The 121,896-nt window shown below is 39.0% G+C and overlaps 2 protein-coding genes across 7 annotated transcripts; one reads left to right on the forward strand and one right to left on the reverse strand.

Moving 5' to 3' along the window:
- Window positions 1–33,401: 33,401 nt before the first annotated feature.
- Window positions 33,402–99,632, reverse strand: SGCE (sarcoglycan epsilon). Of its 6 annotated transcripts, XM_060156092.1 has the most exons (13): window positions 99,419–99,628; window positions 83,225–83,332; window positions 73,777–73,899; window positions 71,775–71,932; window positions 65,763–65,835; window positions 61,214–61,412; window positions 51,241–51,403; window positions 48,638–48,849; window positions 47,669–47,695; window positions 46,753–46,941; window positions 36,483–36,526; window positions 35,571–35,605; window positions 33,404–33,672 (listed from the first exon to the last, which is right to left on the reverse strand). In XM_060156092.1, the coding sequence occupies exons 1-13, from the start codon at window positions 99,525–99,527 to the stop codon at window positions 33,622–33,624; spliced, it is 1,491 nt and encodes a 496-aa protein (XP_060012075.1). In that variant the 5' UTR covers window positions 99,528–99,628; the 3' UTR covers window positions 33,404–33,621. The 6 variants fall into 6 exon arrangements, with proteins under 6 accessions (XP_060012076.1, XP_060012079.1, XP_060012075.1 ...); XM_060156093.1 differs by lacking the exon at window positions 47,669–47,695 and having other exon boundaries at window positions 33,402–33,672; window positions 99,419–99,632; XM_060156097.1 differs by lacking the exon at window positions 83,225–83,332 and having other exon boundaries at window positions 33,405–33,672; window positions 73,777–73,845; window positions 99,419–99,626.
- Window positions 99,633–106,419: 6,787 nt separating this feature from the next.
- PEG10 (paternally expressed 10) lies at window positions 106,420–108,601 on the forward strand. The gene is given in 2 exon segments (XM_060156099.1): window positions 106,420–107,424; window positions 107,427–108,601. Coding segments are annotated over 2 exon segments (2,064 nt in total). The 5' UTR covers window positions 106,420–106,535.
- The last annotated feature ends 13,295 nt before the right edge of the window (window positions 108,602–121,896 follow it).

The raw sequence follows: 121,896 nt of genomic DNA on the forward strand, positions 1-121,896 counted from the left end.
GAGCTGCCAAAGAGGCAAGAGACTTTTTCTTCCCTCTTTGTTTAATGGTGCGTGAGGAGAGGGGATTAAGAGCGCTGCTTAAAGGAACGCCAGAGACGGGCGCGAGCCACGGCTAAAAGCGCGGACCCCAGAAACAGGCGGGAGACGCTAAGACTGCTGCTGCCACCACCAGGGAGCCTGTGTGCGAGCACAGGTCACTAACCACACCCCTCTCCCCGGGAGCCTGTGCGGCCCACCACTGCCAGGTTCCCGGGATCCAGGGACAACTTCCCTGGGAGAAAGCACGGCAGGCCTCAGGCTGGTGCAATGTCACACTGGCCTCTGCAGCCGCAGGCTCGCCCTGCACTCTGCGCCCCTCCCTCCCCCCGGCCTGAGTGAGCCAGAGCCCCCGAATCAGCGGCTCCTTTAACCCCGTCCCGTCTGAGCAAAACACAGACGCCCTCCAGGGACCTACACGCAGAGGTGAGGCCAAATCCAAAGCTGAGCCCCTGGGAGCTGTGGGAGCAAAGAAGAGAAAGGGAAATCTCTCCCAGCAGCCTCAGCGGATTAAAGCTCCACAATCAACTTGATGTACCCTGCATCTGTGGAATACCTGAATAGACAACGAATCATCCCAAATTGAGGAGGTGGACACTGAAAGCAAGATTTATGATTTTTTCCTTTTCCTCTTTTTGTGTGTATGTGTATGCTTCTCTGTGAGATTTTGTCTGTATAGCTTTGCCTCCACCATTTGTCCTAAGGTTCTATCCGTCCATTTTTTTTTCTTAATAATTATTTTTAATTTAATAACTTTATTATATTTTACTTTATTTTATTTTACTTTATCTTCTTTCTTTCTTTTTTCCTTCCTTCCCTCCTTCTTCCCACCATCCCTCCCTCCCTCCCTCCTTTCTTTCCTTCCTTCCTTTCTTCCTTCCTTCCCTCCTTTCTTTCTTTCTTTCTTTCCTTCTTTCTTCCTACTTCTACTAATTCTTTCTCTCTACTTTTTCTCCCTTTTATTCTGAGCCGTGTACAGGAAAGGCTCTTGGTGCTGCAGCGAGGAGTTGGTCCTGTGCCTCTGAGATGGGAGAGACAACTTCAGGACACTGGTCAAAAAGAGACCTCCCAGCTCCACATAATATCAAAAGGCGAAAATCTCCCAGAGATCTCCATCTCAACACCAGCACCCAGCTTCACTCAACGACCAGCAAGCTACAGTGCTGGACACCCTATGCCAAACAACTAGCAAAACAGGAACACAACCCCACCCATGAGCAGAGAGGCTGCCTAAAATCATAATAAGTCCACAGACACCCCAAAACACACCACCAGACGTGGACCTGCCCAGCAGAGAGACAAGATCCAGCCTCATCCACCAGAACACAGGCACTAGTCCCCTCCACCAGGAAGCCTACACAACACACTGAACCAACCTTAGCCACTGGGGACAGACACCAAAAACAACGGGAACTACGAACCTGCAGCCTGCAAAAAGGAGACCCCAAACACAGTAAGATAAGCAAAATGAGAAGACAGAAAAACACACAACAGATGAAAAAGCAAGATAAAAACCCACCAGATCTAACAAATGAAGAGGAAATAGGCAGTTTACCTGAAAAAGAATTCAGAATAATGATAGTAAAGATGATCCAAAACCCTGGAAATAGAATAGATAAAATGCAAGAAACATTTAACAAAGACCTAGAAGAACTAAAGATGAAACAAACAATGATGAACAACACAAAAAATGAAATGAAAAATACTCTAGATGGGATCAATAGCAGAATAACTGAGGCAGAAGAACAGATAAGTGACCTGGAAGATAAAATAGTGGAAATAACTACTGCAGAGCAGAATAAAGAAAAAAGAATGAAAAGAACTGAGGACAGTCTCAGAGAACTCTGGGACAACATTAAACGCACCAACATTCGAATTATAGGGCTTCCAGAATTAGAAGAGAAAAAGAAAGGGACTGAGAAGATATTTGAAGAGATTATAGTTGAAAACTTCCCTAATATGGGAAAGGAAATAGTTAATCAAGTCCAGGAAGCACAGTGAGTCCCATACAGGATAAATCTAAGGAGAAATATGCCAAGACACATATTAATCAAACTGTCAAAAATTAAATACAAAGAAAGCGTATTAAAAGCAGCAAGTGAAAAACAACAAATAACACACAAGGGAATCCCCATAAGGTTAACAGCTGATCTCTCAGCAGAAACTCTGTATGCCAGAAGTGAGTGGCAGGACATACTGAAAGTGATGAAGGAGAAAAACCTGCAACCAAGATTACTCTACCCAGGAAGGATCTCATTCAGATTTAATGGAGAAATTAAAACCTTTACAGACAAGCAAAAGCTGAGAGAGTTCAGCACCACCAAACCAGCTTTACAACAAATGCTAAAGGAACTTCTCTAGGCAAGAAACACAAGAGAAGGAAAAGACGTACAATAACAAACCCAAAACAATTTAGAAAATGGGAATAGGAACATACATATCGATAATTACCTTAAATGTAAATGGACTAAATGCTCCCACCAAAAGACAGAGATTGGCTGAATGGATACAAAAACAAAACCCATATATATGCTGTCTGCAAGAGACCCACTTCAGACCTAGAGACACATACAGACTGAAAGTAAGGGGATGGAAAAACATATTCCATGCAAATGGAAGCCAAAAGAAAGCTGGAGTAGCAATTATCATATCAGACAAAATAGACTTTAAAATAAAGACTATTAGAAGAGACAAAGAAGGACACTACATAACGATCAAGGGATCGATCCAAGAAGAAGATATAACAATTGTAAATATTTATGCACCCAACATAGAAGCACCTCAATACATAAGGCAAATACTAACAGCCATAAAAGGGGAAATCGACAGTAACACACTCATAGTAGGGGACTTTAACACCCCACTTTCACCAATGGACAGATCATCCAAAATGAAAATAAATAAGGAAACACAAGCTTTAAATGATACATTAAACAAGATGGACTTAATTGATATTTATAGGACACTCCATCCAAAAACAACAGAACACATTTTTCTCAAGTGCTCATGGAACATTCTCCAGGATAGATCATATCTTGCGTCACAAATCAAGCCTTGGCAAATTTAAGAAAACTGAAATTGTATCAACTATTTTTTCTGACCACAATGCCATAAGACTAGATATCAATTACAGGAAAAGATTTGTAAAAAATACAAACACATGGAGGCTAAACAACACACTACTTAATAATGAAGTGATCATTGAAGAAATCAAAGAGGAAATTAAAAAATACCTAGAAATAGATGACAATGGAGACACGATGACCCAAAACCTATGGGATGCAGCAAAAGCAGTTCTAAGAGGGAAGTTTATAGCAATACAAGCCCACCTTAAGAAACAGGTAACATCTCGAATAATCAACCTAACCTTGCACCTAAAGCAATTACAGAAAGAAGAACAAAAAAACCCCCAGTGTTAACAGAAGGAAAGAAATCATAAAAATCAGATCAAAAATAAATGGAAAAGAAATGAAGGAAACAATAGCAAAGATCAGTAAAACTAAAAGCTGGTTCTTTGAGAAGATAAACAAAATAGATAAACCATTAGCCAGACTCATCAAGAAAAAAAGGGAGAAGACTCAAATCAATAGAATTAGAAATGAAAAAGGAGAAGTAAAAACTGACACTGCAGAAATACAAAAGATCATGAGAGATTACTACAAGCAACTCTATGCCAATAAAATGGACAACCTGGAAGAAATGGACAAATTCTTAGAAATGCACTGTCTGCCAAGACTGAATCAGGAAGAAATACAAAATATGAACAGATCAATCACAAGCACTGAACTTGAAACTGTGATTAAAAATCTTCCAACAAACAAAAGCCCAGGACCAGATGGCTTCACAGGCGAATTCTATCAAACATTTAGAGAAGACCTAACATCTATCCTTCTCAAACTCTTCCAAAATATAGCAGAGGGAGGAACACTCCCAAATTCATTCTACGAGGCCACCATCACCCTGATACCAAAACCAGACAAGGATGTCACAAAGAAAGAAAACTACAGGCCAGTATCACTGATGAACATAGATGCAAAAATCCTCAACAAAATACTAGCAAACAGAATCCAACAGCACATTAACAAGATAATACACCATGATCAAGTAGGGTTTATTCCAGGAATGCAAGGATTCTTCAATATACGCAAATCTATCAACGTGATACACCATATTAACAAATTGAAAGAGAAAAACCACATGATCATCTCAATAGATGCAGAGAAAGCTTTCGAAAAATTCAACACCCATTTATGATAAAAATCCTGCAGAAAGTAGGCATAGAGGGAACTTACCTCAACATAATAAAGGCCATATATGACAAACCCACAGCCAACATCGTCCTCAATGGTGAAAAACAGAAAGCCTTTCCACTAAGATCACGAACAAGACAAGGCTGCCCACTCTCACCACTCTTATTCAACATAGTTTTGGAAGTTTTAGCCACAGCAAGCAGAGAAGAAAAGGAAATAAAAGGAATACAAATCGGAAAAGAAGAAGTAAAGCTGTCACTGTTTGCAGATTACATGATCCTATACATAGAGAACCCTAAAGATGCTACCAGAAAACTACTAGAGCTAATCAATGAATTTGGTAAAGTGGCAGGATACAAAATTAATGCACAGAAATCTCTTGCATTAATATACCCTAAGGATGAAAAATCTGAAAGTGAAATCAAGAAAACACTCCCATTTACCATTGCAACAAAAAGAATAAAATATCTAGGAATAAGCCTACCTAAGGAGACAAAAGACCTGTATGCAGAAAATTATGACACTGATGAAAAAAATAAAGATGATATAAATAGATGGGAGAGATATACCATGTTCTTGGATGGGAAGAATCAACATTGTGAAAATGACTCTACTACCCAAAGCAATCTACAGATTCAATGCAATCCCTATCAAACTACCACTAGCATTTTTCACAGAACTAGAACAAAAAAATTTCACAATTTGTATGGAAACACAAAAGACCCCGAATAGCCAAAGCAATCTTGAGAACGAAAAACAGAGCTGGAGAAATCAGGCTCCCTGACTTCAGACTATAGTACAAAGCTACAGTAATCAAGACAGTATGGTACTGGCACAAAAACAGAAAGGTAGATCAGTGGAACACAATAGAATGCCCAGAGATAAACCCAAGCACATATGGTCACATTATCTTTGATAAAGGAGGCAGGAATGTACAGTAGAGAAAGGACAGCCTCTTTAATAAGTGGTGCTAGGAAAACTGGACAGGTACATGTAAAAGTATGAGATTAGATCACTCCCTAACACCATACACAAAAATAAGCTCAAAATAGATTAAAGACCTAAATATAAGGCCAGACACTATCAAACTCTTAGAGGAAAACATAGGCAGAACACTCTATGACATAAATCACAGCAAGATCCTTTTTGACCCACCTCCTAGAGAAATGGAAATAAAAACAAAAATAAACAAATGGGACCTAATGAAACTTCAAAGCTTTTGCACAGCAAAGGAAACCATAAACAAGACCAAAAGACAACCCTCAGAATGGGAGAAAATATTTGCAAATGAAGCAACTGACAAAGGATTAATTTCCAAAATTTACAAGCAGCTCATGCAGCTCAATAACAAAAAAACAAACAACCCAATCCAGTAATGGGCAGAAGCCCTAAATAGACATTTCTCCAAAGAAGATATACAGACTGCCAACAAACACATGAAAGAATGCTCAACATCATTAATCATTACGGAAATGCAAATCAAAACTACAATGAGATATCATCTCACACCAGTCAGAATGGCCATCATCAAAAAATCTAGAAACAATAAATGCTGGAGAGGGTGTGGAGAAAAGGGAACACTCCTGCACTGCTGGTGGGAATGTGAATTAGTACAGCCACTATGGAGAACAGTGTGGAGGTTCCTTAAAATACTACAGATAGAACTACCATATGACCCAGCAATCCCACTACTGGGCATATACCCTGAGAAAACCATAATTCAAAAAAAAAAGAGTCATGTACCAAAATGTTCATTGCAGCTCTATTTACAATAGCTCAGAGATGGAAACAACCTAAGTGTCCATCATTGGATGGATGGATAAAGAAGATGTGGCACATATATACAATGGAATATTACTCAGCCATAAAAAGAAACGAAATTGAGCTCTTTGTAATGAGGTGGATAGACCTAGATAGAGTCTGTCATACAGAGTGAAGTAAGTCAGAAAGAGAACGACAAATACCATATGCTAACACGTATATATGGAATTTAAGGGAAAAAAATGTCATGAAGATCCTAGGGGTAAGACAGGAATAAAGACACAGACCTACTGGAGAACGGACTTGAGGATATGGGGAGGGGGAAGGGTGAGCTGTGACAAAGCGAGAGAGAGGCATGGACATATATACACTATCAAACGTAAGGTAGATAGCTAGTGGGAAGCAGCCGCATAGCACAGGGATATCAGCTTGGTGCTTTGTGACCGCCTGGAGGGGTGGGATAGGGAGGGTGGGAGGGAGGAAGATGCAAGAGGGAAGAGATATGGGAACATATGTATATGTATAACTGATTCACTTTGTTATAAAGCAGAAACTAACACACCATTGTAAAGCAATTATACCCCAATAAAGATGTTAAAAATATATATATATATATATATAATGAGGCATCACCTCACGCTGGTCAGAATGGGTATCACTGAAAAGTCTACAAATAATAAATGCTGGAGAGGGTGTGGAGAAAAAAGAACCCTCCTACCTCTGTTGGTGGGAATGCAAATTGGTATAGCCACTGTAGAGAACAGTATGGAGGTTCCTTAAAAAACTAAAAATAGAACTACCATATGATTCTGCAATCCCACCTCCAGGCATATATCCTGAGAAAACTATAATTCGAATAGATACATGCACCCCAGTGTTCACTGCAGCACTATTTACAATAGCCAGGACATGGAAGCAACCTAAATGTCCACTGACAGATGAATAAAGAAGTTGTGATATATATACACAATGGACTATTACTCAGCCATAAAAAACCAATGAAATAATGCCATGTGCGGCAACACGGAAGGACCTAGAGATTTTCATACTATGTGATACAAAACAGAGAAAGACAAATATCATATGATATCACTTATATGTAGAATCTGAAAAAAAAAGATGCAAATGAACTTATACACAACACAGAAATAGACCCACAGACATAGAAAACAAACTTATGGTTACCAAAGGGAAAGGGGAGGGGGAGGGATAAATTAGGAGGATGGAATTAACATATACACACTACTATATATAACAGATAACCAACAAGGACCTACTGTACAGCATAGGGAGCTATACTTAATATTTTGTAATAACCTACAAGGGAAAAGAATCTGAAAAAGAATAGATATATAGAAGTATAACTGAATCACTGCCGTACACCTGAAAACATTTACAACACTGTAAATCAACTATACTTCAATATTAAAAAGTAACAGAAAAAAATAAAAAGTGGCATTTTGCTTTGCAATTTCCTTTTTCTGTCATTGTTCCCTGTTGCTGAACACTTTAAAAGCAACATCTACCAATTGAGAACTGTTCACTCCAAATGCACCATTTAATTTTTGCAAATTTCTCCTGATACCTGAGGCACCTTGCCCCAAAAAAGATCAAATTTACCATTCTCATATTTTCAGGGGCCTTGGGATCTGCATCAGTATAACGTCCGTAGGCCTGATAAATCCTTTCCAAAAATTCAGAGAGGCAGACCAGTGGAACCGCTGCCAGCCCACTCTCGGTCCACACAGCCCGTGGCGCCAGCCACCCGCTGCCATGGGAGTGCAGGTGGAGACCATCTCCCCCAGGGTCCGGCGCACCTTCCTGAAGTGCAGGCAGACCTGCATGGTGCACGACACGGGGATGCTTGAAGATGGAAAGAAATTCGATTCCTCCCTTAAACAAGCCCTTTAAGTTTGTGCTGGGCAAGCAGGAGGTGGTCTGAGCCTGGGAAGAAGGGGTTGCCCAGTTGAGTGTGGGTCACAGAGCCAAGCTATCTCCCCAGACTATGCCTACGGTGCCAGTGGAGCTTCTAAAACTGGAATGACAGGAATGGCTCCCCATCCTTGGATGTGCCATGGAAGGATCTGGTGCCTCCAGATGCACACAGTGAGTCTGCAGGGAGCTTTCCCTGAAGTTCCACTACACTCTTTGTATAAACATCTTCCCTGACTGAATGTGTTCTGTCACCGGCTCTGCTCTTCCCCTTTCTCCTCGTATGTACGTTGACCTGAACTATACGCCATAAACCTCAAGTTACTCATTTTAGTTTGCTTTCGTTTTGGGGTGAAGATTGAGTTTCAGTCATTTGGATCTAGGTTTCCACTTAAGTATGAGTCAAGTATTAACAGCACAAGTTATAGATTAACTTTAGAATAGGAATTGGTGCATGGGGGTGGGGTGGAGTGTGTTCAAGAATCTATTTTATTTTGGGGGATGAAAGTTTTATCTATTATATATTAAACATTCTTGCTGCTGCTGCGCTGCAAAGCCATACCAGATTTGAGGCGCTTTTAAGGGCCAAATTATTCTCCAAGTTGAGAGATGTCCTTGGGTTGAATTAGAAGCCCTACCCAAAACTAAAATGGGATGCCCAGTGCCTCCACTGCCCCACCCCTGCCCTCCCCTTAAACCCTGTGCCTTTTGACAGCAGATCGTTTTCACTGAGATGGTGGACACTACAGGTATCTGTCCCCAGGCCATCAGGGACCTCTGAAACCTTCATGGCCTGGCTTTTTTTTTTTTTTTCCCCCATCCTGTGATTTTTCTAATGGATATTCAGGACTCTTGTAATCTCACAGCTATACAAGCTCCACTTCCCAAAATTTAAAAACTGCAATTGAAAGTTAAATTGAGGGTGCTGTTTGTAGACACTTACCACCCATGAAAGCCCAGCCACCATGACAAATCCCGTCGTCTTAAGAAAGTGATGTTGGCCATCACAGCTTCAGCAGCTCCTGGTTTTTAATGCTCAGCTTCCCCCCTCTCTCACCTTTGCTGTCCTGTGCGGTGATTTGGTGAGAGAAACTGATGCCTATTCCCCCACCCCTATCCCCACCCCCTGCATTACATATGTTTCAAGTTTTATTATTGCAATAAAAGTGCTTTTATGCTGGCTTTTCTCAAAAAAAAAAAAAAAAAAGAGGAGTCTTCATTTGGTTTTTGCTGAATTTCTTGAGTTTTGTTCTAACTCTTGCCTTGGTACCCCTTTTCAAAGCCCTGCCAAGATGCACTTACGGTAGAGCTCACATAAGGGCATTCCTCACTCACTGGGGTCCCAATTTGGCTCAGCTGTGGGTACTGCCAAGTGGGCTTCAGGTGTATCATTTGAGTCTCTTAGGTAGAGATGGTACTCTTCTTCCCTGGCCTTATCAATAACCATTCTTCCTTCATCTCCTGTAAGCATGTCCTCCCTCTAAGGGGGGTTGCGATCTTTCCAATTTACAAGCCTGAGGTGGAGAAAGGAATATGGATCCACGGAAACCCAGCTGGTTTCCATTTGCATTAAGGCCTCCTAGAGGATATCGGCACAAGGGAAATTGCCCTGCTCCAGAAGCGGCTCCTGGTTCAAACTGAGTGCCTTGTGGAGGTCTTAGATGGGAATACCAGACTAGGTCCCTGCGCCCAAGGAACTAACACAGGATTTTCTAGTTGCCCCTATCAGAAGGTGGGGCAGTCTGACCACTTCCTGATCCCCAGCACCGGGAATTGGGGCTGGGTCGGAACAGGAGGCAGTGGAAGGGGTGGATATATTAGTATAATGGCTGGAGCAGCGGGGACAGTCAGCTCCACCAGAGGTTGGAGCAACATATCCTCACCCTCATTCCCTTTCTTTTCGTCTTGTATGACAGATTTTCCCTTGGTTTCTTTTACCATAACGGTGACGACTGTCTGGCTTTTCCTCAGCCTGATGTAATAGCACAAGTGCTGCACACAGAGGATCATCATTTTTCCCCGCTCCTTCACAGAATAGCTACAGAGCCATTCAAAGTCCACCGTAAAACCATAAATAGCAATTGATCATCTCTAACCATTAAAAGAATGCGTTCTTCCCTTGACATTAGCCAACCAGGCTGAATTTTGGAATGGTGATTTTGGTGATTTTAGGAACCCAGTGGAAACTTTTTCTCCCTGAGAATATCCCGCTTTCAGACAAGAACAGACAGGTTTTTTGTTCTTGTTGTTCCTTTCCTCCACTGACATCAGTCTGTAAGTGGAAAAACGGTACCAAGACAAAATGAAATGAAAAACCCGAAGAACAAACAGACAACCCTCAACAAACCCTCAAGTTTGGTCTCAGGGTTTTACATATCACAAGAAACATCAACTTAACCCCAAGGCAATGTGACTCCTTGGAGAGCTGTTGGATCCAGACCAACAACACAGGAGACCACAGACGATGTACTTGACACAACAAGGGTGACAGTACATGGTGCACAGGGTCCCAGGGTAACCTATCCTAAACCCCTTGTGGAGATCCTAACAGGTACTGTGGCCACACATCGTTACAATAAAAAATCTTCCTCTCAGTCATGGGTTCATAGCTGTAATCACATCACTTAACCAAAATGTGCTTCAGAGAACTTGCTTTAGGAATAGTTGAAACATTCCCCTTTTTTTTTTTTTTTTTTTTTTTTGTGGTACGCGGGCCTCTCACTGCTGGGGCCCCTCCCATTGCGGAGCACAGGCTCCGGACGCGCAGGCCCAGTGGCCATGGCTCACAGGCCCAGCAGCTCCGCGGCATGGGGGATCCTCCCGGACCGGGGCACGAACCCGTGTCCCCTGCATCGGCAGGTGGACTCTCAACCACTGCGCCACCAGGGAAGCCCCTCCCCATTTTTTAAAGACAGAAATACAAGACAAACAAAACACAAATGGTGCACACAGATGCTAGCATTCAAAGAAACAAACAAACTTGTTCACAAATCGGGTAAAATTCCAAGAACTATTTTCTCTCTCCAACAGGGTACTTCACTCAAATACAAAACAAATTGGCTCATTCCAGAGGAAAAAGCCCCAAACAGAGGAAAAAGAGTTTCTGGATGTACAAACCAGAGTGACTTACCCTACTGCATTGAGCCCATCAGCTTCCAGATGTCGATTCCTTGCTCCAACTGCCAAGCCCTGGGTCAGCCAGTTCCGTTTCGGGGAATTTTGAAGGGAAGACCCTCAGGACAAGTGGTCCTGGCAGCTGCTAGGGCCTTACCTGAAAATTCCCCAACTGGGGATGGCTGCCCACCAGCAGCAAGGCTCCTAGCTAGCTTCGTCAAAATTTGTTCACTAAGTTCAAGCTTGTACTGCTCACTGCACGACCAGCCAATAAGTCAAGAGATGAGCTCTTGAGGCAAGGAATAGCGAATTTTTTGGAAAGCCAGCAGACAGAGAACATGGCGGCCTAGCGTCCCAAAGAACCATCTTCCCCAAGTCAGCATTCAGGCTTCTTTTATACTGAAAGGGGAGGGGTTACAGTCCTGGTTCCAGCCAGAACCCAGAGGGCGTGTTAATTTATTCCTCCTGCAGCTGTTCACAGGTGGGCCTGGTCAGGATGTTTCCTTTGAGCTAAACAAAGGTATTTTAGCTAAATGCGTATTACCTGGGAGGCAGGGTTCCCAGATATGGGCCTTTAGGTATAATTTAAGCTTATAGGCAACATCCCTTTAGTGATTCACTTGCAATAGAATACAAAGTTTCTTCCCTATTACAAGTAAATATTTCAAGATGAGAGAAGATCTACTAAGAATGAAACAAAAGATAAAACAGAATTGTTACATCCCATTACATAAAAATTTAAAACCAATATGCCAAAAGATATTAATAGAAAAAATACAAGCCAGAAAATTTTAGAACATGAGTATTTGACAAAAATTTAATGTCCTGCGTATATATAGAGCTCTTAAAGTTTTGAAAAACCAAGATATTTTCCAAATTTCAGTTGGTTCCTGATTAATTCTAGACAGAAGGTCACTTCATTCAGATACCTTGATGTACATTACGCAAATAATTTAACTTGGAAGAACATCAGGAAGTCACAGTACTCAAAGCTAGGCTTTCTATGGATGTTTTTTGGGAGTTGAGGGAGGGGAGGATTAATTTTAATGGCCACTATATTTAGTTTGCCTTTCTTACACATTTTGCAGACTAATATTAATTAAGACTAGGTTATATTGAGCAGAAATCTGGAACCTAAATGGCCCATCTGTCTGAGAGTACATATTCCATTCTTTTTTTCTAAAGAGAATCTTGGCCAAGCTTTAGAGTACTCCCTCAGAAACTCCTGATCCTTAGACTCCTAAATTATCCCAAAAGGTGTCGCTCCTACACTTACTCGATGTTCTATTGTGCTACTGCTTTTTCCCTAGACCTCTGGAATAGTAGAACTCCAGGTGTAGGATATCCAGTTTTGAACTTTCAGTTATCTAATACCTATCAGCTATGGGTTTGGCTTGGGCCAAGTGTGTAAAGGAATATTAAAGATTTGGTTTTTACCACTTCCTCAGATCCTTTAAAATGTACCTCAGAATTAAGTCAGGCAAGCACCCAGAAAAGACCACCAGGGCAGTAGCTTCCTTCTGTACCCCCAGGATTTGCCTTTGGTTTGAAGCCCTTGGTCAGCATTGCAGGACACTCTACAAAACCATTACATGAAATTTATCATCATGTCACTGTAAGAACGTTGTTGATTATGTTACACAATGGCCTCTTTCTATGGACTCTCAAGAGTTATTTCATTCTGGCCTTAGCACTGGATATTTGTGCTTCTCCTGAACAGTTAGTTCATTTGCTACTATCTTATGGACACTGTGAGTTGGCTTTTCAAATATGCTGATAAAAAACTAGAGCTAAATTTGTGCTCCATCCCAGAATACAGGGCACTTTGGTCTCTGTTATTTATATTAGCCTCCTTCTTGGCCCCTTTTCCCTCTCATCTACTTCAAATGATGTTATCTGACTATACTTTTGCCCAGCCCTGTAAGCCATCTTATGTCCTTTCTTCGAACAAGGCAGTGTGGTGGTCATAACTGTCTTCAGACCATACCACCCAGGATAGCAACAGAGGCATACCCAGTGTAGCTCATAAAATGTTCCACAAAGCGTTCACAGTTCTCCGTCTAACTCTTCATAAAAACAAGGCTGAGAGTTCTCCTCCTGTTCCCTCTACCTTATTTCTTCCTTCTCAGCCAATACTGTTTCTTTTTTTTTTTTTTTAATTACCAAAAATTCTAGTGGTATCTGTGCTGGTTCTTTTCCTAACTCCCAGCTCTGTTTCCCTTCTGGAGGTTACTGCTCTGAGGACCAGATGCCAGGCCACAGCCTCAAGATGTTGGTACACATGTGCCCTCAGGAAAGGGCAGTGACCTCTTCTGTGGAAACTTGCTTCTCACTGTAACATCGTTATGCTACTGCTCTGACAGCATCTGGCCCCGGCCAAGTGACTTCATTTTAAACCATAAATCACATGCTGTCTCCCCACTAGAATGTAGTCTCAACTGCCCCCTTTTTCCTGTATCCCAGAGGATGCTGGAGGATTCAGGAAGATTCCTCTGTTTCTTGTGGCTTTAGTTTTCCTGGCCCTTCAGAAAAATTTAAGACACCCTAACGACCTGATATGATGTTGACTGAGAGGAGAGTAAGGTCTGCCCCATGCTCAATCCCCACCCTACACACAGGGGCCTTGAGAGAAATAGCAGTATTATCTCTAGAGGGACTCTAACCCATGAATTCCCAATCTGTAGTCTGTGTCAAAGTGAGGAGTGACCCTTGGCAGAGAAGAGAGGAGGAAGAAGAACCTGGCACTTGGAGGAGGTGTTGAGTAGACCATTCAAGATAGGAGGTTACACTACTTCCCTCCTTATTACCTTTTCCATATTTTTTAAAAGGGGTCAGTGTTAAAGAGGCCTCTTCCATGCAAAGGTCAGAAAAGGCCTCTCTGAGAAGATCATATTTAAGCTCTGGTAAACTCATATATAGCTAAAGAATTCTTTGAGGGAAGGTGTTTTTGTTGGGTTTTCCTTTTTTTTTGATGGTTGGGCTGATAAGAGAATCAAGTCATAATTATTTATTTTCAGTTTTCAATTTTTTTCTTAATAAAGTGCCTATTCATTTCCTTTATCCATATAGAACTAAAAGCTTGCCTTTCGGTAATCTGTAAGCACTCATTGTATAATAGGATGACAACCCTTTGTCTAGTTTTGCAAATACTTTCCCTGGTTGCCATTCGTCTTCTATTTTGACTGATTATAATTTTTTACATAAAAATGTTCAAGCTCAAAATTTATGTCATTTTTATTCCTCTCTTTCCCTCAAACCATGATGCATTTGTGATACCTGTGAAAGGAAAGGGGAAAGGATAGAAATTTGGGTAAGGAGCTGCAGAGTGCATGAAACCCTGAGAAGTCTCAGGCAGGCTGTTGAGGAGACCTGGAGCAAGGATCACCCATTCAGAGGAGTCCTGTGTCAGAGGGGAATAGCTCGGCTAATGGACACCCACCATGCTTGCTGTTGGCTGGGGGCAGCCCAGGGAGATGGAGACCTCAGCCTGAACAATGAGGCAGCTGCAAAGGTGCTGTATCTGCAGACTGTCCACTATGGCCTTCTTCACATCGGGTTCTCTTGAAGGGCGATGTGAACAGGGCACCTCCACAGCCATCACAGTTCACCCCTGGTGTTGGACATGAATCCGTATCCACACATTTCCAGGAAATTTGTCCCACGTGATTTCCACCACTTTTTCTAAAGATAAATTTTCAAAAGAGAGGTGAGTAGGACAAAATACAGTCCTTGCATCTGCAGTTAGCCTTCGGGCCACAACTGATGCTCACACCTCCCTCCTCCGCTGCCAATTCTAAATCCCTTTTGCCCCCAGCCATGCAGCTCTCCGTGGCTTACCTGGAGTTGTGATCCAAACTCTCCTTCTGGAAGGGTCTGCGTTCTTGGTAATCATACTCTTATCAAGCTGGGTTCCGCACACATTCTTTCCATCCGCCGTTGTGTAAAAGCAGTCCCACCTCCTACTGCTGATTAGGATCCTTTGTCCCTTCCAAAATGGTGACTCCTCTTCTTACATGCTGGTTCGTGTGTTTTGAGGGGAGATCTGAGCAGCACACCTCCATGGTCACCCCAAAGAATAATGAGGGAAGTAGTTGTACTCAACAGTAATAAAGAAACCCAGAAAATTACAACTAAATTCACGTGCTACATCAAAGGAGCAGAAGAAAAAGTTGGGAATAGAGTCTTATATACAGGACAATTCATAATATAGTGAACACAGGATTTTAAATTAGCAAGGAAAGGAGAGGAAAAAAATACAACTTAATTTTAATCTAACCTCTGATACAGAAAGAATAGCTTAAACATATACCCAAAAGAAGAAAACAAAATGCACAGGATTGGGATACTCATTTATAAGAAAGAAGTATTTCTCTTGGTCAAAAGAAATGCCATAAATAAATTGAAAGGCAAATTGAAAAAAATATTTTAAAAATGAGTAGACCTGTTTTTAATATTCTTATATAAAAAACTTTTACAATTTTATTTTTTTAAAGCAAGATTTTCTCCAGCTGATGGCTGGTTTGTAGTTTATGATTTCATGTGGCATATCACTACATTCCGTTACTTTGGCTACATTACATAAATAGTTTAACTTGGAGGATACATCAGGAAGCAACAGTGCTCAAAGCAGGTCATTCTATGGGAGCTTTATTGAGTTTTTCCTTTTTTTTTTTTTTTCCCAACGTGCCACAGTGGGCTTTTGGTTACGCCTTCCTTAAACATTCTACAGAATAAAATTATTGAGTCTGTGCTATATGGAGCAGAAACTTGGGTCCTCAATGGCCCACCTGTTTGTGATTAAGAGCAAATTCCAAGTTTGTTCCTGAGGAGCATCTTGGCCGGTCTCTACCCCTCACACACCACTCATCCTGGTGCGGCACGACCATGGTTCTTCTGGTTTTCAAGATGCAGAGAGAATGTTTCCCTTAACCCACTGTCCCCTGCCAGTTACTATTTAAATTTGCACTCTGAATCAACCAGACAGAATAGCTGTACGCCAGATATTGCCAGAGGGGTTTTACACTTTCCTATTTATTCTGCTCACTGTAATTTTAGTCTTACTGCTTCTATCCTGTTTTATATTATTTTATTACTCTTTATTGTTGTGATTGATTTTTCTTTTCTAACATATTGCAGTCGTCCAATTTTTTTTCTTTTCTACAGATTTAAACCTTTGATATCCTGCTTTTACCAGACCCGTGGTTATCTTTCTTTCCTCAGAGTTCTAATTTTATCTGAGTGGGGACATGTAAAAGGAACAGGCATATTATTGGAACAAAAATTAAAATTGCCCATCACTTCCCGCATGAAGCATGTGTACACTTCATTTTTGGCAAGGTGCTAGCTTTGAAAATACCAATGGAGTTATAAGGAGAGATCAGAAAGAAGACACCAGAGGATTGGTAAGCCTCTCTCTCAGCATTCTGCTCGTCTTTAAAATACCAGGGGAGATATGTGGAGATAACAGAAATAGGAATGTATACTGGTGCCAGCCGTGTCCTCTAGCATCTTCTCTCAAGGTCAACTTCGTTCATTATTTATTTTCATGTATTTATTTTTGAATAGGGAATATATTTAGATGGTTCAAAAAATATTAAAAGAAAAGTTTTATTTTTCCTCCACAGTCCATCATCTGCCTAATTCTCATGACTGCTACTCCCCCAGGACACTTACACTAGCTTTTCATGTATTCTTACAAAGTCCCTTTATACAGCACAAAGAAATATATATTCCCATTTCTTTAACGTAAAATATACTATCCTGTCCAGGTTTCTGTACTTTTTTTTTCACTTAGCAATATTCCTTGGAGATCTTTCCCTATCAGTGTATAGTTTCCCACTGTTTATTATGCCTGCATAGGGTTATATGGCAACAGCAATCTACCATTCCTTTATTGATTCCCATATTGATCCACCATTCTCTTATTAATTTGTTCCAACCAATTGCTATTACAAATAATACTACAGTGAATAGATTTATTTATAAGGTCATTTCCACCAGTATGAATCTATATAAGTTCCCAGATGTGGGATTACTGGGTCATAGGGTATATGCATTTTTAATTTTCATATTTACAGCAAGATTGCTTTCCTTAGGGATCCTAGCAATTTATACTTCCAACCAACAATGCATCAGTGCTTGTCTCCTACAGCCCACAGCCCCGATGGAGTGTTATCAAATTGCATCCTGTCATATATTTAAAAGCAGTTACTAATTCCATTTCTGTGAATACTTTGCCTATACTGTTTGCTCATTTATCTATTGTTGGTCCTTTTCTTATCAACTTCAAGGAATTCTTTACACGTTTGGGAGAGTAGCCCTTTTCTATAAGATACAGATACTTTTTCTCAGTCTGTCTCTTGCTTTCCTTATGGTTTTTGCTTTGTAGATGTTTTATATACATATAAGATTTTGTCAGTCTTTTCCTTTATGACTTCTGGATTTTTATTTTTTTAACATTTTTATTGGAGTATAATTGCTTTATAATGTTGTATTTGTTTCTGCTGTATAACAAACTGAATCAGCTATACGTATACTGATATCCCCATATCCCCTCCCTCTTGTGTCTCCCTCCCACCCTCCCTATCCCACCCCTCTAGGTGGTCACAAAGCACCGAACTGATCTCCCTTTGCTATGCAGCTGCTTCCCACTAGCTATCTATTTTACATTTGGTAGTGTATATATGTCAATGCTACTCTCTCGCTTCGTCCCAGCTTACCCTTCCCCCTCCCCATGTCCTCAAGTCCATTCTCTACGTCTGCGTCTTTATTCCTGTCCTGCCACTAGGTTCATCAGACCCTTTTTAAAAGTATTTTTTCTTTTAAGATTCCATATATATGTGTTAGCACATGGTATTTGTCTTTCTCTTTCTGACTTACTTCACTCTGTATGACAGACTCTAGGTCCATCCACCTCACTACAAATAACTCAATTTCATTTCTTTTTATGGCTGAGTAATATTCCATTGTATATATGTGCCACACCTTCTTTATTCATTCATCTGTTGATGAACACTTAGGTTGATTCCATGTCCTGGCTATTGTAAATAGAGCTGCAATGAGCATTGTGGTACATGTATCTTTTTGAATTATGGTTTTCTCAGGGTATATGCCCAGTAATGGGATTGCTGGGTCATATGGTAGTTCTATTTTTAGTTTTTTAAGGAACCTCCATACTGTTCTCCATAGTGGCTGTATCAATTTACATTCCTGCCAACAGGGCAAGAGGGTTCCCTTTTCTCCACACCCTCTCCAGCATTTATCGTTTGCAGAGTTTTTGATGATGGCCATTCTGACCAGTGTGAGGAGATACCTCATTGTAGTTTTCATTTGCATTTCTCTAATGATTAGTGATGTTGAGCATCCTTTCATGTGTGTGTTGGCAATCTGTATATCTTCTTTGGAGAAATGTCTATTTAGATCTTCTGACTTTTTGGATTGGGTTGTTTGTGGTTTTGGTATTGAGCTGTTTGAGCTGCTTGTATATTTTGGACATTAATCCTTTGTCAGTTGCTTCATTTGCAAGTATTTTCTCCCATTCTGAGGGTTGTCTTTTCATCTTGCTTATGGTTTCCTTTGCTGTGCAAAAGCTTTTAAGTTTCATTAGGTCCCACTTGTTTATTTTTGGTTTTATTTCCAATTCTCTAGGAGGTGGGTCAAAAAGGATCTTGCTGTGATTTATGTCAGTGTTCTGCCTATGTTTTTCTCTAAGAGTTTTATAGTGTCTGCCCTTACATTTAGGTCTTTAATCCAGTTGGAGTTTATTTTTGTGTATGGTGTTAGGAAGTGTTCTAATTTCATTTTTTATATGTAGCTGTCCAGTTTTCCCAGCACCACTTACTGAAGAGGCTGTCTTTTCTCCATTGTATATTCTTGTCTCCTTTATCATAGATAAGGTGACCATATGTGCATGGGTTTATCTCTGGGCTTTCTATCCTGTCCCATTGATCTATATTTCTGTTTTTGTGCTGGTACCATACTGTCTTGATTACTGTAGTCTGTAGGATAGTCTGAAGTCAGGGAGACTGATTCCTCCAGCTCTGTTTTTCTTTCACAAGGTTGCTTTGGCTATTCGGGGTCTTTTTTGTTTCCATACAAATTGTGAAATTTTTTGTTCTAGTTCTGTGAAAAATGCCATTGGTAGTTTGATAGGGATTGCATTGAATGTGTAGATTGCTTTGGGTAGTATAGTCATTTTCACAATGTTGATTCTTCCATTCCAAGAACATGGTATATATCTCCATCTGTTTGTATCATCTTTAATTTCTTTCCTCAGTGTCTTATGGTTTTCTGCATACAGGTCTTTTGTCTCCTTAGGTAGGTTTTTTCCTAGGCATTTTATTCTTTTTGTTGCAGTGGTAAATGGGAGTGTTTCCTTGATTTCACTTTCAGATTTTTCATCATTAGTGTATAGGAATGCCAGAGATTTCTGGGCATTACTTTTGTATCCTGCTACTTTACCAAATTCATTGATTAGCTCTAGTAGTTTTCTGGTAGCATCTTTAGGATTCTCTGTGTATAGTATCATGTCATCTGCAAACAGTGACAGCTTTACTTCTTTTCCAGTTTGGATTCCTTTTATTTCTTTTTCTTCTCTGACTGCTGTGGCTAAAGCTTCCAAAACTATGTTGAATAAGAGTGGTGAGCGTGGGCAACTTTGTCTTGTTACTGATCTTAGTGAAAATGCTTTCAGTTTTTCACCATTGAGGATGATGTTGGCTGTGGGTTTGTCATATATGGCCTTTATCATGTTGAGGAAAGTTCCCTCTATGCCTACTTTCTGCAGGGTTTTTATCGTAAATGGGTGTTGAATTTTGTCAAAAGCTTTCTCTGCATCTATTGAGATGATCATATGGTTTTTCTCCTTCAGTTTGTTAATATGGTGTATCACATTGATTGATTTGCGTATATTGAAGAATCCTTGCATTCCTGGAATAAACCCCACTTGATCATGGTGTATGATCCTTTTAATGTGCTGTTGGATTCTGTTTGCTAGTATTTTCTTGAGGATTTTTGCATCTATGTTCATCAGTGATACTGGCCTGTAGTTTTCTTTCTTTGTGACACCTTTGTCTGGTTTTGGTATCAGGGTGATGGTGGCCTCATAGAATGGGTATGGGAGTGTTCCTCCCTCTGCTATATTTTGGAAGAGTTTGAGAAGGATAGGTGTTAGATCTTCTCTAAATGTTTGATAGAATTCGCCTGTGAAGCCATCTGGTCCTGGGCTTTTGTTCGTTGGAACTTGTCCCTTCAGGTAAGAAAACTGAGGTCACATGGCTAATAGGTGGCTGAGCTGGGATATGAACTCAGGGAACCAGGCTCCAGTGTCTATACTCTTAACCACTACATGAAATGATCCTCCCTCTTCACCCTAGAGGGATGCTCATCCTGCCCCTTTTACAGCTGAGGACACAGAGACCCACAGCCTATTTCATAGAAGCTCACACAGCTAGTGACGAGGCGGGCCAAAACCAAAAAGCGTTAAGCTCATGTGTCTACTTCCAAGTCTTGTGCTCTCCTACATGGTACACCGCCTCCCTTTGCTATCCTAAAATAAATAAATAATTAATTAAAATTTTTAAAATTTAATTTATTCAGTCACATAAATGACCATGGCAAGAGATTAAGGGTGTGCCTCCCAGATCTTCCCAATCAAACCACAAGGCCTCTAAGAAACATAAAGGTGCTGTCCCTCTGCCATCTCAGCAGGAGGCAGAGACAGAGAAGGAATTATCTCCAAAAAATCTAGGGATGGCTTTTGTCTACTGAAGTTGATCTCAGTGAGATCCATAGAAAGCCCGTAAAGTTCTTGAGAAAATCGTTCCAGTGGAAACTCTGCCAGCTGGGACTGAAAATGACGGCAAACGTACAAATTAAAGGACGTTGTTTAATACCTCTCACCCACCCCCAAAATCTACTGGCAGGAAGCAGGATGATACATGCTACCTTTCATGAAAAAGAGAGAGTGACTCAGAGGATGGAACCAAGAGTCACGTAAGATTATTCCCAAGCCTTGAAACCTAATCTAGGAAAAAACAGTTGCCCAACTGGATTTCAGAGCTGTTATGGATCAATGTTTCCTTTTTATCTACCATTTTCTCCCCCTTTTGAACCAGAATGTTTGTAACTATTATCCTACATTTCTCTCACCACTGTAGCCAAGGTATGTTGGGGGGAAAAACTTGTTTCTTTAGTATCACAGGTTCACAGGTTAAGAGAAATCAGACTTCAAGAACTTCACTTAACAGATGACACCCAGGAGCCTTATCTGCATCTGATTTAAATAATGTTTGACAATGAGGCTTTGGACTTTGAGCCGATAATATCATGAAATTCAAACTTAGATGATGAGATTTTTTTTACTCTGAGCAGATGCCATAATAGGATGATACTCCTGGGAACATTGCCCCTAGGAAAGGGGCAAATGTTTGGAAAGGATGTGAATCTTTGGGAATCAGAGGAAGGACTGTGATAGGCAGAATTCTAAGATAGCTTCCACGATTCAAACTTTTGGTATAATTATACCCTGTATAACCCCCTTTCATTGAGTATAGAAGGGACTAAGAAAAGGGGGTGATTAGGTTATTAATCAGTTGACTTCGAGTTCATTAAAAAGAGATTGTCCCCAAGTCTGGCCTAATTAAGTGAACCCTTAAAAGAGTGACTGAGCCATTCCTAAAGGGAGAGATTCAAAATGAGAGAGATTCTCCTGCTGACTTTGAAAAAGGAGATACCACGCTGTGAACTATGCAAGAGGCTACACGGCAAGGAACTGAGAGCAACGTCTAGGAAGTGAGAATTGTCTCCAGCCTATAGCCACCAAGAGAGCAGGGACTTCAGTACTATAACCACAAGGAACTGAATTCTTCCAACAACCAGTGAGCTTGGAATAGCACCCTGAGTCTCAAATGAGATCATAGCTCAGGCCAACACCTTGACTTCAGCCTGGTGAGACCCTGCACAGAGGACTCACCTAATGCATACCCAGCCACCTGACCCATGGAAACTGTGAGAGAACACATTTGTGTTGTTCTAAGCTGTTAAATTTGTGATAATTTCTACATAGCAATTGAAAACAAATCAATGACTGTTATACATCTCCAATGCTTCCCTCTTTTAAAAAGTATCTATTTATTTAACAAGTACCTATCTCATCATTTTATGTGGAATTGTGGGAATGACGCAAATTACTCATAGTTTAGTATATGTCTCCATATCAAGAGAGACCACACACAAATAGAAGCATCTGAACCTGAGGTAGATCATAAAATCTTGTACTTTAAGTCTGTTGCTGTGTTTGGATGAGAATGTGGAGTCTTGAAAAGGGTTTAGTGTATTTTGCATGTGGAAGGAACATAAACAATCAGGGCCAGTGTGCAGACTATGGTAGATTGATTGAATTAATGGCCCCAGTTAATAGCTGCCCCATATTTAGTATACCTGTAATCTTATATTCTTCTCCTACTCTGATTTAGGGCTCAGTCAGTTTACTTGCTTTGATCAATGACGTATTAGCAACTGTGTCACAAAGAGTGGCTTGAAAGAAGATGCACATTTTCTGATAACCCTTTTGTGTTTCTGCCATGCTACAAGAACATGCCCATGCCAGCCCAATTAAATGAAATAAACCTGGAGGAAACCACGTTTTCCCACCATACCAGTTGAGGCCACCCCAGATCAGTAGTTAGTCAACTCCACAACACATGAGGAAATTTAACTGAGACTGAAAGAAACTTCTAATAAAACCCAGCTTAAATGGTTGACCCAACGTGAGCTAAAAAATGCTTATTATTTTGGGGGTAATTTGTTACACAGCAGAACTGTAGCAGTAGATAAATGACACATCAAGACATAAGCTGCTTAGCATAATCTAGCTGAAGGATACATCTTCCATCCAATTTAAAATTTTTTAGGCACTTGGCATTTCTCACAAAATAGAATATTTCTCACCAAGTAGGCTTGTGAGTCACTCTGATGCAGAATGTGTCAACATAATAGATCCAAGCTATTTTAAGAAAGACCTCACATGTTTAATCCATGATTATCAACTATAAAGATGTAGCACCAATGACACTGTTATGTCTCACTAGAAATTCCATGTGCAGTCAATAAAGAATTCTTCTATCTCAATGACCCTGACTCATTTGGCTTGGCCTGGGAGTTCACAATCTCAACATTCAGATCCCTGAACACAGGAGGAAGCAATTTTAATTATTCATTTCAATTTTTCAATAATTTTCAGAGAGGAGGAATCACCACAGATAAGTTAGGCCATAACTCTATTTTGAAATGTGTTTGTTCTCCTTTAGGTTTGTCTAAGATAGCCCTGTGTTACACATTCACCTGAAACAAGAACCCTGGACTTCATTATCTGTATCCATGACAGAACCTTTGAACACTCTGCGCTGATATAGACATTACCACGCATTAGTATACATGTCCAGTTAATGTTTTACTAATACTGTCTGTTGGAGCCAATAAAATTTGTTTCAGAGGCTTACCACAAACTTATATACACGAAAATTTGGCAAATGGCATAGAAAATTTCTCAGATTGCACGTCTACCTTGCTCTTTGCCCTAGTAAGAGTTGGCCTCTGTAACTAGGAAAAAAAAGTTCAGAACTAAACTCTTGGTTTTATCCTTGATATATATTCTTTGCTCAGCCTTCTCAAACTCAGTAAATAGATCAAAAATATACCCAGGAACTAAGGCCATAACTCTGGAAATTATTTTCATTCCTCCTTTCCCCAAATTTCCAAGCCATCAACAAATCCTGTCAATTTTATATACAAAATATTTCTCAAAGACAAATAGTTCTATCCGTTTTTTCTTCCTCATCCTATTTCTCAAAAGTTGCTCTTCTTTCCTCTGCATTAACTCCTTGCCCTTTTATCCATTCTTAATATTTTGTTAGAGTGCTATTTTTAAGAATTTTTATTTTCACATAATTTCAGACTTGCAAAACGTTTTAAGTATACTACAACTAGTACCATATACTTAAAGTTATCAAATGTTAATATTTTATCACACTTGATTTTTTTACTTCTATCTATATATCTATCTCTCTATGTATGCAATTTATTTCTAAAAGAGCTGAGAATTCCAGCTCAAGGTTACACATTGCATTTGGTTGTAATGTCTCTAGTTTCTTTTAATCTGTAGTTCCTCAGTCTATAGATCCATGAGCTTGATGCTTTTGAAAAATAAGGCCAGTTATTTTGTAGAATGTCTCTCAGTTTGGTATTATCAAATGTTTCTTCTTGTTTGATTTAGGATATGCATTTTTGGCAGAAATATCACAGAAATGGCGGTTCTTTTGATGCATATAACAGGAGGCATGTAGCATAAACTTGTCCCATTACTGATGGTACCTTTGATTGCTTGGTTAAAGTAGTGTTTTCCAGGTTTCTTTACAGTAAAGTTACTGTTTTTCGCCAAGGTAATTGTTAAGATATGTTGATCAAAGCAGGATGTTGAAGAGAGATTTACACACCCATGTTCACTGCTTCATTATTTACAATAGCCAAGCGGTAGAAGCAAACCAAATGCCTATCAACAGATGAATGGATAAAGGAATGTGATACAGATATACAATGAAATATTACGCCACCTTAAAAAGAGAAGGAAATCCTGTCGTATACTACCACATGGATGAACTTCAAGGACATTATGCTAATTGAAATAAGCCGGTTATAAAAGGACAGATACTATATGATTCCACTCACAGTAGTGAAGTAGTCAAAAAGTAGCTGAAGTAGTCAAAAATCATAGAAACAGAAAGTAGTAAGGTAGTTGCCAAGGACTGAGACAAGGGGGAGGAGAAATCAGTGTTTAACAAGTATACAGTTTCAATTTTGCAAGATGACAAAGTTCTAGAGATCTTTTGCACAACAACGTGAATACAGTTAGCATTACTGAACTGTACACTTAAAAATGGTTAAGATGGTAAATTTGATGTTATGTGTGGTTTTTGTTACCACAGTAAGAAGAAAAAACAGGATGGCCAGAACACTATGTAAAAAATGTTCATCTTTAGCGATAAAGAAGTATTAAATAGAACCACCAGTACCAGCGATGAATATTATTACTTTTGTCATCTTTGACAACCTGTCTTTGCATAGGTTAGGATGTAAACTGAAAACACTACCTGCTTTGAAAGTATTTTGGCAATATAAATACATTAGACATGGGGAAATAAAAGGATATGTTGAAGTCCTAACTCCCAGTACCTCAGAAGTTAATTTATTTGGAAATAAGGTTGTTGTAATAGTTAAGTCACACTGAAATGGAGTCAGCTCTTAATCCAATTTGGTTGGTATCCTTATGAGAAGAAGAGAAGAGATACAGAGACACAGACACACAGGGAGAGAAGGCCATGTGATGACAGAGATAGAAGGGCTGCCACTGCAAGCGAAGGAATGCCAAGACGGCCAGCAAACCCCCAGAAACTAGGAAAAGACAAGGAAGGATTCTCCTCTAAGGTTGTAGAGAAAGCAGGGCCCTGCTGACATGCTGATTTCAGACTGCCAGCTTCCAGAACTGTGAGACAGTAAATTCTGTTGTTTTAAGCCACCCAGATTATGATATTTTATTATAGCAGCTTTAGGAAACTAAAACAGTAATTAATCATTACACTGTACAGAGATATTTTGAGTCTATGTAAATATCTTATATTACTGTAGAGATAGGAGATGTGTGTGTGTACATATATACATCTATATATCTTCTAGCTCTGTTTATTGGGAGGACTTAGAAGCAATGACACTGTAGAATATCTAGTACCCAGATCTTAGTTTCTACTTAATTATCTATTTATGATTCTTGTGTTAAACAGTTTTCTCCGTGGTGGTTGCAAAATGATGATTTGCTAATTCCATCATATCTTCTACATTAGCTGATATTCTACTGTAAGGAAGCATTTCATTCATTTATATCAGTACAGATTCAGGGACTCTTATCTACAGTTTATAATACATTACTATACTTATTTTGTTACCCAAATTGTCTTCTATTTGGCCAGTGTGAGCCCCTTCTAGCTGGCTCCTGAATTCTTTCGTAAACCTCCATTACTCTTTGGACATTTTAAATTTTTCTGGCACAAGAAGGTGTTCTGGGTCCACGCTCATGCTATTCCATCTGACAAAATTGCTAAGGGTGGCTGACAAGTGATCATCTTTCCAATTTTATCTTAAGTGTTTTCTCTTAAGATAGACCTATTCTGATCATTTAACCTAAGCAGCTCCCTTCTCCAGTCCCTATTACAACACTCCTTTAACCTTCACAGCCTTTACTTATTAACATTAGATTAATTCCTTCAACAAATATTTATTTAGCGCCAACTAGTGCCAGACATTGTACTAGACTTTGTTTATTGTCTTTCATAACACACTATGTCTGTTTTATTTACCAAACGTAATTCAATGCCTAGAACATAACAGGTTCTAAATAAATATTCACTGCATGAATGAATAAAATGACCTGATACTAAATCCAATTAGAAATTTTGAGATGGTTTGGGGAAAAAAAAGGGACAGGGATATATTATCCTGTTAGACCAATTTATCTCAATCTTACCTCATTGTTTTAGCACTTAATTTGCTTTAGGCACACACATGGACGCCCAAATTTAGGTAATAAAAAGAAGCTTGTCATATAAAAATCATTAAATATATTATTTATAAAATTACTAACATAAGTCCACAATACATTACTGAAAACTCTTGAGAACAGGTATATTTTAATATTCAATTGTTTTAAGATTCTGTAAGTGCAATTAATATAAGGTATGTTCCTTATATAACATATTCAATAAGGTAAGGGCAATATCCTGTAATAAATGTTAAACTTTCTACAGCAAAAAATCATACCAGGGCTTCCGTGGTGGCGCAGTGGTTAAGAATCTGCCTACCAATGCAGGGGACACAGGTTCGAGCCCTGGTCTGGGAAGATCCCACATGCCGCGGAGCAACTAAGCCCGTGAGCCACAACTACTGAGCCTGCACGTGTAGAGCCTGTGCTCCACAACAAGAGAAGCCACGACAATGAGAAGCACGCACACCGCGATGAAGAGTAGCCCCCGCTCGCCGCAGCTAAAGAAAGCCTGCGCACAGAAACGAAGACCCAACAGAGGCAAAAATAAATAAATAAATTAATTAATTAATTAAAAAAATCATACCAAGTAGGATTAAGAAAGATAATATAAGTATCCTCATTTTTGTTCAGGTCAAGTTCTATCATTAAATGGATTTTCTATGAAGCTGTGAAAAAAATTGAGATCTTTGGATTTGGAAATAGCAGACAAGGGACTGTAAACTTAAAATCATATATTTTTCTACAAGAATTCAATGCAGCATTTCTCCAAAATGTGTTTATTTAGCTCAATTATTATATCTAGGCATTTTCTTTTTTGTTTTTAATTCCACTGAATTAAAAATTCTATCTGATAAATTAGGTCATTGAGGATGACAGAACTACTTATCTGCATAATTATGTCCTTCATTTTCACATACAGCTATTAGTCCACAAGCACCAATCACATGTTTTGTCCAGTCCACATCTGTGGGACAATGCTTGTGTTCACCACTTTTTCTTCCTGAGTACACAGGAAGACTACATTTCCTAGCATCCATGGCAATTATGTCTGGGTGACAAGACATTACCAACCACCAGAGCGTAGATAAGAGTGAGAGATGCCATTTCGAAGCCCATCTCTTAAAAACAACCAACATGGGCTTCCCTGGTGGTGCAGTGGTTGAGAAAACGCCTGCCAATGCGGGGGACATGGGTTCGAGCCCTTGTCCGGGAAAATCTCACATGCTGCAGAGCAACTAAGCCCATGCGCCACAACTACTAAGCCTGCACTCCAGAGCCTGCAAACCACAACTACTGAAGCCCACACGCCTAGAGACCGTGCTCTGCAACAAGAGAAGCCACTGCAATGAGAAGCCCGTGCACTGCAACGAAGAGTAGCCCCTGCTCGCAGCAACTAGAGAACACAATTAGAGAAAGCCCACACGCAGCAACAAAGAGCCAACGCAGCCAAAAATAAATAATTTAAAAACAAAACAACCAACATGACCTTTCAGCTTTAATTTCCTTTTCCATAGAAATCCTGGATATCATGTGTTCCAAATCATATAGTATACAAAATGGAGGAAGGCTGACATAGTTGCACTGTAGTGTGATATTAGTGAGCAGTAAACTTTCATTGTATTAAGCCACTGTGATTTCAGGGATACATTTGTCGCATCAACACAGCTCACAACATAATTTTTCCCTAAATGAAGATCAGTCCTCTCACTGCATGAGACTCCAATGATGGAGCAAAAAAGTCATCAAGCCATTCTCCCTGATATATGAATCTCATGTATATCACAAGTCGACTTGTATGCTGTACATCAATGATTTCATCTCACTGCAGACTGAAATGTCAGCTAATAAATACAAGTGATAGTAATTGCCTTTAAACATTGTATGTCAATAATACTATGCAAAATCCAGCACTGCCCCTTGATCAAGACATTTTGCTAATAGCTTATTCAGCTTTCTTTCTTTTTCTTTCTTTCCTTCTTGTCTCAAGTGTCCATAGCATCTCTGAGCTTCTCTGCCCCAGGTTTTTCTCCAGAGCACCAAGATCTCACCCAGCCTACTCACAGCCAGAGCCCACAAGTATGTGAGTCAGTGAATGAAAGACTAAACCTTCTGTCACGTGGAGGGAAAATTCTGAGGTTTATGCTCCATAGTTCATTACAGAATCCGCAGTAGGACCAAGTTCTGCTTTCCAGAATCATAGCCAGATGCATGACATAACCTTCACTGTCTTTCCTTCAGACTGCCTCACTCTTTCTGCTTCTATACTCTGGCTTCCTGGGATTACCTCCCAAATGAACGAGCTATTCTGGGGGGACCCAAACTAATTCAATACTTCCGTGGTACTGCTACCTTTCATGAATTTATCTATAAAAGCAATCAATTTCATTCCCAATTGTTTTTATTAAAAAAGGAATTACATATTGTTTGAAAATGATGCAAAAACAGACAGCAAACTAGTTACTGAGGTACTAGGGAACAGATTTCTGATCCAATAAAATCCACTTTTTTAAGATGAGCACTTTTCTGTTTGGGCTTCTCTTATGTAAAATCCTCACCCCAAATCATGTATTCTCGTACATAGAGACATATATTCTATATTTGCAGTCAGAGCCCTAATCATTCCATATGTTCATGGCATTATTTTGAATTATAGTACATGTACATATTGGTATAGTGTGCTTATGGTTGTCAGTTTTCTTCTTCAGTGAACCATTTTTGAACCATTGATCCACATTTGTGATTGGGAATGTAGAACAATACTATAGAGATCCACTGGAGCCTCTGGAAAGTAGATGCTGAAATGGAATTGCAAGTGCAAAGGTCTATTGGGGCCAAAGCTGTGAAAGAAAAGAGGGGATGGAAGCAGAATTGAGCAAGGAAAATCTTCAACCCATGATGGCGATCTGACACCTCTGAAAAGAAAGGGGGGGGGAGGGGAAGCTGGATTGAGCAAAGAGGTCATCCGACCACAGTGCACATCTGACAAAGTCACAGCCAACCCAATAGTAAGGTCCAGAGAAAAGATTTCCCATCAGAGGAGTCCCAGACCCTAGGACTCAGACCATGCTCAGTCATGGCTGAAGGGTGCCTGCCCAGGAAGTTTCTCTGTTCAGAGGCCAAAGGCAGGTCCTGAAAGTGCTAACGACTGGAAGCTGTCAGTTAACTGCTCTCCTTGCAGCTGAATGGCAAATTCTTTCCTGAAAGAAGATCTAAGCAGCACGCTGCCATGGCTGTCACAGTTTAAAAAGATATAAGCACCAATATGAAAACTACACGATAAATTACCTAAGATGAACTGCAGCCTATGAATGGAATGCAAAGTGAGATGATCTAACCACAGAAACCCTTGCAGCCCATGTACAACCTTTTAAAACTTCAGATTTATTAATAACATAGTACGGTTTCAATAAAAACCTAAGTAATATTACATTTTAATTTTGTGAAATGTGAATAAAATACCATCCCTGCCTTTCTCTGTCCCTTAGATTCTGGCAAACACTCAACTTTACGTACCCTACTCTTCTGCTAGCCATTGGAGGAACAACTGTAACACAAAATGTAGCTGATCCACGAGTGTTCAGGGGACATACCAAGGACCAGATTTCTCATCAACTTTCACGGCGTCAATGACTATGTATACCCAGATGACTTACCAATCATATCACCAGCCCAGACCTCTACTTGGAGCTTCAAATTCATGTATCAACAGCCTACGTCTCTCGGTTTTCTCAAGGGCACTTCAAGTTCACCTTATGTACAACTGAATTCATACTGTTTTCCTCAATCCTGGTTCTTATCCAGTATCTCTTATAACAATGGACAGCACTACCATTTGACACGGCCCCATCAGAATTAGCCCCTTTCTTTTCCTTAACACCATTTCCAAAGTATCCAATGTACCAACAACTGCTGTTTTTCACCTCCTAAATAGCTCTTTTGTTTGTTTGCTTTTATTTCCATTTCTCTAGGACGTGGGTCAAAAAGGATCTTGCTGTGACTTACGTCATGGAGTGTTCTGCCTATGTTTCTAAATAGCTCTTGAATATCTCCATTTCTCTCCATCTCTTCTACCACCAAAGTTATTTCTCCAGTTATATCTACAATAGCCTCCTAGCTGGTCTATCCACTCACACTCTGCCCACCTCCTCTATCTCTTCTCTATATTACAGCTGGATTGATTGTACAAAAATGCAAAGTATGACCACATCACCATCCTTCGTTCTTAAAATGCTTTTGCCTTTCAAGTCATGCATGGTTTGGTCCTACCCGTTATCTTGGGTCTCACTTTCCCAACACCTCCTCCCTATACTCCATACTCTGGCTGCACTGAACTTTCCGGTAAACTCCTACACTCATCAGCAACTCTTCTCCCCAAAGGACTTAGCAATGCTCTTCTCTCTGCCTCAAATACTCTTTTTTACTCCACTTCATCTTATCAATTTCTACTCATCCTTTTGCTAGCAGAGCAACCTTCCTTAGGAAATCTTTTGTGACCCTGATGACCAGGTCACATCCCCCTGTGATAAGCTTTTATAGCACCAATGACTTTCCCTCATAGTATTTATCACAGTTGCAATTTGACATTTATTTGTATGACAACTCGATGAATGTCTGTCTTTCCTACTAGAACGTAAACTGCATGAAGGCAGAGCCTGTGTTTCGTTTGGTCCAGCACAGTGTCCTCAGAACATGACTTGACTCATATTAACATATTGGGTGTACAACAGACAAGCAGCTAGAAGAGTGTTCCATAAGAAATTCTAAAATGCAAATTTGTGAGGCTGCTCCATCTTAGAATGGTTTGCTTAAAAGTTTTGATTCATCCCCTCAACTGGGTATAGTCAGGACATGGGAGGCAAGAGCTCAAATCTTGGACCACTGAACCCAGAGGTCACACACCCCACCTACATGCTATATCTATACTCGGAGGCTCCAGCCTTGATGTTGTTTTCTACTTAATTATTCTGTAAGTACTCTCTTAGCCTCAAATTTAGCCTTAACATTTTTACCTAATGCTCTCTTCTATCATCGGTGTAGACATATAGACGTGAACTTCCCCAAAGAGAAGGTCATCATTTATTGAGTGGCCATGGAAAAAAGAAAAGTCACAAACTTTTAGGGGATATTTGGCATCTAGAGCTGAGTTTTCATGAGTTCCTGAAAGTGCAGACAACCATTGCAACTGGTTTTTTAGGGCAACAGCTTACTGAAAAAAGGTGTTCTAATTTAAGTTCACCATTGGGACCCCAAACTCACCATGTACTCATTTGCCCTCTATGAGGGTGCTTAGTTGGGACAGAAATCCTCAGCATGGGGCAGAATCCCCACATTTTTTTACCCATAAAGTAAGGGCTATTAAGGTAGCAACAACCACTGGGAAAGCTATGTGGATCTTCTTCCCTATCGAAATACTAAGTCAGAGGCAAAATCACTGGTTTATAGGGAATTGCAGAGATTAAGGCAATTATCAAAGATTTGTGAGATGCTGGCCAATGATTCTTATCCCCATTCAATTCCTCCATATGGTCAGTGTGAAAACCGATGCTAACTCCAACTGCATTTTCCAATCCCCACAGTAGTCTCTTTCCTAGAACAGATGAATAAAGTTCCTGACTCCTGATCCGCAGTTCCTGATTTGTGGATCCTGTATTACTTTGTTCCTGCTCATTTGGACTACCAGGAGTAGTTTGATTTCACCTGGCAGGAGCAACAGTTTGTTAACTCTCCACCCTGGGCCACAGTCTAGTTGCCGGGAGTTGTGGCAACATTTCCTTTCTTCTAGCACATGGCCCTGACCCAATACTTTTACAACCTCAAGCTGATCAATCCAGGAGAATAGCGAGTGGCAATACCCTAGATGTCTTGGAAAGGAATATGAGGTAAATCTTTAAAAAACCAAAGATTCCACATCCTCTGTTAAGTCCCAGGAAGGTGTGGCTGGGAGGGGGAGTTTCAATGTCAACGACACGGTAGACTATTTCCCCTAAGTGGAAGACAAGTTGTACACAACACTAACAGGGAACCTTCTTGGATTCTGGAATCAGATCTAGATAGCATTTGTGTATCCTCTGACCAATTAATAGGTAACACAGAAATCTGCCCAGATCAGATTAAGAGAAGGTTTTCTGGTCTGCAACAAAAGCGGCCTGCTAGTTGGCCTGATGACCACATTGATCCAGTAGTGTCCAAGATGCATGAAGCATGTATATACCAACATGGTATAAGGAAACTCTGCTAAGCCTTGAAAGTAGTGTTACCACAGGGAAGCCTGGGGTTTTGGAGCTAATTCATGTCACCATCAGCAGGTAACTATTCTCTTTTTGAGTAACAACTCCTGGCGTGCTTCTAAAACCAAATATCTGATTATAGAGTCAGGTTAAGTATGCAGTCTGGGCTGCCCTTCATGAACTGGGGATCATCAGATCCACAATCCAAAGGGCCACGTTTACCCTAAAACAGCTCCAACGAGTGGTATATAAAAGAACAAGCTTTACAGGCCACAAGGATAAAAGTATTAAGTAAATGGGTAGCTCACTTGGAACACAGAAGCGTAGACATTTTATACATTATAGGAAGTGCTTAATAAAAATCTCATTAAATAAAGAATCAACACGCGAACCTGTTCCTAGCAATGAAAGATTCCTACTACACAGGAGGCAATCAAATACTTTCTGAAGTAAATTTTGCCAGACTTCAGGCTTCATTAATAATATTTATTTTAAAGATCACTTTTCATTGTAACAAATATAAAGTCATCAATGTTTTACAAATTGTCAAAAATGCTTTAAGTACCAAAAAAAATACATTAGTAAAATGAATGTTATTTTGTATTATTTGATATATACTTGATACTGTCAACATGCATACCATATGTCAGAAAAGCTCATGCATTATTGGAAGAGAGCAAAAATAAGATATAAGTGCTATATTGTCTGATTACAAATTCATTGCTTCGGTTAGTTTTCTTTCTTCAGGGATACCATTTACCTGCAATGTGTAAGAATGAATATGGGCATGAGTTAAGCATGGACACTTTTAGATTTGGAGCAAAACGAATTACTGCAAGGCGTAATGTTCTATCTTCTTAACATAATTTAAAATAATTATGTTGCATTATTTCCCTGCATTTGGTTTTCAAAAAAAAGGAAATTCTAAATTAGTCATCTGCTTCTTGGGTCAAAGCTACAATGTTCTGTATTTCTCAAAAGGCACGGCCTGAAAATTCCTCCCACAATAAACAAAAAGAATGAGTTTGACTGCAGGACGTATGACTGTACCTTTTAATCGTGGCTCTTTAGAAAATATCATGTGGTTTGGAAGGGCAGAGAAAATGAGAAAACCTGAAGGGGCATCAAAACTAATGGCTTGGGCCTGGTCCAAACGGTAGTGCTATTGTCAGCTCTTAACTGCTCTATTATCTCAGCTAGTGCTTAAGTCCAGGATTACAACCCCAGCAGCTAGTTCATTTCTTAAACTTCTGATGATCTTTTAAAAGAAAACAACTAACTAAAGAAAACAAACTTCAAAATATACCCTCCCTTGACAAATTCCATACAGCAAGCTGCAAACAAAACGACTTGATATCCATGGGACAAACCCTGTGCTTAAATTACCTTCATAAAGAAAACTGTGACATTAGCATAGTGCTTTGAGGTAGTTGGAAAAAACAAATTATGAAAATCCTGCACTGATGTTGTTGCCTCTTTGCGATACCAGGATAACCAGGATAGAGGGACAGCAAAGCTGTTGTGCACATGAAAATACATACACAGCACTGAATCCATGCATGTGCAGACAGAATGGAATAACTTCTAAATTGAGAAACAAACTTCATGTTTTCATTCACATGAACAGAATGGGAATAAGGAATGTAACTTGCCCATTTAGCTCTTCTCTTCAGGAGGTACGACTATTTGGTGTTACATTTATCAGAGGCAGAAACACAAAAATCTAATATCATAATTATAAAAGATGCCAGGCTGGTCTCTCTCCCTTTAGCACTTAGGTACTTTGGGGACTCATCAAAAACAAGAACAAGAAGAAAACAACCAAGAAGATATGGTGTACTTTAGGCAATAATACAGAAAATTACAGAAAAATATAAGAAAACAAGAAGGCAATAGGCTATAAGTGTTAACTAAAAAGGAGATGAAAGCTTTCCTGACTTAAGCAAAATGCTTGTTCCCCAAAACCTGTCTTAGAAAAATAACTTAGAAAATTATGTTGAACAACCTAAAATCCCCCTAGGGAAATTCTTTGGCTCTTATAACATTTGCTCAGGCATAAATTATCTTTGTATTTGGAAACGGTGCCTATTACTAAAACGTAGCAAGCTAACAAGTCTACTTGCTAAAAATTTATACAACTATTAGGTAAATCTCCCTAACATCATCTACTTAGGTTTCCTTATTTCTCCCAATGGGAGGGGGGGAGAAGTCAAATCTAGATTTTTTAAGTATTCGAAAGAACTATTCACTATTTTTCTAGATATTGTCTTCCTTCACTCCTTGTCTGAAATAATTAAGAATCAGAGGTATGACATCTTAGGAGAGACGGAAGTCTAGGAGGTTAATGAGGAAGAAGTTCTAGCATTTCCATTGAAGAAATATTCTTTTAAAATTATACGTCTTTAAAAAAAGTCATGAAATTAGTGGTAGTAGGGATTCATTTATTTCTTTGCTCTTTAGACAACACACAATTACAGCAGTTTGTTCCTTCATTAGTCTCCTGAATGCTCACACAGTAGCACCACTGCATTAATATACTGAACAGTCTTGTTGAAACATGTTAGCATTTAATTAAAACAAGCAATCAGAATTGTGGGGGAAATTCTTATAAACGTTATTTCATAATTAAAATCTGATGAACAACTTCATTATACTTGCCTCAAATCTTTGAAAAGTTGTCAAACGAAAATCTCCTTAAATTCCCGAAAGCAGTAATAGAGAAGATAATTTTTTGAATGAAAACAAGCAATAATTTTCTATATGTGCCTAGAGTTTTTATGAGACTTACTTAACAGCTTCCCTACCACAACACCACTATTCATACTCAGAACTCCACATCCAACTTACATTTTTAAAACTTCTCTGGCTTTTCCAAAAGAGCTACAAAGGCATTACTAGTTGCTCAGCAATTAGAACTAGGAATCAACCACTAATTAGAAAACAATCATGAATAAGTTATCTACTTGGTACAGAGATGAATGAAATAATTGGCTGTGGAAATTTTTTAGGGACACTGGAAAGAAATAAACTTAAAGAAAGCAAGTCTTAGGGAAATAGAATAGTCCAGGGAGAATTGCCCGCCATCTTGTTGTCACTGGTCATGTTATAAGAGCTTCTTAAACGGCATTAAAACCAGACCAACCATTTCTCATTTATCCCCCTGAAGCCTCAGTGATTAGTCACAACGGTTTCCTTTTGTAAGAGTCAGTTTCAAGCTGCTCACTTACTGAGACAAATCCTGGAAGCATCCAAGCTAAGAATTTTTCATACCAAGGGGAAGAATAGGGAGCTTCACCGAAGGAAAGGGATTTTATTCAGTCTTCCTTAATTAGACAGGACCTCCATGGATGCTTCTGCTGTAAGATCATTTACCCTGTGTTTATCACTCTTATGCCAATCTACGCAAAGATCTAAGCTATTATTCAGAGGTTCTAACTCTGATTAAGGAATGACACAACTGTTTTGCCTCACTTGGTGAAGATAAAGCTTCATAAATTACCTAGTAGTATAGTTATCTTTTGATCTATTAGCTTCGTTCATAAACATGAACTTATTACTTTTCGTACTCACCTGTAGTCTGCTGTTGGGGAATCTGAGTCTGATGTGGCAAGTTCCTAGAAATGATTAACATCTTTTAGTAAAACTGTATTTGTCCACACACATGTTAACAGAGAGCAGACACATTAGCATGAAAAGCTTTATGGCTGGCAAGACCCCAGAAATCATCTGATCCAGCACAAACACAGCCCCCCACCTCTCATAAGTTTATGGATGAGGAAACTGAGGTCTGAGGAAGATGAATAATAACAATATGTGATAATGTTCATGGAGTTTCTACTACATGTTATACTCTACCTCACAACAACATAGGAGGTAGGTATTATTTTTCTCAATTTACAGATGAGGAAATAGGCTTGGAAGTCCAAGGCTACGTAGCCAGGAAGTGGTGGATAAAGATGAGAACATAGGACTCCAGGGCTTGTGTCTGTAACCTGTACACTTTCAGATCCAGGTCTAGAACACATATACACCCTCACAGAACAACATATATTACCATCTTCATTCACTGTGCCAAACCTGTGCTCCTCCATCCAAATCCCAGGGAATGACACTGGCTATCCACCCAACTGCACCAGTCAAAATATGGAAGTCATCATTGACTCTTCCCTCTCGTTCAGTTTCTACAATGAATCCCTTGGGAACCCTTCATGATTCTCCTCAATCTCCCTTGAATCTGTTTGCGTCTTCCCCATCTCCACTGCTACCTTGGTTGAAGCCATCATCATTTCTCATTGGGATCTCGGCAACTGATCTGAATTATCTCCTCATTCCCATTCTTGCTCCCTTATAATCCACTGTGCACATTGCTGTCAGATGATCTTCTGAGACACAAATCTGATTATGTCATTCAAATGAACACATTTCATTATTTCCTTATACCTACTGCAAATTAAGTTTCAAGTTTCTTAGTGTGATCTGGAAGGCCATCAATGTATCTGGTTCCTACGTGGAGCCCTCCCTGAACTTCCTGAAACAGAATCACCGCCACCATGGCCACTATCATCTCTTGCCCCCAGCCAGCTCCCATTTATCCTTCCAAACTCAACCCAAAATTTGTTACAGTGGACTCATATTACTCCTATAATTTAAAAATATCCCACAGGAACGTTAATTAAAATATTTAACTTATTATTTTTAATTTAAAAAGTAACATCTCAAGTACCACCTCATCTATGCCCCCTCACTCTCTAAGCACCCCTTCCCCCAACTAGGTTACCACTGAGCAGGCTTCCATACACAAGCGGTCATTGTATTTCTCCTCACATAATGTTTAACTGCCCCAAAGTGCCTTAACAGTAAGAACGTTCCTATTTTGTTTAGTATCCCTAGCAGTAAGCATGCAATAAACTATGTTTGGATGAATACATGCAAAAATGAAGATACTTACAAAGATTCACATAATACACATGTTTATCAACACTCATATTCACCCATGCATTTTCAGATTTTGATATGAAAATTAGTTTACAAAAATGTACAATTTAGATTCTGTGTGGAAGAAATTCTAGGAGTCAGCCCCTTGCAACAGAGTAGGGCCTGATCCAAGCCAGGGATTTTCAAGGTTTTTTGTTTCTCTTCAGCAATGGAATTCCTTTTAACTGAAATCCTAAGCAGAACTCTTGATGTACAAAAGAGATAAATGTGAGGTTGCCCGGGTTGAAACAAGGGAGCCAGGAATCCCGCCTGCTTTGTTTCCTTTGCCTCACATGCTGGACCCTAAGGCATTGGTAAGAAACCTCCAAGAAACAAAGTTTGAAAAGCGTTGATCTGAATCATTTCAGCCAGGCAAATATTATGCTCCAAATACAGTGATCTAAACTCGAAAACAGTACATACTAAATACTGTTCAAACTTAAACTAATCCATAGGAATGTTAATGACTTCAAGTGAATTTTTTTTAAGTTTCAGTTCCTTTTAAAATATATGGTTAAGGAAATAAAGTCAATTCTAATTCAATTTGAGGAAGTTACTTAATAATTCATCTCAATAATTACATTCTTTTTTTGCTATTCCCTATCAGCCCTACTTATCCTTGTGTGGTCTCCGAGAGTATTTTCCTTGGTTTGTTTATTCTTTCAGTATTTCACACAATGTATTTATAGTGCTTTTGATCACGAAAGTAAAAAGATTAATTTACAAACCACAGAAAGGAAATTAAGTTACAGATTTAAAGACGGGTAAACAAACATCTTTACTACCAAAGTCAAAATGCAATTTCATGGACATTTGGGAGGGGGATATGAGTTTTCTTTTAACTTCTCAGGTACAACTACTTTGGGTCTATTCTACATTAGAAATGAATACGGCACACCTTGCGTGCACACGCATGCACACACACACACACACACACACACACACACACGTCCTCATTTCCTATCATCTCTAGCTCTACCTGGCCTATTAATGGATTAAATCAATACATTTTGACAAAATAAAGATACCAAAGAGGACAAAGAAAGCCTTTCAAAAGCCCTAGATCAGGACAACCAAATTCAAAATCAATCTGTGAATGAAGCAGCTGGGCCCCACTCTCTCACTGGCCAACCCACCTGACCCTTCTGTGGAACACAGTTTTAAAACCACGGATCAAAGTCAATCTACACCCTGTCATTTCTTCTCTAGCCTTTGGGGTTTTTTTTTCCTCTTTTGCTACAACTTTCTAAACAGCAATGGCCTTGGTTAGGTTTGAAGAGAAATGGTTAGTTCAGAAAGTGCTACACAAATGAGTAAGAAATCTGGAGGAGAAGTATGAGCAACTGTGTGTATTACACTGGTTTAGGGATTTAAAAGTATCTGCGGTGAGCGTCCCAATTAAGTTTGTTAAGTTTGAACAATGTACATGTGCTCCTCACAACTTCAACTGAAACTCAGATGAGTTACATACAAGGACAGTGGGTGCAGCAAGGTGCTCAACAAAAAAATACGTGGAGATTCCACATCCCCAGAGTCTCCAAGGTGCGCACACATGACTGATTTTGCGGTTGACCAAACTTGTGGCTACAAGTAAGCCTGTGAGTGTTAATATACCTATGATGGGCATATTTGAAGTATGTACTCCATTTAAAGACTGAAGGAAGGTAACTCATAAGAGCGCTGCTTCAGGCATATTAGAAAAATGCCCACAACTGACTTTGCTATAGTTGAGCAGAGATTGCAGTAAGAAAATGGAAACGCTTCTATCTTTGGTGAAAGCAGGCTGCTAAAGGCAATTAGACAGGAAAAGTCGGGGTTGACTTCAAACAGAAGTCCTATAATCCTTCAAAGAAAGGACCTTTATAAAGTCATCAAACTATTTAGAATAATTAAGCTATTAGTGGACTGGTGGAAAGATTATTTTGCGTAAACTGAATTATGTAGAAAAAAGATTCACAAAAACTGTAATTCTCTAGATTATTAGCATTAATTTTTTTCTATTTTTACTACCATTAACTACAGACATTTAAATAGAAAATTATGTAAATTGGCTATTGCACAAACTCTATCCTTTAAGAAAGCAAAGGTAATAACTTGCAAATTAATAAATAAGTGATTTGGGGGAGTACACAATTATTTATTATTTGTGCAACCATTTTAAAGTAATTTGACATTCTTCGATATCCTGTAGAGTAATTCTATGAGTAAGGTTGATGATTATCAACTCATTATGTTCCTACTTGCTTGAAGACTCAAAAGCAAAGAAAGGCTGAGGGATTTGTATAAAGCCACAGAATCCATGCCAGAGTTGAAAACAAATGACATTAGTTTAGTTACGTGGAACACAAAGCACTTCTTTTGAATTAGTATGTATTCATTTAAAAATAAGAAATAGTAATATCTTTTTGGAACTTCTCAATTATCAGCAAAATTGACATTATCCAAACCTTGGATTTTCTACAAAATTTTTTCTACAAAAATGCTGATGTGGACACAGTCTACTTTTACTAAGGAACCAGGCCATTATTTTGCTCAAAGAAGGAAGGAAGGACACAAAGAAATTGGAAACATCACCACAATTTTAAATTTCAAGATCTAATTTTAATTAAAATCAATGTAGAATATACGTGGAATACAAAGAAGAAAGGAGAAATTCATTTATTTTAGGTTCTTTTCCCTACTTTTATAAAGCTGAAAGCAAGCCTACCACAGCTTTAAACTGAAGAAGTCCAAATCTCTAGAACCAAAATCCATCAGAGAGATACTATATCTATCACTTTTAGCATATACTCGCTGAATTTTTTTAAAAAGTCAATGGCTCTGAAATATCCTTGGCTGCTCGACACTTCTTGTCAACAGGAAATCATTATCTTGATCCCCCGAAACAGTCTCTTCAACTGATATTAACTTTCATTGAAACCTAATTTTTTATTTATGGAATTTTACCATGAAGCTGGTTCTCACTATTACCCAAGGGAAGACAAATGGAAAAATACTTTAGATAAAAGCTAAAATGATTAGTTACTAAATATCTATAATTAGAAGACTTAACTCTACTTTTATACTTGTTAATTTGCAAAAGATTAAACACAACCTACTTCCTGTCTTGAGGGAGACCCAATCACCCTGGATTAAGTGTTATGTTTAGTATAATGAACAAGGAAAATTTTTGTATAGCCAATTAAAATCTTCCTAGAAAATGTTTGGGTACTTGCCCCTATTATTCCTTATATAAATTCCTCATTGACGAGGCCTCCCACTCAGGAAAAATCAATTGATACTGATGTTGGGATTAAAAAAAAGAATAATGAAGAGGCAGATCTACCCCCTAAAAGAACACATAATACACTACAAATTAAAGAATAAATTATTTTTTAGAAAATTGAATATTTGGGATCCTCCAGTCAATACTTCACATGAAATCGCAAAATAAGCACAGTTTCCAGGTGGTTTTTATCTTTTCAAGGTTTACCGTTTCTCTGTCCCATTCGGATATCATTTTCTAATCAGCACTAATCTCTCACTTCTCCACACCATCCTCCTCCGCAGTTTAAGGAAGTGTGAAAATCTAGAGGCACAAAGCCCAACACTCTGGACTGTCCCCTTTCACATTTTCTTTTGCACAGACCCCTCAGGGGGAATTAGGAGAAACTGTTCCCCCTTTAAAACTTCCCCCCACTCCCTCCACAACAGAAATACTAGAAATAATGAATCCTAAAACATAGGTTCTTTAAGTATTTAAAGCTGGGATTTCCAATGTTTTTTTTCCTGCTCCACCATAATACATACGTCCACCAGCTTCCAAACTCCCAGAAGTAGGGCCCTGGGATCTGTATTGCAAAAGTCTCACAGGGGAGTGTAACGTGCAACTTGGTTTGGGAATAACCAGGCTAGACTACTATCTCTCAACATTCCTTTTAGGACCTAAAATTCTATGCCTTGGAATTTGCCTTTCTTAATTTAAATCATTACAAAAGCTTATCTTTGAAGTACATCAGTCAAATCTGTATTATATTTTTGATGTTACATCTTTGGTCAAAAACGTAACCTCTAATCACAACAATGATTCTTCGGGCAAGGCAAATTTACTTTTAAGAATTACTTTAGAATGTGATTTCTAGCAATGAATTGTAATAAGTCAGGGGACCGCCTATAGAGGCAAAAATTCTTCTTCCTATTAATGGTAACATGTATTCACTGAGCTACAAAGATAACAGATTAAGTACAGATGCAGGCAGCCTGACTATAATGTGGGATGGGGGACACTCTACAGAAGACACGGCTAGTGCTCCTCAAGACTGTCAAGGTCATGGGAAGCAAGGACGGTCTAAGAAACTGCCTAGAGCATAAGAGACTAAAGAGTTATGCCAATTATTGTGTCCTAGACAGAATCTTGGAGCCGAAGAAGCACATTGGGGGGAAAACTTGTGAAATCTGAAAAAAAAAAATCTGAAGTCTGGTTGATAGTAAAGCACCAATGTTGGTTTCTTAGTTGTGACAAACTAAGGGACTGTACGATGTTAACGATGGGAGAAATGGGGTGGGGGAATCTCTGGGAACGCTGTATTATCTTTGTAACTTTTCTGTAGCTTGAAAATCACTTCAAAATTAAAAAGTTTATGAGGGCTTCCCTGGTGGCGCAGTGGTTAAGAATCCTCCTGCCAATGCAGGGGACACGGGTTCGAGCCCTGGTCTGGGAAGATCCTACATGCCGCGGAGCAACTAAGCCCGTGCGCCACAACTACTGAGCCTGCGCTCTAGAGCCCACAGCCACAACTACTGAGCCCATGTTCCACAACTACTGAAGCCCATGCGCCTAGAGCCCATGCTCCACAACGAGAAGCCATTGCAATGAGAAGCCCGTGCACCACAACGAAGAGCAGTCCCCGCTTGCTGCAACTAGAGAAAGCCCACGCACAGCAACGAAGATCCAACACAGCCCAAATTAAAAATAAATAAATAAATTTATTTAAAAAAAGTTTATGAAACAATAAATATGTTAGCAAAGATCAAAATTAATTTGCCTTATATTTTTATATTATGTGATAATTTTAAAAGTCTGTCTATATTGTCTCTCTGATCTGAAAAGTAGAAGGAACACTGTACAAAATGAAATCCCCCCTTTCTAGCAGGTGTCCCGTCTCCTGGGCCTGCTCCAGTTTCCCTTTCCACTATCTGTTCAATCACCTTGCCCATAACCTGAATCAGAAATCCTTCGAGGTCAATGACCACATTATCTATCCTTGACTTGATATCAAGATTGGTAAATAACCTAATCTCAGTTTTGACCTAATTTAGGTCTCTTATCCATATCTCGATTTTATCATCTGCAAATGATTAAACATTTTTTTACTGTCTAATTTAAGGTGCCAGTCTGGAGTCCTATGAAGCATTCTACCAAAAAGAAAAGATTACTGTGTAATTGATAAATAACTGTGGCAGCCTCCCGTTACACAACTGCTACGAGTTCTATAGACCTCGCTGTTACGAGGTTCGCTACACCTCGTGGACTGACTTGTTTAAAAGACCCAAACAAGTTTCTATGCAGCTCTGAAGGAAAGCTTTGAATGTTCTTGAGTCTTACTTAGAAGCCTACATAAACTTTCAGCCCTATTATGCCTGAATATTTCTGCTGTCAAGTCTGAAGAATAAACACAAAATAATGTAGCTAGCCACATTATTTATGAATGATAAATTCAGTACAGTTAGTATGAATATGTGAAGATGCATGCCCTTTTAGAGAGGGTTAATTAATAAATAACAGGCAGCATTATCCAAGGATATACCTGGTTATCAAGTATTGTGATACCTCATCGAATATCTCATTTTAACATTGAGAATTCAGTTCGATCCAAATGACCAAAATATTTATGTATGTGTGTACTTGGGCTAAAATAAACCTTCGAAAACAGGGAAGGAGTAAAAGCTGAATTTGCGTAAAGGACAGTTGTGATGAATCTGAAACAATAAATTCTCTATTATCTGGCATGGTTGGAAAATGAGGTTAATCACATATTCTGGCTTATAGGGAGTTACCATAGAGACCGTGCACATATTATCCATTTCCAGGAATAAAAGAAAGATAATATAAACTCAACACTGAAACTATATTGAATGTAATTTAATTTTCCTCTGATGAGTCAGACACACTTGATGATCTTGCAGTGCCTCAGAATCATCATTGTGAACATCATCAATTATCTATGTACCCTATTGATATAGAAGTGCTAGTTAATGGACTTTCTCCATTAGCAGAAATCTGAATAATATAAAGGTTTTCTGGACTTAAAAATACATGTATGGTCAAATTGTTGCAAGTTCAATAAAATAACCTATGGCATTTGCAAACAGAGAGATCTGATCAACATAAGGACAGTCTTGATGGGGTTATGGAAGGACCAGGAAGATGCATTTAGTTATAAACTAGGTAGGAAGTTTTCTTTTGCTTGTATATTAGTAGCAAAATTGCAAAGTCCTAGGAATATAGAATCAAAATAAAATTTAAAGAGTTATCCTTATTCCCAACAAATATGGTCAGAAAGCGTATCTAAAAAGTGACCCAGGCTTTTTTTCCTCCCTTAAATTTTTACTGACTTAAAAACATATTCAAGTTCCCTATTCATTATAATGAATATTTCTCTCCTCTAAAATTTGATAGCATTGTTATTTTGTCAATAGAAGATTTCCCAAACCGTGTTCCTTAAATAGAGTTACCTCTTCCGATCTTTTCCGTGCTTTTCACAAAGCATATCAACACACTAAAGGCTCTGAGAACTCTTGTAGTTTAAACACAAAAAACAAAATACCCTGTTTCTCAAATGTATTTGACCATTTCATGTTTGAAAATATATATCAACCTTTGAAGAATAAATATCGACATTTCACTAGCATTCTTGGGTAAAGAACATAAGAAATGGAAGCCTTAAAGAATTCTTTAATTATTTTCATTTTGAAAATGAATGATAAGGCTGCTCATAATTGTCATCTAAAAAAAGACAGGAGAGATTGCTAAATTGTGAACTATTACAATATTTTTGAAATTTTCCTAATTTTTCTCATCAGTATCTAATAATCCTGGTAAAGTAGGTTTCATGATGACCCTCTAACCATCAGAGGACATAGAAATCCATCAGTTCCATTCAGTACAACTCAATTTTGTGAGACTTTAATATCTACATCCCTGATAGAATATTGTTTACAAAACTCAACATTTTAAATGTATGCAATTTTCCCTACTGCTAATGGAACCTGAATCAATTACACACACACACACACACACACACACACACATACATGCACACAAACACATACCTTGGTCTGTCCAACAGTAAGTACGTGTTGTTAGAGGACTTCAGGAAAATATTCATAATACTTTTAAGAGTCTCATTCTCTACCGAGCTAGCTGGGCGCGCTTTCACAATATTTTTAGATTGCCAAACTATTTTGGACAAACTTATAGTCTGACTGTCTATAATACTCATATTAATTACTGTTTAATCTTCAAATTACCACAGGCTCTTTACACGGTTGCAAAATAAGCATTTGCAATGGAAAAATATACCCAATATGGTTCCCAAATAAATCTTTAATCAGTAAGAGGTTACTTTTATATCATATCCTAACGTTTGTGTGTGTGTGTGTGTTGGGGTGAGAGGGCCAGATTTTTTTGTATATCCATTGTATTTACAAAAGTAAACTGAAAAGGAGGATCTCAAAAGCAAACCGTGACTTCCTTGGGGAAACTGAATTTAACGCATTTTAACATATGGTTAAAAAAGAAAAGAACAGCCATGTTCTTAGAAATAAATGACACTTTTACCTACAATTCCCTTATACCAAAACCGAGCTTCTAGACATATAACATGGGTTCTCAAGAGCAACTGGCCAGTCTCCTCAACCAATCTCCTCCACACCTATCCCTTACAAAGGCCTCTTCCCAGGCTTTCTAACCATAGTCCTTCTAGCACTACAGAGAAGGTCTGTACTAATAAATTGTGTTTTGAGCCAAAATTGGAACTACTCATTTTGATATATAAGCAAATGACAAAAAACAAACAAAAAAACGCTGAAAACCCTGAGGCAAAAATTTAGATTAAATAGATCTGTGGTAATAACATTAAAAACAATACGTTAACAGAACCAAACAATTCTAATAGTTCTAAAAAGTAATCCATTGGCTATGCTTTAGGACATGCCTCTCTTTTCACAATTAACTCATCTTTGAGCAAGCATATGTTAGTTTATTAGCAGTGCCAGTTTCTTAAATATTAAGAGGAATGTCATCTTGTTTGGATTAGTGAAGGAAAAAAAGCATTTCCTGAAGGTAATTCTATTTATTTGGGTTAGCACCATGGGGTTGGGATCTACACTATCAGTATTTTGCTATTTTCTCCTCCAGTTATAAACAAATAAATGCAACAACAATGAAGACGTCTGGTCTTGAAAGACATTAAGTAGATATATTCATGCATTAATAATTACGGTTCCACGGCTTCCCTGGTGGTGCAGTGGTCAAGAATCCACGTGCCAATGCAGGGGACACGGGTTCGAGCCCTGGTCTGGGAAGATCCCACATGCCGAGCAACTAAGCCCATGCACCACAACTACTGAGCCTGTGTTCTAGAGCCCGCGAGCCACAACTACTGAGCCCACGTGCCACAACTACTGAAGCCCGCATGCCTAGAGCCCATGCTCCGCAACAAGAGAAGCCACCGCAATAAGCCCGCACACCATAATGAAGAGTAGCCCCAGCTTGCCACAACTAGAGAAATGCCACGCGCAGCAACGAAGACCCAACGCAGCCAAAAATAAATCAATAAATAAATTTTTAAAATAATAATAATTACGGTTCCAAGTGGATACTTACTGCTGTGTTTGCATCAATGGCATATTAGTGCTCTCATAATTGTCTGCGTGTAGAGGAGGTACGATTTCCCCAGTCACAGGGTGAAACACAGGAAGTGTTGACAGGGGCCATGCTATCTCTCTATTCTTGGACATGTCACGAAGTTCTTTGGTAGATTTCTGAATAGCACTATGATGGACCAGTTGGATGCTAGGTCAAAAAGAAATAAAACCACATATATTTAAAATCACACATTAGCCCCACAGGTCATCAGTTTGAAAAAGTTACAAAATCATTTTTACTTTTTAAAATAAGAAGACATCATTTAACTCTGGGCATTCTACAAGTTATTTCAGAAAAAGATACATTTCATATACTTTTAACATAACAAAACTGAAAATTAGAAACTAATTTTTAAATAAATGCATCTCTCATTAAAGTAAGCTATAAAGCACTGTGTTACTATCACAGCCCTAGGTAGCAAACTACTATTCTATTTAATTTCTACGATTAAGATAAAACTACCATAGCTTTTATATTGTTGCTTCTGATGGGGCATTTATAAATACTCACAGAAGTTTCATTTTATGGTAGGTTATTACTGTAGATTCAGGAAAACGTGTATGAAAGGTCTTTTCATCTGTTCTCTGGTTTATAGAAATGCAGATTGGGAAATCACATAATATAAATGGCAAGTTAATATTCTGAATCTGAAATATTTTAGTTTTAATTTTTATCTATATAATCTTAGTTTTCACACACTTTTTATTTTTAGTCTCACCCCTCCTAAATACCTCTATTTAGAAAGCAGCTTTCACATTTATGAAATAAACTATGAAAGATGATGAATGGGGAAAAAAAAAGCATGACACACATGTATGGAGCATGAGAAGCAACTGAGAAATGAAAAAGAAAATAACAGGAAGAAGACACTTACTCTGGTGTTTGCATGTTTCTCTTTTCCCTAGAAACAAAACAAAATTTATGAATTAAATAATAGCATTGATATTTGGAACATTAAGACTATATGCTCATGGATCTTGCACGAGGTGGAAATGCTGACACTGTTACTATTAAACGCAACCAGGCAGCATTTGCCACCAGGTTTATGACGTTACTTGGATGAGTACACATACAGAGATGGAATACTGGTGAGAAACGCACAGGAAAAAATGAAAAAAAAAATGGAGATTAAGAATCAAGCTCTTGGAAATAAGTTCCATGACATGATGAAATCAGGCTACATGTAAAAATGGAAGAACTTGTTACTTGCTGCTTTATTAATTTTTTATCCTTTGTTTTGTTACCCTGACTTCCAGATAATCTCGGGAGATTATTTTAATTGACACAGATGTCCAGAAAGTACTAACTATTCATGAAGTGAAGACTCATTACTCAAATTATCATCTCATTTTCATTAATATACTCCTAAGTTTTTATATATCTATATATACCTTTAAATATTTAGGTGGTATCGCCCTGTTTGATAGCAGAACAATTTCAAGAAAAATTCTGACCATCATTTCTGATCAAACTGACTGAGACAATTTATTTATTTAAAGTGCAATTACCATGTCAATAGATTCCGCAGTCTCTGCTTACACAGGATGGCTTGTATAACCAAAATATCTAGCCTCAGTTATTCTTGGGACTGTTTTGCCTGCAAGAATTTACATCTAGCCTTAATAATTTTTGAATAAAGTAATTATAACCTCTAATTTAATTTACTAGACTCAAAACTATTTTACTTCATTTTAAAGGAATAAAGTACTGTAGTTTGACTTGAACACAATTTCAATTCATTTATAAAGTGTTTTATGCACTAAATGAAACTTGGCTTTTAATGGAATCTTATATGTTATCTTAGTAGCTCTATAATTTTTTATTAGTGATTTAAAGTACTCACACTCCTTCCCGTCGGCAGCACATGATATAAGCAAGTATTAGAAAAAGGACCAATGCTACTGCCGAGGGCACAGCCAGTGTAATTAGGAAATCCGTGTAATAGTCTCTGCTTTTCAAAGAATCGGAAGGGGGTTTGTATTCTCCACCATCAGGTAAAATCCCTTCTCCACGAATCACTTCGTGATAGGTGGACACTTGCTTTGTTTTATCAACCTGACACAAAAGAAGACAATTACACATCAAATTAATAGTTGCAAACATTATGAGAGTTTAAGATCTAGACATATCAAGACAGTCTTTGACTAATTTCTAAAAAGGAATCTTTTCCAATTACTTTATCACCTTGAACTTGTAATTATTTATGGAAACTAGGAAGAAGTAATGCATAAAAGTAATAAATTAAAGGGTGTATATTGGCCTACTTTCTAGGTCCTTCCCACAACATATATACATACATAAATGTATACAAATATAACAAATATGTGTGCATGTGTAGGTGTGTGTGTGTACAGTTGTTCTTTTTCAGTTTACTTCCTCCAAAGCAGAAGTCCTTCACACCACTCTGTATATTTCTTGTTTCCTAGTGACAAATCTCTAGTGCAGATGTTACAAACTGTGAACTGGCTGACTTCACAGCCAGTTCATACTCACAGTATGTGAGTATGGTTTCTAAGGTTAGCAATAGAGAAAAAAAAAAGAGAGAGAGAGACAATTTCTACATGACTACAACCTTGATCTTTCTGCCATCCAGCTGACAGAAGTAGTTTTTAGGAAAGATAGTTTAAGGAACAGGTAACCCATCCAATGCTACAGTTTCAATAAATTCTATTCCAGGCTCAAAAAATGTACAACAGTTGGACTATGTTAATTTACCTCCACAGTAATTGAACTGCTTTCACTATGTTGCATTTAATTATGCTAAGGTTTTTACTGAAGGGCACTACAAAAATAGCCATGTGAAACTTGTTACTACATTTGCTCGCGGCTTAAAAGAATGTTGGGGAGAATTATTTGTGGCATTTCTCAGTATCCTCTCCCATAAAACTCCACTGGAAGAATTTTGTTAATGATACAGTGCTAGTAAAAACTTTATCTTCTGCCAAGGAATTGATGCTCTGCCTCCTTTAAGAATGAGAACCAAACAACAGATGAATTTCCTCATTTAATCTGGGACATTAGGAGGCTTATTGTCAAACTTGACCTTAGGCTTATGCTTTGGTCAAGTTTAGGTCCTGATTTTCCAGTTCTTTTATATTTTATGTATTATGTTTATTGTCTGACCCTTTAATTTAAACCTCCTGAAATCTTCTGTGGTAAGATGTGACCTATAAATAAATACAAGTAAAAGAAAAAACCGAAAATTCCCAAGCTTTCTCTTATGAAGTCTTACCACAGAAATTAAAATCTTCAAAGAAGTCATTTTTAAACCTTTAGAAATTAGATAATTTTCCTAAACATGAACACTGTACAGCACAAGCACAAATAAAATGGTGTTGTCAGGGCCCACTGTCTACTGGCTCTGGTGAGAGGCATCTATTTAAGTTATGATTGCAGCCACTCAGTCTTTAGCACCCTTGTATGGTTAGCATGATGACTGAAATATTGAGCTTTGTAAATAATACACATAAACCACAGCATCTGAATAATTTTACTTGATTTGAGAAGACAGGGAAAGAGCATTATTTTCCTAAGACACAGCGACATGGAAAGAGGAGCCTGGGGCCAAGGGCCACAGGTGCTAAGTGCCACAGTGTGGGCAGTATGTTCTCCCATCCTGGATCTGGGAAAAGTGCCTGCCGCTGGTTCTCTAAGACATGAAGTGACAGTTGTGTTTATGTGTTGATATTTGTTCAAATGTCAACTTTAAACTTAGACCTAATTCATTCACCACCAATCATCAAGAGTTGACAGAAGTTAAATCTAAAGGTTGCTAAAGAAGTGAAACAACTTTCCTATCTTCCAGAAAGGAGGATCAAAAAATTTAATATAACTTATATATAAAATATCATATATACCTTTCACATACAGGAAATCTTACCCATATGTTCCTAAGTCTTTGAGCATGCTAATAAAAAAGTGATTTAGAAAGAAATATTTAATATTTACGGGGCTGGGGGTAAGAGTCTAACTTTCCTCTGCTTTTCCTTTTATTCCTTGGTCTCTCCCTACAATCTGCGTTTCTAGGACATTGAATCATAGCACAATATTGCTTTATTTCAGATTTGTGATTGTATTCTGGTCTCCGCTTCCCAAGTGGGACAGTGGCAGCATATCTGAGGCTTCCTGCACATGTCACACTGACTCCAAAATCTATCTTGACTTAGCAGCCACCTGGATGTCCAGGGGGAACACTTGGACCACCTGCCAAGCTAATCTGGCCCCCACAACTAATCAAGAGTAGACTGAGTACAAAAGTGGAGGTACTATTTCTTAAATGGATGCACTTTCAACGGACTTGCCAAATCCTTAAAGTCAAGGGACGTCAACGGCAGTTAACAAAGTAAACCCAGGATTTGTTCCTAAAAGCAGTTCAGGTTTTAGTCAAATGCTATCTCCAGCCACATCACTTCTAATTACATTTGCAAAAACAAAATAAAAACTCACCAACGAAATTTTGCACCAGTCGATGTAAAACTGAGTACGAAACTTTTTATCACACGTTATTACAGGCTCCATTTCTTGACTGCATCTCAATTGATTCTGAGGATTTTCAACTTCTCGTAAACAAGAAGAAAATGGAACGTCGGCACCAACCATGACATAAACGCTGCAAAAATGTGAAACACTCAGGTTATCCTTTAAGAAAATTGGAAACACTGAAAAACAATCTACCCTGAAAGCAGGATTTATCCTTTTGAATTGAGGGATTATCTACAATCATCCCTAAGGTAGGGGCCTGGGCTTTAAAAGCAGTGATTCATGTAGGGGCTTCTTTTCATTCTTTCCTTTATTCAACCAATATTTACTGGGTGCTTTGGTGTACAAGACACCCTCTTGATTCCCTGTTAATTTCTAAAAATTTTTTCACCCTATTTAATTCAAAATAATCATGTATCATATTTCAATTACAATATTTGGTAGACTACATTCAAAAATATTCTTAAAGTAAATTGTTTAGAAAATAATATTATCACTAAAATAATTATCAGTAATAAATCTTCATCTGGTTTCATTTTTAATAAGATTGTGATATTACATCCTGGAGGTGTGGAGCTGTAGGCAGACTTCTCCATTCTACCTAAGAGTTTTATCCATCAGCTTTCCTACTGCAGAGACCCCTACTGTCAGGTTCCTCATTATAAGGTCCTTCAATCTTTAAGAAGCTAATATAAAAGAAAAACTATTGTTTGGTAAATACAAATTAGGCAAACAAAATGTATTTTCTTGATGTGTATCTTGGCAACTAGGGGAAAAGAACTCTATTCAATTTGCCAGTAAGAGTTTCACAATAAATGTGAAGATAGTGATAATAGCATTTAAATAATCTTGGAGCAGCTTAAGAGGGTAGGAATTTCATAGGTTTTTTCCAAAAGAAAAGGGAAAACCAGGAAATTACTCTAAATAAATATTATTTCTTTTCCTATTGACAATGCTATAACTACTTACAAAATGGAATAAATCCATCAAAATTCCAGCTGTCTTCTTTGCAGAAATTGACAAACTGATCTTAAAACTCATATGGAAATTCAAGGGACCCACCCACACACAAAATTCTTGAAAAAGAAAAACAAAGTTGGAAGACTCACCAACTTCAAAACTTACTATAAAGCAATAGTAATGAAGACAGTGTGGTACTATCGTTAAGGCTTGGCATGTAGATCAGTGGAATAGAATTCAGAGTCCAAAAATAAAATCTTTAGTAAATTGATTTTGTCACAGGTGCCAAGACAATTCAATGGGGGAAAGAATAGTCTTTACAACAAATGGTACCAGAACAACTGGATATCCACATGCAAAAAAAAGAAGGTGGACCCCCATCTCACACCACATAAAAATTTACTCAAAAAAAATCAAAGACTTAAATGTAAGAGCTAAAACTATTAAACTCTGAGAAGAAAGCAGACACAAATTTTAATGACCTTGAATTAAGCAACAGTTTCTTAGATATGACACCAAAAGTTCCAGCAATAACAGGAAAAAATAGATAAATTGGATTCTATCAAATTTTAAAACTTTGTGCTTCAAAGGACATCATCAAGAAAGTGAAAAGGCAACCCACAGAACAAAAGAAAATCTTTACAAGTCATATGTCTAATAAGGGACTTATACCTATAACATATAAAAGCCTCTAACAATTCCATAACAAAGAGACAAATAATCCAATTTCAGAATGACAAAGGATCTGAACTGATATTTCTCCAAAGAAGGTATACAAATGTCCAATAAGTGTGTGAAAAGCTGCTCAACATCATTAGCCATCAGCAAAATAGAAATCAAAACCACAATGAGATACCACTTCACACCCATTAGAATGGCTACAATGAAAAAGACAGACAGTAGGAAGTGCTAGCGAGGATGGGGAGAAACTGGAACTCTCCTACTCTGCTGGTGGGAATGGAAAATGGTGCAAGTGCTTGGGAGACAGCCTCGCAGTTCAAGAGGTTAAACACAGAGTTACCATATTATCTCAGCAATTCCACTCCTAAGTATATACCCTAAGAGAAACTTAAATATATGCCTACCAAAAAGCTTGTACATAAATGTTCACAGCAACATTCTTCTTAATAGTCAAAAAGTGGAAACAATCCAAATGCTCATCAACTAATGAATGGATACAAAGTAAAATATCCATACTTTACCCAGCCATAAAATGGAATGAAGTACTGTACATGAAACAACATGGATGAACCTTGAAAACAATATGCTAAGTGACAGAAGTTGGTCACAAAAGACCACATATTGTACGACTCCATTGATATAAAATGTCCAGAATATGCAAATTTATAGACAGCAAGTAAATAAATTGTGGTTGCCTAGAGCTGGGGATTGTGGTGGTGGTGACTGTTAACAGGTGTGAGAGGGGAGTGTTGGGAGGATAAAAATGCTCTAAAATTGACTGTGGTAATGACTGTACAACTTTGTCAATAAACTAAATCCACTGAGTTATATATACTTTAAATAGGTGAATTGTATAGTATGTAAAGTATATCTCAATAAAAAAGCTGTCTTTTTTAAAAAAAATGAAATAAAAGTATGGCACAAAAATTCAAATGTATGTAAGTATGAAGTCACACCCGTAATTGACAACTGTGCCCCAGAGTACCATTACACAGATTCATTTGGTTGCTCTTTATGTGAATTTTATATTTGGACTTAATTTGAAAGACTTTTTAAAAACTATGGTGTCTTTGGGAGACAAATAGTATATAATGGATTGAAATTTAAAATCAAGTTAAACATTTGTAAGTTCAGAAAAAGTAGATATAAGAAACCACTGGTGGGGCTTCCCTGGTGGCGCAGGAGTTGAAAGTCTGCCTGCTGATGCAGGGGACACAGGTTCGTGCCCTGGTCCGGGAGGATCCCACATGCCGCGGAGCGGCTAGGCCCGTGAGCCATGGCCGCTGAGCCTGCGCATCCGGAGCCTGTGCTCCGCAATGGGAGAGGCCACAACAGTGATAGGCCTGCGTACTGCAAAAAAAAAAAAACAAAACAAAAACCACTGGTAAAGAATTTTGATGATTAGTGAATAGAAACACATTCCATTTACAGGAATATTACTCAGCCATAAAAAAGAACAAAATAGGGCTTCCGTGGTGGCGCAAGTGGTTGAGAGTCCGCCTGCCGATGCAGGTGACAAGGATTCGTGCCCTGGTCCGGGAAGATTCCACATGCCGCGTAGCGGTTAGGCCCGTGAGCCATGGCCGCTGAGCCTGCGCGACCGGAGCCTGTGCTCCGCAACGGGAGAGGCCACAACAGTGAGACGCCTGCGTACCACAAAAAAAAAAAAAAAAAAAAAAAAAAAGAACAAAATAATGCTATTTGCAGCAACATGGATGGACCTAGAGATTGTCATACTGAGTGAAGTAAGTCATACAGAGAAAGACAAATATCATATGCTATCATTTATATGTGGAATCTAAAAAAATGGTACAAATGAATTTATTTACAAAACAGAAAAAGAGTCACAGATGTAGAATACAAGCTTATGGTTACCAAGGGGGAAAGGGGATGGGGTGGGGGGAAGGGATAAACTGGGAGATTGGTATTGACATATATACACTAGTATATAAAAAATAGATAACTAATAAGGGCCTACTGTATAGCGCAGGGAACTCTTCTCAATACTCTGTAATGACCTATGTGGGAAACGAATCTAAAAAAGAGTGGATATATGTCAATGTATAACTGATTCACTTTGCTGTACAGCAGAAACTAACACAACATTGTAAATCAACTACACTACAATAAAAATTTAAAAAAAAGAAATATATTCCATTTATAACAATTTGTTAACTTTTAAACTTCATATAAAGCCAATTTCTATCCCCTTATTAACTGCTTAGCAAAGACCATATTTTTCCTTGATAACTGTGAAATATATTTGTAAATACAGAAATAAAATAAATATTTTAAAAACTGTTAGTTCTCTTGCTTTTACATAACATTGATTTGCATTTATAATTAGTAAGATTTTAAATTAATTCACTTCAAGATAACATAAATAGGCATAAGCATACGTTTTGGGTGCTTCGAAATGTTTTATTTTTTTCCTCAAATTATAAAAGCAATATAAAAACATTACATAAAACGTGGGATATAAAAACAATTAACTTCTATTACCAAGATCACGATTTTCATTTTCCAATGTACCTTGCAGAATACTTTTCAAGTGCATATATTTTAGCCTAATTGCAATCAATCTCTAAAATATAATTTTGTATCCTGCTTTTTCACTTAATGCGTCATAAGCATTTACCATATTGTACAGTCTTTGTAATTATATTTTTATAGAAGTATAATTTTTAAGTGTACACGATTTATTCAGTAATTATTTCAGAGTTGGACACGTAAGTTGCTTCTCATTTTTTGATGTTATAAATAATATTGTAAAGACTATCTCTGTGCATATTCTTTAACGTTACTATCTTAAAAGAGATGCCCAGAAGTGGAAACATTTTTATGACAGTTGACACATACTGCCAAACTACTTTCTTCTCTACTTGGATGATCCAGAAGCTTCACAAACTTAATATGTTCCGAACTGAGCTCATCCTCACCCCCCCCACCTCCACCTGTTGCTCCTTCCATCATCTTCTCTCTTGGTGATTGGCATGGCCAGATGCTCAAGCACCATCATCTTTGACGCCTGTCCTTTTCCCTACATATTCAATCTATCATCAGTCTCTGACATTTACCCTGAAAGAACTCTCATACACACCTGTCCACTTTGTTCCATCCCACTGCTACCACCCCAGTTCTAGTCACTGTCACTTTCCACAGGGAGTGAAGCCAACAGCCTCTTGATTGTCCTCCTTGAACCCAGTCTCTCTCACTGTTCTCAGGGAGCCTATCTGCAGAATGAATGATACCGGTTTACAAACAGAAGCAACTGTGTATTTGAAAGTTGCTAAGAGAGTAGTTCTTAAAAGTTCTCATCACAAGAAAAAAAAATTGTATCTATGTGAGGTGATGGATGTTAACTAAAGTTATTGTGGTGATCATTTTGCAATATATACTTATATCAAATCTTGATGCTGTACACCTTAAACTTATCCAATGTTATATCGTCAATTATATCACAATAACACTGGAAAAATAAATAAGTTAATAAATAAAATGCAAACACACTACTCAAGAGAAGCAGATACTGGGTTTGCCTTGTAAGTCAAAATAACATGTATTTATTGCTTCTTTTATAGAGCCAGTAAGTTTCAACATGTTGGCTTTTTAAAACAATAATTTTGTACGAGGCCATGTATAACAATATAATTCTATGCTATACGTGCTAAAATACATCTTTCCTAATCTGCTGTTTTCCCAGATCTTTGACATGCAGCTTTTTTTGATTTGCAGCTATTTTGATAGGCTAGCCTTTTGATAGGCTTGCTAAAATGAAAATTTTAATATAAACCATTTTCTTCAAAGGTCCCTAGTGCTTCAAGATAAAAACCCAAACAATTCTTCCAGGTGTACAAGGCCTTACATGGTCTGGTCTTTGCCTCTTTGGTCATTATCATTTCTGGATCCCTGTCCCCCATTTCCACACAAAGTAGGTTTCCAAATTGACCAGGCTTCCTCCTACCTAATGGATTTTGCCCAAGCTGTTCCTCTGCCTAGACTCTCGCTTTCTCATTTTTTGAGCTGGCTAATTTGTACTCATATTTTAAACTCAGATCAGGTTTCATCTCCTCTATGAACGCTTTGACATGGACCAGAAGTGGGAGAGGAGCCGTCTCTGTGAATACCTCAAATGTGATAGGTACAACACTGCTTTCTAATTATCTCATTACTTCCCTGGTCCCTAATAGATGTGAGCATAGACTGCATTCTTTAAAATCACTGTACCCTAGAGACTAATACATTATTCCCCCATAAAAAATACTTAATAAATGCTAAACTATGAAAGAAAAAAAGTGAATCTATGCCTAGAACTTAGAAGAACAGATATTAAAGAAATATAGTTATAGACATATAGTTTAGACATATAGTTGCATTGACTTTTAAAATTTATTTATTTTTATACTTATAAAAATCGACTAGTATTGGCTTCCAATTTTTACTTTATTAAGCCTTTTTTTAAAAAATTCCGATCTCATATCACCATCATTCCCTAAAAGAAAGAATAGTTGCATCAAAAACACAGGAGGCACGTTATTTAAGAATTAAAGACTGGGCTTCCCTGGTGGTGCAGTGGTTGAGAGTCCGTCTGCCAATGCAGGGGACACGGGTTCGTGCTCCGGTCCGGGAAGACCCCACATGCCGCAGAGCGGCTGGGCCCGTGAGCCATGGCCGCTGAGCCTGCGCGTCCGGAGTCTGTGCTCCGCAACAGGAGACGCCACGACAGTGAGAGGCCCGTGTACCGAAAAAAAAAAAAAAAAAAATTAAAGACTATCTTGTAAATCACCAAACATGGGGACAGATTCAGCAGAGCACTACAGACTGGCCTAGGACCATGACCTCACATCAGAGCAGTCTTTGGCAGCCTTTGACTTACATTCTCTTCTTCAAGTGTAACTTTTCCCTGAGCCCTTTACAGGGCAAAACACAGACAATTAATTAGAGGGAGTACTTTGTGAGATTGTCTAGAGAATAAACTAGGATCCTCTGTTGTTGATTGAGGATAGATCCACAGGCTTTGGTAACCAGAGGAAACAGTGGTAGGTTTGACAATCTCTTATGAAAAGTGAGTATATTCTTTAATCCTCACACCCCGTCATTCCCTTCCTAACCACCATTTACACCGCATCACTCACCCTGAGTTGGCAGCTCTGCCATGCCCAGAATGAAACATGAACCTGCTCCTCTTTCCACCAGCTTTATCCCAGGCTAAATGCATCCATGAGTCCTTAGCCTCTGGCTCAGTGTCAAGAGCAAAGCAGCCCTGAGACCACACCCAGAGAGAGCACAGTTGCCCTGAGGTTATGGGTCTGGAAAGTGAAAGGGAATCTTTTCAGGAGGTTTAGGGTTCCTTTGCAGGAGCTTACTCACTTTGAAGGAAATCTTTATAATTGTTTTCTGTTAGATTTAGAAGAAGTTTAAAGGCTGTCAGTGAGGTCGGCAGAGATGAAAAAAATGCACATCAAGAAGGATGAGGAGCTGGGATGCTGTAGAGGGGGTTCTTGACGACTGACACTTAAGGGCACTCTGGGCCGTGGAAGGGCTGTTGGTTTACTCTGAGGGTCTACTACTGAGAGCTCCTCTTTGTCTTCTGCTGTTGGTTTGAGTAACATGGAAAAGTTTGCAGTTAGTAAATTGTGGCTGCCGTGCGTAACAGGAAATACTTTCGAGGAGTTTTTTCTTTTTTTAATCAGAGACTGAGACTTATGCAAAATATTAAGCAGAACACGGTTATTAGGTGTTTAATTAACACTTCTAAATATATTTTTAAATAAAATTTTAGAAAATAAAGGGATGCAATTCCTTTGCATCTCTGATCCCACCCTCAATCTTTTCAATTTTTTTTTTTTTTTTTTTCAGTACGCGGGCCTCTCACTGTTGTGGCTTTTCCCGCTGCGGAGCACAGGCTCCAGATGCGCAGGCTCAGCGGCCATGGCTCACGGGCCCAGCCACTCGCGGCATGTGGGATCTTCCCGGACCGGGGCACGAACCCGTGTCCCCTGCATCGGCAGGCAGACTCTCAACCACTGCGCCACCAGGGAAGCCCTCAATATTTCATTTTTAAAGAGATTTATAGTCCATGTTATTTTCAAAACAAAGTACAGAGGCAAAAAGTTTTGTAAGTGAATCAAGAATCATGATATACATCATTAAAAAGAAAGGAAAGCGCAAGAGATGAGTTAAGCACTGGATTTATTTCTAAATTGAAGGCAACAGCGTAAAAAAAAAAACCCTATTTTTGTTACCTTGACATTATGTAACAACCAAAGAAAATATGCAAAATCATTCCCAGGGACAAATTTTTCTCCTGCAATTACACTCCAGTAGGATCTTATTTCATTGGTGCACATATAGGGACCCTGGAGTAACAGAGTTGGCACTGGGTATAATTTATAGAAAATCTATTTTAAAAGACTTATTATATGAATACTCCGTAAAGGTTGCGGCTTAACATTAAATTAAAACTCATGGAAAGCATTTCAAGTTGGGAAAGGATCTGAGACAACAGGGTCCAAATAAATGCCACGGGACTGACAGCACATGCCTCCCACTAGCAGGTGTTGGGGGGTCAGTCAGCTAATGACTGAATTCTCCAACAAGTACTTGTAGGACAAAAAATTCTGTTCTTAATTTAGAGTCACATGCTCAGGCCCAGCCCTAGACTCAAAGATCCGGAATCTCTAGGGGGAATCAGAGGCCAGGAACCTAGGTATATTCTTCATAAAGCTCTACTGGCAATTCTCAGGCTAGACATAGTTGCGCAGCCCTGTTTTAGGTCAGAGTTTGGTTTAGAGAGCTGTTAGTTCAATTTAGCCTAGTCGTTTCTTAAAGTGCCTCTACGGGTGGGGTCTACACTACTGGTTAGAGAAGCGGTGAGCCCAGAAGAAAGCACAACTATGGAAAACTCTACCAATACCTGGTTTTCATGTTGTTTCCTCCAACATCTTTGGTCATTGTTTTAACAATCACTGTGGAACACATTACCTTAAAAACCTGTTGAAAAGATTCCACATTTGGAGAATGTCTTCAGGGGAGATACCCCTGTTCATCTCCTTCTATGGTCCTCCTTCAATTACTCAATTGGGAAAGAGATCCATGTTGTACCTCTCAAGTAAAATTTTAAGCTCCAGAATTATGTTTTCATAGAGAAAGCCAACCAGCAGATGATAGGCAAGCGATAAAGCAATTATTTTCCTGCAAGCACTTCTATGTGTGCTTGACTGACTTCAAAATCCATTATTGTACCATACAAGGTACAATTTAATTTTGAAATTTGTAACTTGGACTTTGCAGCTCATTGCTTATCCTTTATCCCCCTTCGGACTACTCGCTCATACCTCATCTATGTCTATTTGTGATCTTTTCCCTTATCTCCAACAAAGTTCTCCTTTAAAGTTTCCCTTAAATTTGATTCTTATTAACCCAGATATTCCAGTTAATTCCAGATATCATCTGTATAAATGTTACCAAGAATATGGATAAAGGAGGAGTTGGAAAAGGACATGCTACATAAAATGTGATTTATTCCATATCTCGCATATTTATAGGATTGGTTTTTAAAAAGGCAGATATGCCTCAACTTACGGAACAGAAATTAAACAGCAAAATTTCATTTGACATTGAGATTCGATCTGTCAATGTACCCAGGCATGAGGAGTGTTTCATAACCTCTACAAGAATGTAAGTCATACTCTGAATCTGTAAGGCTTGAGAATAGACAAGTCCCTTTCAAATGCATTGTCTCGTTGAATCATTACAACAACCCTGAGGGAGAGAGTATAGTCCCCATTGGAGCAGATGAGGAAGTTGAAGCCCAGAGGAGTGCAGCAGTTTGCCCAGTGTCACCCAGCTTGTGAGTGACAAGGCCAGGCTTTAGGAATGGGTTTCAAATCCACCCCAGCCATCAATCACCACCACATGGTGGAAAGAATGTTAAAGGCGAAGAAATAGTTTCCTAGAATAAAGTTACAGCAGTCTGTACATCCTTCTGCAGCTGATAACTGGGGCATCAACTTCCTTTGAAATTCAGGACCCTAAATAAACAGCTTCTCTATGGAAGGTACAAGAGACTTAGTGCTGTAATTTATGATGTGGATCCTGATCTATGATTAGATTTCACAGGACCTGGAACATCAGATATAAAATCTCTTTGTCAATACAGAAAATTGCTAGTTTTTTCGTATCTTTACAATAACTATTTCTTATTAAAAAGAAAAATGCAATAGGCCATCTTCCATCTATAATAAGTTTGATAAGATCACCATATTTAAAAATCCATACTTAAGGTAAGTCTGCTTACCCCTCCTTCATGTCATTGATGGGAAGCGGAACCCTGCCGCCCCTGTCTAGAGCTGACGTGATGTTTATGGCGTTCAGACGCTCTGGCTGCCACACATTTTTCACGGCCCCAAGAAAGTCTCCGAGAACCTCGCTGGCCAACATTTCTTCTACGTTCATATTTTTAATGAAGAATTCTGCTTGATACGGTAACGGGAAGTCTAATTTTGGTGAAAAAGGGTATGCATATCTTTAATGAAGTCGTCTTTTGAAAGGGAAACAAAAGAACCATTTGAGATTTGTTGATTTCTGTCACAATCCTGGCTTCCAGGAACGATATTATTACTGACTTTAAAGGCTTTCTATATAACAGAGGATATATCTAAAAACACGACGTACATTAGACCCAGAACTTTATCTACAATGCAGTCAAATCTAAGGGACAGCAGGGCAATTCACAATTAGAGAAAAAAAATAAAAAGGACAAGAAAAAAATGTCAAATCTCAAATCTGTCGCTAACTTGCCAGCGACCTGCCGGCCTCCTTGTCCTGTCAATGTACTCAGGTAGAAGGAGCATTTCCAGAACTTAGAAAAGTATTTTGTACTTGTAGTGTTCTCAAGCTGACAGATCTTCAAATACATTGTTTAATTTAATTGTTACAATCCTAGGTAGTGCTATTTCCCATTTGAACAAAGGAGGAGGCTGAACACAGCACCATCCTTTCTAAATAGAGAAGACATGGCAAAATATCTATACTTGCTTGTGGGTTGCTTATATATGATATGGAAAACCATATTTTTAATTTGCAGCGTTACTGATCTTTTTAGAGCATGCTAAAACATCACATTTTACTAAAATAAATATTGACTGTATTTTCAACAAGAACTTTGAAATCATAGCTATTTCATTTTTTGGATCACTCCATAATTAAATATTCTAGAGAAATAATATTTTAAATTTCTCATGAAATTCCACACCTCACATTGTTAGAGATTGAGTTCGCTTTTTCCCTCCCCAATGTCTCATCAGTAATTTCCCTCTAAAGATGCCAAAATGAATATTTTAAACCAACCCCATGTCCCATTCAGACTCTCAATATAAGAAACTTTAAATAAATATAATTTATTTCAGCTTCTCAAATGTTACTCTTCAATTACAAACTATCATTTCCTGTGTTCTGGTTGTTCTGTTAAGACAAAGGATAGCTTTCTTTTTGTTTAGTAATATTTCTGTAAGAATAAAGGCTACTTTTTTTTTAATACTTACTACGAGGCAGGCCAAGCTAAGGGAAAGAGGTGAATTACCGTATTTAACACTCACAAGCAGAAGGTAAGCAGGTACTTGTATTTTTCTCCATAGGTTCAGAAAGGGAAGCTGATCTTTCGATCATTTGAATTTACCTCATATGATTTTCATCTAAGCTAAAAGAGACTGTATATATAAAGTGCTCAGTGGAGCTCCCAATATAGAGTAAGAACTGAGAAAATGGTAAACTTTAGCAATTCTTACAATAACATGCACAAGTTAATTACTTGGATTCTGCACTTTACTTAAAAGGAAAAAAAATACGTCTGGACTATACACGGATTTAAAGTCCCCAACAATAATTATATTATGTATATCCTCTGACTTATTTCATTAAAACTCATGTACTATATGTTCTTATTTCTTATGCTATTTTTATCTCATGTACTATTCCATTCTTACTTAATAAACAAAAAACTAAAATTATACGACAAATAACTGAAACCTTGATGACTTCGTTTATTATCAAGCCTCTTTAAGATTAAAGGACATTCGATGCCAGAGATGAAATCAAGGAGATATTCTGGCTTTCGAGTTTTCAGGAGAGTCTTCTGGAGTGTGGTGTCTCTCCCTAAAGAGTAAGTCTTTCAAAGCCCTAATCACAGAAGGCTCTTCACTCATCCCCTACCCTGTAATTTATTCTGCTTATGATTTTGTTAGATTTGTTTGATGTATAGCCCATCTGCAATCTTCTAAAATATGCGATGTTTATTCTCTTTTATGTAGATAAGTTTCCTGTTTTATACTGATACGTTTCCTGTTTCATACAGATAAACAGGAGCTTCATCATGCTACATTTTTCCCCATACTGAGAAACAGTCATGCAGAAAAATGTCATGAAGAACAGTTTCTTGGCAATAAATAATATTTATAAATAATACCAAGTATAGTTTTGGGGTATGCTAGAAGTCTCTCATCTATTAATTTCATTCAGTGAAATTTTTCTAAAAAAGCGTGCAAAACTTTTTCCTTATTATCAGTGCTACTCCTTGGAGAACGGTTACTTGGCTTTCCCTAATCCATGTGACCCTCCGTGGCTCCTTTCTGAGACTTGCGGCCGCCACGCCCTCCGAGGCTCCAGGCTGTGCAGCTGCCTGCCGTCTACCCCGCCAAGTGCTGCTGCCAGGCCTCCCAGAGATGAGTCACAGTAGCTTTCTAACTTTGGGGAAATCCCGTGCCTGCTATATTTGGATATCACGGAGGCCAAGGGAACAGTAGCCAACAGATTGGTGGCAGGCCTCTGAGGCACTAAACCCAATTTAGAGAATCACTCTATGTACTCTCCTTGAGCTCCATGCTGTATGATTCTACATGACTAATTTCCCATTAGGTCGCCCAGAGCAGGAGACTGCTGGGCAGGGAGTTGCACCGAGCATGGTTATCCGGATATTCAACCCTTGTTACTTCTTTCCTAACCTTAACCGGGAGAAACGGCATGTGTACAGGCCATGCTCAAAGATGTACATCGTAGTGTCCACATGCATTCCATCGAGACAAGCAAGGAAAAATGCCTGCCATTTGGTGCACTGATTTTCAGAGTTTGGGTCACTGACCCTTATGTAAAAGGAGGCTTTCAAAACCCACGTACTCGTGCTCCCTCAACCCTGATTTAAATAAGTAGCCCCTAATGCCAACTTTCAATCCTTCAGTCATCTAACAGTCTTACATTAGTATCTGCTTGAACATGGGTCCCCACATGTGTACTATGTATTGAGTACATGTGTGTGGACCCATGTACTCTGTATTGACAGATGCCTGTGTACTCTGCATTGACAGAACTGAGACCAGAGTTGAGAAGGAGGAGATTCAAAACTGTAGACCAGGCTATCTTTCAGTTTGTAGGGGCTCCCATACCTGACAAAGGGTTTTGAGTCCCTCTGAGAGCATAATAGTGAGGTTAGTGGTCCAAGCCCACTGCAATGGAAGTATATAACTAAACTGATGGATTCCCAAGGAGAAAGGGAACTTCGCAACCATTCTGCTCATTAAAGGTATTCCAAATTCTACAAGGACAGCTTGGACTGGATGCAAGTATCCAATTACAATTGGAGTCAAGAATAAAAATCTCCTTGATCCAAACATGAATACCTTCCAAAAGCCCTTGGGAAGTAGAAAAGTGGGTAAAGAGTCTTCTGTCCAGGCCAAAGGAACTGGTACTTGGACTTTCTTTTCATATATGAAGGTCATTTTAAATTTTAAACTAGCACATTTCTTGTCTGCAATTATTACAGCTAAAATGCCTGGGAAAAAAAACTCATGCTAAGGGTTTCAAAAACTTCCAGCAATCTTCTCCCCAATTATGTACTGCATTATCAATTCTATCGAAATTGCTTTCTTTCATATACTGTAAAGGTAATTTTTAACTCAGCCTTTACTGAATTATTATGAATTCCAAATTAGTAGTCTCTGATAAAATGTGCTGTGTTTGCTTATTTGTTTTCAATCATACTAGTAAATAGAAGTAAGAATTTTCCTATCCAGGATGCACAACTGTTTTACTGTTTTGGGGGGGGGAAATGCTATATCAGTTCTTCTCCTGTCACCCTCATAAATGATATCTGGTATAGTACCCCATGATTTATAAACTTTAACCACAAAGTGTTTAGTGGTATGTATTTTTCCCATTGAATGCCAAAACAGGATCAGAATATTTGAGAGTGTAATTCTTGGAATCTCTCCTGTGTCCCTAACCTTCTAAATCCTTAGGCATCACTTACAATTCAAGCATGTGTAACAATAAATTGTTGTTGGACTCCAGCAATTACAGATGCATGATTAGCTATTGAGAAAGGAGACTGTGACCCAAATTATGGTTTATTTCTGTCCATCAACAACTCTTTATCATCATATACAACCAAACTACCACCGATGATAGGTTTGAAAGTAAAATAATACCAATCATGCATTCTACGATCAGCCCTATGTCAAGCACATTTTGAGACTTAAATGATGGCATCCTTACCTCAGACTTATGAGAGAAATAGTATTCTTAGTCTCACTTTACAGATGATTTAACCAAGGCCTGGAGAAAATAAGTGGCCTCTACATTTGGTTCCCTACCCTGAGGTTTTCAGCACCAAAACACATCATGATATTTTATAATGAATTAAATATTGCTTAGTTTTCTACATTTTACTATTTCATTAGTTATAGTAGGTATGTGGTCCTTTAAAATCCTTAACTATGTTTTACATACATATAAAATATAATGAAATACTTCTTGCAAATAAGGAAACAATCAGCAACATATTTTTCCATACCTACCTTCTGCTGACATTATATTAATTATCAAATTATGCCTTGCAGTCTCAAAGGTACGCCTATTGTAGGCAGTTATCTATTAGAAAAAGAAAGTCTCATTAAAGAAGTAAAATGTTATTCGGAAAACGAAATTCATTAAGGACAAAATGAAAACAAATTGTCGTTCTTTCCATTTTCATTATTTGTTTATATACTTACAAAATATTCCTTCTCTGGACAAGAATCCAGAGCTTTTAGCAATATTGTGGGAAAATAGATAATTAGGTATATTTAACATGCTAAAACAAGTTAAAATCAGAAAAACCCTTTTATAGAAGACTGTTAAGTGCCAGTAGCAATGCAGATGCATCATTAGTAAATGGATTAACCATTACGAATTACTTACCAGAGCTGTTCTAAAATTTCAAAAAAGCCAAAACAATATATTGGTGTACTTTTAAATGGAGCTTAAGGATCATACCAGAAAGTACACTTTAAAACAAGCACATCTCTGTGTTGTTTGCATTCAGTACTAAACTGCACACCAACCAGTCAAGAAATGTCACGAACCCTTTGGAAATCACATCTCACAATGGGAGTAGAGCAGTAAGGATCACAGTCTAAGAAGATGATGGCAAATGCTCAAAAACACAAATCAATCCCTTCACAGAGTCAAATATTAGTAAATGTTTGCAGAGCCAATGAACTTACATCAAAGTCAATTCAGAAACAGCCACTGCAAACAACAAACAAAGCAAAGGCCAACAACAGGATATGGCTTCAAAAATCAAGGAATAATTAACTTTATAACAGATATTAAATCACTCAGACAGGCCTGCAGTACCTCAAAAAAACCCCAAATGATTGTGTAAAAGTCTTAGCATCCCAGCACTAGCCTTCTGGCAGTAACTGCAGCTGTAGTTGACACTGAGACAAAAAAGACAAAACTGACGCAAACTGAAAAGAAATATCTTGCATATTTAAAAACAAGTATCAAAGATTTTAATAGCATCACATATGAGCTTTAAATAAAATACATTACACTCATCAGAAATATTATTTGAGAGAACAGTGAAAATCAGAAGTTTGGAATAAAAAATTCCAAACCTTGAATAATATTTCAAAGTACATATTCTGAAACGTGTCTTATTCCACAAAGATAAAAGCACTTATCTCTCCACAATTTGTCAAATTTCTTTTGGATTTAATGATTTCTTTGCTGCTCTCTATTGGGACACATGGTCAATTAGGTTCACACTGAACACTAAAATTAAGACTAGTCATTAAAATTAACGAGGCATTATTGTTCACAAGCAAATGAAGATATGCAAAAACATTTGGGAATCCTCATGATTTTAAAAGTTTACCCTGCAAAAAATTTAATAATATTCTCAGTGGAAAAAAAATACTAGATACTATTTGTTATAATATCTCAAAGCTAATGCTAGAAAAAAAGATTAAACATTTTCAGATTAATGGCAATATTTTTCTGGCTAGCTTACCCATAATTATCACAAATTTCATTACTGTAAATTTCATAAATTCTAGTAAGTGTTTTTAAATCAGAGGCTACACAAGAGAGTGAAGAACCTTTCATGAATCCGGAGGAAGAATTTTATTACCTGAATTTATATTTAATGCTTAATTTTAACAGCTGTAACAGAATACAATTCTTCTATGACTTCTAATGAGATATTTAAATACTGTAATATTCTCAGTCGAATTCTACTTATCATGATGATGTGAAGCCCTTCATAGCAAAGAGGTATGCACATTTGTGAACTTTCTGATCCCCTATTTCTAAAATAGTGGCTGATCTATTTTAGATGCTTAATAAGTAGCTACTGAATAAATTAATTAGTGGATGTATATGATTAAATATTAGTTTAAGATATGCAAAATCTTTTGACTATATTATTAATAGAATATTTTTAAACACTGAAAATGTTATTATATATGGATGTAGAAATGAGTTATTTACAGATAAATCAATACTGTGTTAGATGAAAGATATGCTAAGTTTTCATAATCTTCTTAAAAATTTTATTTATTTATTTATTGGCTGCATTGGGTCTTCCTTGCTGCACGCAGGCTTTCTCTAGTTGCGGTGAGCGGGGGCTGCTCTTCGTTGCAGTGTGGGGGCTTCTCAGTGCAGTGGCTTCTCTTGTTGTGGAGCACGGGCTCTAGGTGCACGGGCTTCAGTAGTTGTGGCCGTGGGCTCTAGAGCTCGGGCTCAGTAGTTGTGGTGCACGGGCTTAGTTGCTCCGCGGCATGTGGGATCTTCCTGGACCAGGGCTCGAACCCGTGTCCCCTGCACTGGCAGGCAGATTCTCAACCACTGCGCCATCAGGGAAGCCCTCATCATCTTTTTGGATATTATTTGATACATATTCATAACACTGTATGTTGGTAGTAAGGTGTAATGCACCCCTGTGAATCCTGGTTCAACACGTGTTTCTCTCCTACCCTAGCCTCTTGCCTCTCTCCAACCAGAGTAAACATTTTGGATTTTGTGTTTATCATCCCATCCATTTTAAATATAGTTTTATTATCCATGCATGTATGCTTAAAACATATTGTCCATTTTTCTGGGTTTTGAGCGCCTATAAAAATAGTAAACTGTATGCAGTCTTCTGGGGTTTGTTTGGTTTTTTTCAACATTACGTTAAAAACATTCATTCATGTTGCCAGGCAAGCTTAAGTTCATTGCTGCTATAAATGTTCACTGTGCGAATACCCCCCAATTTATCTATTCTCTTGCTGCTGGACTTCTGGATCTCAACTGGTTTGTGGGTTTCCAGTGTTTTCCTATACACACATTGCTCAGTGAACATGACTGTGCATGCCTTTGGGTGGACATTTGCAAGTGTTTCTTTTTCTTTTTCTTTTTTTTTTGGCCATGCTGCGTGGCTTGCAGGATGCTAGTTCCCCAACCAGGGACTGAACCCAGGCCACAGCAGTGAAAGCACCAAGTCTTAACCACTGGACCGTAAGGGAATTCCCTGCAATTGTTTAAGTGCATATCTGGAAGTGGGACTGCTAGATCATAGGGTACAGTGATACTCAGCTATGTGAAATATTCGGTTTTCCAGCCCATATCCACTGCAATGACCTTTACTGAGGATAAAATTCTGAGGTTCTAAATTGAATATGCCTCCTTACTGAGGAGAGTAAGTTTCTTTACTTAAATGGCATTGATGTCTCCTCTTTGGTGAAATGTCTGTTCATGTCTTTTTCTTATTGAAATTGTAGGAGTCCTTTTTTATATTTGACACACTTATCATTAGTCGGCTAGATATATTTAAAATATCATCTTCCAGCTTGTGGGTTGTCTTTTCTTTAATGTTTTCTTTTGATGAACAGAAGTTCACAAGTTTAATATGGTAAAATTTATCAATCTTTTCTCTTAAATAAAAAAAATTAGGTGTTATTTAAGATATCTTTCCCTCCCCCAAACTCAGAAAGATACTCTACAGTTTTATATAATAGTTTAAATTTTTGCTAAATCCTTAATCTACCTAGACATGAGTTTTGTATTTCCTGTGAAGAATCTAATTTTATGTTTGCCATATGCTGAGCACCAGTCAATAAACTGACCTCCTTTTCCCTAATCTGTGATCTCTGGCACCATCTCTTTAGACATATATCATTGTTCTTTATGTAGATGGATCTGTCTCTGGGCTCCCTATTTTATTCATTGGTTAATTTGTCTATCCCTGTATCAATACAAACTTATGATTGATTACTACATATTTACAATAAATCTTGCTATCTGGAAAGGAAAGAAATCTTTCCCCTTTTTATTCTTCTTTAAGCATGTCTTGATTTTGCTTTATTATCTTCTTTATAAATTTTAGAATTAGTTGCCAAGTTCCATGAAATAACCTACTGAGATTTTTTTATTGGAACTGCATTGAATCTATAGATCAATTAGGGGGAAAGTGATGCTTTCATGATTTTCAGTCCTCCTATCCCTGAATGAACTATCTTTTCATTTATATAGGCATTCTTTAATATCAACAAAGTTTTATAATTTTTCCCATACAGAACTTGCATACCTTCTGTTAGATTTATTCCAAGTACATTATAATTTTGTTGCTACTAAAAAAATGGTATCTTTTAAAAACATGTATTTTTCTCAGTACTTGTATTTAATGAATAAATATAACTAAATTTTTTATATTGATCCCATAGCTTACTGCTAGGCTTTCTGAAGATTTTAATAGCCTATAGACTCTTTATATCATTGACTATTCCATTTCTTCCTTTCGCATAGTTATAAATTTCTTTTTCTTTCTTTACTGCACTGGATAGGATTTCTAATATATTCTGTAATAGATGTGATACAGGGTGTCATTCTTGTTTTGTTCCTGAATTTAAATGGCATTCCTCTAGTGTTTTCCCATTAAAAAATGATGTTTGCTATTAGTTTTGATAAATAACCTATTAGGTTAAGGAAGTTCACTTATATTCCTAGCTTGCTAAGAGTTATTTTTTTCTTATCAAGAATAGGCGTTGAATTTTATTACATGCTTTCTCTGAATCTTCAAGGTGATTGTGTTTTTCTTTTTTAATCTAGCAAGGTGGTGACTTACATTTATGTATTTCTATTATAGCTTTACTGAATATTTTAAAAATTATTTTGACAATAACTCCAAATAACTTTCTTTCTTATATCTACATATATTTCTATCTTATATCAACATTGCCTTAAGAAAGCAGATTTATAGATAGAAATCACTGAAACGTCATGTTAATACAAACTTCAGTTCAAATGAAGAAACACCTTCTCTCAGCCAGCATGGAAGCTCATCTCCAGAGTCCACGGCTGATTAAAACTTTGGAGAACAACTCAAAGCATGTAATCTCCTGAGAATCTACAGAAATTCTACAAATTTTTGGTGGTAGAAAACATGCCACGCAGGACATATGCAAACTCCTGGCAATTCCACTAGCAGTTCCTATGCTGGTGCCCTGGTCACTACCAGTAAGCTTTTATGGAATTGAAGAGTTAAATTCCAGTTTAAGATCCTAGAGGCATCTAGGCATAAAACTATAGTAGGCCTATCCTGCCGTTAATGGCCATTATAATTCTGATTTTGTTAGGTATAGTAGAGAGTGAAACACCTTTAGCTTTTACATACATTCATTAAAAAAAAATTAATTCCCATTAAAGGTTTGATGTCATCACTGTTTTTGTTTCAATTTCTAATATCTTCCAGGTATGATATTAGGTACTGGTAAAAATCTGATTAATTATAGCACCATCATCACTCCCAAAGTAAAGGTCAAACATATCCGCATGGCTTACAGAGCCCTCAAAGATCTGCTCCTACCAACATCAACACTTCCATTCCCATCATTTGCCCTCTGGAGTGCATCCTGTCCTCTAGCCACACTTGTAGTTCTCTAAGACTATGTGGTTATGTTTATGCCTCCAAGATTTTGATGTGCTGCATCTTCTGCCTAAAATAGCCTTCCTTCTACTTAGTGAATTTCTATTTACCCTCTTATAACTCTGCATCAAACAGCCCCTTCTTATTATAACAGTTATGTCAGTGCTGGCTAAGTTTGGGTTTCCATTCAGTGCTTCAACCCCTGAACTGTAAGACATGGCAGAGCACAGCTACTATTCATCTTTCTACCACCGACACCTATCATAATGTTCAGCACATGGTAGGGGCTCAAAAGACGTCTCCTTAATGACTGAATGAACATGAAATCTGAAATTAAAATTTGGAGAAAATAAGTGTTTTAAGTTTTTGTTCATTTTATTAAATAGAATTCACAGTAATTTATTTCTTTTAAATACCTTTTAATTTTTTTCACTAATTTAGATGACGCTTTTTTACATAAAAGCTGAAACAAAAAACTCTGTAGATGAACAGAAAGGAATGGTACATTTGCAAATGTTATCTAGTGTGTTTTCATGCATAAAATACTGAAAACCACTGCCATGTAATTTTAATCACAACATTTGAAACTCAAATTACAAAAAAATCAAGAATATAATTTTGCTCTTTCTAAGTAAATTACCTCAATGACTGTTGGTTTCCCCACATTTTCAGCCGTTGGAGACCCATATAGGACTCCATCACTATATGGTGTCCTTTGGATATACCGAAGCCATCCAGGCCGGTCTGGGTAACCCATTAAATTTGTGTTAAATGTTATGGGATCATTACTAATCTCGCCTAGGTAAGAAACACAGAAGTAAGATATAAGACAGTTATTTTCACATGTTACTTTGATTGTTTCAATAAAAATATGTCTGTCTAAAATTTTTTTCTTAACATTTGTAGCAAATTAAATACACACCAAAAAAAATCCATCGGGGAATTCAGATTAGGGCCTCATGTAAGAAAAATATCCTTTTGGTTGTTTAGTTAGTCTAGAAATCTGATTCAACAAAGAAAGCATATTCACACAATTTGGGGGTAAATTTCCTTTTCTTTTTTGGGGGGAGGAGGTCACATAGCAGTGGAAAAGTTCTACCAATGAGACAACTATCTTTCAGGAAAATCCCCTAATCATGTTGATGTATTCATTCTTCTGAGAAACCTTCCTTTCATGAAACTCTGAGCACCATCAAACTCATCTTAAGGGATATCTCAAAATTATAAAAGTATCATCAAAACAAAAATAATGTAATTTAAAAACAATGGAGGATGAGTTGAAAAAATCCAAATCCAAGTCCAAAAGAACTGCAATAACATGACATTTATTAATAATAAATAATAATGGTGTCATTTTATTAGCATGTGCCTGGCCTCTACAGGCACTATTTCATCCGATTTTCAAACATACCAATGAAAGTAATACTCTTATTAGCCCTAATTTTATTGATGTAATACGTAATTTTCCATGTTAATTCTTCATGGTCATTTTAAGTGGTGAAACTAGAATTTTTTTTTTTTCTTTCAGTACGCGGGCCTCTCACTGTTGTGGCCTCTCCCGTTGCGGAGCACAGGCTCCGGACACGCAGGCTCAGCGGCCATGGCTCACGGGCCCAGCCGCTCCGCGGCATGTGGGATCTTCCCGGACCGGGGCACGAACCCGTGTCCCCTGCATCGGCAGGCGGACTCTCAACCACTGCGCCACCAGGGAAGCCCCTGAAACTAGAATTTAATCTTGGCTGACTCCAGAAATATGCTCTTAACTACATTTTCTTCTCCAGTGTTGAAGCTGCTGCTCACAAGGTTTAGCTATATAGTTTTGCAAAAAGAGAATGCCCCTCAAGAGAACACACTTTTTAAGTAATTGATGAAAAGACTGCCTTGTTTCTTGAATGCTGGTGAGAACATGCTTAACTATATTTTACAAGTGTTTTCAGGTATGCTATTCATCATATAATCCACAAAAATAATATATTAATTCTAATGCTGGAATATTCAGAAATTCATTTTTATTTGTTACTTAAGTAAAAGTCATAATAACAATGTATTTTCTCTTGCTATTCTTTCTGTATCTTCGTTAATTTGATGGCATTTGTGACAATCCAACATAACATAATTTAAACCGATAGTAAATTAAATAGGACTTCGTAACTGGTATTACTTTGAAGAAAAATTAATCTCCATTATATGATTATGAAGTTATATAAAATTATCTCATATTGTAAAAGTTTTTTTGAGAACTCTTTCTTAATACCGTATTTCAATCTCTTCTACAACATATGTATAGTTTTCCAAAAATCAATGTACTCTGTAAGATTCTTAAGTCTTAATGTGTAAAATTGTAATTGTACATCTATAATTATTTCTCTGAGAATACAGGTAGATCATTTGTCAGAAGCACAAAACTCAAGACTAGGAAATCAGAAATACGCTTTCTTTAAATTTCAAAAATGAGTTATTTCCTTCGGTAATTAAATTTCTAATCTTAAAATGGGAAATATTCTATAACAATCAATTTATCACATATCCAGACCATGTCAAGTAATGTCAGTAATATTTGATCATATATCATCTAGATTATGCACATTGAACAAAAAGAAAAATTTAGTAAACTAACCACTTTTTTTCCCGCCAGAACATACCAGGTTTTGGGTAAGGTGGAAATTCCCCCTTAAAATACTCTCTTTCCAAAACATGTACAAAGAGGACACCTGCAGATGGGTAGACATTCCGATCAGAGTGCACCTTGGAGAAAATAGTGTACACTGAAAACAAAGAGGGAAGATAAGAGACAGAAAGACAAATAATGAGCTCTGCTTTTGAAAATTCACTTACACTGTAAAGAAGGGTTTCACTATGTAGAAATTTCTGAGAAAACTGAAGCAACATGCAAGATTGTTAAGAAGTTTGTTTTAAAGGGGAGTGGTTTTAGGACAAAGCATGGAACAACTCTCAACTTGCTGTGTTTATAGACTTTTCAAATATTATGTAAGCAGAATTAGGCATATTTAATATTTTAAATTATTATTAAATAATAAAGACATCCATGAAATCTCTTTTGTAATTTTTATGGAGATTATTACCAACAAAATACATCATGAGAACTGATCAGCTATATAATTGCTACAGTATATTTTTTCTTTTTCCTTCTTTCAAAGCAAAGTATAAATAGTCATTTTTTTTAAATGGTAACAATCTCCACCGTATTAACTGTTTGCCAGACAGAGCATATCGGACTACATAATACCATTGATATATGTAAGATGACTTTCATATATATTGATACTTATAAAAATGCACTGGATACTCTTTCTTTGAGTATTATTCCCCCATCTTTCCTGGAAATGATTTATTCCACTTTACCTGATCTCGACATTTAATAATTCACACATACAATCTAGTCTATTATGCTACCTCCTAAATAAGCAATAACAATCACATCACAAAATTCAGTGCAAATCATTTCTTTAAGTGAAATGGGGCAGATTTCATTATTTACTGGTTACTTAAGATACATGATGTGAGTACATTAAAATGACCAAATTGGTTTGATTAGTTTCAACTTATCGTTTTTTTCCTCTGATATCATCGTCTCCACCAACACAATACTGCCATTACCCTTGTCACCTCTACAATCTCTTTTGATTTTCTATCTTCCTGTTTGGCTACTGGCTGCAATTTTTAAACAGATAAACCCTATCAGGCAAGTTCTTTCTCTTAGTCACTGATGGATTTGTAAATGTAGTAATTAACCTTAAGAACTCAAGGCTGCTCACTCCCGGGCTCACAACTAACTAAAAGCCCTTAGATGGCAAAATCACTGACAGTGAATTTTTCAGCATAAAAATAGGAACTCCCACAAAAATGTTTCTTTATCTGTGAAAACTTGCCCCTACAGTTCTGTGGATGGCTGCCAAAAATGGGGAACTGAACTAAAATATTTGGCTTGTAGCTTCATGTATCCATAGCTTTACTACTAAAAACACAACTTCAAAGGCTGTGGTAACAGAAGGAAGGAAGCGGCAAGTTAGGTTTAAATTAGGTAATAGGGAGGCTCGTTCTTTCCTGACTTGTTTTGTACTAGCACTGGTAAGCATTCCCATGGCATTTAGAATACCCATTCTCTACCCAAGAGCAATTTACTCACCTGCGAAAATGGTCCCGTTCCAAAAAAACAAGAATAAGTGAATCACAGAAAAATAGTAAGGATGAGAATTAGAGATTTTTCACCAGCTGGATTCCATGGCATCCGCTGAATGCTTGGTGCTGTGGAGAATGTGAAGATGAAGGAGACCCAGTCCCTGCCTTTCATGAGCTCACCATCTGGTTTGGGAGACCAACACTCCCCTAACTAGGTATGACCCCAGAGAGACAAACTGCTCTGGCAAGACCTGGAAAGAGGGTGAAGAGCAATGGAAGCTGGAAAGACCTGGGAAAGGTTTATATAAGAAGTAGAATTCAATATGGCTTTTAAAGTGCTAGCAAGATTCTGAAACTCAGAGATGGGCAATTTCAGCGTTGAAATGTGCAAGATACAAAAGTGGGATACTGCAGGGCCCTTTCAAGAAATGGAATTAAGCCAGTAACGCTAGATCCTGGTAGGGGGGAGGAAAACTGGGAAGGTGAGTCAAATTATGGAGAGCTGTGAACTCCTGGTGAGAACTTATTTCATTCTATACAGAAAGGTGTTTAAATTCTAGATCACAATCCTACATCCAAGGCACAGGAATGTTTTGCATAATTCAAAGGAATCTCTTTGGAGCTTATCCAATTTATTCTTTTTAGAGATTAAAAACACCTTGAAGTCCAGCACTGAACTTTATTTACCTTTGTTATTTTCTCGGCACCTAGAAGGTGTCTGGCATATGTGAATAATTTTATAAATGGATGAATACATTCTAATACAAAGCACTGTAGAGGGAAACACAGTTCTTATGTTTATGTTCTAAATATATATAATACTTAACTTCATTTTCAGTTTTGTAACCTAAATTAATTCTCATATGTGTGTAGCAGTTTATGGGTTACCATCCTCCATTTACATTATAAACTACTAACAGTCTCGCGTAGTTTTTGCTGACATAAGGTAGTAAAAGCTAGCTTATAAATCAAAAAGAAAAGTTGTTCATATTAATAATATTGAAATGGTCCTATTTTCTATATGGCCCATGGCAGGGCCTAAAATAGAACCATAAAAGGGTACTTGTCACTGTTTATTATCTCACTTCAAGGACTAGTGTAGAACATCTCACTTTCTGCTTTCATAAAACAAAACAAACAAACAAAAAAAACAACAAACAACATTTCTACAATCTACAGAGCCAAACCACAATCTACCATGGCCCTCCTGGGTTTTAAGATTACATGCGCATTTCTTTATTCATGTGTAAAACTGCCTTTCTGCAATCTGCTGAACTGCATACTTGCTGGTCAGTTACCTTGGCAACTCTGCAGTAAAGCCCGCTTCACTGTAAGTATAGTATGCCATTCACTTTGAGAAAAACATGATACAGATGTATGACACACTCATCATCTAGAAATGGAAAATGACTATGCCACTATGTTTTGTTTGTGAAAATAATACTTCCTTTCTGTAGCATCAGTTTAAATTATGGGCACCCACAGCACATTTTAGAGAAGTGCCCTTTACCTTACCCTTCCCATTTGTTACTTGCAAAAACAAATAGCTCTTCAACAGAGGCTATTTGGGCAGTATTTACACCTAGCTTCCTTTCAAAAGCAACAAAGTGACACAGAGAATTCAGACTTATGGGCTCTTGTTCTAAACATGAGCGATATAAACAATACTGATAGGGTTTGCACTAACACCAAAAAAGTCTGTTACTTAACAGTGAACACATGTTGCACTCACGTATGTCTAGGTAGTACTCACAAACAGCAAGCTTGACGCATATTTTTTTCCCTAAAAGGAAGTCTTGAAAATGAAATTGAAACACTTTAAGAATCTCTGAAATACACATCTCTGAAAAAAAATCTCTGAAGAGTCTCTGAAATATACAAGCATACAGTGCCTTGCTAATCAAGCTGAGGTCACAGGGTCTGGCTGCTCTGTGGATTGCATGGCTCTCCAATCGTCTAGGGCTGCAAATCCATTACCTCTGCAAACACATGCCACTGGATACAAATGAAACTAGAAACCAGTCTGTGGCTAAATCCGTGCAAATCCATCACCATTAATGGGCAAAACAATTAAACCAAAAGTCCAACCCACGGGGGGTCAAAAACATCATCTTCAAACCACAAGGGTAGCTAGATTTGCAAAGATTAAAAACTGAAGACGGGTAGTCATAAATAACGGCATTTTTTACAGGAAAAATTACATATCTGAGTTGAAAAGAGCAAAAGGATATGTGGGCAAGTGGCAGGGTTATATTTCACCCTCCCTAAATGCAGGTCCAATATTCCTTGTTAACATGCTACCAAAATCTTTCTATAAAACTGTTCCCTGTATGTTTTAATCATAAGGCATAGAAACTACAAACCATTTTCGAAAATGTATCTTATGGGACAGCAGAGAGCCAAGAACCAAGTAACAGACGGTGATGGCGGTAGCAATAAAGTGGGACCTCATGCTAGCTAAATAGCATCCTGTCTTCCTTTATTAATAGTCCATTTGGAATTCTCTCCCTATGGGAGCAACACTGAGATGAAAATATGAGGGTGCACATTTGTGTGCTTATTTACAATTACTTAAAAACAAAAGCAAATCTGTATGTGTTTAGTAAACATCAAATTTTGAAAGGGTTTGGTGGTGCATTGCTAACGAATCTAGAGCATAACACTTCACAATTATCACAATGATTTTTTTAATGGCATATGCACGTGCACAGGCACATACAAAGTCCACTCTCTACAAAAGAGTCCGGAGAACCCCTATCAGCCCTTTTTCTGCATCAAGAACAAGGACATGACTATAAACTGGCTGCTGAGTGTGACACCCTACAAGTCTCAGCTAGATTTAAGTCTTAAAGTCTCTCCTCTGAAGTCATAAAGGATTGTCAGTATTCACGTCAAGGTGATCTCTCTCTCATAGATGCTTTATCAACAAATTAATCACTTTAAAAGGTCCACTTACATCATCATTTTCTAATTTTTGCAGTTTGAGAGAATACAGTAAAATCTCAGTTTAGCAGGAACCCCAACGAAGGAAACATTTTAGAGACCTGAGTTTTCTAAAGTACTCAGCGGTCGATCCTTCTTCATTATGGCACAAGATCATCATTTGGCACATCAATTATTGCACTTCCCTCTATAATACAGTCATGCTCTTATGGACTGTTTGGTTGCCTTGTCATTTACCGATCCCAGTAGCACTAGCGGGTCACCGTTTGCTAATGCTTTTTATGGTTGTGTGTTTTATAGATTTTCTGTTTTCTCATCTGTAGACACGTTGTCAGCCGTCACTTCTCATTGCTATCCATATGTTTCCTGTAACAGCTCCTCTATCCCTTCTAATTTGCTGCTATTAATCCGCTGCAGGTTTAGAAACGAGGCTACCAAGTGAGGTGGGACTGCATGTTAAAGTAAGAACGAATTTGTACTGTCTTAACGCACGCAGGGCTCTGCCAGGTGTGAAAAACAGGAGCCTGCGTTTGCTGCATCTATTCTTGCTACCCAGAGACCCTTTTGTGGCGTATTTCCTGATTCTTAGTTGACACAGTATACTTCTGAAAGTCTTACTATAATTGGGAGACAGCCATTACTTGAGGAGGTGGCAACATAAACTCTATGTATTAAATGCATTCAGAAATAAATAAGTGTACCACAGAAAGTCTTAATTCAACCCATATGTTACGTAAACAAACTGCCAAATCAAAAGGAGGGGATTTAATGTGCTGTATAAAATAATTTCTTACATATTTGATGTGTGGGAAATATACTGCATAATTTAAACGAAGAGATCTATTGATTAAGTGATCTATTAACCTTAGCAATAGCTAAATCAGCCTAAGAACATAACACACTAAAATAAGTAATTTATTAATAAGAAACTGAAGCCCATTTCCAAAAGCATTTCAATTTTGTTAATTTGCCTCTCGTGTTCAGAGAGTTTTAAGACGTAAGCTACTCATTGGGAAACATGACAAGGGTGCTTTAACTGAGTGCAAATTAGTTAAATAAGACAGTGCATATTTTCCAACTGTTCATAGTATTGCCTTAATAGTAAGTATTATTTGAAAAAAATTTGGATAAGAATGATGAAGACGACTTTTAAATATGTTTAAAATACAAAGATAATACTGAATAGCCACTTATCCGGTGCAGCTTTTAAAATAAACTTTTGCCTAAGCAACTAGGTATCCCAATTCCTTAAAATCCTATTTACAGAAGAGACACCACGTCTCTGCTAAAGAATTGGAGTATTATTAAAAAGAAAGTTACACAAAAAATACAATTGCTGAAAACTTATTTTACTATATGATCATCTCTGATAATTAGAAACTGTAAGTACGGACAGAAAAAAAATAAGACTTGACTTCTCTTTTATAGTTTTAATAGCTAAAAGCTCTTTATGACACTCAGAGCCCCTGTATACACAGCACTCCAAGAAGCTGCTACCAATTAATGGGAATTGATTATAAGAGATGAATTCCATTTGATATCTCTGCACCAAGAGAACTCATTTCAGGGTTTTCAGAGCTTGATATATTTATGGTTTCCTTCCTAATTTATTTTTCAATGTGTTATTTCTATAGTCTAATTGAAATTTAATTACTAGACCAGATAATGTCTGTAGAAAAATAGTTTGAAAGGCATCAATATGCAGCCAGGTACACAACCTGTTTTGGTTTTGGTTTTTTTTTTCCTCTTTAAAATTTACCCTGTGTTTTATCAATCCAGCTTTATAAATCTTGGCTTAGAGTCAAAAGCTTTTCTCGGCAGTCTGCCCTTCACCCCTTAAGTTTACTCAGCATCAAAGTACTGAAGGCCATTCATTGGGCAGTGGTCAGCTATTGTTTTATTTCAGTCACAGATAGTCCACACCTGGGCTGTAGAGCTCATCATGGGGAAGGCATTAAATTGCCTTTTAAAACTTCACTCCTCTAAGAGATAGGACCACTTTTCTCTACATGAGGTAGAAAAGAAACCACTACTTGGATCTTTTTCTACAAGAAGCAGAAAGGTTACTTTGTGAGATTCCCCTCCCCGCAACCAAAGCCACTTACTAAAACCATTTTTCTACACTAGAGTTAAATATCCTGATTTTTCCATAGAATGATCATGTGTTTGTTTCGTTTTGTTGTTTTTTTCTTAAATGTCGGCTGGAAAGTGGTTGCAAACCATTTTTAATTGGTAATCAATAAACTTGGTCTCATAGAACACTGCAATTGAAAGGGGCTTTAGATGTCATCCTGTCAGGGCGTGCCAAATAACTTTCTCTACTAAGAGACAAATCATTGCATTACTTCCTGCTTGGATATGGCCTCAGCATTCTACTCAATCCAGGATTCCTGACAGATAACATCAATTGGAGTTTGCATGCAAAAAATCAAGTTCAGTCCTTCATTTTATAGTTAACAAAACTGAACCCAGAGAGGCTGAATGACAGGTTCAAGCTTACAGGACTAGGAAGAGGAAGAGCCAGGACTTGAACCCAGGGTAGTTACGTATTTTGTTGATTTGCTAACATGAGGTAATACATTTGGTGGCTGTCCATTACATTATTACAACCCACTAAAGTAAACTCATTACTCTCTCTGTAAGATATTTTAATAATGCAGAACTATAATGATAGGATTTAAATTAGAGGAGGAGACCAGGAAGGTAGAAGCTAAAGAATGAGTTCAAGAGAAACTGAGGAAATAAGAGAATGCGATAATCTGAACTGGTTACCTCAAGATGTATTGATCATTTCGATTTTGAGAACTACAGTTATGGCTCAGGTTCCAAGGAGAAAATCAGTTTGAGGTCCAGAGGGAGCATGAAATTTGAAAAAGGAAGAGATGGAGATTCTAGAGAATGCCATGGTAAAGGCCTTGGAATACATTTCACTAAGAAGAGCACCATAGCTGAGCCTGACAGCCGGTTAGAGAGCACCTTTATGCAAAATCAAATAGGAATGGAGGGACACGCTTAAAGAGGACAGAAATTCTAGGGATCAACGTTAAAAAGAAGAAACTGAAGAAAAGGGAAAGACTGCAATTTAGTGCAAAATAGTGTGAAGTCCAGAGGAAGCGTCTTTAGTGATCTCGTGTGAGGCAGCAGGAATCACGGCAGGTCCCAAATCCCTGGGAGATGACAGAAGTAAATTGCAGATGGCAATACTGAGGGCCATCTGGGGCCATAATTGGTAAGATTAGAAAACGGGAAGGGGCTTCCCTGGCGGTGCAGTGGTTAAGAATCTGCCTGCCAATGCAGGGGACATGGGTTCGAGCCCTGGTCCGGGAAGATACCACATGCCATGGAGCAACTAAGCCCGTGGCCACAACTACTGAGCCTGCGCTCTAGAGCCCGCGAGCCACAACTACTGAGGCCGCGTGCCACAGCTACTGAAGCCCATGCGACAAGAGCCCGGGCTCATCAACACAATGAGAAGCCCTTGCGCTGCAATGAAGAGTAGCCCCGCTCGCCACAACTAGAGAGAGCCTGTGCGCAGCAACGAAGACCCAACACAACCAAAAATAAATAAAATAAAATAAAAAGAAAACAGGAATAGTGGATGTGCCGAAGAAGCCGAAGGCCCTCAGCCTGATTAAGGAGCAGCCCAGATAAGGTAGCCGGGGGTGATTCCCTTGAAGGAAACAGAGAAAATCCCTTGAGAATATCTAAGGAGGGTGTGGGGAAAGGACTGTGGGATGATGCGCTTAGATCCTAGAACAGGTGAGTCTAGTGCTTTTGAAAATAACTTTTTGTGAACTTTTCATGAGAGTTTACTGTTATAAAACTCTTTTCTTTTATATTAGAGATGAAAATTCCTTAAAAATGCAGAGGTGTTTGTGGGTTTGTTTCAAAGACAGCAGAGTAGAAGAGATGCTGGGAGCCTTGGTCCTACTGTGAAACAGATCTGGGAGTAGAAGATTCTAGCTGAGGAATAATTTGATGCTAGCTGGAAAAAAGTCAGTGACCCCCCAACTCAGAAATGTAAGAAGAAAATGAGGTAAGCCAGGAATCACTCCTACAAGATACCTAGAAAGTTTTATATGGCAGTAAGGCCATTTTATTACATAAAATTACTGCTCTTTTCAAAATATTTTAAAACTGTTGTTTTTTTTAATAGATATTCTGGTTACCCCAAAGTTATGGAGACTAGGCTACTGTTCTGCTAATGTTCTGTTCATGACCACATATAGCCCAAATTGTGTGTGGGGTTGGGGGGGGAGGGTACGGTTAAGAGGGATTATAAAGACAAGTAATCCAGAAATATTAAGTGAAAGCTCATATTGATAACTGATATTTTTAAAACAACTAATCTTTTGGTTATTAAGTAAGTCTTTTTCTCCCTGATGAAATGCATTATTTCAAAGGTGCTGACATATTGCTAATGAACACATTTAAGATAGGGAAGAAAAATTTAGAAGGACAATCAATCATTCAAGGGTCAGGCTATCTTTTCCATAGAAAACAAATGCCATCTAATTAGTTAACAGCAAACATACCAATTTGGTTTTGCAACAAAAATCATTCAAAAAATCATCCACAACTAGCCAAAATATTTTATGACCATTTTTCTAAGGTTATGTAAATACTGTTTTTAAACGATTTATGTTAAATGTACTTCTTAATGTTTTTCAATGTTATAAGTAAATTGTTATAATAACCACACTGGGACAATTTTCATAAGTGGCAAGCTAGTGACTGGATAAGGGGCAACAATAGGTTAAAAACAAGAATTATTTCTGGTTAAAAAAAAGGGAAAACTACAGCAAAGGAAAAAAACTTGGAGAATAATGGATTAAGAACACAGAGGATCAGAAGCTTTAGAAGATTAGGAAAACAAAATTTGATTTTTTTCAGACTGACCTATCAAAAAAAAAAAAGTCCACACATGACTAAAAAAGCAAAAGGACTATTGGAAGCGGACATTTAATTGACTCCCCAAAAGGATTTAGATTTACAACCTAAACTCACCATCTTTCTTCCCAGCAGTCATTTTTCTGCTGATAATAAAATTGTTGGCCTGTTTGGTCTTCCAGTTAACTGTTCCACTTATGCCATCAGCACAGCTTAATAAAAAAGCTTTTCAGAATAAAACAAATGCACAAAAAATGAAATTAATGTCAAATTAAAATGACTATCACAAATCACCTACTACGTATTAACTGGTATCAGATTCCTTCCAGCCCCAGTGAGCTGTTTAATTCCATTCAATAAATATCTGTTGCATGTCAATACAAGGAATATATGGGGATACAAAGTAAAGACACAGTTCCTGCCCTCCAAGGAGCTTACAATCTATAGGGATTGATAATTCATGTACCAAAATATATATGTAATATATAATATAGTGTATACGCATAGCAATTACACATATACACACAGTGGTAGAAAGCATAGCTGCTACAATAGCACTGAGAGGGGAAGCAATTTTCCCTGGCTAGGAATGTTGTGATAAGTTTAAAACGTCTTTGAAATTTACAGTTGAGTTTTGGAAACATTACACTGGCAGCAATGAACAGAATCAGGGCCAGTGGATACTAAATAGGGGGTTATCTCTGGAGTGTAGAGTAGCAGTCAGCCCATAATCAGGGGTTGAAGAAAGGAAGAGTAAAGGTGGGGCCAGTTACAGGACATCATGGGAGAGAATACTGAGAGTACTTCTCAAACTGCTGGATGTGGGCTAAAAAAAGAATAATGGCTTTGAAGTTCTGACCCAGGATGACGCAGAACAGTGATGTATTAGGAATGCCAAAAAACAGTCAATTTCAGTAGAAAGATGACAAATGTATTTGGGGGTATGTTAAATGTGGGGTACCAGTTGGATATCCAGGTGAAACCACCTAAGAAGAAGATGGAAATAGAGCTCTGGTTCACAGGAGAATCTAAGGCAAGCTTTGGATGCAGATTTGAAGTTCATCACCAGAGAAATGATTATTGAAGCCAAAGCCCCAGTGCAATTCCTTAAAGAGATCATGCTCTCAGGTAACACGCATTAGACTGTCAGGTACAAAATGATCTGGAGAAGATACACATTCACGTTCTTGACCTATTTGCCTATACTATTTCCAATCATCCAAACTACCAATCTTACTGCTTACTCTCCCATTTTTCATCCTTATCTTCCAGACTTGATATTTGGGTACCATTTTCCTAACTACAACATTGGGTCACCATCTTATTCTCCCTTCCTCTAGCCATCTCAGATATGTTCCCTTTGAGTTCAGCTCAGTTCCCAAATCCCCCGGGGTGTACCCTGTAGTTTTGTCCTAGCTTCCGGGGTTGAAATATATAGCAAGAAGGAATGCACGAAAAGTGGGAGGGACAACAAAGGCAGAAGAACATGTTAATAAATACATTTACATAGCAAAAAACAGAGGATAATTCAGCAAAGAAATAAGAGACAAGGCGTCATATACATATGTCAACGGAAGAGTTGTCAAAAAGGAGAGTGTGATCAACATCCTCACTTACTGCAAAAAGGTCAAAGAGGATGAGAGCTTAGAAAAGATTGCTAGATGTGAAAGGGGAGAAGTTATTGGTGACTCCTTGAAAGTGGAGTTCCAATAAAGTGGTAAGAGTAGAAGCCAGACAGCAAAAGGCCAAGACGTAGATGCAACAAACAGAGTTAATCTTTTAAGAACACTGGCCAGAATAGGGAAGCAAAGAGATAAGATGATATGGCAGACTGAGGAGCAGCAAGGTAGAGAAAAAGATTGTTTATTTTAGCGTAGGGAAACAAATTTTGTTTATAAGCTGAGGAAAAGACATAAGGAGAGAGAAAGAGACTAGGTGTAATGAAAAGGAACATAAATGATGAGACACAATCCCAGAAAAACTAGAATGGGTGGGACCAAGCAGAAACATACAATATACATGTATTTGTATACTGTACAGCATATACAAAACATATATGCTTTATACAAGCATATAAAGAAAATACTTCATGAATCAGAGAGTAAGGACAAGTGAAGAGAGAAACATTTGTTGGGGTACAGGACACCTAATGTTGAAAGAGCTCCTCACCCTAGTAAATCAGAGGTGAAATGGTTATTTCCTTCTCAAACTGAATTCTGAGTAAAATTCTAAACTTAAACTAAATTATGAGAAATACCAAGTCCCCTTCCAAAATGAAAAAAAGAATACAACTCAAAACCCAAGTTATTAAAAATAAACAATCAAACAAAACCTCAGGTGATCATTTCAGTGATACCTGGGAGTGGAAATTAAAGGCCTTAGCACCCCAAGTGAATAAATGAGTTGGTTGGTATTGAATTTTTAAATTATGTAAACCTAAGTATACTAATTTTATACCTATTAAAAGACCAATCTTATGGCTGATTCACCTAATAAATGGTTGATTCACCTAAGAACTGAAGTTATGTCCTTTTAAATCTAGATGAAGAATACAGTAGTCATTTCCTAAATAATTTAAGCTAAAATGGATCAGAAATGCTCATGGCCTCTTGTGGCAAAATATCCCACCTCCAAGGGTTTTCCTAATTGCTGGGTTCCAAAGGCAACATGCTAATTACATAAGAATCCCCTGGGCGGCTCTCTCAAAATACATATTCTCACACACCCCAAAAACTACAAAATAAAAAAATTTAAAACACATATTCATGACTCCACCATGGAGAATCTAGGTAGGCGGGTTACACAGTTTCATCAGGTGATTCTCACACACAAATACGAACTCTAGAAGACCAACAGAAGACCTACAGAACCCAAGGGTATGTAGGATATTCAACCAAGTCACATCAAATGTGACAAACGTAGGGCTAACCTTATAACTGAAAACTTTACTCTCTCTTATCCCCAACTGGCCCACAGATGCAGCCAATTTGCAAGAACATGAAAGTCACTGCTTTACAGTGGGAAATCTCAACCTAGAAAGACAGGAAGCAAGTGGCCTAAGTCTTCTCTACAACTCTTCAAAAAACAATGTATATATGTGGACCTGACAAGCAACATTTACATTTAAATCCATCACATCACCTGGTCCTGAGCAAGGTGCTTTCATGTAGACTGTCTGGTTCAATCCATACAAAACCAAGAGATCTGTTAACACGTCTGAAGGTTATAGAGGCTTCATCGAACAGCAGAATGGAGTAAACCCTGCAGGCAAGCAGGCAAGCAGGCACGCTTCAGAATCCTCCACTTTTCCATGGATTGGGGAGTTACCATAAAGAAAGAAGGGCTTGGGTGTCCAGACAGCACCCCTTTTGTTCCTTCCTTTATTCTAGCCCAGTGGTTCTCAGACCATGCTGTGCATAAGAATTATTGTTCAGTTATACACACAAAACTACACATAATGTACTTCATAGGTAATTTAAAGGACTTACTAGGGTAACTTAAGTCTACGGAATTTTTTGCCTTATACTCTGGCTTTTAGAACCTCACTAACCCATAAGATTTAATGTCACTGCACATCCTTGCCGGGTGAACCAACGTATCATTGCTCATGCTTTCCAGGTCCTGTGTAAGTGCAGCCTACTTGGCTTTTACAGACAAGAATTTCAAAATTCAAAAGACAAATGTGATTGGTGCCTCAGTTGTTAAAAAACAGAGGCAGGGTAAAATAGTTTAAACACATCTCACAGATATAGCTCTGTTTTAAGGCTGGCATTGCTTTGAGCATATTCAATTTTTTTAAGTTTATATTGATCCTTCTGAAGTCCTACTTCGACCACAGGAGACCACAGTCCAATAAATCTAAATAAAAAGACACCTTTTTACTGCTCTACTCACCAGACAATGTCAATAAAGGCAAGACACAACACCACGGATAATGTGTCTGCTTAAACATTCAAGTCCCACACCTTGAGGGAGAAATCTCAGTAACACTGAAATATCTATTTTTCACTGTGTGTCCAAGATCATGGATCCACTTAGCTAACTTCTTGTAAAGAAAATTATTGTAATCTGTACATTGACAAATGCAGAATACTCATTGGGGGAAAAAAGGTAGTATTTTAATAAGTTTAATTTTCATTAGAAAAGGAGCACACCATTTTTTTTCTGTGAGAACAAATTTCCTTAGGATGGGAAAACATGACTCAATTTTTGAAACTATTTACTCTATACATTACTTTTCAAGATTAAATCTAGTGTGTAAAAAAATAAAGTCAGCCTGTATAGACTGATTCTTGGACTCCTTCCAAAGATAACGGGCCATCCTCAGAAATCCTGAAAGAACTCCACTGTGCTCATTGGGTTCATGATAATCTATGCTACATTGGTACCTGGATATGAGTTTTGCTCTAATTCATAAACACAAAAGCAAAGAATAATATGAATCTTGTGTTTACAGAGCCCGGACTAAGAAGACAGTCACACAATTAGCTAGCATAGCATGGTATACAATTTAACCAATTCCTCAATGCTCCCTCTCAAAACTCATCAAAGCCTGAATTAATCCAATGGTGACTGGCATGCCCTTAAATTCCCTAGAAACCATTCAATCCTTAAAGTTTGTCTTAAGGTTCCACGATTCATGCGGAGTCTTGTAGCAGCATGACTGCATCTCATCTGGCCTGGGGCAAACACTCTCTGAAGAGACATGACTCTCCCAAACCTGAATAATTTGCTGACTTAGTGAGGAAGGGTTTGCTATTTAATAAAAGCAATTGAAGAGCTGTGAATAGTGACTGATTGCTGATGAGCTAATCAAAATGTCAAGGGATAGAAATAATAAATAATAATTTAGTCTGACATCACTGTCCAAGTAAATAGCAGAATATGCCAGATGAAATATAATCTGATTAACACACTCACCTTAGAACCAAACTGTCAAGGCTTTCTCTGTCCTCTGTTTCATCTGTCTCTTTTCCTATTTCACTCAAAGGGGACAAAGACTTCGTTTTCATAAATAGGATAGACAGCTCATGTTGCCTACATCTCTTCCCTTCTCTTATCATTCCCCATGTCATTAGGTCTCTCCCTTGCCCTCTACATTTTCTCTTCCCTTTTCTATGCAACTATCCTTAATACTTTTAAAATTGTCTCTTATGCTGAAATCTTGTTTTTATATTTTTCTCTCTAAAAATGTTAGCTGACATTATCATTAGCTACCAAGTTTTGAGTGCTAAGTACAAGGCACTAAAGGTTTTATACATAACTATTCTAATCCTTACATCATCACTATGTGAAACAGGTATTATTACTTCCATTTTACAATGAGGATAAGAAGTCTTAGGAAATTATGTAGCTTATCCCAGGTCATTATGTTTAGTAAGTAGCAGAGTTGGATTTTGAACCCATTTCTTGATTGACTTCAAAGTCCCCGTTATCTACTCATCAATACGATCCCCAAATGGTTAAATGGTTATTATTACTAGTAGGTCCTCTTCAACTTACTTTTCTTTCTAGGAAAAAATAGGTTTTCCCTGACTGCTGGATAAGAAACAGCTAGCAAGGAGGCAATACCCATGAGAATTAATCCTATGTGTTATGTACGTATGTACACACACACACACACAATTCATTAAAAGAGGAAAGCTAAAAGGTTAGTTGGAACCTATGGAGAAAAAAATGGCTTTGCTGAGAACTGTCCACCCCAACCTCAAAGGGAGTCAGAAAAAAATATTCCTAAGAGAAGTGTAATAGCAAGACTTCAAACTGAAAATGCCAGAATGAGAAGCCTCTACACTTTGTTAAAACAGAAGAGCCTGGCGGGGCAGAACGTAAGTAATTAATATAATTTAAAGTTATTAGAATTTTATAATTTTAGCACAAGCTAGGTAAGATTTTAGACTTTAGAGTGAAATAAAAATTGGGAGCACAGAAAGGTAGGGTTTAAATCAGCATCTCTGGAGACAGAGTGCCTGGGTTCAAAACCCCAGTTTTTCTCCACTGGGTGAGTTATTCAATGTCTCTGTACCTCAGTTTACTCATCTGGTAGGGCCAGAACAGTGCCCACTTCATAGAGGCATTGTGAATATTAAATGAGATAATACACTTAAAACCCTTAGAAGAGTGCTTAGCACACAATGATGTTCTCAAAAAATATAAGCTATTATTACATTTACTCTTCACTTGATATGAAGGAAATTTTAGATTTCTTTTTTTTTTTTAGATTTCTTTAAATGTGTTTTTTTAAAAAAAATAGATGTTCAAATGGAAAAACTATTGTCACTACAGTTGGCATTATAGAATATAGCACTCTTTTTTTTTTTTCTTCACGGTCATGAGACACATGAAAAATGATATTTGTATGGCAGAGTGGAGTAAATGCTAGAGGCTGCTCACCGGCGGAAGGAGAAGCCCAGGGGCTCCAACCACCCCAAACTTCACAGGGCTAAGAAGACAGCAGCTTAGCAAGTCTTCATTCCCAGTACCGGCCAAGGCAGACTGGTTGAGAGCTGCAAAAGCCAGGTGTGATAAGAAGCAAGTTATAATTGAGGATACGGGGAGGGGGGGAAGGGTAAGCTGGGACGAAGTGAGAGAGTAGCAATGGACATATATACACTACCAAACATAAAATAGTTAGCTAGTGGGAAGCAGCCGCATAGCACAGGGAGATCAGCTCGGTGCTTTGTGACCACCTAGAGGGGTGGGATAGGAAGGGTGGGAGGGAGGGAGACGCAAGAGGGAGGAGATCTGGGAACATATGTATATGTATAGCTGATTCACTTTGTTATAAAGCAGAAACTAACACACCATTGTAAAGCAGGTATACTCCAATAAAGATGTTAAAAAATTAAAATAAAATAAAAAGAAGCAAGTTATATTGATATCTGTACTCTCTGACTCTCACAAAATCTTAGGTATTTATTCTGAGGAAATAATGCAACAAAAGCAAAAACTGCACGGACACAAGATTCGACTTTGCATTACATATATCAAAACTGGATGAAAAATTAAATGTCTGATTAAAAAAAGTGTTGGTTTGATAGAATAGTTCATGGAGAAGGGAGGGTTATCCACTTCTCTTTGGAGTTTTACACCTTTGCTCAAATAGCCCAACCAAGGCACGTACTGGGTTTTCACTGCCCGGAAATGGTACTATCTATATTCTATCTGAGAAACACTAGATGCATAAGGAGCACCAGTGGGACCCTTGAAAATGGGATACATAATATATGCAGTAGTTACACGCACCATTACAATTTAATGTCCTCATCTGCAAAATGTTGGACTTTTTTGAAATTAATAAAATTAGCGAAAGTTAGAATACAAAATACTATGCAGACGGGGAAATCTAGCCTAATAGTGCAATCTAGTGGGAAAGGATTAAAAGGCAAAGTGGTTAAGAGCTACTGGGTTAGGGAAGCAAAACTGTAGGAAAAAATTCTGCTCAAAATAAAAAATATAACATTAATATACTAATGGGTCTTTACTTGAAACAGTCATTATTTTTCTTTATTATAGAAGCCACACATTTTCATTGTAATACATTCAAATAGTATAACCAGGAGGGTATAAAATATAAAAGTCCCCTCCAATGCCATCCTCCTAATGCCACTGCAGAGGGTACCCACTCTTAATAATCCCTGCATCTTTCCATATTCTATGCATATGCAAACGTACGTTTATACACATACACATATAAACAGACACATACACCATGCTTTTCTTTACATAATGTGATCACACTTTCTCCCTTAGCATATATCTTGAACGTGTTTACATGATATCACATTTTAAGACTGCAAAGCTTCATGCTGTGTGGCTCAATCATAATTTATTTATCATCACCTCAAACTCAGCCTGTCCAAACTAGGACTCCTGATCTTTCCCTTAAAGTTTGGTCCTCTTCCGGCATTCTTCATCAGAAGCATGGTATCGCCATTCATTCTCATGAATACAACAGAAATCTAGAAATCATGCTTGATATTTCCTGTCACTCTCCACCCCAATGTCAATCCACAACCCACTCCGATTGCTGTTTACCCCTCAAGATATCCCTCCTATCTTCATTTCCCCGTCACCACCCTAGCCTGGAGGTCATCATCTCTATTCTGGGTTAGTAAAGTAGCCTTCGAACTACCGCTTCTATTCTGACCCCTCCAATCCTTTCATCACAATGCCGCCAAAGTGCTCTTTTTGAAATGCAAATTTGATCAAGTCCTGCTTAAACCCCTCCAAAGACTTCCCGTTGGTTTTAGGATGAAGATTACACTCTTTAAGGCAGTCTAACAGACCCGGCAAAATTTGCTCCCTGACCCCCTATCTAGCCTCCTTTCATATTGTAGTTCCCCTTCCCTCCCGGCTCCAACATCACTGGACTTTTTCCAACACCTTCTATTTGCCAGGGCAACCTGCCCCAGGGCCTCTACAGAGCTCTTCCTTTGACCTCAAATATACCTTTCCTCTTCACCTCTCTTAACGTTTACTCATCCTTCAGATCTGAGTACCTACTCAGAGAAGCCTTCCTTAATCCCCCTGTCTGGCCAAATCCCCCGCTTAGAAATTCTACTAGTGTTTGTAGCACTTATCATAGTTCTGAGGGCACATTTATATGTGTGATTAACTGATTAATCTTTGTCAACCCCGCTAATGTAAAACTTCCCTAACGGCTGGGAAAGTGTATTCCCCAGCATCTAACACAGTCTCAAAACCAGTCAATACTCAAAAAATAAATGAATGAAAAAAGTATTAGTTAGTAAGATGACCCAATTTTTTTCTAGTTTTTCATTATTACTATCAATCCTACAATAAACGTCCTTATATTTTTATTTTTCATCACTTAAAGGAGTATATTTGTAAACTAAACTAGAATTTAAACGGCTAGACAAAAAATAACATACATTTCAAATTTTGATAAGCACATGTAGTAACCTGTTCTGTTTCCACTTCTGCAGTACTGGCCTTTGATTAGAATCAATTCTATAACTACGAAAAAACGAAAGATGTTAAAGGTGCTACACTGATTTAACTCTTTCATAGGACAGAAGAGCCACAGACGTTTTACCGCACAGTGAGAAAACACCAATTTGCTAAGGAGAAAAAAAAAAAAAAGAAAAACCATGGGGCTAATTTTTTCTTCTTCTGCATTCCAAAGTAAAAAAATCAACTTTACTTCTATGTCTATTGCTGAAGAAATCAGGAACTAAAATATTTCACTTTAACTGCTATAGGAAAATTAACTGCGATCTCTTCTTTCAAATTCACAGTGAACCCCAAATCTCCATGATAATCAAAGTGGTGACCAGATGAATGAGTGAAAAGCTAAAGAATGGGAAAGAATTTACACTGGAGCTGCCTAACTCCTAAACATTTTTGAAACGAGCGGCTTCATTTGTCAGAAGAGAAAAAGTCTGCCTTCCGTGTCACAACAGATGCCGTGGCGATTCCCGTGGTACAGAATGCCAAAGAGCTGGTCTAAAAAATCTGATTAGTCCAAGGCAATTAAGTAGAAAATGAGACGTGCTAAAGACGAGCGCTTTTTAAGTGATAAGACACATTTAAACCGCGATCGCATAGAGGGCATAGAAATTCTTAGTTGAAGACACGAAAAATAAGAATTTTACCAAAGTGACCCAAGAAGAAAACAGCACTTCAGCTTTACTAATATGTTGATTTTTGCAAGAATAGAACATTAATAAGCACAGCAACTCATGTTTCAAGGCTACCTGTTTATTTCCTAAGATAACTTCTTGAAGTTTTAAATTTTAAACGTTGGAGATCATTTGCTTCCCAAACCCAGGAGCAGAGGAGCGAGTATTGCGTTCAAGGAATTGCAAGTAGCCGCCCGCAGATCAGGTGCGTGAGCGCTGACAAGCCAGCGCTCATCGCTGAGCATTTCTCTCTCGGAAACATGAGCTTAGCTCAGGAACGCCTGTGGCATCTTCAACAACTGGGAACCCAGCCATCACAAGTTGCCCGGTGTATTACTACTATCCCACAAAAGTGCACGACCCTTTTATAAAAGATAGAGAAAATAAGAAGAGGAGAAACTTGTTCAACATGAAAAATACACTTCACATAGTCAAGGTTAGCTTGCCCATATATCTGACCTAACAATTTGAGTGGAGGAGAAAGTTCTGGGTGTGGGGAGAATAGGCAGGAGTAAAAGAAGCAGGAAAAAGTTGGTTTAAAAGGATGACTGAAGAATGTTCTCTTCTTTCTTCACATTTCTCATCGGAGTCTTAGTTTCCAAGGGTCAGGGGCATAAAAATCGTTGCTATGGAGTCAGATGTGTTACAGGTTATCAGTTCTTAGAAGTGGGGTCCTGTGTGCATACTCTACAAGTTAATTTTGAGCAATCACATTTTCAAAGTTAGAGATGATAATCAAAATAAACAATCAATAGGCAGATGAAGAGCAAAGAAAAATCTGTCCCGAGACGTGTTTGAAACACTAAGACTGGCAGTCAGAAACGAGGCTAACTTGAAAGGAAGAGAAGTTAAAAGAGCACAGGGGCAGCAGCTACTTTTGATTGAAAGGTTTTATTTTCTATTGAAAAGCTAAAAATTGTAACTGTTAAGTATTGCAAGGACATATAAGGGGGGGGCGGGGACTGCAGAAGGGAGAATGGCTCCACATTTCCCCTGAGTAAGAGGCTCCAGCAGCTGAGGTCTCAGCTGCCCAGCAGTGGTCCACTCCCCCTTAACCCAGGGCGCCCCCCAAGGCATCTGCAGCCACTCTGCCTGAGAAGCCCGTTCTCAGCAAGCAAGAAACACTAGGAAAGGAACAACTCTAGGAAGCAAGTTAAAGCCAGGATAATTTGCAGGGGGGGAAACAACTTTACTTCTACAGATTTTCATGTTTGAAATGAAATGAGAAGGGAGGAAAGAATGTGTTAAAATGTCCTGTTGCAGCTATTTTCAAGTTGTAAGAAATCAACCTGCAACACATAGGACTATTCTTTTTAGATAGTTGATCAGAAAAAATAAAATGTTTCCATCACAAGTATCTTTGCTATCCTACACTAAAATGTTATTATGGCCTTCAAATTAAATATTCATTACAAGAAAGGTAAATATTTCTGATACTTTAAAATAAGAGACCAAGTAAAGGTGTTAAGTTGATTCCCTTCCTGAGCTGCACTGTTAGAAAGGTCTCAAGTTGAAATCCATCTCTACCTTTCACCCACTGCAGCTAGATGTGCTTTCTGAAGCAGACAGAAGAGAGTTTACATCTACTTTTAGTCTTCAAGCTAAACATTTCCGGACCCTTGGAGGATACCTCCTATGACAGGATTGCCAGACCCCTCACCATCCCCACAGACTGTTCTGGAAGTTGTCTACTTTGTCAATGTCTCTCTTTAAACGTGACAGCCAGAAATGGACACAATACTACAGATGTGGTTAATTAGAGCAGGGTACTGTTAATTTTTGTGACATATGGACACTACACTATTATCGGAATCTAAATTTGATATTTTTGTAGCCATGTTATGCCACCAGTTCATACTAACTGTCCTTTTCCTCAAAAACTGCCACCATGTAAAGTCACCTCCTTCCTTACACACCAATGAATTATGATGCATTTACTGCTATAAAATATATTTTTGAATAGCACTACAGCCTACTTAAACCTTGTTAACTCTAAATTCTGTTATCTATTTGTAACAGTTAACCTTTTTTCAAGTCAACCATGGATTTTAAAGCAAGCCTCTTAGATCTTCATCACAGTTATCCATAAAAATGCTGAAAAAGAGAAGACCTAGGGCAAAGACTTGTGATCCTTCACGAGGGACCACTCCCAGACCCAAACCCAGTAAACCCCACACCTGGTGGGTACTGGCTCAGCCTGCCTCATGCTCACAAAGCAATCCTGCTAGTCTAACACAGCATCTCACACACAAGAGCATCCTAAAGCCTTGACAAATGCTTAGCTGAAAGCAAGATTCACTTATCTTTCAAAGCGAAGTGTAAAAAATCTACACATATTAAAATTATAGTCATGTAAAAATATATATGCACATGGAACAAAGACTAGAAGGGAAGGAACATCAGTGGAAATGTTTCTTCTAGTGTCAGATGGTGGAGATTGTTTTTTATTCAATACTGTCTTTACTATAGTTACATTGTTTAAAAAAACTGAATTTTGCTTAGACAGAATTTTGCTTGGAAGCGGTTCGGAAGCAGTTCATGTGGAACAACTTTAAGAGCATTGAGACTCTATCTGATTCTACCAACCTGAAAAATACTTGTTGATCTTTAGAAACACCAGCTTCCTTTTCTGAATTATGCACTGATGCTTTTGGCTTAATATTTTTAGAAATCAGGGAGAAAGCAAACTGGAGAACTGGATCCTAAAGTTTAGAAAAAGCCTGGATGTCAATGCATGTGTGTGTGCCCAAGTGTCTATCTGTCCATGTTTGTCCGTCTGTCTATCTGCCTACCCATGTGTATCTGTCTTTCTATCATGCCTGTCTCTCTGTCTCTGATGGAGGGATTGGAAAGGATAGAAAGAAAAAAATCACAATGTTAATACTTCTGTGAAGCTCTGGACTTAAACAGAGCTCCAGACCAAGAATCTCTAACGGACACATAAACCCATGTCATCTATTCACTTACAGTCCTTTTTTACACTAAGAGTAGGAAATAAGACCAACAATAGAATTTACACTTCGGTGTTTAGAACTGACTTAACGGTAAGTTTTAAGAAAAGGGATCAGATAGAGTAAGCGTGGAGGGTTAGTAAAAAAGAAAAAGAAACAAAGTAGCTGGTTATTTTGGAGAAAATGTGATCCATAAATACTGCACTTATTACAATCCCAACCAATCTGTATATCTGATTGAGAATTTTTTAACATGTCAGGGTTTCTTCAATGCTTCAACACTTTGTTTGGAGCATGGTTTTTATCAGTGAAAACCAGTGCTAGAAACTGGATACGTGTTACTTTTCTCTCTCATCGGCTTTCTCACTGTCCCTTGCTAATTTTCAATGTCTGAGAGACAAGTGAAAATTCCGCTTTGCTTAGAAAAACAATTTGTCCACCATACTAGAATTTAAACTAAATATATGAGGTAAAGCAACAGTTTTTGGATTTATGGCAAACTCTTATAATAAATGGATAAAATGATCAAGTACTAAGTCCAGTTAATATTTGACAGCTGAAAATTTTACTTTGCTTAGAAATGAATTTTTCCTAATATACTAAAAGGTAAGTCAAATGCATGTGGTAAATCAGCAGATTCATAGAGCCACAGCAAACTGTCATCTAAAATAGATAAAATGTCCGACTAGAAAGTCCAGTTATTATTTGACAAGTGAAAATTCAACCTTATTGTTTTGGAATACAATTTTCCCACCACCCAAGAAATTAAGCTGAACATATAAGGCAAATCAACAGCTTCACAGATACATGGCAAATTGTCTTAAATAAATAAAACGTCCAATTAGAAACTCTAGCTATTATTTGACAAGTGAAAATCCCACTTTGTTTTTAAATACAATTTTCCCACTACACTAGAAGTTAAAATACAGGTGGTAAATCAACAGCTTCATAGATCCACAGGAAATTCTCATAAAAATGGATTAAAATGTTCAGATGCAATGCCCAGTTATTATTTGATGAAGTATATAATGCACATTAGCACCTCTTTTTGCTTTGCGTGTAATCTTGTGCAAAACGGGTAAGAAACCAACAACATTGGGAACAAATATCTGAGAAACTCCAAAATTCACTCATGATATCAAATGTCAAGAAAGTGTTTTAAATTCCTGTCTATTAAGTTGGGGGGTGTAGTTTTGTTGTTTTAGGTAACACGTTATCTCAAGTATTTATCTATTAACATTGTATTTTTGTTTTTATGTTTAACATTGTTTTGCTGCTTTAGATTAAAAAGTTTTATCAAAACTACTTATCTACTGATGTTTTTTCCTTAGAAAAATCTATTTCTGAGCAAAAATTATTTCATAGGTAGAAGAATAAAAAACACAAGGAAATATAACAAATGATTACTATGTGTATGTTAGAATAGTGAGATCAGAGGAAACTCTCTATTCTTTGGTTTTAAATATTTCTGTACCAATGTTCATTTAAAATTTTAATTAGAAAAAGTAATTAATACTATTTCCTTTTAAAAAAAACTCTGCAAATTTAATGTTATTAGATAGTTAAGGCTCCTTGAAGAGAAAAAATGGAGGAAATTAATTTGATCCCATTTTCAATTTTTAGAAATTATACATGTGCAACTCTGTGAAAAATGTATATTATTTACGCACATGTATATGCATAGATAAAGTAGAGCCCATAATGTTTACTGGGGTTATCGCAGGATGAAGAGATTACAGGTGATCTTGATTTTCTTCTTGATTTTTTTTTTCCCCAGTTTCTGGAGTTTTTCTTCCCTAAATTTTGTACAATGAATAGGAATTACTTTTATTATGATAAGGATAATACTAAAGCTGTTTTTTTCCCACAAACACACCCCCCACCAAAAAAAATCCTGGCTAACGTTTTGAAATAAAAATTCAAATAGGTTCAAACTTGTTCAAACTTTAAAAGTCTTGGGATAGATTTTTAAACCTGAATTTTCTCTATCACCTATACTATTTTTTAATTTCATTTTTTAGAAAAAAGAATGTCTATCAGTTAACAAACAAGTAGATGAAGTAACTCTCCTGGATTAAAAATGCTAAGAATTTGACAGTGCGGAGGTCACCAGAACAGTACTCTAGCATACATAAGAAATCCTGAAATTCTACATTGCAGAAAAGAGTGAACATCCTAAACATTAAAAGGCACTAGGCACTTCTAACAGTATAATTATGTTCACCCAACTTCCTAGAAAAATATCTTTCAGTGTTGGAAATCTGCACTTCATTCATTCACATATCTGACAGTCAACATTTTATTTCTGATTAAAAAGTAGAATCTCAATAAATGTGCTACAGTTCTGTTTACTCCTAGAAAGGCTCGCTTTAAGTGAGATCTCTGCCATCGTATCATCTACAATGGGTCAAATTCTTATCTATCCTCCTACAATGGGTCAAATTCTTATCTATCCTCTATGTATAAAATAATCTGTAGCAATGTTACTGAAATATGCTCAGTTTTAGCCTTTATATACAAATGTGTCTCATCTGTGTTTCAGGAACCTCACTCAGTTGTAGGCAACTGGTTTTTCATTTTAAACTTCTTTTACTAAGATTATCAACAGATTGTCCCTTTCCTCAGTGCGTAACACTCTGAGGCACTTAAATGGAAACCCACGTTAAGGCTTTTTTTCCAGCATCCTTCCTCATCAGTATTTTAAAGTCTTGTAACTCACTGCAATTTTCTCTAACGTAAAATATATATGTTTATATGTATAAATATACACAAATATTTGCGGCCGAATCTCGGCAACACGCTTCAAAGGATTAAACGTGCGGTAACCGTGACTAAATGTATTCACTCACCCTACAAGATTTAGAAAAATGTAATGTTGCAGAGAGATCTAGGTCTCTGCGTAAACCTCGTAATCACCACCACAAGGCCGTAGCTGGGAGCCTCCGAAGCCCGCCAACTACACTGGAGGCATCCACAGCTGTTTCTAATTGTTTTTGCTTTCTCGAAATAGTGCACTTGGTGGGGCAAACCGTTCTGTTTGCAGCATCTCTGGCCCCCAGCCGAGGTTAACCTGACCTCAACACCCTGTTTGGCTCCTAGCGTTTCATGATTCCTTTTCCCTGCTCCGCAAAACCTAAGAAAAACGAGATTTCCGTCGCCGAGAAATTCTCTTAGAAAGAGGGGAGAATTAGGCGTTTCAAATGCACATTTTTGTGTTCTCTCCAGATCGGATTCAAGAAAAGGAAAAAAAAGATGCGTTTGTGTAGAGGGGGGCGCAGCTTGACACCCATTTCCTACGGCGCGCCTCTGGGCCGCAGAGCCCCATTCGCGGGGTAAGCCACAACCCCCCCCCCGAAATGGTCAACGACCCCCAGCTCTTTCAGGCAGGGATCGGGAGAGGTTCACCACCAGGACTGCTGGGGGTGGGGTGGGGGAGCAATGGGAATGGAAATTGGAGACGGAATTTCGGCGCCTCCGGGCAGGGAGGGGCCCGCAAGGGGCGCGGAGAAAAAAGGCCAGGGGTCAAGCCTGGTAGGGGACGTACAGGGCCCGGGAAGTGGGGTGCGGGGCGTCCTGGAGGAGGGGTGCACTGGGGATTCCGCAGCAAGAGGGGCTGATGCCCAGAAAATGCACCCGGGTACCCAAAACCCGGGCGGGGGATGGGGAAGCGGCGGCCTGTTGGCCCCAGGACCTCCCGTCGCGCGCGGGCCACTAACCTGTCAGCAAGAAGGTGCCAGTGGTTGCGGGGCTCATCCTGCGTGTCCCCCGACACTGTCCCGTCCAAGCACAAGGGTCTCCCAGCTCCCACCACCAGGGCAATTGCATTCTTGGCCTGCCTAGGCCGGGCCGTCCTCGATTCTCCACTCCCCTCCCTTTCTTCTTTCCTCCCAGCTTGGCCAGTTCAGCATCAGCATCCTGCACCCCCTCCTTAATCCCGTGCTCCCTCTAGCGGCGGGCCAGTGTAGCGTGGCCATCGCCCCCACCCCCATCTCCCCCACCCCCCATCCCCCATCCCCTCCGCCCCCGCTCCCCCCTCCGCCCCCCTAACCCGCGGAGCACGCTGGGATTTGGCGCCCCCCTCCTCGGTTCAGCCTATATAAGGCTCCCAGTCGGCGCTCTCGGTACACGCGCTTCAACTTCGGTTGGTGTGTGTCGAAGAAACCTGACTACGACCTGAGGAGACCAGCGAAGAGGGACCACCGAGCCTCGCGAAAGGTCCGCTGAGCGGGCTCGCGTCCGGAGCCACTCCGGGCTGCCGAGCACCCAGCGGAGCCCACGCCTGGCACAGGTGTGGGACCCCGTCCTTAGTGTCTTCGCAGAGGAGTCCTCGCGTGGTGAGTATGCGGTGAGGATGTTTCTTTTTTTTTTTTTAAGATCACATTCATTCCCCCCTTCTTATCGGAAGCTACGGGAGATGGAGTAGCGCCTGGAATGTCTCCACGCACACCTTGTCACGCCTTCACTGGCTGTGCCCCAAAACTGCATGGAGAAACCTAGCCTTCAGGGCTTTGATTTCCAGAACCTAAGTCCAGATACGGACTGTAGACACATATGAGCTGCGGACAAACATGAGCTGTAGACGGACATGAGCTACAGACCAATTTGCAAATGCGCTGCAAAGTGATATGCACTACAAACTAATTGGCGCTTCAAATGCACTACAAACTGATGAGCGCTTCAAATGCGCTACGGACGGATGGGCGCTTCAATGCGCTACAGACTTGATGGATGCTTCTTTGCGCTAGAACCAGTATGAACTGCAACGATATGTGAGCCGCAGACTGATGACTGATTTGCGCTCTAAATGCGCTACAAAATCTGGGCTGTAGAAGATCAGCTCTACAAAAATGATAACGATTAGCACGACAACAGCGCTTCATTGCGCTCCAAGACACAGGAACCGCAGAGGTACATGAGCTGCGGAACAATTTACACCTAAAATGCGCTACAAAGTAATAACAGCTGCAGAGGTACACAAGCTGCACTGTTTGGCGCTACAAAGAAACCAGCTGAAGTGCACATGAACTGAAGAGTAAGATTACTCTGTCTTCTTGGAGGAACCCCACCCTTTGTCTCTTACACACCTTTTGGAATGGCTCCCACTATGTTTTTCTACAGGACGGTTCTCTGCATGATGGTGCTGTTAGACAAAATGGAGCCCTGGGCAAAAATTAGTGTTTAACATTCTGCCCACACCACTCCTGCTATGGCAGTGGAGTGGAAGGGCGCTGACTTGAGCGTAAAAAATCTTTTGGTGGTGGCAGAGCGGGCTGCCTTGCCTAGTTGCGCTTGACTGAAGTGGCGGTATAGTTGTAGTGGTGGCGCGAATTGGCGTCCAGCAACAGTTTGTGGAAACTGGTTTGCTTAGTCTTGGAAGGCGCAGGGTGGTGGTGGGGGGATTGGATGTGGGGGTGATTGCTCTTGTTGCATGAAATGAATCTGCCTGTTGGAGGCTGGTGGGAGGTGCTTGGGGAGGGGGGAATCCTGGGAGAGGCATGCAGCCAGTCTCAGACCTGCCCCGCCCATCCTAGCGCGCCTTCTCTGCAGTATCTCCTAGGAACAGGCTTAGCACCTCCCAGCACCTACTCAGAGCGCGCCTCCTCTGCGGCGCGCCTTCCCAGAGCGCGCCTTCTAGACCCTGCCTCCCCAGACCCCGCGCCTCCCCGAGCCCGCCTCCTCTGAGGCGGTTCCTCTAGACCCCTCCTCCCTCTGAGCCCCCCTTCTCTGGAGTGGCTCCTCCAGACCGCACCTCTCAAAACTTGGCCCCGCCCTGAACCAGCCTCTTCTGGGCTGGCCTATGGCCCCACCTCCCCAGGGCCCACCTGCGCCTGCGCAGTGTGGGCCCCCACCCCTCCCATCAGGTACCCCTCCCATCAGGTACCCCTCCTTCGCGCCTGCGTCTTCGCTGCCTGCGCCTGGCTGCACAGCCCAGCTCTCCTGCGGTTTCGCTGCTGCGGTTTCTCTTCTGCGCCGGTTTTGCTTTTTATCCACCAGTGTCTAATAAATATAAGAAAAATAAATAAGGACAATTAACAACAATAATAATTATACATGGCATTAATAAGCACTTTGCATATGTTAAACAACATAATCCCACAATTTAAACTCCTGATAGTGGCTTATGAAGGGTGCTTCCAAGCTGACATGGCTGGCGCCTCTAAAGGCAATCTAGCTAAACGTTTTTACTGCAAATGAAAAAATATTTTAAATGCTTTTAACATCATTAAATTTTAAGATTTTTTTAAACCTTAAAAAATTAAAAATTTAATTCTTTAAAACTAAAAAACTCAAGTTCTTTTGACACACTAGTGGACCTTTGTGGTGGGACGTACTGGAATCAGATGCTTTGGTGGCTACAAAATAAAGAACAACTTGAACTTTGTTTCACAGGAATTTTAAGTGACTTTGTTGGTGCTACTGGCTTGGCCTCTGAGCAAGGATGAGGTGTTTATCTGGATTTTTTTCTTGGAATTGTAGGGGATTAGCCCTGGCTAACTTGCCTACATAATTGTGCCTGACACATTGTAGGCACAAATAAGTGTTAAATGACCAGAGTAAACTGGTTTATTCAGTGTCTTCCTTGGTGTCTGCCGTTGTGTTCTGGTTTTTTGCTCCTGGCTATTTCCTATGGTGTTTTGCTGTCCTGGGTTGTCCAAGACATTGCTTGCCTTATCTCTCTCTCATTCAACAGGATCTTTAAAAAAAAGCATTTTTAAGCTCCAATAATGTAAGCAGTAATTATAATTCAAAGCAACTAAATTCAAAACACTCAAAATAATTAGCTTTTTTATAAACTAAAAAGCAAAAGCTAATTATTTAAATTTGGGGCAAGTGGATTATTTAATGGTACATAATTGTCATTTAAAATTTGTGTAACGTAACAAAGTGGTTACATGAGAAAATATAGATTGAAGGTTTTAGCTGGCATTTAAAAATATCTATATAAAACAAATTTATAGCTAACTGCCAATCTGCTATTTATGTTTCTAACTAAATGAAGAAATTTTAAAACCTGGTTCCATATATTAGAAACCATGAGCCAGGAGTGTTACAGGGGCATTTAGAAGCACTGGCTCCCAAAAACCTGTCACACCCCACCAATCACCCCTCCCCCCAGCCCCCAACAAGTATACAATCTATGGATAACGCGTGCTAATCATAATTACACCTTTCAGTAAGTCCCCAGGCCCCTTTTACCCACCTTGCCACCCTGACCCCGCTTCTCTTCGGAATTTGTGTCTGCATTTTAAAGAGGTTCAAAACAATGGTTTGAAAAATGTGCATATTATTAGAATTTGCATTTCGCAAATAGTACTCATAGCTCTCAAAAAGAAATGTGGACGTTTGCAAATAAAACAATTAAGCACTGTTTAATGAAGTGTCATTTACTAGTGCGATGTTTAATGTATGGCGGGGTTTTGGCTACTTTTGCACCTTGGTGTGTTTGTAGGGGGGGTGCGGGGGATAGAAAGTTTCAAAAGTCATTGTGAAGAGTCAAAGATGAAGCAAATGTCTTTACTTCTTAAATAGAGTAATACTGAACTCTTTTTCATGTCACCTTTACGGTGGCATCTGTCCCAGGGAGCTTCGCTTTATGCTGTGTGTCCTTCCAGGTTTTAGGCACGGGGCCCCTTGACCCACCTTCCCAGTCCAGCCCCTACTAAGGGGGTGTTTAAGGAGCCATAGTCCTATATTCAAGTCCAGTTACCGTTCTCCTGTTCCCATGTTAACTGGTGCTCCAATTGCTGTTTAAACATTTGTAAACTTTACTTATACTGTTGACTTGCCTGCCCACTGCCCTATCACTTTCAATGGTTAAACGACTGTGTTCTGGGCAGTTAACTCTTTTAGGACTTAGAGTCCCACCCCAAAATTACAAACCCCGGGAGTGTAGGCCTTAGGCCTGATATTGGTAAAAGTTAAGGGCCTCAAACCCGTGATCTCGAAGGTAAAAAAAGGCCCTGAATTTGTTTGACCAGCACTGTATTTAAAAATTTTACAAGAATTAAAAGATGGGGGGGTGGGATATGCATCCTCAAGTTGCATAGTTGCAGCCCCTTCCTGTTTTCCTATCTCCAGTCTCTTCTCACCTTTATATTACCTTCCTGTCACCAAAAGCATTTGAATTTTAAACTCTTATTAATCTTCTGTTTCCAAAAACAATACAGTAATTGTTTGCTAATTTCCTAATGTGTTGTTATTTCTCTCCTATCGTGTTTTGCAGATGTGAAAACCATCAGACCTGGGCCTCATTAAAGCCCACCCCAGTGACTGTGATTGACATATAGGTTGTTAACCTTCCTGACCTGGGTCGCGATGCTCCAGGCCATGCTGTGAATGCCTTTTCAGAAGTCTTGTCTCTAAGTTTTTAAGTATTAGTGTTTTGATGACAGAAGTGACACCTGAGTCACCTGACCTGCGCTTATTAGTTGCTTTTTAATGGGACATTAAAACTCTTAAGTTTAATTAATAAAAATTGCATTATTTTGTGACCTCATTTTCTGAATGTCACCAATATAATTGTCTTTAAGCAGCTGGAAATGAAACAATGTCACAGGCTATGATGTGTTAATTACATCTTCTGATATTTTTTTCCTAAACTTGAAGATTTTATCTTGCATGTCAACTATTAGCTGTTTCCATAGCCTAAGCTACTAAAGTAATTAAGTAGCATTTAAAACTCTTAAAATGGCACAGTAATTCTGTCCCTTAAGGACTCTACTTGCTGTATAGCCACTCCTTGAAGAGACCATACCCACAGTCCAGGGCATAGGGAAAATGGCGTGGATGGCAGGGCTGGGGCAGGGGAGGGGCCTAAAGAATGAGGAGGGGTCTTAGGAAGGAAGGAGGAAGGGGTATTTCTCTACAGCCAGGCATCATGTTTGATTACCATCACCATTTTTTTTCCCTTGTACACTATTGGTTGAAATATTAGATATTTTTCACCTAACTTCTCTGAATAACACGTTTATCTTTGTGGCTTTATTTTACATAATTAATTTGGTGTCCATTTTTTACCTTGATGGGTCAGAGAGGAACAGGTGACCAGGACTGCCAAGTTAAAACGTAGTGAATAGGCAGTCTGCCTGCTTTACATATTATATTTTTAAACTTTTGAGCACTTTCCTAGAGTTTTCCAAATATGAGAATTTGATGCCTGTTAAAAAAATCATCAAAGTGTTAAAATAATTACTCGAAATGAATTTAACCCTATTTCCAGGAAGTACACAGGCCCTGTGTGCTGATTTATTATATGTATGATTTATTGTCACCCTACCCATAATTAGGACATTTAACCCCCCTGTCCCCTCCCCACACACACACACACAGTCACTCACCCCGCTAGGAGTGACCCATCCCCCTCTCAGTTACAAACTTTTGGGTGGGGCTGTATTGACAAACCTTGTTTAAAAACCTGGGATTGCACACTGGTGACCTGCAAGCCTAATGAGGCCCTGGATTTGTCTGACCAACACAGTATTTAAAAAAAAAAAAATTAGTATCTTTAGTGGGATGTGCATCCCCAGGTTGCCATAGTTGCAGCCCCTCCCTGTATTAATCGCAGCCTCATTACACAGAAATTTAAAGTTTCTGTTCTTTATTAATAACTTCATTAATATCAGCTAACAGTTATTGAATACTCACTATGTGCTTTACCTGCATTATTTAATTAAATCCTTATTATAAGTTTGAGGTATACTATTATTGGGCTTCTTTGAATGTCCCATTTTATAGCCCAGCTACTCCTAGGAGACGTCAATTAATATGTGTTGATTGACTGCATAATAAGGAGGGAAACTGATATACACAGGTTGCTACTCATTGCCATTTCTGTCCCCAAGGGAATTCTCTTTGGGAAATCAAATTATGGTCCGAAAAGTAATTCAGACAATCCGAACTGGTCTGGTGGCAGTTGTTTGTTTCAATGACTAGTTGCCTTCTCTGTAGAGGTGGATCAGGGTCGAGACAGTGGGCCAGAGTGCCCCTCTCCCCCCAGGTTGATGAATACAGGCACTGTGATTTTTAACTCACCCCTCCCCTTTCTTTTTCTTGGCTTTCTGTTGGCTGGAATAGTAGCAACTTTTCGGGTAACTTCTCTAATAATAAAGTTATAATTTTGACTTTATTTTGTGTAACTTTTCCACTATCAATCTTTGCTTGAAAGTTTCTTGCTCTGCTCTCTCCTTATAAAACTTCTTGTTTGGAGTGTCTCCTCATTCTTTATTAGTCAGTAAAGGTCATAGTGCTGTTGATACAGTTGTGTATTGTTGAATCATGATGAACAGGTGATTGTTGAGGAGGAAAAAGTCATTTGGACATCAAAAAGTAGGGTGCTTTTCACTATCTACTGTCCTACTGATTAATAGCTTTTTTGCAGGGCTTTTGTCTGTTTATGAACTATTGATGGGAGCAAGCAGAACAAAGAGATGCTTTAAATACTCATGTGTTTAGAGTACTTTAGTAGATACTTTAAATGATAAAATCTTCTTTGTATTGTGGTGCTTTAAATGCATATGTTGAATGTATGCTTTTATCTTCACTTACAGAAACAAAAAGCTTCTGAAAACCAAAAGGCGAAAGGGTGGAAGAGGAGGCCAGGATCCAGGCCTCTCTCCCCACCGGAGTGAAGCTGCACTTGGGAGGTCTCCTCCCACCCCACCTCTCACCCTGGGGCCCGACTGCCCACCTCCTCCTCCTCCGCCTCCCCCCAACGATCCTGCCTCCCCCTCCAGCTCCCCCTGCAGCGGCCAAAGGGGCCAGTACAACCCCAACCTGGCCGAACGAAGGCGGGAGGATCTCTCTGAAGAGATCAACAACCTCAGAGAGAAGGTCATGAAGCAGTCCGAGGAGAACAACAACCTGCAGAACCAGGTACAGAAACTCACAGAGGAGAACACCTCCCTCCGCGAGCAGGTGGAGCCCGCCCCTGAGGAGGAGGAAGATGACATTGAGCTCTGCGGAGCTGCAGCCGCTGCTGCCCCAGCCACTCCGATCGAGGAAGAGAGCCCAGAAGACCTTCCCGAGAAGTTTGACGGCAACCCAGACATGCTGGTGCCTTTCATGGCCCAGTGCCAGCTCTTCATGGAAAAGAGCACCAGAGATTTCTCCATCGATCGCGTGCGCGTCTGCTTCGTGACAAGCATGATGACCGGCCGTGCTGCCCGCTGGGCCTCCGCCAAGCTAGAGCGATCCCACTACCTGATGCACAACTACCCAGCCTTCATGACCGAAATGAAGCATGTGTTTGAAGACCCTCAGCGGCGCGAGGCTGCCAAACGCAAGATCAGACGTCTGCGCCAAGGCATGGGGTCAGTCATCGACTATTCCAACACTTTCCAGATGATCGCCCAGGACCTGGACTGGAACGAGCCTGCCTTGATTGACCAGTACCACGAGGGCCTCAGCGACCACATTCAGGCGGAGCTGTCGCGCCTCGAAGTCGCCAAGTCGCTGTCCGCACTGATCGGCCAGTGCATCCACATCGAGAGAAGGCTGGCCCGGGCAGCCGCCGCCCGCAAGCCGCGCTCCCCGCCCCGTGCGCTGGTGATGCCTCACGTCAACAGCCACCACCAGGTAGATCCGACCGAGCCCGTGGGAGGTGCCCGCATGCGCCTGACCCAGGAAGAAAAAGAAAGACGCCGAAAGCTGAACCTGTGCCTCTACTGTGGGAATGGAGGTCACTACGCCGACAACTGTCCTGCCAAGGCCTCGAAGGCTTCGCCGGCGGGAAACTCCCCGGCCCCGCTGTAGAGGGACCTTCAGCGACCGGGCCGGAATTAATAAGGTCCCCACAAGATGATGCTGCTTCATCGCCACACTTGCAAGTGATGCTCCAGATTCATCTTCCGGGCAGACACACCCTGTTTGTCCGAGCCATGATTGATTCTGGTGCTTCCGGCAACTTCATTGACCACGAATACGTTGCCCAGAATGGCATTCCTCTGAGAGTCAAGGACTGGCCAATACTTGTAGAAGCGATTGATGGACGTCCCATAGCATCGGGCCCAGTTGTCCATGAAACGCACGACCTGATCGTCGACTTGGGAGATCACCGTGAGGTGCTGTCATTCGATGTGACTCAGTCTCCGTTCTTCCCCATCGTCCTAGGGGTGCGCTGGCTGAGCACACACGATCCCAACATCACGTGGAGCACCCGATCGATCGTCTTCGATTCCGAATATTGCCGATACCATTGCCGGATGTACTCTCCGATACCACCCGCGCTCCCACCACCAGCACAACCGTCATTGTATTACCCGGTGGAAGGATACAGAGTTTACCAACCCGTGAGGTATTACTACGTCCAGAATGTGTACACTCCAGTAGATGAAAACGTCTACCCAGACAACCGTCTGGTTGACCCTAACATAGAAATGATCCCTGGAGCACACAGTATTCCCAGCGGACACGTGTACTCACTGTCGGAACCCGAAATGGCAGCTCTGCGAGATTTTGTGGCCCGAAACGTGAAAGATGGGCTCATTACTCCCACCGTCGCACCCAACGGAGCCCAAGTTCTCCAAGTGAAAAGGGGGTGGAAACTGCAAGTTTCTTACGACTGCCGAGCTCCCAACAATTTCACCATCCAGAATCAGTATCCTCGACTGTCTATTCCAAATTTAGAAGACCAAGCTCACCTGGCGACGTACACTGAATACGTACCTCAAATACCAGGATATCCGACCTACCCTGCATATGCCACGTACCCGACCTACCCGGTAGGATTCGCCTGGTACCCCGTGGGGCGAGATGGACAGGGGCGATCGCTCTATGTCCCCGTGATGATCACCTGGAATCCGCACTGGTACCGCCAGCCACCGGTGCCCCAGTACCCACCGCCACAGCCGCCGCCGCCGCCGCCGCCCCCACCCCCGCCGCCGTCTTACAGCACCATGTAAATACGCATCATGTCCTTCAGGATCTCTGCCCTCGAAATGAACTCCTGTTCAGCTTCTCAATCAGTGACTGCGTGCTAAATTGGGCTATTGCACCTTCAGACCAACCTGAGGCACAGGTTTTCTCTGAAACGGCTACAGAAGGTCAGGGCCACCCTGGACTGGGGCACATCCTAAAGCACCCACAGACCTCCACTGTTTGGTGGAAGTGACAAAATATTTACCAACGAATCATCTCTGTTTTCCACCTTAACTGCCAATCTAATTAAAATTCGTAATAAGTTTACTTCCCAGCAAACCCTGGAAGCCTGGGTTTTACCTGCTGAAACCTCTGTCACCATATGAATTACTGGCTGCCAGGTTCCTCATTTAATAGTTACTGAGAAGCTGATGCAAACACAGGAAATGCTGTTTTCTTTATGGAGGGGGAGACAAGGAGGAGGAGGACAAGGAGGACAAGGAGGACAAGGAGGAGGGGGAGACAAGGAGGAGGAGGACTTTTCTTGCAGTTTCGGTACTCTCTTTACATCTTTGGAGGACCGAGGCCTTATTAAGGAAGCCACAATTATTGGTGCAGTGTGAAACGGCTTCCATGATCTTTTTGCTGCACCCTTTGAAACTTCACCATCTTCAAACTCCACTTTCATGATGCAAGGAGCAGCAACTCAACTGGTTCCCCCAGGAGCAGGCAAAACCCCTGCAACAGAAACACCTCAGGCCTCGGAAGGAAGTACGCTTAGATGGATGTTGGCATGTGTGAGTGTGCCTTCACATCCTGGTGCAAATCACATGTACCCAATAACTCTGGCTTTGTCACAACACCTTACCATCACCATGCCAGCAATGGCTTCCACAAAACCTTAAACCTGATAACCAGAGACTATTGGTGGCTCCAGGTGTGTTAGATGTTTGTGAAATGTGATCACCTCTCAGTCATGTGTGAGGGCTAACGAGTAGCAAATCAAAAGGACTCCTAAATCCCCATACCCAACTCTTAAAGGGGAGACTCAGAGTTAATGTTACCACCTTGACCTGGAACTTCAGAAAGAATTTTCAAGAGCGTTGTTAATTGGCTGGAAGAGCATCACCTGAAGTCTTGGGAGCATCTATCCAGGTCTCTGCCTCCATATGCATCTGGGCATTTCATCATCAGTCCCCTCACTAGACTGTAGCACTAGGATGCTTAGGGAGGGGGAATGATTTTAGCACCCTCTAGGGGTTGGAGCCGATTAAGCTGCCAGGAATGAAAGGCCTGCGAAAGCAACTCAAAGCAACAGACAACACAAGAGTTGTCTTCAATCCAGTACCATCAGCTGGTGTCTCCTGGACGCTTTGTGCTAACCTGGCACTGCCTGACTTCCTTTAGCCTGGTCCCTTGCTACTACCTTGAACTGTTTGTCTAACCTCTCTCTTTCTATTTACTACTGCCACTAACCCTGCTGCAGGATTTGTGTCATCCTGCCTGCCTGGCTGCTGAGACTCTATTTTGCTGCCATGCATGGAGAAGAAAGAGGCAGGCTTCTCGGAGCATGTGTTTCAACACACAGTCTCCAACAGTTTGAGTAGGAAAACAACATGGTGTATATTTCAAATTGCCTGTCATGAAGAGGAGTCTAATGGTGAAGTTTCACTTTTCATCAACATCATCTTTCACATATTATCACCCACCCTTATCCTTGCATGTTTAAATACTTAAAAGTTTTAGCTGTAGGTTGATAGTGTCCTTTTAACAGTGTTTTAAAGTGGTGACTCTGCTTTCAAAAGTGATTTCCATTGAATTACAAAGTACTATCCAAGTCTTATTGTTAAATTAATTAAAATGGATAAGTAAGGTAGTGTAAAATATTTCTTTACTGTGAACTCTTACAACACTGTGAATGAGAGCCTCCTCAGAACTGGAGTACCTGTATAATAGTTCATCCTGTTCATCTTTAAACTTCTGTTTTAACATCATCCATAATTTCAATTTTTTTTTATTGGGCCTTTAAAAACTCACACAAAATGATGTACAAATTCAAGGAAGATACCTAATTGGCTATTTAATTCAAAACAACTTTTCCTTTTTTTTTTCCCCCCAATGGAAGCAGAAAGCTTGTCAGTCACTCGTATTTTAGAGTAATTACTTTTTAAATGGTGCATTTATGCTTCTGGACTTTTTGAAGCGTCACTTCAGTTTACCTCAGATACCAGTCCATCCTCCATACATTTGAATTTAAGTTGTTCTGTGTCACATTTACAGTTGTCACTTGATCTTCAAGCTGCAGAGGGCCTAGAAATGGGCTATTGTCTGCAGCCCCGGCATGTGCACATGGACATTTGCCATCACTACAAGCAGAAGTCTGGAAATGTGGCAACAACAGCTGTCAGGGAGAGCATGGTGGTGTGGGTGAACGACTCACGGATGAAGTCCCTGACACGCTTTTGGCTGTTTCGTAAAGCTTGTGAAAACCTGTTTGGCAGTGTGTACTATGCTCTATAGCTGTATATGCCATCTAGTGTAGGTGTTAAGGATAAGTAATCTCAAATTTATTCTGTAGAATCAGAATTAAGTTTCCTTTCGCTCATGTGATTTATTTCATTGCTGTTGATCAACTATTTTAACTGAATACAATCTTTTTGGCATTTCCCAACAAAATGCCTTATTCAACAGAAAGGGGAAAGCAAAGAATTAAATCTCTAAAGAAGGTGGAAAGGGAGCAATATAGAAACAAAGGAGATAAATAAATTAAAACATCAAAATTATTAAGAAAAGCCAACAGTCTACCTTTTGAAGCAAATTGGCAAAATTGATTGACTTTTGGCCCAAATTTTCAGTGTTAATTAAAAAAATCAAGGAAGAAGGTATAAGCTCCCATTGTTAGGCGGACGTGGAGAGAACTAGCTAAGGTCACCATGTTAGGTTGTTGAAACGGAGGAAGTTTACATACATTTCTGAAGGGTCAATTTAGTTTGAGCAATGAGGTATTTCTATTAGATACTGGAAAATGGAGAATTAGTTGGAATAAATCATGTGAGCTAGCACAGTGAACTTGCAGGTGCACAAAATAAGAGGGGCACATCTACGTAGTGCAGTCTGGATTTCTGTTTAAGTTTGCAGGTACCTCTTGGACTCCTGAATTGATCCAGTCATCATCCACCACAGATGTCTAACATCAGATAGAATTCCAAGATTGGCAACAGAGAACACTCTGCTAGAAAGACCTGGGCAGAGATAAAGGACCACCTGCAGAGATGAAGAGCCTGATGGGAACCATGCTGTGTTTTCATCTTAAAGAAAGAATGCACATCGGTTGGGACTGAAAGTTCTTTGTTGTTTCAGATTGTAGAATGCTATCAAATTGGTCTGTGGAAAATTGCATTGTTTCTATATCTTTGTGTAATCAGTATAAGTAATTGGGGATATATATATAATCATAAGTATTTTAGAGTGGGAGGGACTATTAAGTAATCTTAAGTGGGTGGGATTAGTTAAAAAGCATGATATAATGTATTAGATATCTCTGTAAGTGGACATGTGTACTTACCTGTGATCCCTTACCCTATGATTGCTACCCCTAAAGGTTTCATATAAATTCAGAGGGAACTGCAGGGAGATCAATCTTTTTAGGGCTATTGAACATGGATAAAAACCTAGTGGGAGAAAGTTCAAAGATGACTGGATAAATAATTTAATAGAGCCACTCAGCCCTGCGTATTCACTCCAGGGATTGAGATTGTAAGCAAAGCCTTTAGAGAGTTAGGATAGATAGATGCCCTTTGAGAAGTTGTTGCTGGAGTGAAATTGATAATGATGGATAGTAAAGATTCATGGAAGTTACAGGAAAGTGATGAATAAGAACCATTGCTTATGCCCCTGTCAGTAGCCCTCCTCCTCACCTCTGCCCCTTTTCCCTAACTCTACACCTCCTACCTATCCCTGCCCCACCTCCCTGCCCTTCCCCATTTTATTGCTGTTTTCTCTTTACTCTGTATTTCTATTTACTAATATTGTATTGATGTTAGAGTAAAAATTCAATAAAGATTTAGTGGTTAAGTTTAGTGCAAACTGTGTCTTAATCATTTCAGCATACACTGGCACAAAGTGAACAGGGTGGGGGGAGGACAGGAAAGGGGGAGAGGGAGGGGGGAAGGGGGGAAGAAGCGGGAAGGGGGGAAGAGGAAAGGAAGGAGGGGTGAGGAAGGGGGGAGGGGGGAAGGAGGAAGGAGGGGTGGAGAGAGAGAGGACAAGGGAGGGTGAAGGAAGAAGGAGGAGTTAGGAGGGTAGGGGGTCTAGAGGATGGGGTTGGGGGTGGGAAGAGGGGGGGGAAGTGGTGGGGGTAATATAATGAATACATCAATCAAGCAACCCAGTATCCATTATTTACCCAGAATACTCCAGGAAATCAACGAAATCATTCCTGCTGCAAACGTTAATGTATAAAATAAAGCCACACAATTAATAGTGACTCTATGGACATAATAAAAAAACTTTTTAAGCTGCAAAACTTTAACATATAAATTAAAGCCACACAATTAATAGAGATTCTACTGACATAATATATAAAACTTTTTATATAAATTTTACTTGGAATATTTGAGGTTTATTAATAGAAAATTATTAAAACTTTAGTGAGGATAAAAAAATACCAAATATAGTCAGGTATGACATGCAGAGAAATTAGGATACAGATGTTTTTAATGCCAAGTTAACACTAAAACAATATCAGAGTGATCATGAAAGTTATCTAAGGAAAAGTGACAAATGAGGTTCATGAGGCACTCAACCTATCAAATTTCAAAACATAATAACATTAGAGTTGTAGGATAATTGGCTGCATATATAAAACCTGAACTAAATGTATAATGGTAATCATTTCACAATATAAGTCAAACCATTATACTGCATACCTTAAACTTATGTATGTCAGTGATATCTCAATAAAACTGGAAGAAAAACACCAACAGATTGCCAGCTTCCCCCCTCCTTAGAAAAAGAGAACCTGAAAAAGGGACTCTTGATGATGTGTCAGTTTTGAAGAGTTACTGGGTTCATGTGACATGGTGATGACAAAACACGGTCGTTTATTGGGAATTACACATGGGAGACAATGACTAAATGGCATGATCTGGGGTAATGATGGACACACAACCTGAAAACCCTCACTTTGGAAACACACTATCCTGAACAGTTACACATCCAGCCCCGAGTTCACAAGGTCTCCAAGGTGCGCTGGGCGGTGGGTGGAACTGGCACAATTCGTAGTGGGACACAAATGCTTGCTTTGGGGGGTGGGGGTTACTTATAACGTAGACAATATGGTGTTAGAGCTATTAACCAAACCACTTTGAAAGGAAACTGAAGTACCCTGTACATCCCTGTTTTGTTACACCTACACTCCTCCCCCTTCTGACCCCCACCTCTCTTCCTAAACCACATGATTAAACAGAACTTAAGGGAAAACACAGATTATAAAAACATATAAAAGCAATTAAACATATGTGGAGAAGAACTGCTTTTGATCCATACCTCAAAAAATACACTAATGGATTCCAGATAAATCAAGAACTACAAAAAGGAATAAGTTAATGGCAGAAGAGGGTAAACAAAATTACTCACGGAATCATAATCGCAATCAAAACTAAGACCAGCGGTTGTGAATTCATGAAGAACTGCATAACATAATGAGAAAATATATGGTACACACCTATGAAATATGTGATAACTAACATATTACCCGAGCATCTAATATTTTCCTGGAGAAATTAAATACCCAACCCCCACCCTTTACTCATTTTCTGGCTTTTTAAAAAATATATAAAGAATCTAGATGGATAAATAAATAATAAATAAAGCTGTGTGTGTGTGTGTGTGTGTTCTGGCTTCCTTGAATATATGTAGAGAACAATCTACATGGATAAATAATTAATAAGTAAATAAATGTGTGTGTCTCCTGGCTTTCTTCAATATACGTAGAGAAGAATCTAGATGGATAAATAGTAAATAATAAATAAGTGTGGAGAGGAGCTTCAAGATAGCGGAGGAGTAAGACGTGAAGATCACCTTCCTCCCCACAAATACATCAGAAATACGTCTACATGTGGAACAACTCCTACAGAACACCTACTGAACGCTGACAGAAGACCTCACACCTCCCAAAAGGCAAGAAACTCCCCACATACCTGGGTAGGGCAAAAGAAAAAAAGATAAACAGAGACAAAAGGATAGGGACGGGACATGCACCAGTGGGAGGGAGCTGTGAAGGAGGAAAGGTTTCCACACACTAGGAAGCCCCTTTGCAGGCGGAGACTTTGGGTGGCGGAGGGGAGAAGCTTCGGAGCCACAGAGGAGAGTGCAGCCACAGGGGTGCGGAGGGCAAAGCGGAGAGATCCCCGCACAGAGGGTCGGTGCCGACCAGCACTCACCAGCCCGAGAGGCTTGTCTGCTCACCCGCCGGGATGAGCCGGGGCTGGGAACTGAGGCTCGGGCTTCAGAGCTTAGATCCCAGGGAGAGGACTGGGGTTGGCGGCGTGAACACAGCCTGAAGGGGCTAGTGCACCACGGCTAGCCGGGAGGGAGTCCGGGAGAAGTCTGGAGGCAACAGATTTTTTTTCTTGCCTCTTTGTTTCATGGTGCACGAGGAGAGGGGATTAAGAGTGCTGCTTAAAGGAGCTCCAGAGACCGGTGCGAGCCGCGGCTATCAACACGGACCCCAGAGACGGGCATGAGACGCTAAGGCCGCTGCTGCTGCCACCAAGAAGCAAGCACAGGTCACTGTCCACACCTCCCCTCCCGGGAGCCTGTGCAGCCCACTACTGCCAGGGTCCCGTGATCCAGGGACAACTTCCCCGGGAGAACGCACGGCGCGCCTCAGGCTGCTGCAACGTCACGCGGGCCTCGGCCGCCGCAGGCTCATCCCGCATCCGTAACCCTCCCTCCCCCCAGCCTGAGTGAGACAGAGCCGCCAAAGCAACTGCTCCTTTAACCCCGTCCTGTCTGAGCGAAGAACAGGCGAGCTACACGAAGAGGCGGGTCCAAATCCAAAGCTGAATCCCGGGAGCTGTGCGAACAAAGAAGAGAAAGGGAAATCTTTCCCAGCAGCCTCAGGAGCAAGCGGATTAAATATCCAGTCAACTTGATGCACCCCGCATCTGTGGAATACCTGAAGAGACAATGAATCATCCCAAATTGAGGAAGCGGACTTTGGGAGCAACGACATATATATATTTTTCCCTTTTTTTCTTTTTGTGAGTGTGTATGTGTATGCTTCTGTGTGCGATTTTCTATGTATAGCTTTGCTTTTACCATTTGTCCTAGGGTTCTCTCTGCCCTTTTTTTTTGTTTTGTTTTTGTGGTACGTGGCCCTCTCACTGTTGTGCCCTCTCCTGTTGCGAAGCACAGGCTCCAGACGCGCAGGCTCGGCGGCCATGGCTCACGGGCCTACCTGCTCCACGGCATTTGGGATCTTCCCAGACCGGGGCACAAACCCGTGTCCCCCCTGCATCGGCAGGTGGACTCTCAACCACTGTGCCACCAGCGAAGCCCATTTGTTTTGTTTTTAAGTATAGTTTTCAGGGCTTGTTATCATTGGTGGATTTGTTTTCTGGTTTGGTTGTTCTCTTCTTTCTTTCCTTTTTTATAATAACTTAAAAAATTTTTTTGAAATATTTATTGTTTTTCACTTTAATAACTTCTATTTTATCTTACCTTTTTCTTTCTTTCTATCTTTTGTTCTCCCTTTTATTCTGAGCCATGTGGATGACAGGCTCTCAGTGCTCCAGCCAGGAATCAGGGCTGTGACTCTGAGGTGGGAGAGCCAAGTTCAGGACACTGGTCCACCAGAGACCTTCCAACTCCACGTAATATCAAACAGCGAAAATCTCCCAGAGATCTCCACCTCCACGCCAAGACCCAGCTCCACTCAATGACCAGCAAGCTACAGTGCTAGACACCCTATGCCAAACAACTAGCAAGACAGGAACACAACCCCACCTGTTAGCAGAGCGGCTACATAAAATCATAATAAGGTCACAGACACCCCAAAACACACCACCAGTGAAAGGCAAGATCCAGCCTCATCCACCAGAACACAGGCACTAGTCCCCTCCATCAGGAAGCCTACACAACCCACTGAACCAACCTTGGCCACTGGGGACAGACACCAAAAACAACAGGAACTACAAACCTGCAGCCTGCGAAAAGGAGACCCAAAACATAGTAAGTTAAGCAAAATGAGAAGACAGAGAAACACACAGCAGATGAAGGAGCAAGGCAAAAACCCACCAGGCCTAACAAATGAAGAGGAAATAGGCAGTCTACCTGAAAAAGAATTCAGAATAATGATAGTAAAGATGATCCAAAATCTTGGAAATAGAAAAGACAAAATGCAAGAAACATTTAACAAGGACCTAAAAGAACTAAAGATGAAACAAACAATCATGAACAACACAATAAATGAAATTAAAAATTCTCTGGAAGGGATCAATAGCAGAATAACTGAGGCAGAAGAACGGATAAGTGACCTGGAAGATAAAATAGTGGAAGTAACTACTGCAGAGCAGAATAAAGAAAAAAGAATGAAAAAAATTCAGGACATTCTCATACACCTCTGGGACAATATTCAATGCACCAATATTCGAATAATAGGGGTCTCAGAAGAAGAAGAGAAAAAGAAAGGGACTGAGAAACTATTTGAAGAGATTATAGTTGAAAACTTCCCTAATATGGGAAAGGAAATAGTTAAGTCCAGGAAGAACAGAGAGTCCCATACAAGCTAAATCCAAGGAGAGACACGCCAAGACACATATTAATCAAACTATTAAAAATTAAATACAAAGAAAAAATATTAAAAGCAGCAAGGGAAAAACAACAAATAACATAGAAGGGAATCCCCATAAGGTTAACAGATGATCTTTCAGCAGAAACTCTGCAAACCAGAAGAGAGTGGCAGGATATATTTAAAGTGATGAAAGGGAAACCCTACACCAAAGATTACTCTACCCAGCAAGGATCTCATTCAGATTTGACGGAGAAATTAAAACCTTTACAGACAAGCAAAAGCTAAGAGAATTCAGCACAACCAAAACAACTTTACAACAAATGCTAAAGGAACTTATCTAGGCAGGAAACATAAGAGAAGGAAAAGACCTACAATAACAAACCCAAAACAATTAAGAAAATGGTAATAGGAACATACATATCTATAATTACCTTAAATGTAAATGGATTAAAATCTCCAACCAAAAGACATAGACTGACTGAACGGATAAAAAAACAAGACCCGTATATATGCTGTCTACAAGAGACCCACTTCAGACCTAGGGACACATACAGTCTGAAAGTAAGGGGACGGAAAAAGATATTTCATACAAGTGGAAATCAAAAGAAAGCTGGAGTAGCAATTCTCATATCAGAAAAAATACACTTTAAAGCAAAGTCTATTACAAGAGACAAAGAAGGACAGTACATAATGATCAAGGGATCAATCCAAGAAGAAGATATAACAATTGTAAATATTTATGAACCCAACGTAGCAGCACCTCAATACGTAAGGCAAGTACTAACAGCCATAAAAGGGGAAATTGACAGTAACACAATCATAGTAGGGGACTTTAACACCCCACTTTCACCAATGGACTGATCATCCAAAATGAAAATAAATAAGGAAATACAAGCTTTAAATGATACATTAAACAAGATGGACTTAATTGATATTTATAGGCCATCCCATCCCAAAACAACAGAATACACTTTCTTCTCAAGAGCTCATGGAACATTCTCCAGGACAGATCATATCTTGAGTCACAAATCAAGCCTTGGTAAATTTAAGAAAATTGAAATCATATCAAGTATCTTTTCAGACCACAACGCTATGAGACTAGATATCAATTACAGAAAAAATCTGTAAAAAATACAAACATATGGAAGCTAAACAACACACTACTTAATAATCAAGAGATCACTGAAGAAATCAAAAAATACCTAGAAACAAATGACAATGGAGACATGACAACCTAAAACCTATGGGATGCAGCAAAAGCAGTTCTAAGAGGGAAGTTTATAGCAATACAATCCTACCTTAAGAAACAAGAAACATCTCAAATAAACAACCTAAACTTACACCTAAAGCAGTTAGAGAAAGAATAAAAAACGTGAAAGTTAGCAGAAGGAAAGAAATCATAAAGATCAGATCAGAAATAAATGAAAAAGAAATGAAGGAAATGATAGCAAAGATCAATAAAACTAAAAGCTGGTTCTTTGAGAAGAAAATCAAAATTGATAAACCATTGGCCAGACTCATCAAGGAAAAAAGGGAGAAGACTCAAAACAATTGAATTAGAAATGAAAAAGCTGAAGTAACAAATGACACTATGGAAATACAAAGGATCATGAGAGATTATTACAAGCAACTATATGCCAATTAAATGGACAACCTGGAAGTAATCAACAAATTCTTAGATATGCACAATCTTCCAAGACTAAACCAGGATACAGACCAAACACAAGCACTGATATTGAAATTGTGATTAAAAATCTTCCAACAAACAAAAGCCCAGGACCAGATGGCTTCACAGCCAAATTCTATCACACATTTAGAGAAGACCTAACACCTATCCTTCTCAAAGTTTTCCAAAATATAGCAGAGGGAGGAACACTCCCAAACTCATTCTACGAGGCCACCATCACCCATATACCAAAACCAGACAAAGATGTCACAAAAGAAGAAAACTACAGAACAATATTACTGATGAACATAGATGCAAAAATCCTTAACAAAATACTAGCAAACAGAATCCAACAGCACATTAAAAGGATCATACACCATGATCAAGTGGGGTTTATCCCAGGAATGCAAGGATTCTTCAATATATGCAAATCAATCAATGTGATACACCAAATTAACAAATTGAAGGAGAAAAACCATATGACCATCTCAATAGATGCAGAGAAAGCTTTCGACAAAATTCAACACCCATTCATGATAAAACCCTCCAGAAAGTAGGCATAGAGGGAAATTACCTCAACATAATAAAGACCATATATGACAAACCCACAGCCAACATTGTCCTCAATGGTGAAAAACTGAAATCACTTCCACTAAGATCAGGAACAAGACAAGGTTGCCCACTCTCACCACTATTGTTCAACATAGTTTTGGAAGTTTTAGCCACAGCAATCAGAGAAGAAAAAGAAATAAAGAAATCCAAATCGGAAAAGAAGAAGTAAAGCTGTCACTGTTTGCAGATGACATGATACTATACATAGAGAATCCTAAAGATGCCACCAGAAAACTACTAGAGCTAATCAATGAATTTGGTAAAATAGAAGGATACAAAATTAATGCCCAGAAATCTCTGGCATTCCTATACACTAATGATGAAAAATCTTAAAGTGAAATTAAGCAAACACTCTCATTTACCATTGCAACAAAAAGAATAAAATACCTAGGAATAAACCTACCTAAGGAGACAAAAGACCTGTATGCAAAAAACTATAAGACACTGAGGAAAGAAGTTAAAGATGATACAAACAGATAGAGAGATATACCATATTCTTGGGTTGGAAGAATCAACATTGTGAAAATGACTATACTACCCAAAGCAATCTACAGATTCACTGCAATCCCTGTCAAACTAACACTGGCATTTTCACAGAACTAGAACAAAAAACTTAACATTTTGTATGGAAAAAACAAAAGACCCTGAATAGCCAAAGGAATCTTGAGAAAGAAAAACGGAGCTGGAGGAATCAGGCTCCCTGACTTCAGACTATACTACAAGGCTACAGTATCAAGAAAGTATGGTACTGGCACGAAAACAGAAATACAGATCAATGGAACAGGATAGAAAGGCCAGAGATAAACGCACGCACATATAGTCACCTTACCTTTGATAAAGGAGGCAAGAATATACAATGGAGGGCTTCCCTCGTGGTGCAGTGGTTGAGAGTCCACCTGCCGATGCAGGGGACATGGGTTCGTGCCCCGGTCCGGGAAGATCCCACATGCCGTGGAGCGGCTAGGCCTGTGAGCCATGGCCACTGAGCCTGCGCATCCGGAGCCTGTGCTCCACAATGGGAGAGGCCACAAAAGTGAGAGGCCTGCGTACCTCAAAAAAAAAAAAAGAATATACAATGGAGAAAAGACAGCCTCTTCAATAAGTGGTGCTGGGAAAACTGGACAGCTATGTGTAAAAGAATGAAATTAGAACACTCCCTAACACCATACACAAAAATAAACTCAAAATGGATTAAACACCTAAATGTAAGGCCAGACACTATCAAAATCTTAGAGATAGGCAGAACACTCTATGACATAAATCACAGGAAGACCCTTTTTGATCCAGCTCCTAGAGAATTGGAAATAAAAACAAAAATAAACAAATGGGACCTAATGAAACTTAAAAGCTTTTGCACAGCAAAGGAAACAATAAGTAAGATGAAAAGACAACTCTCAGAATGGGAGAAAATATTTGCAAATGAAGCAACTGACAAAGGATTAATCTCCAAAATTTACAAGCAGCTCATGCAGCTCAATATCAAAAAAACAAACAACCCAATCCAAAAACGGGCAGAAGACCTAAATAGACATTTCTCCAAAGAAGATATACAGATTGCCAACAAACACATGAAAGAATGCTCAACATCATTAATCATTAGAGAAATGCAAATCAGAACTACAATGAGATATCATCTCACACCAGTCAGAATGGCCATCATCAAAAAATCTAGAAACAATAAATGCTGGAGAGGGTGTGGAGAAAAGGGAACCCTTATACACTGTTGGTGGGAACGTAAATTGATACAGCCACTATGGAGAACAGCATGGAGGTGCCTTGAAAAACTAAAAATAGAACTACCATACGACCCAGCAATCCCACTACTGGGCATATACCCGGAGAAAACCATAATTCAGAAAGAGTCATGTACCACAATGTTCATTGCAGCTCTATTTACAATAGCCAGGACATGGAAGCAACCTAAGTGTCCAACAACAGATGAATGGATAAAGAAGACATGGCACATATATACAGTTGAATATTACTCAGCCATAAAAAGAAACAAAACTGAGTTATTTGTAGTGAAGTGGATGGACCTAGAGTCTGTCATACAGAGTGAAGTAAGTCAGAAAGAGAAAAACAAATACCATATGCTCACACATATATATGGAATCTTAAAAAAAAAAAAAAGGTCATGAAGAACCTAGGGGCAAAACGGAAATAAAGATGCAGACCTACTAGAGAATGGACTTGAGGACACGAGGAGGGGGAAGCGTAAGCTGGGACAAAGTGAGAGAGTGGTAGTGTATATATGGACATATATA

The sequence above is a fragment of the Lagenorhynchus albirostris genome, chromosome 8 (assembly GCF_949774975.1).
Source record: "Lagenorhynchus albirostris chromosome 8, mLagAlb1.1, whole genome shotgun sequence".
Classification (NCBI taxonomy): Eukaryota; Metazoa; Chordata; class Mammalia; order Artiodactyla; family Delphinidae; genus Lagenorhynchus; species Lagenorhynchus albirostris.

Excerpts from the sequence above, each read along its gene's own strand:
- SGCE (XM_060156092.1), bottom strand. The coding sequence starts at position 99,527 with ATGCAATTGCCCTGGTGGTGGGAGCTGGGAGACCCTTGTGCTTGGACG. Across the intron at positions 73,900-83,224 it reads GACTGCTGGGAAGAAAGATG|TGTACACTATTTTCTCCAAG; the intron begins GTGAGTTTAGGT and ends CTTTGTTTTCAG. Across the intron at positions 33,673-35,570 it reads CAACTTTTCAAAGATTTGAG|GTAAATGGTATCCCTGAAGA; the intron begins GCAAGTATAATG and ends TACACATTGCAG.